This window comes from Salvelinus namaycush, chromosome 1 (assembly GCF_016432855.1).
Source record: "Salvelinus namaycush isolate Seneca chromosome 1, SaNama_1.0, whole genome shotgun sequence".
NCBI lineage: Eukaryota > Metazoa > Chordata > Actinopteri > Salmoniformes > Salmonidae > Salvelinus > Salvelinus namaycush.
In genome coordinates, this window is record NC_052307.1 from 58,373,200 (window position 1) to 58,517,378 (window position 144,179).

At 42.7% G+C, this 144,179-nt stretch overlaps 8 protein-coding genes across 10 annotated transcripts; 5 read left to right on the top strand and 3 right to left on the bottom strand.

Annotated features, from left to right (window-relative positions):
• The first annotated feature begins 21,114 nt into the window (after positions 1 to 21,114).
• LOC120052294 (protein BEAN1-like) lies at positions 21,115 to 38,777 on the top strand. The gene is made up of 4 exons (XM_038999127.1): positions 21,115 to 21,157; positions 21,409 to 21,606; positions 22,444 to 22,585; positions 38,384 to 38,777. The coding sequence occupies exons 1-4, from the start codon at positions 21,115 to 21,117 to the stop codon at positions 38,775 to 38,777; spliced, it is 777 nt and encodes a 258-aa protein (XP_038855055.1).
• A 4,173-nt stretch (positions 38,778 to 42,950) lies between these two features.
• LOC120046208 lies at positions 42,951 to 45,786 on the top strand. The gene is made up of 2 exons (XM_038991255.1): positions 42,951 to 43,488; positions 43,822 to 45,786. The coding sequence occupies exons 1-2, from the start codon at positions 43,153 to 43,155 to the stop codon at positions 45,166 to 45,168; spliced, it is 1,683 nt and encodes a 560-aa protein (XP_038847183.1). The 5' UTR covers positions 42,951 to 43,152; the 3' UTR covers positions 45,169 to 45,786.
• A 1,990-nt stretch (positions 45,787 to 47,776) lies between these two features.
• On the bottom strand, positions 47,777 to 51,373 carry LOC120055964 (thymidine kinase 2, mitochondrial-like). 2 transcript variants are annotated; one of them, XM_039004053.1, is made up of 10 exons: positions 51,153 to 51,373; positions 50,432 to 50,469; positions 50,237 to 50,311; positions 50,053 to 50,106; positions 49,880 to 49,969; positions 49,642 to 49,715; positions 49,461 to 49,549; positions 49,288 to 49,367; positions 49,080 to 49,160; positions 47,777 to 47,979 (listed from the first exon to the last, which is right to left on the bottom strand). In XM_039004053.1, the coding sequence occupies exons 1-10, from the start codon at positions 51,325 to 51,327 to the stop codon at positions 47,893 to 47,895; spliced, it is 843 nt and encodes a 280-aa protein (XP_038859981.1). In that variant the 5' UTR covers positions 51,328 to 51,373; the 3' UTR covers positions 47,777 to 47,892. The 2 variants fall into 2 exon arrangements, with proteins under 2 accessions (XP_038859981.1, XP_038859991.1); XM_039004063.1 differs by lacking the exon at positions 51,153 to 51,373 and having other exon boundaries at positions 50,432 to 50,491.
• Positions 51,374 to 52,664: 1,291 nt separating this feature from the next.
• Positions 52,665 to 54,277, top strand: LOC120055974 (chemokine-like factor). The gene is made up of 4 exons (XM_039004075.1): positions 52,665 to 52,805; positions 53,266 to 53,421; positions 53,547 to 53,642; positions 53,929 to 54,277. Exons 1-4 carry the CDS (start codon positions 52,698 to 52,700, stop codon positions 54,034 to 54,036), a joined length of 468 nt encoding a protein of 155 aa, XP_038860003.1. The 5' UTR covers positions 52,665 to 52,697; the 3' UTR covers positions 54,037 to 54,277.
• A 524-nt stretch (positions 54,278 to 54,801) lies between these two features.
• Positions 54,802 to 60,548, top strand: LOC120046215 (CKLF-like MARVEL transmembrane domain-containing protein 3). The gene is made up of 5 exons (XM_038991267.1): positions 54,802 to 55,053; positions 57,326 to 57,481; positions 58,097 to 58,192; positions 58,646 to 58,763; positions 59,574 to 60,548. The coding sequence occupies exons 1-5, from the start codon at positions 54,934 to 54,936 to the stop codon at positions 59,603 to 59,605; spliced, it is 522 nt and encodes a 173-aa protein (XP_038847195.1). The 5' UTR covers positions 54,802 to 54,933; the 3' UTR covers positions 59,606 to 60,548.
• A 2,171-nt stretch (positions 60,549 to 62,719) lies between these two features.
• On the bottom strand, positions 62,720 to 77,887 carry LOC120046222 (CKLF-like MARVEL transmembrane domain-containing protein 4). Its single transcript, XM_038991279.1, has 4 exons — positions 76,979 to 77,887; positions 70,221 to 70,397; positions 65,424 to 65,522; positions 62,720 to 63,778 (listed from the first exon to the last, which is right to left on the bottom strand). Exons 1-4 carry the CDS (start codon positions 77,162 to 77,164, stop codon positions 63,614 to 63,616), a joined length of 627 nt encoding a protein of 208 aa, XP_038847207.1. The 5' UTR covers positions 77,165 to 77,887; the 3' UTR covers positions 62,720 to 63,613.
• An 818-nt stretch (positions 77,888 to 78,705) lies between these two features.
• LOC120046231 (cytoplasmic dynein 1 light intermediate chain 2-like) lies at positions 78,706 to 93,013 on the bottom strand. Of its 2 annotated transcripts, none has more exons than XM_038991301.1 (13): positions 92,907 to 93,013; positions 92,060 to 92,133; positions 91,766 to 91,882; positions 91,372 to 91,602; positions 87,904 to 88,070; positions 85,750 to 85,843; positions 85,483 to 85,618; positions 84,359 to 84,470; positions 84,193 to 84,252; positions 83,573 to 83,617; positions 83,314 to 83,431; positions 82,563 to 82,691; positions 78,706 to 81,946 (listed from the first exon to the last, which is right to left on the bottom strand). In XM_038991301.1, the coding sequence occupies exons 1-13, from the start codon at positions 92,999 to 93,001 to the stop codon at positions 81,930 to 81,932; spliced, it is 1,395 nt and encodes a 464-aa protein (XP_038847229.1). In that variant the 5' UTR covers positions 93,002 to 93,013; the 3' UTR covers positions 78,706 to 81,929. The 2 variants fall into 2 exon arrangements, with proteins under 2 accessions (XP_038847229.1, XP_038847221.1); XM_038991293.1 differs by having other exon boundaries at positions 78,706 to 81,951.
• A 16,101-nt stretch (positions 93,014 to 109,114) lies between these two features.
• LOC120055981 (proteoglycan 4-like) lies at positions 109,115 to 115,137 on the top strand. Its single transcript, XM_039004086.1, has 2 exons — positions 109,115 to 109,188; positions 112,843 to 115,137. The coding sequence occupies exon 2, from the start codon at positions 112,851 to 112,853 to the stop codon at positions 114,591 to 114,593; it is 1,743 nt and encodes a 580-aa protein (XP_038860014.1). The 5' UTR covers positions 109,115 to 109,188; positions 112,843 to 112,850; the 3' UTR covers positions 114,594 to 115,137.
• Positions 115,138 to 144,179: the final 29,042 nt, after the last annotated feature.

A 144,179-nucleotide genomic window follows, 5' to 3' on the forward strand; every position in this document is an offset into this window, starting at 1 on the left:
ACTCAGACCCTGTGGTCATGTACCAGAAAAACTAATGAACACAGGGCAGTGTGGGTGGCCCCTTGGCTGCACACCACACACAAATACACACGCACACACATGCATGTGCCTCAGGCGTTATAAACAACAGGGAGCCTGTCACTCACATCACCCCCCCCCCCTCTCTCTCTCTCTCTGTCTCTCTCTCTCTGTCTCCCTCCCCCACTCACAATCTCCCTCCCTTCTGCCTGCCCTTGCAGATGAGGACATCGCCCTTCTGTGCAGAAGAGAGGAGCTCAAGTTCGGCACCTGCCTCATTAACCGGCTGTAATGTTACTATAAGAAGGACTGTGGAAGGGAGTACATGTTGATGAAACTAATCTGCTCAGGTAAGGGACATATCCTTGCATGTTTACTGCACATTTTTTACGTGAATTGTCTTAATGGTACTTGTCACGGTGTATACTAGACTGATTATCCACATAATATTATATGTGTAATGACTAAGAACATGTAACTCTGCCTCTTTTTAGAGAGACAATAATAACCATGGCAACATATGTCTGGGATGTGATTGAGAACATCTGTTTCTGTCTTTAGTTGATTAAATAGTGTAGTTGTAAGCTGCCTCTGGCACTCCTCTTCAGATCATCCATTTCCCTGACAGAAATGCAGACCCCAAGGGCAATGTCCAGAGAACTGAACCACTTAAATAACAACCTCAGGTGTCTCAAATCTATAGTGACTTCCTGAGGTGGTAGTCGTTAGTGTTAGCAGTGTTGATTGACATGATTTTATTATATCACTGTACGTACAGCGCTATGGGAATACACATCCCATGCTGTCAAAATGACACAAAATGCCGGTTCCTGCTAAAAAAAAATAAACAGATACATTGATATTACCAACACGGGTTGTCATCCATCCTCAAAATGTGATGTTCCAGGCCTAATACAGTGACACAAACATGGTTTGTACATCAGTAGTGACCACGTGTTGCCTTTTTGTGTTAAACATCGGCCTCAGGGAAAGACTGTGCCATTTTGCCTTTTATATAACACCATCTCTGAAATATGATCTATTGGCTGCTAGGTAGCCTCGGTCCTTTATAAGTACCTTTCCAGTGAACAGCTTGTCCCCTCGGCCACGGTGTGTTTACACCCGCCACTAATGCAGCCTGACCTTTCACTAAACTGTTTGCAGAGAGAGAAAATTGTGCCCACAAATGGCTGCAGTCAGTCAGTGGAACCTCGATACGTCATGTGGTCCCTGGCACTCTTCAGAAGAGCTCTAATGAGCCACCGAGGGCTCCTCAACCAGCCACAACATCTATCTCCTGACTGACTATTGGGAGAGGGCTGGGATCAGGGAGGAAATTGTTCCCGTTAAAGCTGGCCCTTGTGTGATTTTATGGCATCCGTATTCTACATACATAACCATTGACATTTGAATGAAGTAATATCAAGATGAGAGGAAATTTTAAACTCTCTTCAAAGTATTTAGCATGTTTAGACTGCACACAGACTGTTGTGTTGGTATCAATAAACTAAGCTGTAATGGGAGTTTTCCCAGTGATGAAAGGTGGCTAAACATATACAGCCTTGCTGGCTGCTCTGACAATCATAGCTCCTCTCAAAGTAATACTCACCAATCCCTGCTCTCCTTCTAATCTATAATTCACAGCTCATCCCCCTCACACCTGAAATGTCACCAGCCCCCTAGGCTGTGGAATGACTTTCGGTGGACGGACTCCCCGCTCTCGGGCAAGCTGTAAAAAATGAATAGAGAAAATAAATAGATAAAGAGAATGGAAAAGCAGGATCTTTTTAGGTTCCTCTATGGACATGCCACTATGCCCAGCACAGTCCTCTATGTTGACACTGTAGCTGAGGACTTTCTTTGATATTTTGTTGGGGATCACCGATCAACATGTGGCTGGCCAAGTGTGTTGCTACTATTTCAGTACCTCAGTGTTAGGTGTAGAACTTCACTTTCCACAAACAGATCACTGAGAATGTCTTCGAGAAATGAATTTGCCATCTTAAAAATGTCTTTGTAATCTGAATGTCATGATAGCAGATACTATCTTTATTTCTTAATGCATTTCCTTTTGAGGACCTATAATATAATACATGTGTTAATATTACAATTTGATATACTTTTGCATTTAAATACATTCAATGGATGAATCCTCTCATCTTGATCAAATATATGTGTATTAATTGTATAATGTATTAATTCAGATATTACCTGCTTCATGCTGTATGCCCAAGCATACTATTTGCATTGTTTGCAGTGAATAGATAACCTCCAGCATCCTGAATCTCCTGTTTAACCTTTCATTAGTCACAGTGCAGATATCTGCTTCAGCTCTCAAATGAAAGCACTGGCTCTGTGCTCCCATGTCAAATTAAATAGTGGAGTGGTTTTCATGGATACAGCACTAACCTCTTCACTTTGTTCTGTGTATTCTTTGTCATAGTCATTCACTTCCAAGAAGTATCTTCACCCCATACTAGTGTGGCAGCGACACTGTATTAAGTTGTTATTTTATTTCAGCGTTCTGATTGAGAAAAGGGGCTTCAGTGAAGGATAGCTCGCTGAAGGATAAAGGATACAGATGGGACATCGGGCTCTATCCTTGAGAAGGACACTTAGCCCAAATTGTTTGTCTAAATATCCAGCTGTAGAAGTGGATGATATGTAAATCCATCCATCTCCCGGTGGATCAGGGCATCTGTTGAGTAGGTAAATAAATAATGTAAAGAGTAGCAAGTGGCTGACTAATGCTGCCACTTTGCCATCATGCCCCTTTCCTGATTTGACCTTCTCCTCACCGCTGCCAAGGCAGACCTATGACGGTGACGGTGGCTCTGGATCCCCCTGGAGTGATCCTGCTCACCCTGCTCATGCCCTGCTGGCTGTCTGTCAGAGTAGGGACATACAGGAACAGACAGGCTCGACGCTGTGGCTGCACTCCCCAGACCACATCCATCACCACTGTAATGTACAGTTCCTCAACATCCACAACAACCACCGCTCCTCTCTACCAGGAAAACACCAGATCTTGTAATCTGTGTTATCTGGTCTGTGTGTACTGTCATTTGTTGGTGTGTGAATACCTGTTTGCAACTTGTACAATTTCTGAGATGTACAAGCTGGGATGATGATTCTATGCTGAGGGAAGGTTTCAACACAATCAGTTTGAGTTTGTTTGGAAAGACAATGCATGTAAATGTCAACGTACAACATCCAAACGTCAATGTGCAATCACACCAATCATATCATACCTACGCTCTAATTATAATGTGTTTGACCACAGGATGTAATGCTATGTAAACATACATTTGAGCAACACCTATTATGAAGCCTTTTCACAGACAAAAGTTGAGGCACGTCGTCTTTCTAAACTATGGCCACTTGAGTTGTTCTCTCTTTAAACACTTTCAATTATCTGTACGTCAGAATGTATTCAATGATGTACACTGAGTGTACAAAATATTAAGAACACCTGCTCTTTCCATGACATAGACTGACCAGGTGAATCCAGGTGAAAGCTATGATCCCTTATTGATGTCACCTATTAAATCCACTTCAATCAGTGTAGATGAAGGGGAGGAGACAGGTTAAATAAGGATTTTTAAGTATTGAGACAATTGAGACATGGATTCTGTATGTGTGTCATTCAGAGGGTGAATTGGCAAAACAAAAAAGTAAGTGCCTTTGAACGGGGTATGGTAGTAGGTGTCAAGACCTGCAACGCTGCTGGGTTTTTCACGCTCAACAGTTTCACATGTGTATCAAGAATGGGGGGTTCCTAATATTTGATATACTCAGTGTATTTCCTTTTTATCTTTTGATCAAAGAGCCAATCCTTTTGCACCCTTTGCATCTTAATAAGTATGATTGTTTATCCTAGCAAATCATGTCCTCAGAAAGAAGCACCTGTGTCAGTAAAAAACGGGACCGGATTTGAAACGGTCTGTTCCAGTTCAGTGCACATGATCTACGAGTACAATGGTACCCATGATCCTTTGCTTATCCATCAGAAAGAACCCCATATTTTATGAATTATGAAAATATCAGAAATTGGCACATTTGCACATTTCTGTTGCATTTTCACTTGGTCCAAGTATGACCATCTATATGCATATTAGGAGATGTGATGAGATTTTAGAATATTGAGGGTGCTGATAAAATACCAAGATGGTTCTGCTTCAGTTCCCTTGTCACAGTAGAAAAAAACATCTATTAAAGGCATTGCAGGTGGCCAGATAGTGGTGGCAGATGTCAGGTGAATTCTCCCTGTGCCTTTTGGAAGGAAGCTATTTTCTTTGCAATTAGTGGCCAAGCTTTCTTAATAGCATCTAATAATTGCAATGGCAAACTGCTGTGGGGTGGAGTGAGTGAGACAGGAGGAGGATGGAGAGAATTGGTCCTTTAAAGAGTGCCTTTATTCACATTAATTGCTTTAGACATGTTCCTTTAATCGATCACTTTGTCTATGCCTTGTCTATGCCTCACCATTTACAGCAAACATGATGAGAATGAATGTGTCTGTGAATACGATGCCTGGAAAATGGCTCCAGAACACTGTCGGCAGAAGAAACATTATTGTGTTCTGGTCTAACACCCCAAGCATCTGTTCCTCCACACATTGCAAAAGCAATGGGATTTCTCAAAGCGGGAAATGTGCTTACACATGCCATACCCAATTCACAGCTGTGGATACAATACACAAAGGTCAGTAGTGCCCTATGGCAAGCCTGCTTCTCCCTACACCCAGCTGTACCCTAGGGCCCAGGTTATAATTTACCCTTGTATTGTGCCACCCATGTATGTTTTAAGTTCCCCAGGGTTTCAGATGAAGGCCTGTAGTGTACAGTATGTTAGGTATGGACATCCGTCTTCCCGTCAGTTGAAAAGTCAGGGCAGATACAGTAGGAGGGATCAGGGGTTATTACATCAACTAGAAGCTGGGGTTATTGGAGCCGCTTTAACCAGATTAAGAGGCTGCAGTGCAGCTTCATCCCGTGGGCTCAGTGTGCCAGCCATGACAGTGAGTGGAATCAAAACAGCCAAATCCCACTGAAATGGGCCCTCCTGACCCACTAAACTCAGAGGTCTGGATAATGCAGGGCCAGGCCTCATTTATTTATTTATATTTTACCTTTATTTATCTAGGCAAGTCAGTTAAGAACATATTCTTATTTACAATGACGGCCTAGGAACAGTGGGTTAACTGCCTTGTTCAGGGGCAGAACGTCAGATTTTTACCTTGTCTGATTAGGGATTCGATCTAGCAGCCTTTCGGTTACTGGCCCAACACTCTAACCACTAGGCTACCTGCCGCCCCATACCCTGGCTGTCTGTTTGTTTGGGAGGGGCAGCAGCCATGGCCCATACATGCAGGTTTATCCCTGGTACTCCTCTAATCTGGGTTAACTGACATGGGGAGAGCTCTCTTTAAATGGCCGCCCCTCCTCCCAAAGTGTATAATTATCTTAGAGGGATAAAGTGCAGTGAAGTCATGGGCTGTTTACTGTCCTTGACAGTGTTTTAGGACCGTGGTTATCGAATTTTGGAAAAAGCTGACTATACACACATAGTTTAATAACAATGAATTTGAAATATACTGTAGTTCTGATCAAGAAGCGAAGTTGTATCTAATCGGCTAATGCAATGTTGAATGTCGTATGACCTTGAGCACTAAACCTTTCAGAGGCTTTGTGTGCCTGTAGTAATCAACTGTTCTTCAGAGCTCACTTGAATCACATCGATAATCATGATAACCAAAACCTGTCCCCCGCCACGCCCCTTTCTGTCTCTAGCATGGCATCACAGTAAACCTGGTCCCCTGAGGAACTCTGTAGATGTGTAGCTTGCTGGCCGCCACGGGCAATCCAAACTGGTTTGATCCAGAATGAGTGCAGCTCAATTATTCACTCACTCCCTTTCGGGGTTCGGTTGTCTAATTCGTCTTTCCATGGATCCCCCTTAGAAGGATCTCCATATGAAGTTTCCCACCGGCTGGAGCCTCTGGCAGAGCTGGATAAGGACAGGATGCCTGTGCTCTCAGACACCTCTAAGTCGCAGCCAATTATGGCGTAGCGGATGTCAGTTTTGACAGACTTATGCACTTTTCACCATTTCATATCTTCCTGACAGTTTCCACAACAGCTTGGAGTGAAGCAGCTTCCTTTACCTAAATCCACAGAGGCTGAATACTCCACAATATGAATGGAAATAAAGTCAGAGGCTAACCAAACTCAAGAGGACAGTGCATTTTCTTCTTCAATATCTCCTTGTTCTTGTAAAGCCAGGCACGCTGGAGGGAGGCACAGCCAGTCAATGATTTAATCTTGTGATCTTCTATTGAATTAATAGAATCAAAAGGCATCAACTTTCATTCTGCAAGTTCTTCCCTGGTCGCTGTGTTTTGGTGAGCCAATACCTGCCACTGTTAGATAACCCACTTGTAATGATAACAATTTATTCTGAATTGAAGTCTTCCATTTTATGACATGACCTAGCTCTTCTCCTACTTTGAGTTAGAATCATTTCCTGTAGCTGTTGTGTCATGCTGCTGCTCCTGTGATGTTACTGTTGCATGAGGGACAGACAGTCCCACCCAGGTTTGGCCCTAGATTTGTACAGGAAATGACTCATTCATACCTAACCCCATTAAGCCACTTTAGACTGATGGTGTCTGGACTTCTGGGATAGGAGCACTGTCACACCTCCACCTCAATGGGAGACAAACTAATCACATTTCATTTTCTTGTTTTCACCATGGCAGCCTCAAGGGAATGGACAGACGCTTTATTTTCCACACCGTTAATGTCTGAATTGGTGAATCAATGGCAGAGCTACAGGGCTCCACTGTTTCAATGGCTCAGTGCTCAACATGTATCTGTGATGGCTCTATGTGTTATTGTCTGTTAAGGGGGATTTTCCCCTTTTCAAACGCTACTCTTCTGAAAAGTGTCCAGTCCAGCAGAAATGGGGTAGGGATTTTGAGTAATTTCAAACTGCTGCCAGGCAGATGAGCAAAAATATCTATTTTAGGATTCATCATGTATCTAATGTGAAATATGCAAAGACCTAATTCCTCTGACTCTAATTCTGTTGCAGTGATGTTGACTGATGGGATTGGGTTAATGGATCTAGAATAGTGAACTATGGTGATGCCGCGACATCCCACACGTACGCACGCATGCACGCACACACAACAACAACGGACCTCCTTGTAAAGGAGTAGGGTTGGATGTGGTAGAACACTGGTATAATAGTGATCATCTGTGCCAACCCTTCTGTGGTGTATTAATAGGTGAGCCAGAATGCACAGAGACTTATATCCTCTATGATCCAGTTTGACCCAGATATTCATTCCCCCTCCACGGCTCTGTGACCCACATCCAGTCATATCCAACTTCCCTTCATGTATAATATTGTGGATGGTGTTATGCTGTGAAGGTAGCTGTCTTATAAAGGGCATTGTGCCCAGATACAGTATTAGGTCGCATCTCTGAGACAGATACAGTTCATTTGTTGTTCCATGCAGATGTTACTGTTTTGTATCACCTGTAATCTCAATGAACTGTTTCAATAGAATAAACTGAATAGTTAATGTGTCTTTGCAAAATAGAGGCCACTGCTATCTATCTCTTTCATGCATATCAGTTGGGATCACAGGAGGCTGCTGAGGGGAGGACGGCTCATAATAATGGCTGGAATGGAATGAATGGAATGGTATCAAACACATGGAAACCACGTGTCTGATATGTTCAATACCATTCCATTGATTCCGTTCCAGCCATTTCTATGAGCCCATCCTATCCAATTAAGGTGCCACCGACCTCCTGTGGTTGGGATATCGTATGATTGAAGGTGTGACAGGGCCGTTGTGGAAGAGACTGATGTCTATTGTGCTTTTGCTGTTCTGTGGATTGCTTGCTCTCCTTTTTACGCCAGCCTCTGGGTTTTAGAATCAGATCTCTGGTGCTTTGTCTTACAGCCAGAAAAACAGCCAAGACCATGCAGTAGGCAGGAAATGGGTCACACCATGTATTGTGTAAAACATAAAGCACACTGTGGTTTGCTGTCTTTGTCATATTGAATACAGGGGCTGACGATAACAGAGCTGGGTACACGTGTGTTTGTTCCTATTTCTTCATAGCTCTGTTTTTGTGTACTGTCAATTTGTCTGTGGGTCGTATTTGATTGAGTTTGTGTGTGAGCGAGAGAAAAATAGAGAGAGAGAGAGATGAAAAAGAGAGATGAAAGAGAGAGTGAGATGGGGGAGGGAGAGAGATGAGAAAGAGAGTGTAAAGGAGGGGGATAGGGAGAGGGAGAAAGAGAAAGAGAGCGTGTGGGAAAGAGTGTGTTAGTATTTGTCCCCCTGGAGCTGTTGCTCTGTGCAGTCACAGTGTGCCCTGGCCTGGTCAGCAGCTGTCGTGTCATCCAGACTCCAGCCTGATTCTGATGGCTGTGCTGCAGGATGACCTTGAGCCGCTGAATCAGTCTCATGCTAAATTGATTTGGGAGGGTTGCTGTGGAGATGGCTGCATGGCTGACAGACTGCCCAGTAACAGCAGTCCCATCCCAAGTCACAGTCAGGGAGCAACAGTGACATCTCAGCCCTGGAGGCTCCTTTTAACACTGAATGTGAAAGGAGGGAACATCACTGCGACTATCAGATCCATTATAACCCATCCATCAACCAGCCAGCCAGCCAACTGAGTCTGTCTACCACTGGGTGTGCGAATGACTTCTTACCACCCACTAGTAACATGCAGGCAACGGGTGAAATTCTAAGATATTATCACACACAGAAGCTGTTATATGGACCCGGCATGGCTTGGCTAGTATGTGTGGTATGTTCTTACTATAGTATGTATAAACAGGTGTAGTCAAGATATAGTATCTTAATTTGATCACTCTGTTGTGGCTGAGTGTTTTCTTGCACCTCAGGAAATTCAAATGAGCCTTGTGATAAATACATTCACAGAAAACCAGCAGTTCTCTTTCTTTCTCACTCGCTCAAACGCACCAGACAGAATAAATGCCCTACTACTGTAGGTCCTGCTACTGCGACATTCAAATGTACAAAAATGTATCTGAAATTCGGCCATATACATCAACAACCATAGTTTTATATATCCTAAACAAAAAGACGCAACATACAACAATTTCAATGATTTTACTGAGCTCATATAAGGAAATCAGTCAATTGAAATAAATGAATTAGGCCCTAATCTATGGATTTCACATAACTGTGAATACAGATGCATATCTGTTGGTCACAGATACCTTCAAAATAAGTTAGGGTCTTGGATCAGAAAACCAGCCAGTACTGTATCTGGTGTGACCAGAATGTTGTCCCACTCCTCTTCAATGGCTCTGCGAAGTTGCTGGATATTGGCGGGATCTGGAACACGCAGTTGTACACGTCGATCCAGAGCATCCCAAACTTGCTCAATGGGTGACATGTCTGGTGAGTATGCAGGCCATGGAAGAACTGGGACATTTTCAGCTTCCAGGAATTGTGTACAGATCCTTCTGACATGGGGCCGTTCATTATCATGCTGAAACATGAGGTGATGGCGGCAGATGAATGGCACGACAATGGGCCTCAGGATCTTGTCACGGCATCTCTGCGCATTCAAATTGCCATCGATAAAATGAAATTGTGTTCGTTGTCTGTAGCTTAGGCCTGCCCGTACCATAACCCCACCGCAACCATAGGACACTCTGTTCACAACGTTGACATCAGCAAACCGCTCGCCCACATGACGCCATACACGTGGTCTGCGGTTGTGAGGCCCGGTTGGACGTACTGTCAAATTCTCTAAAATGACGTTGGAGGTGGCTTATAGTAGAGAAATGAACATTAAATTATCTGGCAACAGCTCTTGGGGACATTCCCGCAGTCAGCATGCCAATTGCACACGCCCTCAAAACTTCAGACATCTGTGGCATTATGTTGTGTGACAAAACTGCACATTTTAGAGTGGCCTTTTATTGTCCCCAGCACAACGTTCTTGATATGCTACACCTGTCAGGTGAATCGATTATCTTGGCAAAGGAGAAATGCTCACTAACAGGGACGTAAACAAATTTGTGCACAGAATTTGAGAGAAATAAGCTTTTTGTGTGAATGGAACATTTCTGGAGTCTTTTATTTCAGCTCATGAAACATGGAACCAACACTTTACATGTTGCGTTCATATTTTTGTTCGGTGTAACTTAATAATAACTGTCACACCCTGACCTTAGAGAGCCTTTTTATTTCTCTATTTGGTTTGGTCAGGGTGTGATTTGGGTGGGCATTCTAGTTTTCTATTTCTTTGTTGGCTGGGTATGGTTCCCAATCAGAGGCAGCTGTCTATCGTTATCTCTGATTGGGAATCATACTTAGGCAGCCTGTTTTCCACCCTAGTTTGTGGGATCTTGTTTTTGCACAGTTGCTGTATAGCCCTGCAGAACTTTACGTTTGTTTGTATTTTATTTATTTTTCTCTCTCTCTCTCTCTGTGTTTCAGAATATAAATTATCACGACAAGATAAACACTACATAAAGAGAGACCTAATACAACAACACATGACAACACAGCATGGTAGAAACACAACATGGCAACAACATGGCAGCACCACAACATGGTAGCAGCACAAAACATGGTACAAACTTTATTGGACACAGACAACAGCACAAGGGCAAGAAGGTAGAGACAACAATACATTACACGAAGCAGCCACAACTCTCAGTAAGTGTCCATGATTGAGTCTTTGAATGAAGAGATGTAGATAAAACTGTCCAGCTCGTTCCAGTCGCTAGCTGCAGCAAACTGAAAAGAGGAGTGACCTAGGGATGTGTGTGCTTTGGGGACCTTTAACAGAATGTGACTGGCAGAACGGGTGTTGTATGTGGAGGATGAGGGCTGCAGTAGATATCTCAAATAGGGAGGAGTGAGGCCTAAGAGGGTTTTATAAATAAGCATCAACCAGTGGGTCTTGCGACGGGTATACAGAGATGACCAGTTTACAGAGGAGTATAGAGTGCAGTGATGTGTCCTATAAGGAGCATTGGTGGCAAATCTGTTGGCCGAATGGTAAAGAACCTCTAGCCGCTCGAGTGCACCCTTAGCTGCCGATCTATAAATTACGTCTCCATAATCTAGCATGGGTAGGATGGTCATCTGAATCAGGGTTAGTTTGGCAGCTGGGGTGAAAGAGGAGTGATTACAATAGAGGAAACCACATTTTAACCTTAGCCTGCAGCTTTGATATTTGCTGAGAGAAGGACAGTGTACCATCTAGCCATACTCCCAAGTACTTGTATGAGCTCTAACCCTCAGAGGTAGTAATCACACCTGTGGGGAGAGGGTCATTCTTCTTACCAAACCACATGACCTTTGTTTTGGAGGTGTTCAGAACAAGGTTTAGGGCAGAGAAAACTTGTTGGACACTAAGAAAGCTTTGTTGTAGAGCGTTTAACACAAAATCCGGGGAGGGGCCAGCTGAGTATAAGACTGTATCATCTGCATATAAATGGATGAGAAAGCTTCCTACTGCCTGAGCTATGTTGTTGATGTAAATTGAGTTGAGGCTCCTGAATTCCTGCTTTCATGTGTCAAAGCCTGCAGTGCCCTGCTCATCAATTACCCATGAGCCCCTGTGTGAGTATCATACCCACCTGAGGTCCTGGCTGCCTGGTCTGGCAGTAGGTGACCGGTAGAGGAGCGAGAGGCTTCGTGCCAGGCCTGCGATCCGGACATCCTTCCTCACTCCACTGGTGATTTGACATGACTGCTTAATGACTACTTCAACCAAGGGCCCAGAATCAGACCTGACGTTTGCTCAATACAACCGGAAGCCGCTCTACAGCGCCTGCCGACTGAACTGTTCTGCTGCTGCTAACTCACAAACAGACCAGAGAGACAGAGACAGTACTACATGTACAGCCCTTCCTTTGTCATCAACAAAACCACATCCTGAAGAAAAACACTTTGTGGGGAGAAGCAGACAAGATTTTTTTCCTTAATTTTATATATTTACCTTTATTTAACTAGGCAAGTCAGTTAAGAACAAATTCTTATTAACAATGATGGCCTACATCAGCTAAATCCAGACAACGCTGGGCCAATTGTGCACCAGCCTATGGGACTCCCAATCACATCCAGTTGTGATAGAGCCTGGAATCAAACCAGGATGTGTGTAGTGACGCCTCAAGCACTGAGATGCAATGCATTAGACCGCTGCGCCACTTGGGAGCCAATGTTTCTGATTTTCGACTGTAACCCCAGTGTTACACTAGTCATACACCCTTATGTTATAGTGATGGGGGGGAATCTGTACAGTTACATGTTTGGAGATATTATTTTTTAAGATATATCGTATCTTTTTGACAATATCGCAATATTATTTTTGCCCTAGTTGGCTGTGCAAAAACTCTAGTATTTTTCCTTCATAGCTTGTTCTTCATCTTCTTTTTAAATAGGGAGCCAATTTGTTTTCAACACTCCATGACTGATCAAAACTTGTTTTCCCATGTTTCTCTCTTGTCCGTCTGCAGCAGACATATGGTGAGCAATATGTTTGGAATATCGAATCGCAATAAAATCACAGTATCGCAATAAATATCGTATCAGCACTTAAGTATCGTGATAATATCGTATCGTGAGGTCTCTGGCAATACCAGCCCTATTATGTTATATTATGGACATTGTGTTTCCATAGCTAGGGCTGACAGTAGGAAGAGCAGAATCAACAACCTCTGCATAATCCAAACAGTTGCTTTGTGAGAAGGTGTTAAAGTTCACAGTAAGCCATTGTTAAGTAAATGCCAGCAGAAAAGTACCAGTGGCCTGGCTTTGGCCCCAAGTGAGAGCAGGTCCGCCGGAGCCATGGCCCAGTGAGACACGGGTGCTGGCCCGCATAGACGGAAACAGAGAAGTCTGAGCCTTTTTGTGTAAAACATTGGAGTAAATCCTTTTTGGAAATGCACCATGAGTGAACTGCTATGTCTTTGGTCTAGTTTGTACTTTTCAAAAAAGGGCATGGAATGTTACTAGTACATCCGCATTGTGTTTCCAATTATCCCTGGTGCCACTTAGCAACACTTCAAGGTGTACCAGTTGTACATGTTGGCTTTTTGAAGCGCGAGCTACTGCAGTGTGTGCTTTGTAGTGTGGCTAAGATCGAGTTCTGCTCAATGAAGCAGGCTCTCTACCTTACATTAGAAGAATGGATTGCGGGGAAAGCATTTCTAACAGTCTGTGGTGCTTTTCCACGCAGTGCTGTCCATCCCCCAGACTCGTCATACAGGGCCATTTCTTCCCAGTGTCTGTCTTCATAAGACTTCCGCTCACCCCCTCATGGCATTGAAGGAACACATTTGTGATGAGAGGAGAAAAGCTGTCACCCGGGCAGAGACAGGGCAGTCCTTTCGCTCGTCCTCTCCTCTTCTCTCACTCTTCTTTATTTGCCTCTCTTTTCTTCTCCTCTTCTTCTTCTCATATGTTGCAGTCTTTTGGTAAGCGCTGTGGACATCTGACATGTTTTCTTGTTACTAGAAGAGGGAAATGGTGTGTGTGTCCCTGCCTGTCGCTTCTGTTATCCCCATGCTTAGTGTTGCAACGGGAAGTTATATTACTGCAAACCTTCTAATTTTACAAGTAAACTACCAGAATTGTGGTATCTTTCAATGATTTTATGTAATCTATCGCAAGACATCTAGTGGCCCTTTTTGGTACTTCAGATTTGTACAGGTGTCTGTAATTATCTCTGGCCCTCTGTGTGGCCTTATCACCTGTAAAATGTATGAAATAATTTTTTTTTGGGGGGGGGGGTGACAAAGCTGTTAAACATTATCCTAAATATAAACCATCACCTTTGTGAATATTGGTGTTAACACCTTGGTGTTAAATATGAGGGTTTCAGCATGAAATATCCTTTATATTTTTTTTCACACACTTTTTTTATTTTACTATGTCAGTTTGTTGTCACTGTTTTGCCTTCAAACTGGTGGCAGTATCATCAACAGTTGGAAGAGTTGCAGAGTTAATTGAAAATAATGCCATTGTTGATTCAATGCTTTTTTCATTTGTTATTTTCGAGCTATTTTCAAGCTATTTTCTCTTGGACCATGTGGTCTATCAACTAGAAACTCATGGACAATATAGAACTATAAAAACGTATACTAAATATGAATAAAAACATTTTTGAAGTTATTGAACTATAAATGACCAAAGTTACGATAGATTGTCATAGATTTTCTGTTAATTACCGAAATTACTGAAGATTCTGGGAGCTTTGGTAAACTACCGCTATCTTCGCAACCCTACCCGTGCCACATGGGACACACTCAGGGAAATAAGCAAAGAGTTGTGTCACCTATTAAATCAAGTGACAAATCTGTGTGAGTGGGAGTCCCATGGTGGATCGTGTTGCTTGTAGGAGGTAGCAAGGCTTGTGTGACGTAAGACACGGAACTGCCACCTAGTGGTAGTCATTGTTCTGGCCTGGAATATCAGCCTGTCTTCCAGTCCCCGAGTTGTTTATTTCCTGCTCAGAGGACACCTTCGTCTTTGGAGATGAAGTTGGGATGTTGTTGTTATTGAAGCCTATGGGGATTGCTGATTTAAGTCAAAAATACTCTCATAGTCCTTTTCATTCATAATACCAATACATATTGTTAAAGGTGGATGTAGAGCTAGATATTTTCTTCTTTTTAATGTTGTTATATTTCAGAATTGAAATAAATAAATATCGATATCCTTGAGGTCAGAGCAGAAATCAGGCATCTGCAGAATATCTCTGCTCTTCTCTGGCATACAATAGGTTCATCTTCTAGAGGCATGCAAGGTGACATTTGTTTTCCTCGTCACCTTGAGAGAATGCCCACGACGTCAGGGAGGACTGTTATCGTTGAACGCAGGGAGAGGAGTCCTTATCACCCCTCCTTCTATAGGGCCATATCAACGTGTTTTACACTCTCTCCACATAACCATGTACCTCTCGTACTGGGTAATACACATGTAATACGACAGCCTTCATCTTCTCCTCACTCTGCATTCCCTACTGGCCCAGTGACCATCACCATAGATCACACAGGTTGTCACCTGCACAATGTACTCAGTGATGCATGTCCCTTATACATAATCATAGTGCAGTCATCTTCAGTACAATTTTATATATATTATTTATTTTAGTTAACCTTTATTTAACAGTTGCCAAAACACATCCAGACATCCTCTCAGGATCAGACTGACATGTCAATGTTATGGTCCCTCTAGCTTGTATAGAGTCTATAGACTATTTAAAGCAGGCCCTGTCACCGTCTATCAGTATCATAATAGTCACCTTAGATCCAGCAAGGTTTCACGTGGGTAGAGAAGCATGTGGCCAACTGATGCACCGGATGTGGCCTTGGTGTGTGCCGTACATGTCAGGACAACACAGGCATTAGAGTGATTGTCTTGTATTGGGGTCATACAGGAACTTGCTGTGTGTACTGAATAACATCCGCTGTTACTGCAGTACTGTATGTTTGTCGTGTCCCACTGAATCAGCCTAGTGTCAACATATTGAACACGAGGAACTGCAGTGGACTTCTTCTCACAAGGTTGTACATACCAATGTGATATGTGATAAATATGTTCAAATGGCTACCCGGTAAAGTGTGAATTGGCTTATAAAGAATTGACCAATTGCCATGTGTTCAAAAATGATCAGCACCTGCTTGGGTTGGTGCTGAAGATGTGTTAATTAGCTATGGTTCGTCTTCTGTGTTAAAACATAAAAAATCACACTGAATTCACACCGAAGTTGTGGTTATCATATCTTAAATCTGTCATTCGAGGGGGAAAATGAACTTCATAAGATTTTATAGACTTGTTTATTTGTGTTATCCGATCTCTCCTCTGAGAGAGATAGAGATGCTGGTTACATGTCATTTAATATTGTTCGGTTCGTATCCCACTGTTTTATATTACGCTCCTATAGCAGTGATGCTGTTCAACACTTCTTTATTCTAGCATCTCCTGAGAGTAAAGCCTCTGAGTTCCTCTGTCTAACCAGAATAATGTGCCAGGAAAGATGCCCTCGCTCGGTTTTCTTCTCCCACTCTCTCTGCAGCTGGGGCCAGGCCTGCTAACCCCACAGGGCGCACAAACATCACACAGACACAATTTATAACAATCACCTCTCCCGCTCTCTCTCGCTCCCTGTGCCTCTCCTCACACACACGCACTCTCTCGTTCTCTCTCGCTCTCTCTCTCTCCCTGTCTGTTCCTCTCTCTCACACAATCACACTCACGCACTACTGTTCATATTCCCGGAGTTATCATATTGAGGTTGATACCATTGTACAGTAGACAGTTCCAGTGTTTGAGAACACCAAAGTCCTCTGAGAAATATATAGTGTGTACTACTTGGCTTTGTCTGGATTACAAAGCACTTGAGGAGGAACGGAATGATATTGTGAATTTAAATCACTTTATCGATGGGTCTGTTTAATGTTCAACAGAAGGGCAGGGGTGGCAGGATAGGAGTGGAGTCTTATGGGAGCAAACATAAAGACAGTGGGAAATGCTTTCTAATCTTATGAATCTTGACCAGGGAGTACACAGCTGTCATATAAACACAAAGGCACAATGGGACAGACTACCACTGTTAGCAGTATTATCTGAGCATGAGGAAAGGACATTTGGACTAAATGTGGGCTATAATTATTGTAATCTGTGGTACAAAACTGGAATGAGTCCTGTGGGAGAAAGGGAGGGTGGATGAGAAAGAGAATGGAAAGGGAATAGTGTGTTCAACACCAATGCAAAGTTGAAGAAATAAGGATGAGACGGGAGTGATCGAGAAAAGGGAAGGATATGTTCTTTCATAAAAATAGGAGAAATTGAGAAAGAGATTAAGAGAGTGAGGGAGAGAGGGTACATTGATTATATACGGTACGTAGTCCTGGTGTTCTGGACTGGTGTGACCCTCTGCGTCGAGCGGGCTGGCTGTGTGCTCTCTGTGAGGTCCTGTGTCAGGGGCCCAAGGGCAGGTTTGGAGAAGGTCAACAAGACGTACTGCTGCATGGAGGAGCAGCAATCAAACACAATCAAAGTGCTCCGTAGACCCAGGCCCTGACAATACGCCATTCACTCAGCTCAACAGCAGACACGCGCGCTTACGTACACACTTGCTCTCTTTCTGTCTTGCTCTCTCTCACTCTCTCTCACTCTCTCTCACTCACTCATTCTCACACACACATACAAACAAACCCAGCTTCACCTAAGACATTCTCTGGAGAATCCTCCACAGCACATCCTGTATCATGCACATGGGCAATATGACGTCCCAGACATGTGTCTCCCAATGTGAAGCACAGCCAGCTGGATGACCCAAGGCATCCATGGCGCATTGGCTACAGCACTGGGCCCTGGAAACATGGCCATGTGGCACTCTGCTGCTGCTGGTGCTCTCAGAGATGTCTTTACAGGCACAGCACTGCAAAATGCATCACTTACTGGATAGTAGGACTGAATCCATACTGCTGAATTCAGCACATACTGTATCAGGACTACCAATCACTACTACCAATCGGTAGGTACATGGTGTCAACTAGGAGTTTAGCAGGTGAATTACTTAAACAACAAACTATAATCCAACTCTTAACTATTTGGGCAGTCATGGCCCTCTCCAGTATGTGAGATTCATGAAGAGCAACAGCGGAAGTTTGCTCAAATTATGTTTCTTAAAGGCCTCTTAATGACAGAGCAAAGGCTAATTAGCATCACTGTTTTGGGCAGTGAAGAATCACACGCTGTATATATATGTATCTCTCTCTCTCTCTCTCTCTCTCTCTCTCTCTCTCTTTCTCTCTCACCCTCTCTCTCAATCAGATATCATATCAAATAATACAGTTATTATTCAATAGTGTGTGATTTCAATGCATCACTGATCTAGTGATTGATTTTGATGTCTCTACTCTCTGCTCATTTATTTTCCCGGCCGCCTTCTTTTAGATTAAACCAATCTTTATAAAGCATCAGCTCGGGGAAAAGAGTCCTGAGAAAGCATTGTGTAAGCAGTCCCGTGAATCATATATAACCATAATGAGTTGCCCTGTAGAATAATCCCATTAACCTACACTGTGATATCGCCCTTTATTGCCCTCAGACCTTTCTCTGCATTAACACTGACCTCAGACTTGTTCCAGATCAGTATTAATGGAAGACTGGACTTTATTTTGACACACCACAGACACTGTATATCAATTACCTTTAGGATAACTTCAGCTCTCCTTTCAATTAGGAGGAGAAACCCTCGGATGGAATTTCCCCCAAACCAATCTATCAATGTATTCATCAATTTAAGAAATCTGTTCATTTATGGTTCTGTAGTGTAAGACACAGCCTGTGGAATCATTATATTTGCATAGCTAGTTCACTCCCAGAGCAACAGGAGAGGAGCAGCAAGTAGTCCCTTGTTTTGATAACATCGTTGCAATGATGTCAATGTGCCCACTAGCCAATCAGGATGCCCAGCAAACCAAAATTGGTTCTGTGAATGTTCCCAGAACATTCAATAGGTTTCCCCAAACGTTATAATAACACAAAAACTGTCCAGTTGTGCTGATGATTATACAATGTTTGTATAAAACATTCACCTGATGTTGCAAGAATGTTCCCAAAACAAAATGTTGTTATTACATAACCTGGAAACCTAATAAGAAACTTAGGGTAAAGTTCTGTGGTGGCTGTTACAGATGTTGTGCACAATATTTTAGTGAATGTTAGAACATTCCAAGGATATTTCATAAAACATTAAAAAAACATTTTGATATCATAAACATTTATTTTAATGTTTTTGGGATGTTATCTTCCTAATGTTAGAACTTAATGGCAATATAATGTTGTGGGAATGTTCCTGGTTTGCTGTGTGGCCACTGCAGGGATGCAGGCAGCTACAGTGCCTTTGGAAAGTATTCAGACCCCTTGACTTTTTTCACATTTTGTTATGTTACAGCCTTATTCGAAAATGGATTAAATAAAATAAAAATCCTCAGCAATCTACACACCATACCCGATAATGACAAAGCAAAAACAGAAATACCTTATTTACATAAGTATTCAGACCCTTTGCTATCAGACTCGAAATTGAGCTCAGGTGCATCCTTTTTCCATTGATCATCCTTGAGATGTTTCTACAACTTGATTAGAGTCCACCTGTGGTAAATTCATTTGATTGGACATGATTTGGAAAGGCACACACCTGTCTATATAAGGTCCCACAGTTGACAGTGCATGCCAGAGCAAAAACCAAGCCATGAGGTCGAAGGAATTGTCCGTAGAGCTCCGAAACAGGATTGTGTCAAGGCACAGATCTGGAGAAGGGTACCAAACAATGTCTGCAGCATTGAAGGTCCCCAAGAACACAGTGGCCTCCATCATTCTTAAATGGAAGAAGTTTGGAACCACCAAGACTCTTCCTAGAGCTGGCCACCTAGCCAAACTGAGCAGTCAGGGGAGAAGGGCCTTGGTCAGGGAGGTGACCAAGAACCCAGTGGTCACTCTGACAGAGCTCTATAGTTCTTCTGTAGAGATGGGAGAACCCTCCAGAAGAACAACCATCTCTGCAGATCTCTGCTGCACTCCACCAATCAGGCCTTTATGGGAGAGTGGCCAGACGGACGCCACTCCTCAGAAAAAAGGCACATGACAGCCCGCTTGGAGTTTGCCAGAAGACACCTAAAGACTCAGACCATGAGAAACAAGATTCTCTGGTCTGATGAAATCAAGATTGAACTCTTTGGCCTGAATGTAAAGCGTCACGTCTGGAAGAAACCTGGCACCATCCCTACGGTGAAGCATGGTGGTGGCAGCATCATGCTCATGCTATGCAGATGTTTTTCAGCGGCAGGGACTGGGAGACTAGTCAGGATCGAGGCAAAGATGAACAGAGCAAAATACAGAGAGATCCTTGATGAAAACCTGCTCCAGAGCGCTCAGGACCTCAGACTGGGGCGAAGGTTCACCTTCCATCAGGACAACGACCCTAAGCACACAGCCAAGACAACACAGGAGTGGCTTCGAGACAAGTCTCTGAATGACCTTGAGTGGCCCAGCCAGAGCCCGGACTTGAACCCGATTGAACATCTCTGAAGGGACCTGAAAATAGCTGTGCAGCAACTCTCTCCATCCAACCTGACAGAGCTTGAGAGGATCTGCAGAGAAGAATGGGAGAAACTCCCCAAATATAGGTGTGCCAAGCTTGTAACGTCATACCCAAGAAGACTCACGGCTGTAATCGCTGCCAAAGGTGCTTAAACAAAGTACTGAGTAAAGGGTCTGAATACTTATGTAAATGTGACATTTCAGGTTTTTTTGTTTTTTTATAAATGAGCAACAAAAAAAATGTAAACAGTTTTTGCTTTGTCATTATGGGATATTGTGTGTAGCTTGATGAGTGGAAAACAATTTAATCAATTTTAGAATAAGGCTGTAACCTAACAAATGTGGAAAAAGTCAACGTATCTGAATACTTTCCGAAGGTTACTGTACGCCAACACATAAACAGCGTGACGCAGTAGACTACTCTGCTAGATCTTCAAATCAACACACAATGCTCACTGTGGATTAAAAGATGAACATTGATTGTGATCAACACAAATATTTTATAACCTCAATTATGTCAGGAATTCCTCAGCAGGGAAGAGATGAATAGAGACTAATATGATTAGCATTTAGACAACAGCCTCCTCATAAATAAATTGATTAGATTTCTTGTCTCCTGTTGATGGTCCCCAAAAAGATTTTCAGATGCCAAATGTGGCAAAGATAACACTGCAGCTTGTATTATCTCGGCTTGCACTTGGATATTGAATCTGTCTGTGTCACTATCTATGTGGTGTTATTTGAGTACATTTTATTTATGTTGTGTGCGCTTATTTTGGTTTCCCTCTAGTTCTGATGAAAAGGGTGAAGGGGATTTGAGAAGAGCCACTAATGGCTGAAGTTGGGTTTCTGCCTCCTGAGCTGACATGAAAGAGTTCCACCCCGTGTATTTAAAAATTCTAACGGGTTGAGGATTAAATATTAAACACTGCAGACTTGAGAATCTATTCCTCCGCTGAGGAATGAAAATCTTGGGAGTGTTCCTGACCTGCGGTCCACAGAGAGGTATGTGTATGATGAGAAATATCAGCTTACATGTTTCTCTCCATAGGGTCATGGAGGCAATGTCTCACATTGACATTGCCACAAAGGGTTTGAATGTGTTTTTTATCTCTGCTTTCTCTAATTCTCTCACCACTCTCTTCTCTCTATCACCTCCCTCTTCCTTCTCTCCACACTGTCCCTCTTTTATTCCGTTCTTCCCTGCTTTCTCTGTTCTGTGGCTGGGCCCCACCTGTGGTCTGTGAACTGTGCAGTGAGCTCGAACCAGAGCAGTGCCCATGAGTACCCAGACTGCCGTGATGGGGGCAGCGAGGCCAGCCTGCTGGTGTCACCGCTGGTGGTGGCTGGCATCGTCATCGGCCTGGTGCTCTTCCTGTCCTGCGTTACCATCATCGTGGGCAGCCTGCGCAAAGACAGCCGTCTGCGCAACCCCCACCTGCGGGCCAGCTATGGTGAGTTACAGAGAGTTGTCCATCGATGAGGCCAGTAGGTGTGTTAGAGGCCCGTTCATTTATAAGCTTTAGTTTATCCGTTTTCAGTTGCAAGTGGTTTCATAGGTCTTATTTACAAATTCCTGGGACAAAATGTATGGCCATGAATTTTCTATGCTACTTTTCCCAGAGCTGAATCAGTAGAAGATATCCAGTTTAGTCTTCCAATGAACACATTTCACCCTCATGGCATTAATATGCCACATTTGGCATTCTCCAGAGCTGGCATTTAAACCAACCAGTGCTCTTCTCCTTAAATCTCATCTAAAGGGACCATACTCTGCCTGTGGGGTTGATAACGGAATGGGAAAATAACAAAATATTGCACCAAACTGAATCGCACACACACACAGCCAAAGCCATGTCTGTGGAAGGCCACTTGGCCCAATGGACTGGGTCCCATTGTCAGTCCACACAGAGACAGCACAAAAAGCTCAAAGAGCATCCTTTGTGTGAGGACGCGGCCCCATTCTCCCTCTGCCTGGCCAAAGGCTGATATACCCAGATTATATCACACTGGCTTCAATCACAGCCCCTCTATCTTCAAGGAGCCACATGCCCTTAGCCTTATGTTTCCTAAAATATTCTGACTGCTCCAGTGTAAAAACAGTACAGATAGACTGCAAAAATAAATATTTACTGTAAATCTGCTTATTCAGTTCAATGTAGGATCCCTAAACCATGAGATACATAATTCAGTTGAACTGAGCACAGAGCATATTTACAATCCTGACTGTGCTATAGTTCACTGAGAAAAAAAGCTATTGTGTTGTATTAGACTGCCCTGCCTCTCCACAGCTCCGGATGGCTTTTCATACGGCGGCTCCATCGGGGAGCTGAGGTCAACGTGTATCGAGGAGTTCCCTCCAGCGTTTGACTTTGACTCCTACGTGGAGACTCTATCACAAGTCAATGTGATGTATCCAGACTCCCCGCCTCAGTAAGTCATTTAACTCTACTGTATTACCACCCAAATGGCATTACGATCCTATTCATTCCTTTGGTCACCATCATGGCTAGATAAAGGGAGTTTTTTGATGGTGTATTTGCTGTTATCTTCATACATTGTGATAAATGATGGATGAGTAATGATCATAATCACCACTATGGAGGGTTACCTCTGGGTGATCCCCAGGGTGTGTGTGTGTGTGTGTGTGTGTGTGTGTGTGTGTGTGTGTGTGTGTGTGTGTGTGTGTGTGTGTGTGTGTGTGTGTGTGTGTGTGTGTGTGTGTGTGTGTGTGTGTGTGTGTGTGTGTGTGTGTGTGTGTGTGTTAGGATCTGACTATGATAATGATGCAGGACCATTGTGAAGGGACAAGGTAATGGAATGGAGGGATGGGCTGAGGAATGGAGAGCTGTAGTAAGGAGTAGATGTGAGAAGTGGTTTTAAGAGCTCTCTAATCAATCTGAAGATCACATTATCATCCACCATAGTGGAGAGCCATAGTTGCTATTATGGGCTTTCTGTACTTAGTGCACTCTTATGGTTATATGATTGAAATGTAAAGGGTTTTGGAATATATAAAATATGTATTTCATTTGCATTCCAGTTTCCATGCGATAGCTGTGGTTCTCTAGCTCAATTAGTAGAGCACAGTGCTTGCAAAGCCAGGATAGTGGGTTCAATTCCTGGGACCACCCGTATGTAAAATGTATGCACGCATGACTCAGTCACTTTGGATAAAAGTGTCTGCTAAATCATAATGTATGTATCATACATTGCTCACCTTATCAGCAGCAAACAGTTGTGGGGATTGTGCTTGAAGATTCTTTTGAAAGCCTTTTTAGTTTCAATTTGCCAAGATGGCTGTCCTCTACCCTCCTAGTGTAGTCTTTGAAGACATACAGTAAGAAGACAGAAAGAGTAGGAGAGATATGAGAAAGAGAGAAAGAGAAAGAGAGGGAAAGAAGACTCCATTTACACACCAGCCTTACAATTCAGTTCTCCTGCATGCTTGCTGAGTTAGGGCAGGCCTCGGTAACCTCTCTGAGGTTGAGTTGAACCATGCTGTTGTGTCAAGTCGTTCATTAGAGCACTGTTGCACAGCTCAACTCTTTCATGGCTGGGTGCTCCGCCTCTACTCTAAACTCACCGCCCAGGCGCACAGCCTGCTTCGCTCCCTGAGCAAGCTTCTGGTGCTGCTGGTAAATGCCACTGCTTTGTGGTGAAAGACTCCCGGTGTGTTTGATCTAAATGGCAGCCCAGCTAATTGGCGTCTTTAATAATTCAGCCGTATTCCTCTCTCTTGCAGTTTGGTCTGCCATCCTTTCTAAAGACACTTGTGATGATGCCAGCTGATAAAAGAAGGTGAAAGAAATGAGAGTCTAGAATACATTGATTGTAATACATGGCACAATAAACACTGTTTCTCACTACCTCTCTCAATGAGAGGAGAGGATCGCCTTAGGTTAGTGTAACAAAATGGAAGCAAGCTCAACCTGAGAACCAGTCTTGACAGTTGGTTTAAAAATTACTTGACAGATAGAACTCAATGTGTCGGGGGTACTGATGGTGTTAAATCCGCAGGGGTCAATTATGGGTCCTGTACTTTTTACTGTTTACATTAATAATATGACCTTGTCTGTAAAAAATTGTAACCTGCACTTGTATGCCAATGATACTGTTGTGTATGCTATTGCCCCATTGTTGACCAGGCTCTATCTGAACTACAGTCTACCTTCATTGTATTACAATAACTTTATGAAATGAGTATTGAATGCAGGTAAAACTAAGTAAATGTTGTTCTCTAGGGTGCATAAAAACAATTCTGATGGTTTAAACATATGTACTTTGGATGGTGTCCATATTGATCGTGTCCCTGCTTACAAATATCTGGGCATTTTGATAGATGAAAAGCTGTCTTTTAAAAAGCATATTGATGACTTAGCTAAGAAACTGAGAATAAAAATAGGCTTTTTCAACTATATTCAATGTGCGGGACTTGAGGCTATGATTAAGAAGTTGGAGCTCTTCTCTGTCTGTATTAACAAGGACAACACACAGGTCTTTCCATCATTGTATGATTTTTTTTGTGTGCAAATGAGCTCAAGCTTATGGACAATGTCAAATGTGATATAGCGAAGCACCTGAGTGAGTTGGGTGCGCAATTACGCAGGTACTTTCCCGAAACGGATGACACAAACAACTGGATTCGTTATCCCTTTCATGCCCTGCCTCCAGTCCACTTACCGATATCTGAACAAGAGAGTCTCATCGAAATTGCAACAAGCGGTTCCATGAAAATTTTATTTAATCAGAAGCCACTGCCAGATTTCTGGATTGGGCTGTGCTCAGAGTATCCTGCCTTGGCAAATCGCGCTGTTAAGACACTTATGCCCTTTGCAACCACGTACAGTTGAAGTACTCATCACTGCATTCTCTAACCAGAAAACGGTTGGCTCTTTGATGTCCTGTAGGTTGATACATTGCTATGTTTTCATATATAAAGCCCTTTTACAAAAACTCCCACTGTACCTAACATGATTACTAAACTTTAGACACCCAGTCTCAGGGATGGCTAACTCTGGAAATTCCTTTGGTCTCTACTGAGTTAGATAAATCAGCTTTTAGTTTTCTTGCACCTTATAGGTGTAACAATCTACCAAATGTTCTTAAATTTGATGTTTTGGTGCCTCTAGGGCAATTCAGAAAGCTGATTGAGGACTGTACTACTGATGAATGTGTTTTTTTTTTTGCTTGCATTTTGTATTTATATTTTGATGTGTGTATTTTCTGTCATTTCTGTAATTCAGAGCTCATTTGTAAAAGAGACCTTGGTCTCAGTATGACTCCCTGATAAAATAAAGATCAAATAAAAATAAAATAATCAAAAGGTTGTTTCCTCACAGAGAGAGGTTAGGCTACGAAGCAGTTCTTTATTCCCTGTTTAGGTTCAGTGTGCTAGAGTCTAGTTAATGCACTCTTTCCTGACTGTGGTTGGATTACATAGGAGGAGGATGATCCTGACAGTCCTCTAAACCTCCACAGGCCCAATCTGCAGGTCTAGACATCCTGCCAACCTCCACCACATCATCTCCACTCTGATCTCTGGCTGACACTACACCTGCTTACTGACTACTGGGCTGTGATTACATCCTAAACTGCTCCTGATGATTTCACTATCTTGGAATGACCCCATGTATTTCAGAATGAAGATAGAAAACAAACCTGAGAGGAAATTCAACCTTTCTGTAACTATTGTAGATGGATAGACTACTCTGTGGGTTTGGTTTGAAGCCACCCACCTTTCCCTCCCCTCCCTCAGGTATAAAGATGAGATAAGATAATTAGGTGGGTGCTTACATTTGTACTATTTCACATTTGTGAATTGGAAATACATTTTTTGCATATCACACTTAAACACCCTCGGGGAGTGGGGTCAGAGCACAGGTCAGTCATTATTGACCGGGACCCTGAAACAATTAGGGTTAAGTGCCTTGCTCAAGGACACATAGATAGATTTTTTACCTTGTCGGTTACTGGCCCAACACTCCTAAACGCTAGGCTACCTGCCGCTCAGGACTCCGTGTGTGTGTGTGTGTGTGTGTGTGTGTGTGTGTGTGTGTGCGCGTGGTTTGTTTATCCGGCTCAATTCTGCCTGCTTGCCCTTCAAGGTTTGTTTCACAGAGTCACAATGTTATTTGCATTTATATGACAGTTCCATTAGTGCGGCGGCCCCTGTGTACGGCCCTGTGAGGGGCCTCTAAAGAGGGTGAAATTACCTCTCCCTCCAGAGAAGCCATCTGAAACATCAGGCCCTTTCCTGTTCAACAAAAAATTATGAAAAATATGGAATATAACATGCCATAGACAGGGCTATTAATGTCACTGAATAGTGTGTAAGTCAGTTTGGCGTTATATCAATCTACTCAATTTCTGTATAGATAGTAATGTCCTGCCTCATTTATTCACTGGCCTTTTCCATCAGATAAACCTGTAGGTTACATACAGTATGTAAACGTAGGCTAAAGCCCCATCTATAACTGGTTCTAACATGCGTCTCTTGTCCTGATCTTATCCACATTCTGATTGTGCCCACATTTTTAGACAGGTGTAGAAGATTAAAAGACGGATTGTGATCAGGTCTTCCTGACCAACTCCGGAGGTAGTCAGGCACGCATTGTGTCTCAATATCTTAGTGTACATGGATCTGGACAGTGAAACCATTTAAATCACCATTATCCTGCCTTCTAAAATCATCAGTCAGGTGGCAACATTGACTTATGACATCAATGTGTCTTAAAATCAATAAATACATATATTTTTTTTAAATAAGGGAGGGACCAAGAAATCTGGTCAGAATTTGGACACAGTGGATGGATAAGAGACATTTAAATACCATGTGTAGATGTATATCTGAAAATGTGGGCACAGTCAGAATGTGGACAAGATCAGGACACAGGATGCATGTTACCGCCAGGTATAAACAAGGCTTACAAGAGAGAGATTGAGTGGGCACGAGTGAGAGGAAGAGGAAGAGGAGGTTTAGCAAATCGTGTCTCTTCACATGAAAAACACAAGTCTTTGTTCTGCGCTAAATGCCAACACCTGGTTGTTGATAGCTTGTCATTTAATGAGACAGATATGCTAATGATCAACAGATTGTCAAAAACTGTGTTTATCTTTGCAGTGTCACAGCTACATCTAAGAAAGTCCTATGCTAACACAACGTATTTGATGATAAGACCAGACTGGATTACTAGCTTCTTCTTGGCAAATTGTCAAGTAGTGCTTTCAAGCCTTTAGAGAGCTTGTGTTATTATTGGTTTGGATGTTAGGCTCCACTGTTAGATGGGTTTAGTGGTGGTGGTGGTGGTGGTGGGCTTGGTTGTTGGTGCTGAACAAGCCACTCTGTCAATGCCTCTGCCTCTCATAGCCTCCATCCATCTCTGCTATGCTGTGGAGGGAGGGAAATCACTCCTCATATTAACAGAGGCATGATTCCTGTCTGAGGCCTAATGTGCCTTTATCACTCCCAAACTACGTCTTCTCAAGCTACATATTCTTCATTGCTGTTCTAATTAACGTGGGAAACATCAACCACACCACAGGAATGTTTTCTTATGTCTGAATTTAGGCTAAGATGTGTCAAAGATTGAGGTAGATTTAGATCATGAAGAATATCCAGTTGAAAATAGAAATATCTAAATATGTGGGCTGAGGACCAGTGCATTGGAGAGGATAAAAGAGAGAGTGTGTTTTGTAGTGTACATTGTGTGCATAGTCAGGGATAGGAGGCAGCGGGGTGGAGTGGATGGATGAAGGGAAAGGCATGTGATGCTGGGCAGTGCTGCCATTGCCACAGATGGCTGAGGGAAACTACAGAGCTTACACCACCTAGATCAGCAGCTCACCTGGGGAGCCCGTGAAGGAACTTGCTTCCGCAGAGAGAGAACTGGGCACATCCCAGCACAAATATCCACACACACACACACCACACTGTTATATTATTTACATACAGTAACAGTCAAAAGTTTGGACACACCTACTCATTCCAGGGTTTTTCTTTATTTTTTACTATTTTCTACATTGTAGAATAATAGTAAAGACATCAAACCTATGAAATAACACATGGAATCATGTAGTAACCAAAAAAGTGTTAAACAAATCACAATATATTTTATATTTGAGATTCTTCAAAGTAGCCACCCTTTGCCTTGATGACAGCTTTGCACACTCAACCAGCTTCATGAGGTAGTCACCTGGAATGCATTTCAATTAACAGGTGAGCCTTGTTAAAAGTTCATTTGTGGAATGTCTTTCCATCTTAATGTATTTGAGCCAATCAGTTGTGTTGTGACAAGGTTGGGCTGGTATACAGAAGATAGCCCTATTTGGTAAAATACCAAGTCCATATTATGGCAAGAACAGCTCAAATAAGCAAAGAGAAATACAATCCATCATTACTGTAAGACATGAAGGTCAGTCAATACGGAAAATTTTAAGAACTCAGTCCTTCATGGTCAAATTGCTGCAAAGAAACCACTACTAAAGGACCCCAATAATAAGAAGAGACTTGCTTGGGCCAAGAAAACCGGTGGAAATCTGTCCTTTGGTCTGATGAGTCCAAATTTGAGATTTTAGGTTCCAACCGCAGTGTCTTTGTGAGACGCAGAGTAGGTGAACGGATGATCTCCACATGTGTGGTTCCCACCGTGAAGCATGGAGGAGGAGGTGTGATGTTTCCGGGTGCTTTGCTGGTGACAGTGTTAGTGATTTATTTAGTATTCAAGGCAGAATTAACCAGCATGGCTTTTTCAACAGGACAATAACCAAAAACACACCTCCAGGCTGTGTAAGGGCTATTTGACTAAGAAGGAGAGTGATGGAGTGCTGCATCAGATGACCTGGCCTCCACAATCACCTGACCTCAACCCAATTGAGATGGTTTAGGATGAGTTGGACGGCAGAGTGAAGGAAAAGCAGCCAACAAGTGCTCAGCGTATGTGGGAACTCCTTCAAGACTGTTGGAAAAGCATTCCAGGTGAAGCTGGTTGAGAGAATGCCAAGGGTGTGCAAAGCTGTCATCAAGGCAAAGGGTGGCTTTAAAGAATCTCAAATATAAAACACTTTTTTGGTTACTACAAGATTCCATATGTGTTAATTCATAGTTTTGATGTCTTCACTATTATTCTACAATGTAGAAAATAGTAAAAATAAAGAAAAACCCTTGAATGAGTAGGTGTGTCCAAACTTTGGACTGGTACTGTATACACTGAGTGTATAAAACATTAAGAACACCTTCCTAATATTGACTTGCACCCCACACTCCCTTTTGCCCTCAGAACAGACTCAATTCGTGGACTCTACAAGGTGTCGAAAGCGTTCCACAGGGATGCTGGCGAATGTTGACTCTAATGCTTCCCACAGTTGTGTCAAGATGGCTGGATGTCCTTTGGATGGTGGACCATTCTTGATACACACGGGAAACTGTTGAGAGTGAAAAACCCCAGCAGCGTTGAAGTTCTTGGCACAATCCGGTGCACCTACTACCATACCCCGTTGAAAGGTTCTTAAATCTTTTGTCTGGCCCATTCACCCTCTGAATGGCACACATACACAATCCATGTCTCAACCTGTCTCCTCCCCTTCATCTACACTGATTGAAGTGGATTTAACAAGTGACATCAATAAGGGATCATAGCTTTCACCTGGATTCACCTGGTCAGTCTATGTCTGTCATGGAAAGAGCAGGTGTTCTTAATGTTTTGTACACTGAGTGTATTCTAATTTAAACACACACGCATGCATTCACACACACGCACAAACTCACACTAACATCTACAGGTATATGCACAATAAGGTATGCACAGCACATTCATAACCACACACTGTTGCTCTTGTACGTAGCTCTACAGGCATGGGCCTCTGACAGAGCCAGGGAGCTGAAAGAGTGAGCTCCCTGTGCCAGCCCCGCAGTGCAGTGGCCAGACCGGGCCATATGCTCCAGTCAGTGCTGTCATCTCTCTAGAGCTATAGGCCGGAAGCCAGAGGTCCTCCCTCTAGTGACCCACACCTCTCCTTGGGCTTTGGAGTACATTGTATACCTATAAAGATGTATATAGCGCTTTACGTCCAACTTTTTGACAGCCTAACGCACCTGCATTCATGTATCATAGTTGTGAACGCCTCTCTAGGCGTTGGAATGTAACACATTCTGTGTCATATGCACCACAGGTATTTCTGGAGAAGTCCCATGGTTCTCCATACTGTAGTTTCATCCTATGACAAATTATGCCCAATTATACAACTGCTCAGGGAAATGAATGTGTATGCAAACATACATTTACCTAATTTAGCAGAGCGATTTACAGGAGCAATTAGGATTAAGTGCCTTGCTGAAGGGCACATCAACAGATTTTCACCTAGTCAGCTCAGGGATTCAAACCAGTAACCTTTCGATTACTGGGCCAATGCTCATAACCGCTAGGCTACCTACCACCACATACAGCATGTAGATTATTGAAAACAGCAGTAGACTGCAGGCAGGATTGATTAGACAATCTAAACAGGGCTAGGCTGTAGCGGTGTTATATCTTATTTTGCTAGCTAATAATTCATTATTTGTAGCATGCAACACCTTGTGTTAGCATCCTAGGGGACTTATAGTTCCCATAAGGGGGGCGACTGCAACGTGCAAAGTATTCTCACCCGAATCAGAGAGGGGATTCTGAGTTTAGTGTAACACTCATGAAACCCTGGCATGAAAACAGCTAGGCCCTCAGGTGTCCACAACGCTACCATACCTGGCAAAGAAATTCTGGAGTCTCTCGACAAACGTCTGTATCAGCGTGTTGATTTAGAGCGAAAAGCCCTATTTTCAATGTTTATGTGGTGCTGGTAGTTTATTGCACCCTGAAGGGATTAATAACATTGCTGAGCTGTGTGATGAATATCAGACACACGTAAACAAACACACACACACACACACACACACACACACACTTCTGCAAGCTGAGACTCTCACCCTCTTTCCTGGATCAGCATGATCATCATTTATTCATAAAAACGAGTAGGAAAAAAACCCGCTGAAAGTATCCAGGGCAACAGCTGATAACTTTATATTCCTTCTGACTAGAGTTGACTAACAATATGGGTTAGAAAAGTTAAGAGATATGTGGGTATTTGTCACGCCCTGACCTTAGAGAGCCTTTTTATGTCTCTATTTGGTTTGGTCAGGGTGTGATTTGGGTGGGTATTCTATGTTCTTTATTTCTAGGTTTTGTGTTTCTATGTTTTGGCCGGGTATGGTTCTCAATCAGGGACAGCTGTCTATCGTTGTCTCTGATTGGGAATCATACTTAGGCAGCCTGTTTTGCCACCTTAGGGATTGTGGGATGTTGTTTTTTTGTTAGCTCTGCGTAGCCTTCAGACGTGACGTTCCTTGTTCTTTTGTTTGTTTTTTTGGTGTTCGGATTTAATAAAGAAGCATGAACACGTACAACGCTGCACCTTGGTCTCATCCTTCCGACGAGCGTGACAGAACATCCCACCACAAACGGACCAAGCAGCGTGGTAAGGAGGACTGGACATGGGAGGACATCCTGGATGGCAAAGGATCCTGGACGTGGGAGGAGATCCTGGCCGGAAGGGATCGCCTCCCATGGGAACAGGTGGAAGCAGCTAGGAAGGCGGAGGCAGCTAGAAAGGGGGCCCAGCGTTACGAGGGGACACGGCTAGCATGGAAGCCCGAGAAGCCACTCCCAAAAAGATGGGGGGGGCACACGAGGAGATTGGCTGAGTCAGGTTGGAGACCTGAGCCAACTCCTCATGCTTACCGTGGGGAGAGTGTGACTAGTCAGGCCCCATGTTATGTGGCTCTGTCTCCAGTGCGCACTCATAGCCCGGTGCGCTATATTCCAGCTCCACGCATTGGCCAGGCTAGAGTGGGCATCCAGCCAGGACGGATGGTGCCGGCTCAGCGCATCTGGCCTCCAGTGCGTCTCTTCGGTCCAGGATATCCTGCGCCAGCTCTGCGCACTGTGTCTCCGGTGCGTGTCCACAGCCCAGTACATCCTGTGCCAGCACCCCGCTGTTGCCGGGCTAGGGTGAGCATCCAGCCAGAAAGGGTGGTGCCAGCTCTACGCTCCAGACCTCCAGTGCGCCTCCTCGGCCCAGTATATCCTGTGCCGGCTCTACGCACAGTGTCTCCGATGCGCTCTCACAGCCCAGTGCGTCCTGTGCCAACGCCCCGCAGTTGCCGGGCTAGGATGAGCATCCAGCCAGGACGGGTTGTGCCAGCTCTGCTCTCCAGACCTCCAGTGTGTCTCCACGGCCCAGTGATGATCCATGGCACGAAGCATCCAGTGATGATCCATGGCACGAAGCCTCCAGTGATGATCCATGGCACGAAGCCTCCAGTGGTGATCCGTGGCACGAAGCCTCCAGTGATGATCCGTGGCACGAAGCCTCCAGTGATGATCCGTGGCACGAAGCCTCCAGTGATGATCCGTGGCACGAAGCCTCCAGTGATGATCCATGGCACGAAGCCTCCAGTGATGATCCATGGCACGAAGCCTCCAGTGATGAGTCATGGCACGAAGCCTCCAACGACGGCCTCCAGTCCGGAGCCTCCAACGACGGCCTCCAGTCCGGAGCCTCCAGCGACGGCCTCCAGTCCGGAGCCTCCAACGACGGTCTCCAGTCCGGAGCCTCCAGCGACGGTCCCCAGTCCGGAGCCTCCAGCGACGGTCCCCAGTCCGGGGCCCGCGACGAGGGTCCCCAGTCCGGGGCCCGCGACGAGGATCCCCAGTCCGGGGTCGGCGACGAGGGTCCCCGCACCAGAGGCGCCACCAAAGTGGGGTGAGCCAGAGGTGGAGCGGGGTCTACGTCCCGCACCAGAGCCGCCACCGCGGATAGATGCCCACCCAGACCCTCCCCTATAGGTTCAGCTTTTGCGGCCGGAGTCCGCACCTTTGGGTGGGGTACTGTCACGCCCTGACCTTAGAGAGCCTTTTTATGTCTCTATTTGGTTTGGTCAGGGTGTGATTTGGGTGGGCGTTCTATGTTCTTTATTTCTAGGTTTTGTGTTTCTATGTTATGGGTATGGTTCTCAATCAGGGACAGCTGTCTATCGTTGTCTCTGATTGGGAATCATACTTAGGCAGCCTGTTTTGCCACCTTAGGTTGTGGGATGTTGTTTTTTGTTAGCTCTGTGTAGCCTTCAGAACGTGACGTTCGTTGTTCTTTTGTTGTTTTGTTTGGTGTTCGGATTTAATAAAGAAGCATGAACACGTACAACGCTGCACCTTGGTCTCATCCTTCCGACGAGCGTTACAGAATTATGTACAGTATTTAGTACAGCGTTTCCCAAACTAGGGGTCGCAACCTCATGTGGGGTCACCTGATTTGAAAATGGGGTTGCGAGATTTACTGGGGGGGGAAAGCGCTTGGTTCATAGAACCACGGTTAAGTAAGTAACCTCCAGTAGCCGTTATATGCGGTTGTAATAAACAGAGCGATTTCTGTTTTCTTCCTACAAATGTCGTTCTATCTTTAGAACGGTTTAAACTACAAAATATTATGACCCCATCACTGAACGATAAGACTATCCAGAACACGTATGGGTTTTCTGTTTCCCTCTACGATGCCCACAAGCTACGCTGGTCTCATTAGAACAGGGTGGACAAGACCAGGCACTAAATCAGACTGGGGTGGAAAAAACATTATCAATGATTATGTTCTTTTCTACACAGAAGATCAAACAACATTATTGCCTGATGATCTTCTGAACTTCTCAATACGTTTTTGATGTCACTTCAAACCATACTTCCTTCAGATTGAAATACTGTCATAAATAGTGTCACTGATATGTAATAGACTTTCATAGTCCTAAATAAAAAGGTAAACATTGGCTGTTGATTCCATCACTTTTTTTACATGGTGGTGTTGCAAAACATTTTTATGTCAAAATAGGGTCGCGGCCCCAAAATGTTTGGGAACTCCTGATTTAGTGCTTTTGAAGGGCCCCAGTGCTCGACAGTGATTACTAGCAAAACAAATCCTTCTCTACCCACAACATCAGGATACTTCAAGTAGTCAGATGACACCTGGTCAGTTTGTTCTGATACTGCCCAGTTGTCTACACAGCTGTAACCAATGATGCATAAGAGTATGGAATACAATCTACTCGATAACAGAAAGTTACCAGAGAGAATTTGAACTAATAAGATAATGCAATATTTACTAATAAGAAGTGGGGCATCATCCTCCTCTTCAACTCCTAGAAGAAAGTATTTGAGATAAGAAAATAAAGTAATTGAGAGATACTGTATGCATCACCACTGACTGCCATTTGTGTCATCACCTCTCAATAGTAAGTTGGCGTTTCTGTGCCCACTGCTTTAACATTGTTGTGTTATGCAGTCATTACATAACAGAGCATGTTACACATGCAGAACCAGAAGGAGGATTTTTTTGTTGTTGCTTTGGTTACACAGTTACAAAGTATCTCAAATGCTCTCACCTTTTTTACAAAGTATCTAAGATCACTCTCACCTTTTTACTCAAAATCGTTAACCAATCTCTTTCAATGTGTCGATCCAAGTAGAATAGGAAAAAAAGGTGAAAAGTTTTAGAATAAAGTCAATGTTGTCTGTCAGGTTTCACTCTGGATTTGTACTGCTATATGGCAAATGAATGGCCCACTGTAGTCTTGCATAGAAAATGGCCTTATAAACCATTTTTGTACTATAGCACCGGCTAATGGCAAGTCCTGTTTTTGTCTGTAACCCCGGATCATGTGAAATGTTTCTGTCCTGCTGTGTTCTGGGGACATTAAGTCTGTCTGAATGAGCCGGAGCGCGGCCGGAGTCTAAAATAGCTCTGCACGCAGGCAGACAGGCAGCACTCTGCAGCACAGTGATGGAGGGTGGAGGGAGCAGTGGCCGGGGAGTTAGTCAGCTACGCGACTCATTTGAAATCAAGCAATCATTACTGAGGCTCCTGAACAGCACCTTTTACTGTCCCACTGAGCACAGAGCACCAGCAGAGGAGAGGACCCGCTACCTGACTCTGTATGAGTCTCTATGAGGAGCAGATACCTGACTGTATGTCTCTATGAGGAGCAGATACCTGACTGTATGAGTCTCTATGAGGAGCAGATACCTGGCTGTATGTCTCTATGAGGAGCAGATACCTGACTGTATGAGTCTCTATGAGAAGCAAATACCTGACTGTATGAGTCTCTATGAGGAGCAGATACCTGACTGTATGAGTCTCTATGAGGAGCAGATACCTGACTGTATGAGTCTCTATGAGAAGCAGATACCTGACTGTATGAGTCTCTATGAGGAGCAGATACCTGACTGTATGAGTCTCTATGAGGAGCAGATACCTGACTGTATGAGTCTCTATGAGGAGCAGATACCTGACTGTATGAGTCTCTATGAGGAGCAGATACCTGACTGTATGAGTCTCTTTGAGGAGCAAATACCTGACTGTATGTCTCTATGAGGAGCAGATACCTGACTGTATGAGTCTCTATGAGGAGCAGATACCTGACTGTATAGGTCTCTGTATAAAGAGTAGCTCACATACTTTCATTTACCTCAAACCCATTTGAAACCATCCAGAATAACGTTTAGAACAGAATGGGGCAATGTGGTGGCAGAAAATATACACTGAGTGTACAAAACATTAGGAACACCTTCCTAATATTGAGTTGCACCTCCTTTTGCCCTCAGAACAGCCGCAATTCATCAGGGCATGGACTCTACAAGGTGTCGAAAGTGTTCCACAGGGATGCTGGCCCATGTTGACTCCAATGCTTTTGACAGTTGTGTCAAGTTGGCTGGATATCCTTTGGGTGGTGGACCATTCTTGATACACATGGGAAACTGTTGGGTGTTAAAAACCCAGCAGCATTGCAGTTCTTGACACACTCAAACTGGTGCACCTGGCACCTACTACCATACCCCGTTCAAAGACACTTACAGTTTTTGTCTTCCCCATTCACCCTCTGAATGGCACACATACACAATCCATGTCTTAATTGTCTCAAGGTTTAAAAATCCTTCTTTAACCTGTCTCCTCCCCTTCATCTACACCGATTGAAGTGGATTTAACAGGTGACATCAATAAGGGATCATAGCTTTCACCTAGATTCACCTGGTCAGTCTATGTCTGTCATGGAAAGAGCTGTTATTCCTTATGTTTTGTATACTCAGTGTATATCTAATACACTTTATAGCTGGACTGATATGAGGTCAATTGTGAATGTTCCTACTGTTCAGCTTAGCTAAACTTTTTACTGGAAGCCCTGTGTAGAGGAAGTAGAACTCTCCTCCAGTCTATCATTAATAAAGATCTCATTTACTCCGGCTCCCAATACCTTCTCTCATCATTAAATATCTGTGTATCACCCGGCCCAACCCGGAGGTGACAGGCTTAAGTAATCCACAGCCACAGTGCCATTTGCCTTGCTTCCCCACACCCGCTCTCTGAGAGGGTGATACTGTTTACAATTCCACAGATTCAATTATCGCACTGTATTTTCTCTATTCCCAGATATCCCCTGGGGTCAGTGTCGTGGTGGTAGAGGGCGATTTAGCGGTTGGTCTACACATATGATGATGGGCCGTGGCAAACGTATCTCACATAATGTTATACAAGCCAGTCGGCCTGACTGACACCATGTCAAACTCTTTCTCTCTTTCTCTCTTTCTCTCTCTGCTTATCAAATCAAATGTTATTTGTCACATGCGCCAAATACAATCGGTGTAGACCTTACTGTGAAATGCTTACTTACAAGCCCTTAACCAACAATGCTTTAAGATGTTAAGGAAAAAAGGTGTCGAGTAAAAAATTGATAAATAAAAACATAGAAAATAAAAGTAACAAATAATTAAACAGCAGCAGTAAAATAACAATAGCGAGGCTATATACAGGGGCTACCGGTACAGAGTCAATGTGCGGGAGCACCTGTTAGTCGAGGTAATTGAGGTAATATGTACACGTAGGTAGAGTTAAAGTGACTATGCATAGATAATAAACAGAGAGTAGCAGCAGCGTAAAAGAGGGGTCTGGGTAGCCTTTTGATTAGCTGTTCGGAGTCTTATGGCCTAGGGGTAGAAGCAGCTAAGAAGCCATTTGGACCTAGACTTGGCGCTCCGGTACCACTTGCCGTGCGGTAGCAGAGAGAACAGTCCATCTCTAGGGTGTCTGGAGTCTTTGACAATTTTCAGGGCCTTCCTCTGACACCGCCTGCCATAGAGGTCCTGGATGGCAGGAAGCTTGGCCCCAGTGATATAATGGGCCGTACGCACTACCCTCTGTAGTGGCTTGCAGTCGGAGGCTGAGCAGTTGCCATACCAGGCAGTGATGCAACCAGTCAGGATGCTCTCGATGCTGCAGCTGTAGAACCTTTTGAGGATCTGAGGACCCATGCCAAATCTTTTCAGTCTCCTAAAGGGGAATAGGCTTTGTCGTGCCCTCTTCACAACTGTCTTAGTGTTTGGACCATGATAGTTTGTTGGTGATGTGGACACCAAGGAACTTGAAGCTCTCAACCTGCTCCTCTGCAGCCCCGTCGATGAGAATTGTCCTGTAGTCCACAATCATCACTTGTCTTGATCACGTTGAGGGAGAGGTTGTTGTCCTGGTACCACAGGGCCAGGTCTCTGACCTCCCAATAGGCTGTCTCATCGTTGTTGATGATCAGGCCTACCACTGTTGTGTCATCTGCAAACTTGATGATGGTGTTGGAGTCGTGCCTGGCCATGCAGTCATGAGTGAACAAGGAGTACAGGAGGGGACTGAGCACGCACACCTGAGGGGCCCCCGTGTTGAGGATCAGCGTGGCGGATGTGTTGTTATTGTCTTTGTGTTACAGGGCCTCTATAAAGCCCAGCAGCTCTAGTAGGGTGGTTGTATGTGCTAGACAGACTTCCAGTGCACTGTGGGATTGTGGGTTATGTGAGAGCTGAAATAACTGTCCATTGGCAGGCTCTCCCATGGAAAGCACCAAACCAAGACTAGCAGCCGCCACACAGGAAAAGAGCTCACAGTAGATGACAAGAATCTCCTCTAACAGGCCTGTTTCACCATTCAGATTTATATTATGTTTAGTCTTCTTATGCTAAACATTTCATTTGTGTTCATGTTGCTAACTACAAACATAGAATCCAGGTCCATCAGCATAGGCTAAATGAACACTTTGCCAACCATTGTTTGAAGGTTGGAGATATCCTCTTTTAAAATGTTATACCTATTTACCTGATATACTCTTCTTTATTCCAGCTATGATGAATGTGTGGGACCAGGTGCGACACAGATATACGTCCCCACAGACGACCCCCCTCCGTATTCCCTCACGGACCCCTGTCAGCGGGGCCACCAGCAGGCCACCTACACCAGCCTGGAGATGGAGGAGCCGTCTGCTGGAGCCTCTTGGGTGTCCGCCAGCAGCGCCGCCTCCTCCCACTACCCAATCGGACTGCACGAGCTCAGGCAGCAGCCAATATCCTCCATCTCCCTGTCAGCGTTCCCCCTGGAGGAGGCGCCCCCGTACGAGGTGGTGGTGAGCAGGCAGAACCAGCCCATCCCTCTGATGCCCATGGACCTGCTCAAACACCCCTCAGAAGACAGCCATAGTCCCCAGAGAGCCCGGGCTGTCGCACACAGGATCCTGTAGAGTTGACTGGGCTAGTCCTCTCCAATGCTCTTTGTGCAGACAGCCACACACACACACACACACACACACACACACATACACACATACACACACACACACACACACACACACACACACACACACACACACACACACACACACACACACACACACACCTCCCAGTCTGAGTAGGACAGCCTAACTCTCTTCTGCTTCTTCCAGTGTCCCTTTGTGCATGACAGGCAGTATCAAAAGAGAATTACTTTCTGGACCGAAGCTGAAAGTTTGGGTTGAACCTAAACTCAGTCGGCGCCTTCCTCTCCTTCCCCTACCTCTTGGATAAGCTGTGTCCCCCAACTCTAAGATGTTACCCGCACCACTCCTCACTCTATCTCCCTTTACTACTGGGGCACTGCCATGAAATCACAGGGCTACTACTGGTAAACTGGGGCTGGGAGTATGGTCTTTCTGTCCAGAGGGAATTCACTTCATACTGTAAATTGGTCTCAGGTTAGGAGGCATTCAAGCATTTAGGAAGCATTATCAAAGTCTGTTTTTAGTACAAAAAAAACACTAGAGGTAACCTGAAGTGGTTTCACATAGATATTCTGTATGTACTGTTGGATTTTGTTGTGTTGTAATGGAATTGCTCTTGATAAAAAACACCATAGAAAGAATGACTAATTTCACATTCCATCACATATCCATATGGTTTTATTAATATTTTCTACATGAAAATAATATTTGATTTATATTTAGCTGACTTTAGGACTCCCACAGTCTGTAAAATGTCCAGTAATTTCAACTGATAAATATACCCCAGTGTTATACACTCTTAGAAAAAAAGGTGCTATCTAGAACCTAAAAGGGTTCTTTGGCTGTCCCCATAGGAGAACCATTTGAAGAACCCTTTTTGGTTCCCAGTAGAACACTTTTGGCTCCATGTCGAACCCTTTCCACAGAGGGTTCTACCTGGAACCCAAAAGGGTTCTACCTAGAACCAAGAAGGATTTGCCTATGGGGACAGCCAAAGAAACCTTTTGGAACCCTTTTTTCTAAGAGTATTGGTATTTTTTAAATAAATTATTTTTGTGGTATACGGTTTTATATGGTTTCTGGATATAAACACGTTCATATGAGCTGGAAATACTGTCTATTCTCTATAATTAGGTTTCCCCTCTGGGGGCTGAGGTCCATTTAGATCCCAACTGCTCTGTTTCAGTCTCCAAACGTGCACTGCCACACATTCCTCTTCTCTCTCTCACTACTCCTCTTTTGTGAAGAGCTTTTTTGGGTGTTCACAAGCGAAATTACTATGAACGTGACCCATTCGCCAGTACAATATAGCTTGTAGCAGAGATACAATGGTATTTGACAATTGGTGGGAAGGAAAAATTATATTTGCACACAGTTTACTGTGATGAGGGATTTAATATACTTTAGTACTGACATTTTTGATATTATAATAAATAAACAATTCATTTTTTCAAAATATTATCTGGCCTAAACACATTGTATTTTTCAATATGCTGGAATATTTTTAATGCTTCCAAATTATTATTCAGTATTTCGTTTTTGGTTGTGAGTAGTCATTGTACAGATAAACTGTCTTCAGTTGAACTGTTTTTACATGTCTGTCATCCATGTATAAATGGTATAAAAATGACTGTGCCTGCCAAGCACTAAGTCTAAGACTGTTAGACTGCTTAACATTGTAGCCACAATAACTTGCAACTGATTAACAAATCAAGAGCTTTCCTTTTCCAAATAGCTTGTTATTTTTCAAGGCTTGTGTTACTTTGTTAAGTTATTCAGATAAGTCTATGTTCAGCATTGAAACCCCAGAAAAAGCACACTCAGCGGAAAATGTGACATAATGTCCATATTTTGTGTATAAAATCGTATTTGTGGAGTCAATGACCCCGTCACCTTTGCATTTGGCCCCAGAACTTGGTATCTCTGTTCCAGCTCCCCTCTCTTTCTCATAGTCTCCCTCATTTATCTTACCAAATCCCTTATTGTGAAGTGATATCCTCACTGATGAACCCTTAAAGAATATTTTATATATAAATTAGTCGCATGATTGCATTGCTGGCATTGTGGATAAAAGTTATAAAGAGATGAGTATTTATTTAGAATAGCTTTAACAATAATGTGTATAACTGTGGAAAGACTACTATTAAATAGTTGTTGTGAGATTCACAAGAATGTAGATGTACTACAACACAGATGCTTCGCACTAGACAGACACGTCTAAAGATTAAAGATCAACAGGTTATTTTTCTTGCGTTACATTCTTGTGCCAATCGTCATGGAATGGATTTGACTTTGAGAGAGTTTGTTAAATGGCTTTTAAAAACCAAATGCTGTTCTCATCACTTGTTAATACATAGTCTATTTGTGGTCAGAATTGTCATGTCAAGCCCTATAAATAAAGCAATGTTTGGGCTAAAAATGATGTGTTAATAACTTGACAATGAGCATTTGTGCTTATTATTATGTAGCTACTGCAAATCTAGCGATGCTATACAATAATAATGATGGACTTGTGTTTCATCAACTGAAATCTAAAAGTGCAATGCAGTGAATAGTACAACGTATTAGATTGTGTGCATTGTGACACACACAGAGGCATCTAGAAATGCAACTTTACCTGCCTTTACAAGTCAGTAGAAATGCACTGTAACTGTGTTGGAAGACCTAGTCCAATACCTGTTGAGGTAAAACTGCAATGCGGTTCACTCTGGTCTTACATGCTGTTTTGTCTTTGTTGTTTACTTCCTTTTGGTAGCACAATAAGTACATGTTCAACATAAATGTGAAATAATGTGTAATACTGTATATGTACACTTCCAATGTATAGTTTCCCTTTAAGTCCCACTGTTGTGCACAACTGTCCTGTGTGACAAAGATTATTGTTTCCTATAATCACAGTCATCAACGTAAATCCATGTTTTGTATTAGAGCTTTTATTAATTTCTTATATTGGGGAAAGTAAATAAATTTGACCTCTATGATTTGAGTCGGTGTGACTGTTCGTTCTGGTTTTGCTACTCTGGGCATTGAAATCGCCTTCCTGTTTTACATGTAGGCTACACCTAGGAGTAGTAGCTGTAATATAAATAGGAGGAAGAACATTATTATTAATAAACATAGGGATGATAGAGGAGGGAGCTGGGGATGAGTATTTGTATAGCATCCAAAAGTGCAGAAACAGTGTAGCGCAATTATCTACATTGGCAAAATGTTTCCCTAAACGTTTTTCCAAATCAAATCCTGCTATGTATAATGCATGGGAATATGTTGTGACATCCTGTCTGTTGACAGCCATTCATTCCCCTCTGATCTGCTCTGACTGTTGTGTTCGGGTGGTGGGCTAGCTAGCTAATGTAAATCAGACTGAGCAGATGGTCTGTGCCGTTGCTCTGCTCCTAATTACCCTCGTTGCCCAGTGCAAGGCACCTATTAGGGCGTGCCAGCAGAAAGCTAATTTCATCTAGTGCCACTGCACTCGAGATAATAAGTCCACAGCGTCCATTATGAGGCTTTGTGAATACTGCCCTCACCCAGATCTTATTGACTTAGGAGGGGAATCATTTAAACTGTGTTTTCCTTCCTGGTGAGACTGACAAAGCAGAAGAGAGTTCTCTGGAGCAGCTCTGGTCTCTGTAGCGAGTTAGAGGTCAGAGAGGTTACCATTGGTCAGGCGGACATAATCTGTTATAGAACCTCATTGATGTGTTTTACAGCGATGCTTCCAAGGTATCCAATCATCTAAATGCCTGAACAATCACCATGCCATTGCAAAATAGTTTTAACATTATCACTATTCAACGGAACTATTCTCTAAATCAGGCTGTTCCAAGGTAGGGATGAGATGCCGCTATGCATTCATAATTCAAGGGTTTATCATCATTCTTTATCTCATTGTTTTTGGTAGGACATGTAACATCTATCACCTGTAGAAGCACAGAAAAACAACCCGATGGAGAGAGATAAACTGGAAGTTGATTCATTAACATTACAGAGAAGAACTGATAGACTTTTCAGCATCATCTCAGGTTTGCGGCATGACTAGAATATGATATATTTTTCTTTCCTGTAGCACCATCTGTTGGAAGACGCATGTCTTCAGTCTAGAACGGATATGTTATATGTTATCCTCTAGATGTCAGTCGTACTATGCAACACAAAGCCGATACTGAAGAAGAAACTTAATTAAGACATGGGCAAATCTAATGTCACCGTAACTGTAGCGAAACAGTCATGCTTCCGCATTTTGTCAATTTTTTACCTATTTGACGAGCCTTTCAGATCAAAAGTGTGCTATTGATTTCCTGTTATTTCTAAATCCGATAAGAAGCGTCTAAACAGTCTTTTTCAACAACAAAAAAACATGCAGGGTGGTGACGGTGACCAATATATAGCACGTAAAGAGGCTTTCGACGATTACCTAAATTACTATGATCAGATTTGGAGGAAGGGTAACCTGAAACTATGCCAAGAGAAACAGGTTACCGGGGAAGCTAGACGATTTTTGCTGTTAGAAACAGACCCCGGAGAAAGATTTTCTAATTTTGACTTCTACCTTACTGCATCCGAATGCGTAAAACAAGGCTTTAAAGATTGTCGAACATTCTTCAGTGCGCTCATTAAAGCCACAGAGGTGTTGGAGATGTTCTGTGTAAATCTGTTTCTTTACCCGTGGAAGAAGGAAATCAAGATTGTCAAGGTAAAAATATAAATAGTATGGTGTTCATATTTCGACAATTAGGCTTATTTTGTCTTGCGCAATGCACCCAAGAAAATGGGGTGCAGGGGCGATGTCTAGATTTAGGCTAGGCTAGCCTAATGCACATGTACAAATTATTATTATCAGAGTAAGAAGTAATTAGAGGGATAATATATGACTATGATTTTACATTGAAATGCCATCTCTAATCACAAGCAACATATTCAAAGGTGCAGCTGTCACATATCAGGAAGTGAAAGTAAACTCTATGAGGCTATATTATTTGCCAGGCTTGTGAAATGATGTGATAATTAACACTTATCTCCCACTCAGACTTTCACTGGCCCCTTTGTCTACTGCATCCAGCCGGTCCTGACAAAGAGTGCCACGAAAAGTATCCTTGAAACAATAGGATATCATCTGGAAACTGACACAGAGTACCGACTCACAAACAATGCAGACCCTGAAACAGCCATGAAAATGGGTTTTGAGCTTTTCCTGGCGCGAACAGAGTGTGAGTACCTGTTGGAGCTCATGGGTCAGCGGTCACAGCCTGAGTGTCTGGAGATTCTACAGAGGAGAGCTGCACGACTACCTCACACCCAGAGGGCTGCCGAGGAGACAGCAAAGGAGTCTGAAACAGAGCCCTTACAAATGCAGAAAGAAGAGGAGAATGAGGATAAGGGTCTATCAAATGGTTGTTCCCTGGTAGACCCAGGACCAGTGGAGACAGATGAGGGAGACTTAACCGAGGAGAACCCTGTCACCGCTAGCACACCAGGCAGGCAACAGGATGATGGACAGATACCCCTCAACCTGGAGGTTCAGTCCATTGAGACAACACACTCTCCAGGAATCAGACCACCCAGGGCATTCTTGAACGATGACAGGTCTATCCTGGAGATTCAGCAGAATTACCCAGACCTTGCCATAAGGCAGAAGCCAATATTCAGTAAGCCACTGGGTGGACCTCCTGTATCGCGAAGGCGACTTATCAAAGAGAACACACCCGAGGAAGGTAGCAGTGCAGCCAATTTAGCTGGCAGTGATGTAAGTGGTCCCCAGTCCATCTCCATTCACACCACAGCAGCACTAAAACCCCATCTCACAGAAGCAGTCCCAAAACTCCAGCCTCCAGAAGATAAGGCCTACAAGACTACTGCCATGCTCCACGGACCAACTCCTCCACAGGTAGAAGTGACCAAAGAGGGTCAGGAGGCCGATGATGCAGATGAGCTGACCAAGCTGGCTGAGAGGATTGGCCAACTGCATGTCCATGAGCACAAGATGGAGAACCTGAAATACCCTGTAGAAGAGACAGCACCACCACATGCCAGTTGCAATGACCATGATGGGTCCCCTCACCAGGATTCTGCAGGGGACCAGAGCCAGCCCCTAATGTGCCATCCCTCTCTGGTGCCGGTTTGTAACATCCCAGGCTGTAGCACCTGTGAAGTAGCAGACGGTCCCCACAAACACATTCTTAGTGGGGACACCATCAAAGAGCCACCTCACTCCATCTATGTCCCAACCAGCCACCTGGACCCCTCAGTGTTGGACCCTACTGCTGCGGACCACCAGCCCTCCACAGGCCCTCAGCACCAGGACATGGAGGGCCCCATCCCTCAGCACACAGAGGACGAGCTGCTTCAGACCTATGTCATGGTGGACGAGCCTTAGAGGAAGTAAGGTCATGATTGAATGTTGGTGCTCCTGGACCATCAGAACACACAGAGGGAAATTGATTGACAGGTCTGAAACATCACTTGCCACTAAGTTGTTTTGGTCTGGGGCGATTCAATCAGTGGAGGCTGCTGAGGGGAAATGGCTCATAAATGTCTGGAATTGAGTAAATGGAATGGCATCAAACCATGTTTGATGTATTCGATACCATTCCACTCTTTCTGCTCCAGCCATTACCACAAGCCCGTCCTCCCCAAATAAGGTGCAACCAACCTCCTGTGGATTCAATGTATGAAGGTGACAAGAATGACCTCGTTGAATTTAATGCATCTTCTGTATTTTCTGGCATTTGCTTTGTACTGTTTCTCAGGTGATTAGACTTTTAATACAATGTTAAATATGCTTGACCTAATTTATGAGGTGGAGGTAATGTTTCCACTGTGTCCTCTTACAGTGACAGTGCCTTACTGAAATGTATTCTATGCCAATCCTGCACTTACTTTCCTTGCTCAATGTCGTTGAGACTACTGAATGCTTTGTAATGTTTATGAAAATGTTAGTCCAATTGTATTCAGAATGTTATGACCTTTAACTCATAAAAATGTGAAAAACTTTCATGGTCTTCAGAAGTTCAAGTGGATCATACAAAAGACAGTTACACTAACTTTATTCAGCAATATAGCATAAATTAACATGTTATTGTACAAAAATCACTTTTAGGCCTTTATTAAAACTAACTCAGCGAAAGAGTACAATATTTAAACCCGATAAATGTTTACAACTAAGTGCAATTCCAGCCTGACAACATGTTCCTCTATATATTAGCAGTAAATAAAATAAAACACATAGCTATGTTAGTCAGCAGCCCCCTAAAATATATGCTTTGTATTACAGAGGTGGTACCGCTATGTCCCAGCAGTTGTAAAATGTAGGTATTATTTTAGGGCTGTCACCACGTGATCAACATTGCGAAACCAACAATGCATCATGTTCCCGTATAGAGAATCCATCATGGTCAGTGAAACAAACAAAAACTGAAAATGTACCGGTCAGAGAGTTGTTCTAAGACAGTGTGTAACAGTGGACAAGAAACTCCACTAGCTGATTCTGGTGTTCTCTCTTGGACTATAATAACCTGCTTACAGACAAGAAACATATCTACTGCCATTGTTGGTGCAGCATATATACATTGCCTTCGGAAAGTATTCATACCCCTTGACATTTCCACATTTTGTTACATTACAGCCTTATTCTAAAATGGATTAAATCAATACAAATCCTCAGCAACCTACACACAATGCCCCATAATGACAAAGTGGAAAAAAACTGGTTAAGAAATGTTTGCAAATTCATACAAAATAACAAATACCTTATTTACATAAGTATTCAGACCCTTTGCTATGAAACTCGAAATTGAGCTCAGGTGCTTCCTGTTTCCATTGATCATACTTGATGTGTCTACAACTTGATTGGAGTCCACCTGTGGTAAATTCAATTGATTGGACAAGATTTGGAAAGGCACACTCCTGCCTATATAAGGTCCCACAGTTGACAGTGCATGTCAGAGCAAAAACCAAGGCATGAGGACGAAGGAATTGTCCGTAGAGCTCCGAGACAGGATTGTGTCGAGGCACAGATCTGGGGAGGGGTACCAAAACATTTATGCAGCATTGAAAGGTCCCCAAGAACACAGTGGCCTCCATCATTCGTAAATGGAAGAAGTTTGGAACCACCAAGACTCTTCCTACAGCTGGCCGCCCAGCCAAACTGAGCAATCGGGGGAGAAGGGTCCTGGTCAGGGAGGTGACCAAGAACCCAATCCTCACTCTGACAGAGCTCTAGAGTTCTTCTGTGGAGATGGGAGAACTTTCCAGAAGGACAGACATCTCTGTAGCACTCCACCAATCAGGCCTTTATGGTAGAGTGGCCAGACGGAAGCCACTCATCAGTAAAAGGCACATGACAGCCCGCCTGAAGTTTGCCAAAAGGCAACTAAAGACTCAGACCATGAGAAACAAGATTCTCTGGTCTGATGAAACCAAGATAGAACTCTTTGGCATGAATACAAAGCGTCACTTCTGGAAGAAACCTGACACTATCCCTACGGTGAAGCACGGTGGTGGCAGCATTATGCTATGGGATGTTTTTTAGCGGCACGAACAGGGAGACTACTCAGGTTTGAGGGGAAAATGAACAAAGCAAAGTACAGAGAGATCCTTGATGAAAACCTGCTCCAGAGCACTCAGGACCTCAGACTGGGTCGAAGGTTCTCCTTCCAACAAGACAACGACCCTAAGCACACAGCCAAGACAACGCAGGAGTGGCTTTGGGACAAGTCTTTGAATGTCCTTGAGTGGCCCAGCCAGAGCCCGGACTTTAACCTGATCCAACATCTCTGGAGAGACCTGAAAATAGCTGTGCAGCAACGCTCCCCATCCAACCTAACAGAGCTTGAGAGGATCTGCAGAGAAGAATGGGATGAACTCTCCAAATACAGGTGTGCAAAGCTTGTAGCGTCATACCCAAGAAGACTTAAGGCTGTAATCGCTGCCTAAGGTGCTTCAACAAAGTACTGAGTAAAGGGTCTGAATACTTACGTAAAATGTGATATTTCAGTTTTATTTTTTATAAATTTGAAAACATTTTTAAAAAGCTGTTTTTGCTTTGTCATTATGGGGTATTGTGAGTAGATTGACGGGGGGGGAGTACTGAGTACTTCAGTCACACATTGCTCCCTGCTAAAATCTTCTCTCTGTTCTCCTCATACCGGTGGAGCATCTTCTGCAAGTCATCGTCCGCTGGAATTACCTGAAAATATATAAATACACTTAGTATTCCAAACATTATGAACACCTTCCTAATATTGAGTTGCACCCCTCCCCTTTGCCCTCAGAACAGCCTCAATTTTTCGGCAAATGGACTCTTCAAGGTGTTGAAAGCAGGGATGCCGGCCCATGTTGACTCCAATGCTTTCCCACAATTGTGTCAAGTTGGCTGGATGTTCTTTGGGTGGTGAGCCATTCTTGATACACACGGGAAACTGTTGAGTGTGAAAAACGCAGCAGCATTGCAGTTCTTGACAAACCGGTGTACCTGGCACCTACTACCATACCCTGTTCAAAGGCACTTCAATGTTTTGTCTTGCCCATTCACCCTCTGAATGACACACATACACAATCCATGTCTCAAATCTCAAGGCGTTACGCACCTCATCAGACTCAATCACCTGCCTGATTACCTTCCCTATATATATATATATATATATCACTCCCTTTGGTTCTTTCCCTAGGCGTTGTTGTTTCATGTCTGTACGCTACTCGTGTTTCTTGTTTTGTTCCATGTGTTATTTATTATTAAAAAAATCACTCCCTGAACTTGCTTCCTGACTCCCAGCGTACACGTTACAAAATAACGCCTCACCAAAGGGGAGATCAGGGAGTTTTTTGTTGTTGTTGGTGAGTGTAGGTGACGTTGGGTCCGGGTGCCACTACCGGAGCAACCGGGGATGCCTCGGCCGGCTCGGCAGGGCTCCCTCGCCTGTTCCTTGTGTTATTTATTATTAAAAGTCACTCCCTGAACTTGCTTCCCGACTCCCAGCGTACACAGCGTACATGTTACTGACTCACGTCAGGTGTTTTGTATACTCAGTGTATATACTCATTAAATGTTGTGAAACTGCCTTTACAGATTATAGTAATGTGAACAAAAACAGAGCTGTTTAACAATCATTTACCTGCCTTGCTAATCAACAACTGACTATTTCCCAACAATGAAAAACAAGGATTCCTTGACACCGATGACCAATACTCTGGTGCTCATCACAGGAGACACTAGGACGTATAAACAATGTTCCTCATTAATTGACCATTGTCACCCAAACACACGTCTGAAAATGATTGATCACTCACAAGGACTGGAGCAGGAACATTGAAGGACGTCTTCTTTATCAGCCAGTCTTCATACAGCTGATGGATTGCCTCTAAATATTCCTTTAAAAAAAATAAAGAAAGCGAGAAAGATAGTAGGATGAGAGATTAGGGCAAGAGACGAGTCTTACAACTCCTCTGAAGTGAGACCAAGAACAGCATTGAGAGTTTGTCATTCTTCTACCCTCACCAAAGGAATGATCTTCTCCTCCTCCCTGCATCGCTCTTTCAGCCTCTCATGGCAGGTCTGTGGAGACGACTGGAGGTAAACTGAAACAGAGGAGGAACTAAGTGAACAAGGTTCTACCAATGACCCAACATCGTCAGAATAAAGTAGAAAGCTTGTGTTTCTACACAGCTTACCGATAAGATCGACAGGAATGGCAATGTTCTGTGTGATCCACTCAAACCACTCACTAAGAACAGCAAAGTCCACCTCGGGCATCTTCCCACTGCAGAGAGCAAAATAGTGCATAAAATGAACTAGATTGGACACAAATGAAAACCAGCTATAAAGTGGTGTGAAATATACCATGTGCATTACCTTCTGAAAAGATTTTCCACAAAGATGTACTTGGCACTGTAGATGGACCTTTCCATCATTCTCACTGGGGCTGACTGGAATCAACAAACACAAAACAGACCATGTTAATTATGTAATGTAAAATACAAGTCTTTGTACTTGAAAGAGAAATCTGTACTATTGATAGAACACATGCAACAGTAGTGAAACAGTAGGATACCAGTGCAACGTGTTCTGTGCAATGTTTTAGAGTACCTACCATTGTTGAGAGGTGTCGGTCCAGCATGGTTAGCTGAACATAGGTCTGTAGTGTGATGCCCCATCGAGTAGGGTCCTGGTACATCAACCCCTGCAGGAGGGGAGGAGATCTAACATCAGCATACAATATGTCATTTATCAAAATGAACCATCTTCTTTATAATGGTCACATACCAGGGGGTTGTGCCCTCGAACATTCCTCCATTTGGAAACTGGCTCAGTCAGCACCTGAGAAATCAAAAGTAAAATTGTGATTTCATTTTACCTTTTGTTTTACACACAGTGCAGCATAAGGATAAAAGGAAAATGAAGGATTGCTAAATGTTGAACAAGCGTGTTGCATGTTTTGTTTTTTTACCTCAATGTTACTGGTTTTGCTGAAATACTCTAGGCATGTTGTCTTCCCACTAGCAATATTCCCCTCTATAAAGATCTAAAGAAAAAGAACAAGATACATGTGTTGACTTCTCCCTCAAGTATATAGGCAGCAAATGTCTTAGTATCAATTTCAAAGATTTTCATGGATTCAAAATGACAACGTATCAGTACATACCACTAACTTCTTCTCCTTCTCATTCCGCACCAGCTTTCCTTGGGAGAAGTAAGAGAACATTGTGAGATAACCTGACTTCTTGGTGTCAGCTTCAGTCAGTAGCTATGGTAAAGCAAAACTAATAAGGATGTTAATATAGGTGATGCAAGCATTGGGGATAGCTTTCTTCCCAGGTTTGGTTAGAACAAATTGATGAGCATGTAGCCTCACTGACAGTAGTGGTAGATAATAGCACTGCTCATGGATGGTTCGACAGGAATTGTACCAGGACCCTACTCGATGGGGCATCACTCTACAGACCTATGTTCAGCTAACCATGCTGGACCGACACCTCTCAACAATGGTAGGTACTCTAAAACATTGCACAGAACACGTTGCACTGATATCCTACTGTTTCACTACTGTTGCATGTGTTCTATGTCTAATCTGCATTTTAGAAATGTTGCAGCATGTACTGGTGGTAGCTTAAGTGAGCTCAGAATATAAGTATTGTTTGTAAACAACATTTGTCACATTATATTGTAAACTAGGCTATTCAAGTTGTAAAAGTATGAGTAGGCCTATGTTGTTACTATATTCTGTTGTTCTGATGCAACATTGTAACACATAATTTGTAACATGACATTGTAACATTAGTCTACAACGTGTATCATTGTACCGCTCTGTATTGAAACAATGTTTCAGACCAGCGAATAAATATACCTTATGAATGGGCACCTACTTGAGACGTGCTGTGTATTGTTACTATGGGCTCTCGTCTGGCAGAGCTCACCGCGCGTATCACCAAATCTTTTGCAGCGAATAGCCACTAATCGCCTTGACGTGACAGCAGTGTTAGAAGATAGTCGTATAGCAGATCTCCACAAATTGTTAATACAAAGACAGTTAAACGACATCTCGCATAATTATCTGAAACACACAGGGCTCGACTGTCACGTGGCATTCCAGTTCCGTGTATCAAATAACCTCTTCCTGGTCATGATATGGAGATTTTTCTATTTTTTCTATTGGTTGAAGCGCTTTATTTGTTCTGAGACCTGCGTTCCCTCCACCAACCACCATCATCATTGAGGGCAAAAAAAGATAGAAACTGATCCTCGTTCAGTGAGAGACTCATGTATAGATAACTACTGTTATCGTTTTTTATGCTAGATTATCAGTACAGTAATGATGAGGATCATTAAAATGCATAGGCCTATATGAGAAAGTCAATCAAATCTTTTCTGATTGTAATATTCTATGCACATTTTCAGAGCATGATTCATTTGGACAAGAGGAATACCTATGTAAGAATGCTGTTCATTGACTACAGCTATAGCTCAGCATTTAACACCATAGAACCCTCGTTATTAAACTCGAGATCTTGGGTCTCGACCGCGCCCTGTGGAACTGGGTCCTGGACTTTCTGACGGGCCGCCCCCAGGTGGTGAAGGTGGAAAACAACATCTCCACCCCGCTGATCCTCATCACTGGGGCCCCGCAACGGTGCGTTCTCAGCCCTTTCCTTTACTCCCTGTTCACCCATAACTGCGTGGCCATGCAACAACCACCCGAGCCACTGCCTGTTCACCCCGCTATCATCCAGAGGGCGAGGTCAGTACAGGTGCATCAAAGCTGGGACCGAGAGGCTGAAAAACAGCGTCTATCTCAAGGCCATCAGACTGTTAAACAGCCATCACTAACATAGAGAGGCTGCTGCTAACATACAGACTCAAATCTCTGGCAACTTAAATAAACGGACTTAATAAAGGTATCACTTGTCACTTTAAATAACGCCGCTTTAATAATGTTCACATAGAGGTATCACTAGTCACTTTAAATAGCGCGACTTTAATAATGTTTACATATCCTACATTACTCATCTCATATGTATATACTGTATTCTACACCATCTAGCCTATGCCGCACGCCATAGCTCATCCATATATTTATATGTACACATTCATCCCTTTACATTTGTGTGTATAAGGTAGTTGTTGTGAATTTGCTAGATTACTTGTTAGATTTTACTGCATAGTCGGAAACTAGAAGCACAAGCATTTCGCTAGACTCGCATTAACATCTGCTAACCATGTGTATGTGAACAATATGATTTGATTTGTTTAGTGGTATGCAAGCAGTATGAAAAGGCCTAGTGTGTTTAACAGTGATGGGTGTGAAAACACTGCACACATTCTGAGCAACGGACTGTAATTTCCTGCAACTGAAAGGAAATTGCTTTTTCAGGAAGCACAAACTCTTTGCTGGTTCTTTGAAATTTAACAACATGACAGACGACTGTTCCAAAACAACCAGTAACATCCCTTCGTTAACCATGGAGGTTGATGCTGCTTTTCTCCGATCCTTGAGGGGTGTCCTTAAATTAGTAGAGATGGTGAGACATTTTTCATATGCATTTTTCATACTTTGATAAACCACTGGGTTTTGGAAAGAGTTATCACCGCAGATAAAGCCATATATCTGGAATGTATTGCACAGTATTATTATAGGATATTACATTTGCTTACTCTTACAGAGAGATTATATTGACATACATTATTTCCTAAATATGTTGTCTATGAGAAAGCTGAAGTGGAAGTGAATATCAGAGCTACAGTTCCTGTGAACTGTACAAACGTTAAACCCAGTAGTTGATGATGATGTTAAACACGATACTGCATGCCCTCTAGTAGACATTACATTTGAATAAATGAAAACTACCGGCATTTTCACAGCTTTTGGTGTGAAACAACCATTTCAATTTGTAGCATTAGACTTTTCTTAAATACATTTGGATGGAAACAATCAAATAGCATTTCCTATAATTTCCTAAATGCCAATGCTCTCTGTTTCAGGGGACTATGTTTGTAGCATTTGTGTGTTTTGCGGTAGCATCCAGGCCCAAATACATTGCAGCTACATGCATGGAGTTTGTGATCACATTCTCCCTGCTTCTGCTGTACACACTGAAGTTGAACAAGAAGCTGACTCTGTTCTTTTGGCCTCTCATTGTAAGGAACCTATTTAATTACAGTACATTGTTTACAGTAGTTTTTTTTTTTACATTGATTAACTGCTGTGAAAATGTCAGGCAGTCAAGCTTTCTGAGTAACTTCCATTGTCTTTTCTTCTTCAGGATTTGTTCAACTCATTGTTTGCAGCAGTCTTCATACTTATCCTGAGTCTGATAGCAGTGTCCACTTACACAGTGACAGGGACCCTGGGTGGAGGGGTGAGATAAAAACAAATGTATTCCTTGTTGACCTTCTAATTGGGGGCCTTATAGAGCTGTGTTTCTGGGTGAAGCCTCATCTTACACACCCTCCTATCAATAATGAACTGCCCAAAGGCATTACAATCCTTGTGAACATTTCCACTAACATTCATCTATACTGTAATCCCACATTTGGCACCCAGTACAACTAATGAATGAACTATTACAGAAATGTCAGCTACAATTCTATCTTGTAGACTATATCTGATATTAACACTAAGTCTTGTATATTTTCCCTATCCAGATAGTGGGTTTCATAGCAACAGGCCTGTGGTGTGTGGATGGTTACATGCTTTTCAAGAGGGTCACATTCAATCAACCAAGAACAGCAGCAACTGGCACTGTGAAGTGAAGACACCACAATTGTCTCCTCCCATGCTCACTCTCTTATATGTCAGTCCTTGCATTTATACGTGTAGGTTTAAAGGGGCAATCAGCAGTTGAAACAATAACAAAGCTTGGCCCCGGCCCGTTTTGGTAAAAACCTGAAGGATATAAGGCTGGAGAAATGTAACCACTCTCAAATTCATAGACAGAGCAATGTATGCAAGGACTGACCATCAATGATATCAACATGATAGTTTTAACCATGTTTCGAGGCTATATAGTGTTTGTTTACATTTTGTTTGTTTACAATTATTGGAGTAAAACAAGTTTATATTTTGGGTTCTGATGGTGTATGACAGTTGAACTAAACTCATGAGGCATTTATATATGTCTACATATATCATTCATTTCTAAATCAAAAAATGGATGTATCAACTGCAGATTTCCCCTTTGTTTGTATAGCTTAATCCATGCAACAACACAATTATCATGTATATAAAATAAATACACCTTTGAAATCTAGGCCTGTATAATGTTTCTACTTTATTCTAAAGTAATGTTTCTATTGCATTTTGAGCTGTTTATGACGTTCCCATAAAGTTGGCCCATAGGCCTATAAAGTTAAAACATATTATTTATAAAACTCGAGGGATACATCACAACAATTTTAACAAATACATTACAGTATTTTAGTTTTGACGCATATTAGCATGCACATAGCCCAGTCCACCCAGCATACGGGTCTTCTAACATCTCTCGAATGCAGATGTTGAGCTTTTGTGAACTACGTTTTCGCACTGTCATTATTTCCGTTTCCACTTCAAGAAGCAACACGCTTTTTCGAGGCTTTGCATTTTCCACTCTCAACTCTTCCAGCCGGCTGGATCTGTAACCATTACTGAACTCAAACTTTATCTTTGCAATGGGGGACATCGAAGCTCCTGATACGACTGGACCGAGCCAAAGTGTCCTTCAAACTATTCTCCCAATCGCCAAAGAATTCGCTTCTTCACGGAAAGGACAACTTCTTATTGCAGAAGTGGTAACGTAGCATTTCAAAGAAGATATTAGTGTCTTTATTTCCATTGTTTCTTCCGAATACTTTTCTTCAACGCTGCCAAGACAAGCAGATGCGTAGAAGTTTAGATGACGGGGGCGGGGTGCACTCGATTTAACGTGTTTGTGCTTTTCAGTGTTACACATTTGAATGCTCAAAAGTAGGTTTTTGTTAGGATTAATTTATGCTATTGTATACCAGCTGTTTAGGTAAACTATATGGAAAACAACCATTGAATTCTGCTCATTTCTATTGTGGTCAATGTGTCCATCACACGGTTCTCATTTTGTTTTCGTCAAAGGCGCTAAAAAAGGATTTATGAATTAGAGTTAGCCACATATTTTTTTACTTTGGAAGAAGGTTTTAAGTTTACGACTGACTATCTTTTAATTCAGGTGAGATGTATACCAGTTATACGAAAGACAATGCATATGAATAATTTTAGAGACATATAGCCTGTAAACAATCATTCATATTCATGTTTACACAAGCAAGCAATATACCTTACATACAACTGCAATGTATTCTATACTTCATGTGGTCAGTCTACTGTCGCACTTCTGCTGTGTATTACTGTAATACTGGATATCTACTAATAGGTTTTGACATGATGTGCAGTAGCCTATTGTAGGGACACGTTTGCACATGCAATTAAACAAAAATGTTCATGGTAAAAATACATTTAAAAGAGATAGTTTGCTAAAATTACAAATGGTTGCAAATAAATTAGCTGCATTAATTCTTCAATGATTATGGATTATTTCAAAACTCAGATATCAGGAAGTGAAACAAGAGTGTGTCTGCTTAGATATCTTTACTGTAAAAGGGGTCATCACCAAGGATTTGAACCGATTGAACTCAAATATGTTGTTACCATGGACGCTCCTATGTCTGGCATGTGAGATTCAGTTCATGGATGTGCTGCATAAAGCAATTATCAATCCTCTCAGTCTCTACTTAACTGACACTGCTGGAGGGCATGTAGCCCAAAAGCTATACTGTATAGAATAGAGGGCTTTAGAGGGCTCTGGCTGACTGGCCCTATAAGGTAAAGAAATCAGTCTCCAAGAACAATGCAGCCTCTTTACACACACTTAGAATATGACCCTCTCCCCTGTTTGCGCTAGAAACCACACGGGTGCTACTATGACTTTAACCATTGGAAAACAATGGAAACACTCACGATAAAATATGAAATATGCTGGTTTTAGTAGTGGCTCAAGACAGCTGGAAAACATATGCAGAGATTTTCCTGATCGTAATAGCTGGAATGACAATAATGCTGCTTAAGTAATTTAGTTTGTCGCTTGTAGCATTCAATTTACAAGAAATGTGTCGTGCCAGAATTCTCAGAAGCAAATGTTAGATTCCAAGATTCCTGGAGAATTGACCTTGTTGCTTTACTATCTATCCAAGGACATATTTGTCAAGAACTGTTCCTGCTATGCAGAAACATAGCAGTGGGTGTCTGAGATGAAGAAACGTTAGTCATGTCAAGGTCAGACAAAATGTCTGATAAGCAGAAGCACAGTTCTGCTGTGCCTTGTGAAGCTATTCAATGTTATTCGACGACGAAACACATTCTAAGTGTAAGAAAGATGAACAGTGTGTTCAGGGTTGGTATCTATGAAAGCTGCAGTAGCAGTCTGTGTTGCATTTGGGGGAGGTCCCTACCCAAGTCGAGCCATGTCTGTGGTTTTGATGACCCAGTGTAACAAAGACAAGATGGTTCTCTGTGTAGAATAACAGTGCCTGGGCTTGTCTTGTCCAATGATGTTGGCCGGGGGAACTCAGGATAAGGGGATGTAGGGAAACAAGCACTATCACCAGAAATGCTTTACAAAGTAAACACAAACTTGTGATTCGTCGAGAGACTGCATGCTGATAATAAAGACTTATTCCGATCTTTGAAATCACAAAGACAGTTGCATCTTTCAGGATTTGTGCTCAACCAGACAAACATGTTTCATGATTAGCTAAAGTGAACAATTACGTTAACACATTTGTGTATAAACAAGCAAAAACTTTTGAATTCATGTACAGTATAGGCTTGTAGTGTATCTGTGAGTGTCTGTGTATATTGTTTGTCATTCAACAGCTGCATCTCCTTACAGCTTGAGACAGGAAATGTAATAGCTTCGGGGCACTGCAACATTTCTTGAAAGGGAGGTTTTGGACCAAAATAACTTTAGAATGCCTTTACTGCATTCTATTGGTCAATTTCTCCATCTCTCCCTCCCTCTGTCTTCTCCGCCAGGCTCTGTCCCTCATCGCGTTCATCTGTTTTGTTGCGTCCACGGCAGCAGCCTTTGTCACAGCACCCCTGATTGAGTTCCTGGCTGCCCTCTTCCTCCTTTTTGCCTATTCCACCAAATTCAATGAGCGATTTAAGGGATTCCACTTCCCCCTCATGGTGAGTATACACTCAGTGTACCAAACATTAAGAACACCTTCCTAATATTGAGTTGCACCCCCTTTTCCCTCAGAACAGCCTCAATGCGTCAGGGCATGGACTCTACAAGGTGTCAAACATTCCACATGGATGCTGGCCCATGTTGACTCTGACGTTTCCCACAGTTGTGTCAAGTTGGCTGGATGTCTTTTGGGTGATGGACCGTTCTTGATACACACAGGAGACTGTTGAGTGTGAAAAACCCACTACTACCACCTACTACTACACCCTGTTCAAAGGCACTTAAATATTTTTTCTTACCCATTCACCCTCTGAATGGCACACATACACAATCAATGTGTTAATCAATGTGTCATTCTTTAACCTGTCTGCTCCCCTTTATCTACACCGATTGAAGTGGATTTAACGAGTGACATCAATAAGGGATCATATCTTTCACCTGGTCAGTCAGGTGTTCATAAAGGTGTCAGGTGTTCATAAACAGGTGTTCATAAAGTTTTGTCCACTCAGTATATTTATAGTCCACTTGGGTACAGTAGGGATGGTAGCCACTGCTGACAATTATAAAACAAATGTGAAAACTACTTTTTAATTTGTATTATTTCTCTCTTTTAGGATTTTCTGCGCTGTGTCAGTGCGTCCATCATCTTTTTTATAATCTCCATAATATCAGTTTCCAAGTTCACAGACGGGGCCTCTAAAGCAGCAGGGGTAAGAAATGCTCTTTGACACTATCCACACATCTCTAATCTAGCCTATTCCATGATCAGAGCTGTGTCCCCTCGCCATTTACAGCACAGATGTCAAACTCATTCCACGGAGGGCCGAGTGTCTGCGGGTTTTCGCTCCTCCCTTGTCCTTGATTGATGAATTAAGGTCACTAATTAGTAAGGAACTCCACTTAATTGAAAGGAAAAAACAAAAACCGGCAGACACTAGGCTCTCCATGGAATTACTTTGATCCCCCCCTAATTTACTGTATACACATTAAACTCTGAAGTTAACGTTTAACTCAGAAGTCGTGTCTGGTTACTCCGCTGCATTACTTCATTGTGTCTGGATATCATATTATAGCTAGCTTCTGTCAGACACTTCACCCCCTTCTGGATTCACTAGCAGTTTCACATTGATATCAAAGGTTTTCTTTCCCTCCACCCCCTTCAGGTGTTCGGGTTCATTGCCACCATTGTTTTTGCGCTTGATTTCTACTTCATCTTTAATGACCTGGCTAATTTCCTCAAACAAGGAGGGGACTCGGGTGACGACCCACCAAGAGCCTCAGGTAACGCTTTCTTTCAAATCATGTCTAGTATATAGTATGATCTAATTAACGTAATCTACATTTTGTCCCTAATGCTACAGCTGCTACAGTACCCCTCAGAAACATTCAGTCCTTTTCTTTTCTTCTCACAAAATGGACACAGGAAATATAGAAATTAAAACTTGGTGCTGACTCTCCATTCAGGGTTTTTGTTTCTGTCAGTTCTAAGGAAATGTGTTTGGATAGTTACGGAAAACAACAAACTTTCAGTTTGCTGATAGCGCGTGGTAGAAATCATTAGCCACATTGTGGACCACATGGCTCAAGTTTACTCAGCCAAGGGTCACATACGTCAGTGGGGATCGAATACTCATGGAGTGTGTTTGTGGAGTCAGCACATCGTCTGTGAAAATCTGTGCAGATTGTTGGCTTAGTTCTGACCATGCTGAGTAGCTAATCTATTCAATAAACAAAACATGGTAACATCTGAATTCTGATTTCTCATTTGCCCTGAAACTATCTCAGCACAACCTAGTTGTTACTATGTTATTAACATTTATATTAGCTCTTGAATCATCGATGCTGTCCACATGGTGACCGCAAATGTGTTTTTACCTATCATGAATAGCTTGTAGGATTATATAGGCTTTATATTCATTTCTAATTTGAATTCCTGATCATTGAACAAGGAGGTCAGAGACATCAGCAAGACAAGGCATTCACTTCACTTCCCTCTTTGGAAGGGACAGGCAGAGAAGATGTGTCATACACAGACAGGCACAGCTCATAACCTAACTGTAAAAGTTTATTTTTTCTGGTTTTATGTTATAGAGTACAACGACTCAGACTCTGACTCAGACTGAAGAGGTTCTACCCCAGGGACCGTGTGTGTGTGTCCAATCTACCATGCCTGCCATCAAGACAGCCATACTGCAGACATCAACGGCATCCTGAAGGATTCACATTTCATTTGAAACGGATGTGAAAACAGGTTTCCAATCTCAGTCTTTAGCGCTTTGGAATGCTGACACATACAATGATCAATTATGGTTACAGTATTATTTTCCAAATGTGCTAAAATTGCCCAAACTCTGAAATACATTTCTGAAGCTGTGAATGAACTGTGGTAGTTTTGGTGATGGCTATTGGTTTACAGTTGCTCAGCCTCCATAATGCCAAGAGGAGCATGGGGAACAAAGGCAGATGACACTACATTTAAATGGAAGAATCTGGAGAAATTCCCTATGTTTGTATGAGGTTTACATCATTGAAAAGATTGGCAGCTGGTTGGCTGGTTACACCATCTGTCCAATCATCATACTGGCTTTGCTTGATTTTTCTATTTCTGGTAACCTTTATTGAAAATGTTCTTGTATCTGATGTGATATCCTTGCATTAAAATCATTTTGTGAGAGATCCATGTTCACCGAGCTGAAAAGACTTACTGTGCATGGCACTTAGCGACTCTTACCGGACTGCCCAAATGGCCACTTCCTGTTTGAATTTGATTTGTCAGCGGAATGTTTTCTTTTCTACCAATTCCGAAAACTTTTGATAATGGAAAAGCACTATGAGACTTTTGTGATTGTGTTTGAAAAGTAAACTTCAAATGTGGTAGGACTGCATTCATTGATAAATGGTACACCAAAATGTTTTCCTATTTAAAACGGTTCCTATTAAGGTTTTCTTACCAGGTTTGTACATCAAACATTTATCAATTTGCAGGTCATGTAAAGAAAAGAAAGGAATCAGTTGATTTTCAGCCATTGTAAGCTTTACTTTGTTTAATAAAATATTAAGACAACATTTCCAAACCCGTTTATTTTGAAACAACGTTGTCACCATAAACGATAGTTTTGTTAAATCTACAGAAAATTCTTTAAATACAACAATACAGATTTTATGACTGCCTCCTAGAGTACAATAAATACCTGTATCAGTTACAGAGCATTTAAGAAAATCAAGGTCAAACTTTAAAAAGATAAGAGCAGATAAGTCTTCATTTTAAGATAAGCCGTTTCGGGTGTTGAGTAGTTCAAAACCTCGACACAAGTCAAAACCTATGCATGAAGCACTGTTGGTAGAGTTGTTTTAAGCATGTTAAAAGATATTGTAATATAAATACACCCAGTTCAAAATCTTAGGTTATATTTACAGAGTGCTCTAGATTGTTAAGGCCTTCATGAAGCATCAACTTGTATTGATCCACTATAGTCACATCATTTCACTACTAGTTAAAGCAAGGATTACATATGCACTCACATGGTCTATTACTGTATGTTAGAGAATAATGTATTGCTAGATAAAGGAGATGGATCCACTACTGTGAAGTCGATGCATAATACACAACTTAAAACAATCAACCCAGTCCTTCATTGAATAGAGAGACATAAATAGAAACATTTGATTGTCTATTCTTCACACAAACCCATCCTCTCACACGTTTCAATCATAATCAACAGTTATTACGGTCAATTCATTCAAATGAAATCTGCAATTTGAGATTTGCAATGTTCCCGCCCTCGCCTACAAAGTCATTAATTTAGTTAGGCCTTAAGATTGTTCTCACAAAGAATATTGGTTCATCAACTCTTAAACACAAAATATTATCATTTTGACAAAGATGGCATCTTTTAAAACATTTGTAAGATGTCCCACAAGGTGCACTTCAGTCCATATAAAGCATCTACCATGAGCAGTTCCTCTGATGGTATCCTTACCATAATCCACATATACATACAGTATTACCAGCAGGGTCAGTGGAATACAGAACACCTGGAATCACAATGTTGTGTAGATGTAAACACACAATACTATTTCAAACAGAAAATCCAATGACCAGAACACAAGTCAACATTTCTAAAAGTCCTTTATCCTAGACACATTCAGTACAAACTTGCACATAAGAACAGACTTAGGCTACATCTCCATAAATGTGATCAACAAAAAAACACAGGAAGTTGCGAGGGTGTTTTATGAAATAAGGTATGTGATAATGTTTGCTGTATAAGATTAATAAGATCACACATTCAACTAAATACATTCATGGCAAAAAGTAAAACCACATTGGTGCGCCATTCTGTGAATGAGTATGCCATGGACACAATTATTAAGAAGGCAACATCTTTTGACAAATGTATGTGTTGCCACATTTAAGTTTCAAAAATAAATGATGAATCAGCCAATACCTGAGATGTGCTATGGACGCTGACCTCGACCTGCACCTGTTTATCAGTATTAAGTTCAATTACCAAACGTACCACCATGTTAGTAACGTACCACTGTCCAATTTGTCTGTCACTCACTAGGCCAGATATACTATAGGTACAACACCTATAAACGTCACATTTATACTCTTTAACAATTTACAAATCGCACCCATACCAACTACATTGCCTTCAGAAATTATTCACACCCTGTCACGCCCTGGCCTTAGTATTCTTTGTTTTCTTTATTATTTTAGTTAGGTCAGGGTGTGACATGGGGAATGTTTGTGTTTTTGTCTTGTCTTGGGTGGTTATATGGTAAAGGGGGTGTTGGGTTTAGTGTATGGGGTTGTGTTTAGTAAATGTGTCTAGGTATGTCTATGGTTGCCTGAGTGGTTCTCAATCAGAGACAGCTGTCTTTCATTTGTCTCTGATTGGGAGCCATATTTAAGGCAGCCATAGGCATTATGCGTTTGTGGGTAATTGTCTATGTAGAACGTTTGTAGCTTTTGTATTGCACTTACGTTTGTAGCTTCACGGTCGTTTGTTGTTTTGTTTTGTTTTGTTATAAGTGTTCGTTTCGTGTTTCACTCGTCTCAAATAAAAGATATGTATTTTTCACACGCTGCGCCTTGGTCCACTCATTATCCTCAAGACGATCGTGACACACCCCTTGACTTTTTCCACATTTAGTTGTTACAGCCTGAATTTCAATACATTTTCAAACATTTCTAAAAACATGTATTCACTTTGTCATTATGGGGTATTTTGTGTAGATGGGTGAGAAAAAAATATATTTTATCCATTTTGAATTCAGGCTGTAACAACAAAATGTGGAATGAGTCAAGGGGTATGAATACTTTCTGAAGAAACTAAATCAAGTCCTTCAATAAAAATAGTCAAAAACGAATACCTTCAATTTTCATTCAAAAGTCCATGTGGTTGGGTGTTGTGTATTAGTGAGATACACTGAGGTTGGTTACTTTACATCTTCTACAGAGGGAGACACAACTGAAATGTAATGACATTATGGAACTGAACTGTGTTGGAAATGTTTTTCAGGAGTATCTGAGTTCATAACCTTAATAACCGGTTGACCTGCCTTAACGAATAGGCCTAAGCTTTTGGTCCTTTTTTTCCAAGTTCATGTTAAAAAATATAGAAATCAATTGAATTCATTAAATTGTTGTTCTCATTGTGTGTCAGATCTGTAACGTTAAAAAACCATTCCATATCTAAACAGACAGTGCTACCTGTACGTATTGCAAGTAACATAACCACCAAACCCTGTACAGTACGTGCTGGCGGCCATACATACCAAGTCACACAGTTAAGAGCATTTACAAAACACTGGAGCAAGATTTCAAACCACGCTGAATTCAAAACCAGAAAAACACTTAATTAACATCAAGTCAATTCTCTTGATGACTGTCGACAGAAGAAGATCTCTGACCCAGTCTGTATATTGGTACTTTCAGGGGGCTAGGGCTCTGGGTCCAGGCCTTGAGGGACTCTCGCCAAAGGAGACCCCCAAGTAAAGAGGCTGCAGTGCTCATCCATGGAGTGGGTACAGTGATTGGTTATGTCACTAGGGGGTAGTGCGAGAGAGGGTATGGTAGGATAGAAGCCCTAAATGTCAGTCTTGGTCTCAGAATGTCACCTCCATCAGGCCAGGTCAGGCCGTGCCTCCATCTCTCCCCGGGAGGCAGTGCGGGCTCGCATGTACTCACTGGTCTGGACCGCCACTGAGCGCCCGTCACCCATACGCCACCTCTTCACAGCCAGGAAGGTGTTCACAGCGTACACACACGTCACCAGGAAGCCAAATATCTGCACAGGAAGTTACAGAAACATGATTCAACACAACAGAATTTCTGTTACTATGAACTTAAAATAAATGTGGGTTTCCAAGTAGTACAGGAGGAAATGACACCTCCTTCTAGTCCTTCCTAATATTTCCAGTAGTTCCACACTACTGTATAATTACAGCAAGACATTTAGCCGATTAAACAGTAACACACAAAGTGTCTAATCTGTCTCCAAATCGCAGCCCTTTATACAGTATACGCCCCTAAAGAAATAGACAGAGTGGAATTCAACAAATACACCCCTCCCACGACTCCCTCCATCCCTCCCCAGAAGGAGAGCCCAGGGATTTAACTGGCCCCATCCAGGCTTGAAAAGCCCAGGATGTTTAATAGAAACTTCCTGCTGAGAACATCTGTACCATAAACGACTCAGCACAAATCCTCAGGCCACCGGCCGGGCGCCTGTAGTACACAGTTCTGCTGATCCAGCCTCATGCACAACCACAGGAATCAAAGGAGCAGCAGTGTGTGCGAGGGCGTGCATGCTTTCTTATGTGTAAGGAAACAAGCAAGCTTTGCCAGACAATGCATACAATCTGCAAGAGATCATGGAGCAAGCGGTACAAAGAACGAGAGGGAGAGACATCAAAATGAGTTTGAGGGTTACAAAGAGGGTTGATAGTCAAAGAGAAAGAGAAAGCGAAACACACAGAGGAGAGAGAGAGAGAGAGAGAGAGAGAGAGAGAGAGAGAGAGAGAGAGAGAGAGAGAGAGAGAGAGAGAGAGAGAGAGAGAGAGAGAGAGAGAGAGAGAGAGAGAGAGAGAGAGAGAGAGAGAGAGAGAGAGAGAGAGAGAGAGAGAGAGAGAGAGAGAGAGAAACCAATGAGGTGTTACCTCTCTCTCTCCAACGAGGGAATTAGGGACTGAGTCAGTAAATGGTGTGGATGTGGCAGCAGCAGGGTGGCCAATGGAGCCATGAACATTCACTGTGGCTCTGCTCACACATCATCAAGCTCTCAGCACACCCTGAACATGAACACTTCGCCTCTGGGCTGGCCAATTACTGCCTGGCCAACTGATCCTCAAACCTCTCACACTGTCAGACAGCTTGATGTGGCAGCAATTCTATTTTGGCTTTATTATAATGTAGGTGGGGACAAAATGCCATATTGACTTGGTGAAATGCAGTTCAGGCTATCTTCCACAGGGAGGCAGGAGTTAACAGGAAATGCAGTATAATGTGGACAAAGAATCTGATAAACAGAAAATCAACAGAAAAACTTCAGGGAGGCTTGTAGTTAATTAATAGCTAAATGTCGGGATTCAATTTGAATATTGAACATATCTCTGAACATTTTGCAGTAAAGGTCTCTGATGTATATTTTAGATGCATATAGGCTACTCTTCAAACAACATAAATCTAGTGGGTCATGTAACACCAGCCACTGTTCTTTGCGTAGCACAATAATGGATCAAAGAACCCTTTCACAGAGAGGGGGGAGTTGGGAAGGGAGGATGAGGGGGTGAAAGGAGAAAGACCAGACCTCAGCCCATGTTTCAGTGGTGTACATCTGAGACAGATCACTGGTCACTCTGAGAAGGCCCAGGTCATGGGTCACAGGGAGTGACCAGGATGAGGATGCAGTGGGGCGGGACGGGGGAACTCACCACTGCTGCGATATCAGCTCCGGACTTGTGGTTAAGAGCAGCCAGGACCACAGAAGCCAGGAAGAAGAAGACGGTGCTGGCTGCAGTGTTGACCAGGTCCTGTAGGGACAGACAGACAGACCATGCATATTAATTAACAGGTCATGTTTAGACTGATAGTTACTGTACATATTGTAAGTAGCCAGGAGTTAGTACTAGATTCTCTCATCATGTTGTACAGAGACGCTGTTGAGTAATGTTTGCCAAGCGTGTGCAAAGCTGTCATCAAGGCAAAGGGTGGTTAATTTGAAGAATCTCAAATATAAAATATATTTCGATTTTTTTAACACTTTTTTGGTTAGTACATGATTCCATATGTGTTATTTCATAGTTTTGATGTCTTCATTATTATTCTACAATGTAGAAAATAGTAAAAATAAAGAAAAACCCTTAAATGAGTAGGTGTGTCCAAACATTTGACTGGTACTGTATGCTCATGCTGTATTTCAGAATTGTAATATTTAAGTAACACATTTAGAGTTTCTGTCATATTAAAGTAGCATATTTAAAGTTTCTGTCATATTAAGGTATCATTTTAGTTTCTGTCATATTAAGGTATCATTTTAATTTCTGTCATATTAAAGTTGCATATTTAGAGTCTCTGTAACCAACATGACTGTCATACTTGTCAATCCTTCAGCTATCTGAATGTTTGGAAGTGTTTGTGCTGTTCTCTTGTTCTCTGTTGATAGTAATTGGCGCTCAAGGCAGTCACTGAAGGTCCTAGTACAAGGACCTGAATCATTTACATGAACATCGGACACTGTGTCTCCGTGAGCTTTCAGGATGTGTTGTTCTGGCTGACCAGTCCTTCAGTGTATGCTTAATAAATGTTTCAGCATGACCGGGGCAATGCCCTCCTATGTGAATAGCTGCATAATGGGAGTCATAACCCACATCATCTCACATGACACCAACTATCCCCCACAGACTCACTGGCCAAACTAGACTCAAGACTGAACACTAGCCAAGCGAGACCCTCAAAACCAGAACACTGGCCAAACCAGACTCAAGTCTCCCTTTTTTGCACCAACACACATGTACAGCTCAGACCACCAAACCACACAAATTCTGGAATCTATCAGAAACTAATCAAGCCTGAGTCTCACACTTGGCTTCAGATGTAGGGCAAATAAACTCGAATGCCTCACTCCCTGTATTTGCAGTCTATGTTTAGCAGGTATAGAGAGCGTGTCTGTGTGTGATCTGTTTGGCAAGATGTGTGAAGAGAAGGCAAACAGTGCTCAGTGGGATGTAAAACTGTGAAAAGTGCTGTTTATCCTGGGGTTTAATCTGTCTGATGTGTTTAATGGAAGCATTCCTACAGCAGCGCTAGGCTATCTTCTAGAGCTGGATCTCCCACTGGACACACCATCACCAACACCCTTAGTAATAGCACAGCATACACTGGTCCAACTGGTGTTACTGGACTGATTTCTCAGCGTCAATACTGCCACGCTCCCTCTACTACACACCCCAGATCCAACTCAGCCTAGGTCCAGCTCAGCCCAGATCCAACTCAGCCCAGATCCAACTCAGCCCAGATCCAACTCAGCCCAGATCCAGCTCACCCTAGGTCCAGCTCAGCCCAGATCCAGCTCACCCTAGATCCAGCTCACCCTAGATCCAGCTCACCCTAGGTCCAGCTCACCCCAGGTCCAGCTCATTCCAGGTACAGCTCACCCCAGCACATTACTCTCAGGGAGAAACCATTCCCACATGCACAGCTGCGGTTTGTAAAGCAGTAGCAAAAGATGGAGCGCCTGCCTTTAAATACCCCAGTCAAACCGCTGCCTCACTCTCGCGCTTTCTGCAGAGTGACACACTTCTCCAACCCCTCCTTCACCCTGAGGCAGAGAGGCAGGCAGGCCGCTTAGACTTACTGGCTTCTCTGGGAGAGGTGGAAATGTCAGCAAGCTCAGCATTTGGCAGAGCAGTCAGGGACTCTCTGGAAACCAGAAAGTGTGAGTGTGTTAGGAGTGGTCTTTCACCGAGAAGGGCTGTCGAGGCTCCAAAGCAACATCCCCTTCAAATGGTTCTACCAAATGTTTTCAGCTGCGTGTTTATGCTGATTTAGACAAGGATCAAGGCAACAGGACACACGCATATCCAGACAAACTCTCTGAAGTGCGAGTAGACATCACATTGCAGAATACATTCAGTTCAACAATCTTTTTGGGGGGGGATGAAATCGATAAAAAGATAAGCATAATTACTGCATGTCTTCTGCTTGGGTGGCAAAATACAGGGCTTAAAAAACTGCAGTGAAAAACTTTTCCTGGACTCCCCTCTGAGATAACTGAGTGAAAATGAATATAATGTAAGAGAGGAGGGCTCTGCGAGCACAACAGATGAATCACAATAGCAAGCCATAATTTGCAGGTGGATTAAATGTGTAGGGGGAGGGAATGGACCCTGCTAGGTAAAACAGCATGGGGTCTGACAGAGACCTGCTTTGGAACAAACAGCAGAAGCTACTTATGATTACACAAACAGGATGGCATTGCACACTATTTCAACAGATGTCAAGATCCAAAGAAAATAAACCACACAGATACATCTGCAAGAGGAATGCACTGTATCGCATGTTTAATCATTCGCCAGCAAAGTAAATAAATAAGATGTTGCTTGTGATTTGCCACAGGTTCATCTATCAAAACAGAAACCTTCGATCCATTCAAGCCTGATTTTCCATGTTCAGAAAGGATAAGGAGCTGGCATAGCAGGATCTGCAGTAAAGTGAGAGGGGATAACCTGCAAACCAGGTCGGCATATGCTCTCACACTCAGAGGGGAGACTACCTGGCACATTGTCAAAGATCCAGTCAAGAGGCCACTTCAGGTCCTCCACAGGCTGCCATTCCAGTCAAGCATGTAGTGAGATTTATGTTCCCAGCCTCCTCATTTTTGAGCAAAAACTTTCCCAGCATTGACTGGGCCAGCACTCGCCCACATTCAAAACTGGCAGTGTCTGTGTGCGTGGTCACCCTTCTCTGTGCTGGCACTCCCTGGCATGGCAGTTGCTAATTTGAAAGCCTTTGTGTGGAGAGACAAGAGAGACAGTCAGCTCTGAGACAATGTCTGATCGTTGTGGCCACGCCACAAAAAGAGAGTCAGTCTCTGCCAGCACAAGACAGACCAACGGCACAACGCCACCCAAATCCAGAGACACGGCATCACACAGTTCACCAGGGGCAGGGAAAGAAAAAGAACACTCATAATACTGAACTCACTCCCCTTAGCTAGCGCCAACAATGTATCTGAATAACCAAATGACCTCTAACCAAATGTGACATTTCCAGGAGCTTTCACTCAACAACTTTTTGTAAAAGTTACCTCAGAGAGCTTTATGATAAAGCCCATGGCTGTTCTCATTTTCTTAGGTGAGGGAATAGCTCCCCTGTATTCCCAAGACAGCAATAGACCATTACCAAACATATAATCAAGCACGGGTTTGACATGACAGTATCAAATAGCACATAATTGGAAGAACAGACCCTCCTCAGACGTTTTCCACATTTAAAAGTCAGCTCCACAAGGGGGTCATTTCAGTGTCACTGGAGTGTTTGGAGAATTACTTTCTCGGTTTACACTCAGTCAAAACTACTGTGTAATGTCAAAATTCCTGGAGCCCACTCACATTGGAGAAGCTTTGAATGTCACAGATATAAATACAATGAAGGGAAAACGGGCCACTATGCTGAGGCCAAGTCCGCTACTCCAATCTAGAGCCAATAAGAGCCCTGGAGATGGCAACAGCTCTCTTTAAGCCACAACCAAACACACATATGCACACAAAGCAACAGCCTCTAACTGACTCAAATAAATACCGATAACAGACGTTTCAACTGCCCACCCCCAAAGGCACAACGGCATAAACACACCAAATGACTTTTGTTTCTTCACACAAACGGTGTGCATAAGATGATAAAACCCCCCAAATAAGTTATGACATCACATTCACAGACATTTATATATTTCATATGGAAGTACTGAATTATAGAGATACAAAGACAGCCATATGTTGTGTTGACATGGTGCAGTGTCTCTTTGAAGGGTCCTGCATAGCCCAAAACCAGTGGGCCTCAGGAGAAAAACACACAAAGCCTATTTAAAACAATATATAAAAACCCTGCTTCATTTTGCTTCCCTTGGCCAACAGTAAAAGCCAAAAGCACACCCCCGTATGCCTGTTTGAGGTAAAATACATAGTACTAAGTATACCATGCAATACGATAGTTATGGTTGGATTTAAACCACTTTAACTCACCATCTATTTCTCTTTCTGGTATGCAGTGTGTTCTGGAAATAAAGCACAGAGCAGCGTTTCCATTTCCATCTGTAACAAATCCAGTACCGGAGCCCAACGCTCTAACGATGTGTGTTTGTAGGCAAAAAGTCAAAGGGGCCATGTTGGATTGGAGAATACCCACCACTAACATTTGCTATGACTGCATTTTTTTGACTCATTCTCACCCACATTTTATAGGCAAGTGCACATTCAGCAAATTCAGTTTACCCTTCAGTTCAACCAATCAACTTTTATTCAATCACATATGTTAATACTTCATGTGAAGTTGCTCTTATACCTATGTAATAACACTGTATATAAACTAGTCACAACTTTAGCCTCAAAGCAAAGAGACCAACCCTTTAAGACCTCCAGAAGACGTGTCTATTGGCTTATCGACATCTGAACCAGACTCTTGCATCCAGTAAGAGGATGTGATTGGTCAGTGTGTGTGGGTGGTATACACACCGTCAGGCTCCAGTTGACGTGGGGCACTTTGGTGTGCAGACTGAGGCTGAAGATGAGGAGGAGGACGCCGGTGACTACAAAGGCACTGCAGCTGACAAACTCAAAGAAGTAGACCCCTCCGCAGGGTAGGCACAGCATGATGGTCTCTATGCAAATGAAGGCTATGAGGGCCAGGGCCTGCAGAGAGGGAGGAGGAAGAGGGACAGGTCAAGGACAACCTTAAAATAAGCTATAAACATGCAGTCCTACAGTAGAGTGGGTAGAGAGTAAGTCGTTATGATACTACCCTCATCAACCCAAACAAAATCATTCAGTCAGACGGAGTACGACCAACGTGAAAACCACAAATTACGTATTTATATTGTTAATTAATAATGTGAGGCATGCCAGGGTTTAGCCATTTAGTCATGATAACTATATATCAACTAGTGACACTATCCATGTTTCTTTCACCTTACTCCAAATCTTTGATGAGACTGAGGTGACTGGTGCTGGTGGAGTGGCATTGCCTTGGAAAGTGAGTGAGAGGAGCCCACAACCTCATTGTGAACAGTTAATTGATATATTTTCCCTCCCAATCATCACTCCACCACAGTGATGGGGGAGAACTCGGAGGTTAATGTGTTATTCAGGGGTTCCGTTGCAATCAGCCCGACTCTCCACAAACTTCAGACCAGCAGATTACAGGTTGGTCCGCGCGAGCCTGAGGGAGACGGAACTACCGCCATCACCACGCATACATATTCCAGGCTTTGTCCCATCTGGGCCGGCTCAGACCGGATCTAGTTGCCTGACAGATCTGAATAAAGAATCTGTTCCATCTGGGATAAAGGGCCCAGTCCAGCTTTTATCATCAAAAACATATGAGCTCTGTGATAAGAAGTCTGAGAATTACAAGCATGCTAATGCACCCGTGCACTGTGTACATTCACACCACCTTGAGAAAGCTAAAAGGTGACTAATGTAACATTCCCTAGGCACATCACACAGTGAGAGTGAGAGAGAGCACTATTTTGGTATCATCACCAAAAGTGACATCACACTCTCACGTATGGAATCCCTTTCCTTTCTTTCCCTCCCTCTCCTCCCACCACTTTTCAAAAATCCCCCTCCTAAGGGGAGCCTTCAGATGTCTTAAGCAGACGCTTGGTTTCACAGCTTTGACGAGGAATTCACATGACTTCTTGACAGTCTACGGCTCCCCACACGGGACTTGGACAGCCAAGCGTCTGAGGATCTGCTTACGGCCAGAACTCTAAAAGTACCAATACCAAGTCTGGGATTTAACCACGAGAATCCATCCCTAACAAACCTTATCAAGAAGCCATGAAAGGAGACACAGATTTGCATACACGTACACGTCATGCTGTTTCTATAATGTATGACCTGCTCAGATTTCTTGTCTGTTTTCCATGCTCTTCTGAAATGCAGATTGAGCGAGGCCTCTCTGTGAAGAGCCAACTCCTGTTTTGTACGGGTTAAATGGAAAGGGTGATTGACAGACAATGCTTTCCATGGCAACAGTGGGACTTGAATATGCAGATTCACCTCCTTTTTAGCCGTGATATTATCTTTAGACAGAGAAAAACCACTCACCTCTGTACAATTATCTGTAATAGCGTTGGAGACTATATGAAGCCTATGATTTATGTGTAAAGAATTACCATAATGAAGTTGGACAAAAGACCAATCCATCTGTAATGTTTAAAAAAATTCATGAAAACAAAACATATTTTCCATAAAATATGTTGGCGCAGTGTCGAGGCCCAATCCATCCTGTCTTGTTCTGGGTCAGACACAATGCAGATCAGTAGCCACTCTTTCCTCTTTCCTCTCCATCTAAGTCCTATATTATCCTGAAGAACACGTTTTTGATACCTTGAGGATGAGATGTTCATCCATCTGACAACAACAGTTTTCTATGGCATTGAGCAATATTGTCAATGTCAGAATTTGCTGTAAAACTGGCATCTTAGTTGGCTGAGATAGGAGACAACTGCCACGATAAGTGCAGTGAGTAAATCAACGAGTATATTGAACCAGATGCTGATGGGAGCAGCAGGGAGGCAGCTGGTCGTGTTCCTTCTGACCAGCTCCCCTCCTCTCCTCCCTAGCCCCGGGCTGTTTTTTAAACCTGTCAGCCTGGTTAATGAACAGAACAGGGGACTGCAACAGGGCTTCTCATCACAACACTCTTCTGTTTCTGACACATAGAGTTGAGGCAGGAGAGCGCTTAGGCTACACTCCTGACAGGCTCTCTGGCTCACCACCCTTCACACATCTGCTGCAATTACAGCCTTGCGAAGGCCAAACACTGCACTCAACTCACTGTTTCTCACGCAGACACACAAGCACGTGCACAGTCACGCGCACACACAAACGTGTTATTATTTCAGACCGGCAAATCTTTGTCAACCCCACACTTACAGTAGGTACCTCAGTGAAGAATTCTTCGAGCCCATGTCTTTCTCTGTGGCAGCCAATTGAAACCCCATTAGGTGTGTGTTTGTCTGGGTGCACACAGAGTGACATTACAACATGGACGTGTCCAGATTGGGGGTGGATGCAGTGGACGAAGTCATCGCTGAGAGTCGTGATAAAAGCAGCCCTTCCCAGAAAATGAATGGAGGTAGGCATCAAAACACAGACTGCACTCCAACAACCTTTGATCAGTGGTGTCCTGTGTATTTCGTTCCTGGCCCAAATGGCTCATTGTAATCTGTGCAAAAATGACATTTTTCTCCTGTTTCTTGATCCCAGAGATGTCTGTAGAGTCAGAAATTCCACCTATCATGTGTGTTTGTTGAAGACCAGTCAGAGAGAAACATTACAACAGAATACACAGTCTCTCCAGAATGGGAAGTGCAAGCTGACATGGAGCAGCATCTGGTAAATTCATTTAGCTCCATACACAGCCTACAAAAAGGGCCTTCAATAATATTAAACTTTCCCTTGTTAAAGCACCCCAAAAAATATCAACATTACAAGGTCCATTGACACAACTGAATAGCTATGTAAGAACTTAATCCAAAAGGCAACACTACAAATGAGATGAAAATGGAGCTTTATTTTGGTAATATAAAGGCCACAGTGTAAATTACATTATAAACAGTACAAAAAGGAGGGACTGTGAAAACCTGATTGGTAAGAGCTGATTGGGTAAAATGACTTGAGCTATGTAGAAATGCTTAGAGGAGATGAGATCCACAAAAGCCTGTTGTCACGAGACTTTTCACACACATGTAAAGTTATCATAGAGTGACACAAAGAAATGTTCTCTGAAGGTGATAGCACCAGTATCCTGGGGCTACTGCTTCTCCCAGTAACACCAGGTCAACCTCAGACCTTCAGTGTTTATGTAACAACAACCTCTATGGGACCAGAGACCAAGTGGGTGTGGCTGTAGGAACAGTTCCCATAGTAAAGTCATTAGGAGAGGTAAACGTGCTAGCGGGAGGAGGGTTTCACCTCAACTTAACTAATGTGACATATACTGTACTACACACAAAACCATCCCGATTTGACCAGCAAGGTTAGCACCGAACATTCGACTTTACTAGCCCACAAAGTATGCTTTTTGATTTATAGCTGAAATCGTATGTGATTTTATGTAACTGAATATTGAGTAGCCTATTAGGGAAGGATAACTTATCATCATCAACCCTCCCTTTAAACTAGACTTTAGTCCATTATCACTAGTTTAATTGAGTTCAACAATACCAATCATCAACTCTGCACTAATGTGGATTGAACTGGGATGATCCATTTACATTGAGTGCTCTTGTTCAGGGAAAAACTGGGCACATTTGCAGATGAGTTACAATGAACGGTGTTTGGGGGATTAAATAGTAAAACACAAGACCTCAGCAGCTCCCTGTGAGGCCCTTCAAGTCAGTCAATCATTGTCCAGTGGCAGTGGAAAAGGCTGTGGCATACATGCACTCCAATGTCAACTGACAGTCAAACCAGGCCTACATATGGGAGCTCTGAGATTGTAAAACTATTATGGTCAACCTTGAGCATATTTCCTGAATGAGCTGCCATGAGTAAATGTAAGGAATGTGTTATCAACTCCTCTGTACTATCGTTCAGAAGAAACCCCCTTACAGATGAAGCATAGCAAGCAAGGCTAATAAAGTAATACAGTGACTAGGTCCATAACGCCAACACGGCTTGGTTGGCAGACATGGTAAAGGTGAGATAAGGTGAGATAATGACATTCAGACATCCTGCCCAGTGCAGGTATTGAATTAGACTGGCATGACCAGGAAAGACTGGAAAGACCTGTCGCATTCACACCTGTAATGTCCCTGGGAGTTGTGGTGTCTCCACTGTACATTAAACCTGGGTAACTGTAATGAAAAACATGACTTCCTGTTTGACCTCAGTGTTTTGTTTGTTTTTATGTAACCTCTAGTTGGTCAGCTTTCTCCCACTATGACATTGTTATCACATGCTTATTGTCAGTCTCACCTGACCAAGCAGTGAACGTCCACCTGGGCACAGAGAGTTGCTCTCAGCACAGACTTTACACGCAGGCTACAGATGTCTTTCTCAAAGACAAATATCTCCAGTGTGTGTGATTCTCCAGGTACATCTCTCCCACCGTTCTCCTTGTCACACGGGTACTGTGGCTTTTCGGGCTTTGAATCTGGTGAATCCTCTGAACATCAAAACTCTTTGTACAATGAGTTCACTTAGAGTCAAGAGGATGTGTGTTTTGACCTCTGTACAGCACAACAGAAGCCAAATAACATTCTATAATTGCTAATGAAGCAATATTCAAACATGGCATCTTCTGAGTAGGGGGCTCAGGTTGTTTCCCTTGGCACTGTATGCACTTAATTACTTCCTTAGTTCCACTGGTTTTCCCGCACTGTGGATACAGTGCTTCATCTGTAGGCTATGTGAGAGCACCATCTTTGACTGAACAGTTTGGCACCAAAAGAGGGGACAAAACTCTGGCCGAGACATTTCCTCTGCAACTGAATTATCATAGCTTTGGGAGGCATCATCATCTTCCTTTGTTGTGTGTTTTCTCCCTCCTAGACATCTGGTTTTAGGAGTACTGGCTCAAACCCCACATTAAACTATTCTGTTTCCCCTTCCTGTAAACTGCTGAGAGAAATGTTGCTGATTTCGTGAAAATAAACAGTCATACAACTGTTATACACTACCGTTCAAAGGTTTGGGGTCACTTAGAAATGTCCTTGTTTTGAAAGAAAAGCAAAAAATGTTGTCCATTAAAATAACATCAAATTGATCAGAAATACAGTGTAGACATTGTTAATGTTGTAAATGACTATTGTAGCTGGACTGATTTTTAATGGATATCTACATTGGCCCATTATCAGCAACCATCACTCCTGTGTTCCAATGGCACGTTGTTAGCTAATCCAAGTTTATTATTTTTATTGTCAGAGTGCCTCTGTCCAGTGTCTGTGTTCTTTTGCCTATCTCTATCTTTTCTTTTTATTGGCCAGTCTGAGATATGTCTTTTTCTTTGAAACTCTGCCTAGAAAGCCAGCATCCCGGAGTCGCCTCTTCACTGTTGATATTGAGACTGGTGTTTTGTGAGTACTATTTAATTAAGCTGCCAGACTTGTGAGGCCTCTGTTTCTCAAACTAGACACTAATGTACTTGTCCTCTTGCTCAGTTGTGCACCGGGGCCTCCCACTCCTCTTTCTATTCTGGTTAGAGACAGTTTGCGCCGTTCTGTGAAGGGAGTAGTACACATCGTTGTGCAAGGTCTTCAGTTTCTTGGCAATTTCTCGCATGGAATAGCCTTCATTTCTCAGAAGAAGAATAGATTGACGATTTTCAGAAGAAAGTTCTCTGTTTCTGGCCATTTTGAGCCTGTAATCGAACCCACAAATGCTGATGCTCCAGATACTCAACTAGTCTAAAGGCCAGTTTTATTGCTTCTTTAATCAGGACAACAGTTTTCAGCTGTGCTAACATAATTGCAAAAGGGTTTTCTAATGATCAATTAGCCTTTTAAAATGATGAACTTGGATTAGCTAACACAATGTGCCATTGGAACACAGGAGTGATGGTTGCTGATAATGGGCCTCTGTACGCCTATGTAGATATTCCATAAAAAATCTGCAGTTTCCAGCTACAATAGTCATTTACAACATTAACAATGTCTACACTGTATTTCTGATCAATGTTATGTTATTTTAATGGACACATTTTTTTGGTGTGCTTTTCTTTCAAAAACAAGGACATTTCTAAGTGACCCCAAACTTTTGAACAGTAAGGAACTGGTTGATAAGGAATTCTTTCTAGCAGAGGATTTTGTCATTATTTGGGCTACTTCCATTGCAAAATCGCGTACTACCTTCATGTACCTCTCTGCACATTGATATGGTACTGTTACTCCCTGTATATAACGCCATTCTTGTGTGTTATATTTTTAAACTCTGCATTGTTGGGAAGGGCTCGTCAGCAAGCATTGCACGGTAAAATCTTAAACCAGTTGTATTCGGCGCATGTGAGAATACATTTGATTAGAAAAAAATGTGAAAGTGTAGCAGAGTGGACTGTGGGTGACCAACATGCAAAATTGGCTACTACTATGTCACTGTGCCTAAAGAGGCAAGCAATCGATCAAAAACAGACAAGTACAGCCTACACACATACAAATGAAGCTACACATCATTCAATGAAGCGTTTTCATATGCACATCTTTACAGTTCTTCAGTAGCCTAGTCAAGCAGTCTCTTGAATGATTTGACTGAATTATTTAACTCACCACTTCAACGGCCTTTAATATGCCAAAGTGTGACTTCAGGTACTCAAAGTCACACCTAATGCCACCCAAAACATTCCTTGAGTGTACGGGCTCGGTGGTGGGCTGGTATGGGCTACTTGCTCCCGAGATCATGGAAGTGTTGGAGGCCTCGCCATCAAACCCCTCCGCCTCCTCGCTGTTCCTCATGATGATTTGACTGTACGCTCCTACACGCACGGGCACTTTTATTAGAGAGTAGCGTGGTGGATTACTCACCGTGTAGCTTTGAAAACAAAAAAAAACACTTTTTGCAATAAGCGAAAGGGACAAAATAAAAACGGCTCACTTTTGATGAGACGATCGCACAACAAGCTATTTTGTGGCGATAAAAAAAAGGGGGGTAACAATGCTTATTCCGCGAATATTCCTCGTTGATCAAATGCTGCTTCCAAAAAGAATGTGATAGAAATTGCGTTACAGTTGCGCACCAGTGTAAGGGGACTATTCTGGTTTGTTCTGCACGCACCGAAAACACCTATTCAGGGATTTGGAGAAACAGGCGAGCTACATGCCGCTCCTTTGTGATACTTGTATGTAAATAACAAAAATCCATCATGGCCAGATGAAACGAGACATGCCGTTTTTACACCATGGCTTTTGTAGCCAAAAGTTTTGAGCTGGAATACAAATTATATTACGGTCACTGTAAATGTAAAGTCTTCGCCCAAAAAACGGCACATTCCTGTATGCACACGCGTTCAAAAGTATTTAAAAGCTTGAAGACGCCCATTGGATATAGTAACTTCTGGTAGCCTAGGTCCCGGAGGCAATCTTTATTATCCCCGTTGATTTAATTGTAAATAGTGAAGGGTTTTCCCGATGTGTGTATCATCGTTCGTTGATAGATACTGCGTAGGTTTTCCCCTGCCATGCAGGGCGCGGAGAGTGGTGGACTATGATCGTGACGTGTACACAGGTGTACACTGATGACGCTTTGGCAGGTAGGCCCATCATCTCTATGGCTAGGCCTACGGTATAGTATTTGCAATAGTACCCCGATTACTGTAACATATTACAGTATTATGTTAATCGACTATGCAGTAGACAATAGATACCACTAGGCCACATATCGCCAAATAGGCCAATCAACATACATGAAACAGAACAAGCAAAACAAATATTCACCCGAGACTTTTCAAAAAGGCATAATTCATAAAATAAATATAGACTACATTACTTACTCTGACCATCAGCGTAAGTAATGTCTACTAAAAGTGATGAGACATTTAAGCATAAAAAATTAAATAAAGACTGATCACTATCATCTGTTCAGCTCCAAAGTTTACTTTGGGTGGGTTCAGATGTAGGGCAAGGACAAATAAATCGCACTTACGTGTCCTACTGTCCTTGTGTCTGGAAAAACACTGCACTGCCATCTCATGGTCAAGGTCATGAGAAAACCTAAGTACTACAGAGTACTGACAATCACTTGTTCACAAGGGACAAGTAAGTAGGGTGATATTCTTATTTCACTTCCACTTATAGTCCATTCACTTGCTACTCAGTGACAACTGGTAGGTTGAGGGGTTTGATAAAATGACTACCCAATATGTACCCAATGGTGTCACTTCTAGAATCCACACTAAATAGCAGTAAATTAAACAGCGAAACAGAGCAATATTCAATGTGGATTTTACTTGCCATCTACACACAGTATCATGATTTGAGACAAAGGGATACAAAAGTAGTCTGGATTCTTTGTTTTATTGAAGCCAGGGCTGACAGACACTTTTCCTTATCTTTGTCGGCACAAAAGCGAGATACCACATGGCTGCATACTGCATCATGTTAAAGCCATACAATCACACTCATTTGAATATGTCCAGGGCACAAACACAGTACTCCATGTGGTTTAAAGGTGTTTATATCCTGAATAAAATGGACTGTAAGCAAAAGCTTTTAAATCTCCTATATGTGTATATTTTCAAGGGCTGAAGTCATAGCACTAAGATGTATAGAGCAGTCGCTTTTAACTTAAGCTTGAAAAATATGTTACAAGATCTGTTTTTCATTCAATCTTGGGGATATCCAATCATCAAAAACGTACATTTGGAAATCAAGCAGAGTGAGTACTTTTCCTTGATGTACTAGCCAAACATACAGATTTCTGTTTGGCTAATGCTGATGTTTAGTAACTATGTGGAGACAAACATCAGAGGAGTGAACGAGTTCATGAATTTCTAGGCTGTTACCACCCTAAAAGATATCTATCCTATATAATTTAAGCAAAGTAATGCTTGCAAACAGAAACCATTGTTGTGCAGAAAAAAATAGAACAGAATAATACTGAGATGCTCTGCAATGGGCAGGTGTGACAGAAATACACCTGAAAAACTAAAGAGCATTGACATGCATTTTAGATTGGGATTTCTTAAAAACCTCCAAAAAGGTTGAAGTTTAAAAGTCTGGAGCAGATTTGACTGCCAGGGCCATGTTCGTTATACTGCTAATCCCCAAAATATTAACGCAATATTAAGTGTGTCATACTTGTAATTCATCAATACACGTTCTAAGCAGGCAGGAAGAAGTGTATGCATTCTCTAGTTTAAACAATAACATCTGGGGGTTCATTACAGCTCTCTAAATGAAAGTGCTTATTTCAACATAAGGAAATACTCCTGGGTGTCCCAATATTGTGCTTGAATTTCAGCAACTGAACTTAGATGCAAATTTCTGCCCAATGAAGATAAAATATAAGCGCTTCATTTTGATACAATCAAAATCCAGCTCGTTCTCATCTTATTCTTACTACAGATTGGTTCATGTAAAATAAAGTAGACAGCACACATCTTGGTCTTGTGATTTTTTCCCCCTTAGAGCAAAAAAACAAAACACGTGTTAGCCTGGCAACTCAGGTAGGGGTTAAGTACACGGACCACCTTAGAATGTACTTTGGAATGATGGGTGTTCCACGCAGGGCCAGGGGAGATGGTCACCTGGAAATCAAATGAGACTATTTACACAAACAGAACACCAATTGCTGCATCTTTGGTTCCAGGTTCCAATTCTATGTAGTTTCCATTGTTGTTTTAAAAGCCAAGTAGCTGCTCTTACAGTTTAATAAATCCATGTTACAATTGCTGATCTGCAAATTAACCATAGCTAGACTGTATATAGATTTGAGGGTGATCATTTAGTTATTTCATTGTGATTAATCAAATAATCTTACGATTTTTACAAATAATTTGATATGGTACAGTATTAGATTGGATGTAATTGTTCAAAAGTTTACAAAAAACATTGGCAGAACTAGGACAATTTAAAAACCTACTAAGGACACAAGCAAAGGCTGATAATATTGACTAAGATCTACATTGAGTGAAGGCAGGGTGCACAGATGGACAAATTGTGAACTGTGTACACTGAAGGCAAAAAGCCAACATTGTAAATGGGCACTGAAGATCACACAAAAGATCTGTGGACAATGCAATTTCCTACTGGGCCACGATTTCTACACCAACATCATGTAGAAATTGTGAATGTTTAACCTGACATATAGCTTGTATAAAAACATTTGAAACTGAAAAAGAACAGAGCTAAATTTCCTTTTTAAGGATAACCCGTTACATTAAAACCGTAGTAATTGATTTCCAAATGCTTTGGCCGCACAAGTGAGTGGTTTAAACCACACAAGTGTTCATCTGGGGGACACAAACTCTAAACTTGTGGTTACTTCTAAAAATCTGCATCTAGATACCTTTACAGTTTATAAAATGAAAGGCATTCTCATTATTGCTCAAGTGAACAATGTCATCTAGGCCACAGAAGTAAGCTACATTTCTTTTGAAACCTTATGCAAAGACCATACTTGTTATACAAAAAAAAAAAATTACTTGAATGACCGAACTGAAAAACATTTTACCGTTGGTGCTACAGTGCATTTCCTCTAAGTAGATAAGCAGCTCTACTATGACACAAACAGTTACTGAGCCAGGCACTTGGGAGTTATAGTAGGAAAGATGCTGCCCCCAAAACACCTCTAGGCAAAAGAGCATTCCTTGCAAACTCTACACTTGCCAATCCCAACAGTGCTCATTTTATCCCAGACATTTCTTCATAATTTTGTAAAATAATTGCATTTTGTACAAAATAAAACCAAAGCTTGAATTGCAATTTCGCTGATATTTACAGAATCCTTAAAGATGACTAGTTGGACCTGCCATTGTGGGCAGATGCAACTGTTTGCTTTCAGCTATGTGTATTTGTCACATTAGTGTCATGACGTCAGTGGAGTTTAACATGTTATGAGATATAGCTATCTAAACCCTTTTCTAATCACAAACAGTGCAGAAAAAAAGAAAATAAAGATTTTTTTTTATATATAAATACATCAGTATCATATCTAACCTTTTTTTACATACTACATACACTTGCAAGTATTTCTTTTTTTTTATGAATATATTTAGGGTTTAATTGTTCTTATCACAACTGCTTTCCTTCCATAAGATTAGCTGAACAAGAGGCTACAGCACTTTTCCACTCTTTAAGCTTGTGAGAGATGGTGTATCCCCTAGCTAACAGAGGGCTCGCAGACCAGGGGATTTGGCTGCCTCCCAAGGAGTGTGCACGCATTACTTAACCTGACATCCCTTGCAAAAAAAAAACATTACAATTGAAGTAATAAGGATAGATACAGCCAAGTCTTCAACTTCCTCCTTCTCCATATTACCAAAATAACCAATATATCTGATAGCATCTCAAACTCATTTGGCAAAACTACTGTCTGCTGACTGATATACACATTGGGAATTTGGTCTTATTTCGGGGGTTTTTTATGCTTGTGTGTTGGTTTTCCAGTATTTGCAGTGGACAATGCTGTTGTTACGTTCACACTTCGTTCTCTGTTGGTGTGTTGTTAGCTGTAACCATGGAGTCCGGTTTGCGAGTCATTCTATCCAACTCTGCCTGGACGTCAGTCAAAACCGGCTTCTGCCCTTGGAAAATAAAAGAGAGAACAGAAAGTAATCTCCTGTAGCTTCTGTGCCTGTACTAGAAATTGACTGTTATGGCCAGGCCAGCAAGCGGATGGAAACTGACGAGATGTGGTCCCATGCTAAATGACTTCAGTTGCATCACGTGACAGGTGCACGCACACATGCAAAACCAATCCTGAGACATTAAAAAACATTCCATGCATATTCTTTCAGTTTTATGTCATTAGCTGCACAAGGCCATTCGGACACAAGGCCATGCAAGTATGCTGAGATAATGGGTTAATACAACTTCATACTGAATGGACGAACAAAAACGAGAGAGATAAGCAGTGAGCCGTCATTTGGGGTGGTTGTGGGACATTTTGCAGCCAGAGAATGACACATTGGTAACAGCTGTGGTGTCCCATGCATACAGGCCTTTCACTAGTTCCTCCAGTGGCAGAGGAGTTTAGGGGAACTCTTCCACTCCTCTAGGACCTGCCAAGAACTCCCTCTTTCAGGCTCTAGGGGTAAACCTCCAGACAACAGCATGGTCCAAAGGCAACAACAAGAGGCAGTTAAACCAGAGAAGCCAGTGACACCCTGGAGGGCCAGGCCAGAGGAGGCCATACCTGTTTTCTTGACAGATCCTGGAGATCCTGCTCCTGCAGCTCCGGTGCCTGGACTCCCAGGGGACCCAGTCTTTTTACTCAAAAGGCTGTTAAAGAAGTTGGCCAGCACTCCCTCGTTTGCTGCTGCTCCTGAGACACAAACACATGAGACGAGCATCCCTTAGGATCAGAACCATGATATTTAAATGAGAGATCTCTTCCATACAATTCAGGCACGTAACAGTTATTACTGTATGATCATGATATTCATAATTTCATCCTAAAAAAACATTAGTACACATACAGGATCATAGTTTAACTGGAACACCATTTACATAATTCAATGCACATGCATTCCTAGAAGATTAACTGTCCGTTTTTGTATAGTGTATTCAAATCCTTTCCTCTCCACATGGCTTTGCCAACAGCAACCAACAACAGGGTGGGGGTTGCAGGTCTCAAATAAATTTGGTTTAATTTAAGCTAATCTATTCACGCTGGCATGCACGGCTCCCCCACTGAGCTTAATGGAGAAAATGTCAATATTTCTCCCCAAACAAGGCCAGCGGAGGGAGGTGTGCAGGAATCTATTGTTAATGAAATTATTTCAATAGCTACCTCAGGGGGGCAGTGGTTAGACAGCAGTCACACACTTCCAACACCCAAAAGAAGTGTTGCCCAAATGACTGCCAGTTCTCATACAACAGTTTCAATGATGCTCTGTAAAAATATAAATAAAGGGTGGGCAGTAAGTTCCAGTGGTCTAACTTACCCTTCATGTTGGGGTCAGGTTTCTTGACTGCGGTCATTGGCGAGACGCTGGCCACATTGGTACAGCCTGTACGACCAGTGGGTCGAGGAGAGCCAGAAGCAGTCCGTCCAGGAGATTCCTGAAACAGACAGAAGACAAAGAGCGGAGTAGTGAGGCAAAACTAATCATGGCTCCTATTGATGAGATGATTGTCATCCAACACGCATGTCAAGAAAATGTGGCAATGAAGAAAAAAAGTGGTTGATGTTATCACACTTACTGTTGCTCCTCTTGTTGGTGTGGCCGGCTGCTTGGCCAGCAAAGACTTAAGAACAGACAAAAATGGTGTGAGACAAAATATTTTATTTTCACATTTTTCCTGAAATAATTTGTCCCATAAAAATTCTGCATTTGTAGCTTATATTTTCCAACCCCCATAACATTCCCAGAAACACTTCCTTACATCACAGATTATGGGCATAGTAGAAACAAACATTGTATGGATGGATACAGGTACCTTGACCTTACAGGGACTGACTGAAGCCCACTACAAAGAGGAAGCGCTCTTCGCCCTGAGGCAACCACGTGATCTCTCAGAAACAACACCCTTTCAACCAATTACGCTAAAGCCCTGGGAGTTCTCAGGCTTCTGATTGGAGAACTCCTGATTGGCCCGTGAGGAAGTGCAGAATAGGAACCCCAGGCTTTGAAGCCTGGGAAAGGCTAATAAAACGAAACTGGCTCCACTATCCACAATCCTAGCTTTGAACAAAACCAATTATTTTTTTCTCAACTCACTACCATCTAGTGTGCATCTTTAGAAGAGTAGATAACATGGAATTGCAAACATGAAAGGCATTCCAGAACTGTGTGATCTAGAATGTAAACAAACACACATACCTGTTGCTTCATAAGGAAAACCTGCTCGTTCTCTGCGTTTACCTCCTTATCATGAACCAGCTGGAGAGAGAAGACGTGAATGTCAAACCAAGGGAGATGCATAAGGAACATTTGTAAAATTCCAAAAGTCCAAGACATGTTATCTGTAGAAGTCTCATGATCCTACCTTCCGTACTGGAGGCTTCATGATGAAGTCTTCAAAGGGGTCTTCAGGTCTCACCGTTGTGAAATGTTCATGCAAAATTGCAATCTTCTTCTCATTGTCCCATCCAGATGGACTAGGAAAAGAAAACAGTTTTGTTTGGTACTCGAGCAATGACCAATAGTTTGTTACAATAACTTTCAAAGACAATACAGTACACGTTCATATAACTTCAGAACTGTCTACCAGTTAAAAGCCTAGCTTTTAATGGCGTTGGTCCAGTAACTGAAAGTTAGCTGGTTCGAATCCCTGAGCCAACTAGGTGAAAATCTGTCGATGTGCCCTTAAGCAAAGCACTTAACCCTAATTGCTACTGTAACTCGCTCTGGATAAGCATGTCTGCTAAATCAGTGGTTCCCAAACTGTGGAGGGGTGCGAGGGGTTGGCAGGGGGGGACACAATGGCCCGTCCCCTCCAAATTAAAAAAAAAACATTTATAAATGTTTAAACTCAGTCCAGCTTTAAGCTTACTCTTGAAAGTTGTAATAGTAGAATGGACAATTCAATTGGGTAGTGCATCATCAGTTCCTCTTGTCATGTTAGTTATTGCATATCTTAGAGAGCTATTTATAACTTGTCAGAAATGTCCAGATCAACTAGCCCATGTCAGCCAACATTCTTTTTATTTATTTTTTAGCCCAAAGATGGTTGTAATTTTTTTGTCAGTCAAATATCACGAATACACATTACATTGGCAAAATGTATAGAATTGCAAGAAAATTTGCTTTAAAACGGCAAAATGTTCTTTGCACCACATAACATAAGCTTTGAACCTACAACATTTTCTCCACCAACAAGAGGGGTGTGGAAAGTTTGTGTCATAAACAGTGCTTGTGACCATATAAATAGACATTGGGTGCTCGCTGGGGGGGTGCGAGGTGTTCCCCAATGCTGGAAGGGCCCCCCCCCCCGAGTGAAAAAGTTTGGGAACCCCTATGCTAAATGACTAAAATTAAAACATTTAGATCTCCTTTCTATTTTTGAGGAAATTAAAGGGCAAATCACAAGATGGAAATGTATGATTTCATATAGTCTCTGTTACCTCAATATGTGGGCACTTAACAAAGCATAACTAAGCATTCACTTACATTAAAATAGCATCCTTCTCCACCACTAAGGCAGGCGTGGTGAACTGGAAGTCGTATATTTTGTGCACTATGTATTTATAGAGGAGGTCCAGGTTCTTCTCCTCTTTGACGGATGTGTACATCAAGGCAGCTCCATCTGTCAGGTGGGGTTAAGGAACATACAGAGACATGATAGGGCACAAAATTAAATAGAACACATAAAATTGTATCTCCATGGTGGGGCCTGTCATTCTAAGGGAGAGTGTTGTGTTTGAGTAGAAAGGATACACTGTAAGCAGAATCGTCGGATGTGGGACTGGATGAAGTCGAAGTGCTCCTCTCTGAAGTCGTGCTCCTTCTCTAAAACACTGACTGCATCACACTGTGGAGAGAGACACATTGTTTTAACACTGTACATTGCCATAATATGACATGAAATGTCTCTATTCCTTTTAAACTTTTGTGAGTGTAATGTTTACTGTTAATTTTTTATTCCACTTTTGTTTATCTATTTCACTTGCTTTGGCAAATGTAAACATATGTTTCCCATGCCAATAAGTACCTTTGAATTGAACTGAAAGAGAGATAGCGAGAAAGAGCGAAGTACACAGCAACAACTGGAGCAAGAAAACCATAACCTCCTGCGGAACATAAAAATGACTTTGCTCACTTCGCCATGCCTCCCTTTCAGTCTCAGCCACGACCCTCCCTCACTTCCGCTCTCCTCCCCTCCACTCACGTGCAAGTTCCCCTCCTCCCTCCAGGAAGGAGCAGTAACAGCCTGCAGGCAGGCACCACCCTGTCTCTCACACAGATAAACTTCCCCACAGTGACCACAAGATGGTAACCTTGACAACAACAAGGCTGACTGGCTGAGCATGACTCAGGGAATGCCAGGCTAGCTACTTCCTGAAATAAATAAAAATGGCAGTAGCAAAGACAGCAGGCCTGGTTAAATATGCAGGAGCCCATCATTAAATATGCATACCCAAGTGCAATCATCATTGGGACTTATAGGGATATTTTGCGATTTTAGCAATGATGTTCTTTATCTACTTCCCCAGAGTCAGATGAACTTGTGGATACCATTTTTATGTCTTTCTGTGTCCAGTATGAAGGAAGTTTGAGGTAGTTTTGTGAGCCAATGCTAACTAGCGTTAGCACAATGCCTGAAAGTCTATGGTATCTGCTAGCATGCTTAATAATTTTACCTGTGTATCTGTCAGCGTGTAAACTGGCATTCATATTCCTTATAGCTCTGTAAACTGCAGCAGTTAGTGAGAACTATACATTACACTCAATCTGTCAATCAAAATCAATGACATAATGGATTTAGAAAATACAGCAAATGGCCTCCTGAATGGCACAGCGGTCAAAGGCACTGCATCGCAGTATTGCAGCGTCACTAATGCCTGGGGTTTGATCCCAAGCTGTGTCACAACCGGCCATGACCGGGAGCCCCATAGGGCGGTGCATAATTGGCCCAGCGCCGTTCAGGTTAGAAGAAGGTTTGGCCGGGAGGGGCTTTACTTGGCTCATCGCGCTCTAGCGACTCCTTGTGGCGGGCCAGGCACCAGCAGGCTGACTTCGGTCATTACTTGAACAGTGTTTCCTCTGACACATTGGTGCGGCTGGCTTCTGGGTTAAGCGAGCAGGTGTTAAGAAGCGCAGTTTGGCGGGTCATGTTTAGGAGCACGAATGTCTCGACCTTCGCCTCTCCTGAGCCCGTTAAGGAGTTACAGCGATGAGACAAGATCGTAATATTATACAATTGGGGAGAAAAATGGGGTAAAATTACACAAACTAAAAATGTAATCAAAAGAAAATACAGCAAATAGTCTTAAAATATGGAACACCAAATGACAGCTGTCTCTTCGAAGACATAGCACACTTCAAATCCACAAATTCCCTATGTATAGTGCCTGAAGAGGGGACACTTCACTAATGCTCTGAGTATATTCAACAAACTGTACTAAAGACCAAGATGAATTCCCCAGGAGTGAAATAACCATTTTCTCCCTAAAGGTAGAAGAGAAACAGAAAAACAGTGAGCAGTGAAAATAACACATTCACCCGTCCTTGTCATAACTAGCATGTGAAGTGCTGATGACTGACAACAGTGTGTTCTTTTAAAGCAGCCATTTGCCAGAAGCTCATGGACATGGAATAATGTGGTGCTTTCATGGACTGAAGATGCTGCCTCACGGGCAACACTAAAAACTAGCAACTCAAGACAGGGGATGATCAGGCACCAACCATGAAATGGACTGCCAGAGTGGAGAGTCAACGGTGTACTAGTTAGTTGTGGGCCCGTGTGGAATCTGAGGCTCAGTGTTATTTAAAATCTTTTAGTACAAAAATTGTCTATTCATTTCAATACTGGTGCCTAAAAATGGAAGGCTACTTCTTTCAGGTACCTATATTCAACCAGCCTCAACTTACCTTTGTGCAAACTATTAGCACTGGAATGCCCAAGTTGTGTGTGAGTACATTTTCCCCGAGCGGTAGCACTACACCCTCGTCTTCCCCCCCCGCAGGGGGAGCCCGTCTCTGGGGAGAGGCTGGGTTGGCTCCCTCCGGCTCTGTGTACTCCTGGAAGGCCTTCACCACTGTGGGGCAGACAGGGGACGACCGCATTGGTTAGACCAGTCTCAATGAACCTTCTTCATTTGGAGGATCAATAATCTTTACAAGATTTAAACACAGGTTGTATAGAGAGCATATATTTTCTTCTGACTGAAATAAAGCATGCAGGACAGCATCACAAATGGGTACTCCATAACTAGGGCCCTGAGTTTTTAAAGACCAAGTGACAAGAAATGGAGAAAAAAAATGTTGTCCCCATTCTTAATAGATGATGTTGAGTTTCTGCTTGCCTGTCCTGTAGGCTATGTAGGGAAGGACTGGGGTCTTACCCTTGGCTATCAAGGCACTCAGCCCCCCACACTCCCTGTTCTCCAGGCCCAGTCATTCTCACTGAGCTATAAAACTCGCTGCACCAGGTCTGTAGAGATGTGAGCTTATCTGACAGCAGCTCCTCTACTGCCTGCTCCACTACCAGACTGGAGAATAACTCCCACTGTGTTTTACACACAAATAACTAACTGTCTGCTGTAATCAAGCAGACAACAACCCATCCATCATTTATATATTCATGCCACTATGTGCTGTCGACTCCACCTCAACAGAATATCAAAATTATCATTAGCTTCTCCTAGACTTGCTACAGGACACAACCCTAGAGACTGTAGATATGTAAACAAGTACAAAAGCTTTTAGTACGACTTGCCAATATATTTACACTCCAAAGAGCTTTACTAACATGATTACTAAGATAATGATGGATGCATATAATGCTACAGCAAAACACAAAGGCTAGGTCTATTTTCACACGGTCTATTTTTGTCTATTTTGGTATAAAGCAGAAGCATAACTCCCAATGGGGCACTGCTGCAGGCAGCTGTGTTGGCAGTCTATCCCCTGTATGCATCCCAGGACAGCAGCACTGAGTAGTGGTCTGGGAAGGCAGTTCCCCTTCCTCAGGAACCTGAGGAATGTGGTTACGGCTGACCCTGAGAGCCAGTGTTGCTACAGGACTTTCCTCCACCAGGAACAAAACAGAACAACCCTTAGGGTGCTGGGCTGCCTGGCCTCGGCCCTGTGATGTAAACTCCAGCTGATTGGGAGCAGGGATGGGATCAGACTGCCTGTTCAGGCTCTGATCTGTGCCAGCTAAAGCTGCAGGGGGCCAGCAGAGCTTGGACACAAGTCTCAACAAACAAAGACAAACCAAAAGATACAAATGTGCAATTTCCCTAGTGTAACACTATGGCATTTAGACTATTGGACAAACAATTGTCTCCAAAGAAATCAAATAACTGGTTGTACAAAAAAAATGCCTCCCTCACATGGTTTTCCTTGAAGAAAATTCTTAGGCAGGCACTTCTCAGCCATTGCAATGTTTTTTGTCCTTAGATATTTTGGTAGACTGTCTTAGTGGGAGTGACATACATAGTTTTGGCCTACATTTCTTACATAACCCGGCTGAGCGGCAAAACGTCTTTACTGAGGTAAAAACAGTAAAGTGCCTGTCAGAAAGGTGCAAGTGGTCACACTTCTAGCCTTCATCTGTACAGTTATAAATCAGACACCACTTTAAATCAGAAGGACAGACAGAGACAAGAGCGTGACTCATCCATCGTTCGACTTTGCCCACTTAACCGTTCTAGTACAAACATAGGTGGGGCCAAATAGCTTTACAGTGTAAGCATTAGCCTTGATAAAATTTTATGAACAATGTGAAGCATAATTTCCTTTTTCCTGCACGACCCTTCAGCTTTGTGGCCTGTAATGCAGAAACATAAGACAGATATTACTGAATTCTGATAATGACAGTTGTGAATAGAAAAACTGTTGATCTGTGTTATTTTAGTGCATGATACAGCAAGGAATGGTTCTGCTACAGAGCACCATCAAGCTGCTCCAGTTTCAACTGAGCCAGAACATCCTGCCCACTCGATATCCCTTCCATGCTTAGACTCACTCTGGTATCAGAAGAAACCATGATGCAACACTGCTGTAAGAGCGCCTGGACCTGGACACCGGCCACCCCTCCTCCCTTCGGATATGTCGGACTAGTCCGGCATGTGCAGTGATGACATCATTACTGACATCCTGAAAGATGAGCACTGTCTGGATGATATGCTACTCTGCTAGATTAGAAAGCTGGAACTGCTTGTGGGTGGGCGTGTATTCAACAAGAGTTTGGCAGGGAGCATATGCCAGCCTTGCTACCTGTGTTGGATATCAGCAAACACCATTCGCCAAAATTAGGCCTACACTACCGAACAAAGTAAAATGTATTTACTAGTACAACACAATCCACAATGAAAGAAAGGCTTGACTACTATGCAAATGCTTTCCTCCCTATATTGAGAAAGACAAACCAAGTCTTCATCTAACAAAATTATATAATTTAGCCTACAGTATAGATTCAGCAAATCAGATTATTGGTCCAGTAGAAGCATTCAGGTTATGCAAAATACTTACAATATTTGCCGTAATGTGCTACCTTACCTCAAAGGTTTTTTTGCCTTCAGAAACATCATCCTTCTGCCACTTCCCCTTCCACACATTTCAGTTTGTCAACAGTTAGGCCTAGTGGTTCTCCAATCATAAAACTGACACTTAAATCCAGAGTAGTCATAGGCCTACAGTGGATTGATGACAAAAACAATGGTGAACCTATCCACTAGTTCTACTATATGTGCACATTAAGCATGGCATTGGTTTAGTTTTGATTGCAAAATCAAACCAATCTCTAAAGCATCTCCAAGTAGAGTAAGATTCAAAGACAGCCTGCTCAAGAAAACCTTAGATAACCCCAGGCTCTTGTAAGCGCCTGCAACTTCAGAGCACAAAAGAGCACTTCATGATCATTTCTAAAATTATTAGGAGGGCGCACTCAGTATAAGACAGTGATCAACAGAGCAGGCTTTGGTCATCATGACTGAACACAGCTGATAATCATGGGCCTTTCTGATGACCTACAAACTACCATGACCATGTGTAATTTTATACTTCAGTGTCTGTGCTTTCTACTGCTGTTGCCTTTAGTTTAAATGAAAAACCAGCCAGCATCCAACTGTAGCCTAAATCTGCTGTGTAAGCATCCATCTCGTTGGCTCTGTCTGGGATGTTCACTATGCTGCAGACACTTGCCAAACAAAACCATGTCATTAGCTCCACAAGCAACAAGCATCTCACAACATAAAAGGCAGCAATTATCATCACCTCTACTGTCTGACTGCCAAACAAACACAGCTCAATGTTAGGACTGGCCTTGGACAATCAACCCCACAGACACTGTCGCAGCAGCCAAGGTGAAGTAGATGATTCAGCACTACTTACTCCTCTGCTCCATCTCTCTCATCTCCTCCGGCGGGATCTTGAGCTTGTCCACATGATCACGCAGCACGCTGGCCCACTTCTGGAGCGACTCCATGATGGTCCAGGGTCTTGACATGTCTGCCACAAACACTGCCAAGCTGTCGTTCAGGGACTCTGCTGTCACTGCAAACTTTAGCAGGCCTTTGTGATACAAATCCCCATCCAGGATCCACACGTTACAGCGTGTAAGGTCTGCAAAAATACAGAGATGTAGTCACGCAAAAAATAACATGTTTTTTTTATTTTTTTATTTAACCAGGTAAGCCAGTTGAGAACAAGTTCTCATGTACAACTGCAAACATGTAGCCTAACCAATGTACACTTGTATTTTTTGCCACTGAAACAGGGAACTTACCATCTATGTCCTCATCGTGGACATTCAGATACAGATACTCCAGGCCTCTTCCTTTCTTATTGTGCTCTGCTCCTTGGAGTTTTGCCATAATCGTTGTCTTTCCTGACCCATCCTCACCTGAAACATTTCCGCACAAATGGAAATGTTATTATCATGTTATTTTTTATGATTTGGTTTATTTGACTGAAAACATGTATTATTTGTATAACGTTATATGCAACCTCTCCTGAAAATATGCCACTTCTTCCTTTCGGTGTGATTAAAAGTTACTGAAGGCCATGGATTTACACTTACCAAACACCAATATGTTCTTCCCGGATGGCAACTTAGAACTTGAACGTGTTGAAACCTCACTGAGAATTGAAGTCCTGAAGGGAATAACAATGCAATTAGTTTGCTTGCTAGTTACCACATGAAATTAAAGTAGCCTAGGCCTAACACAGTCTACTGGTAGGTGTCTGTCTGCCCACCAAGACCGTTAGCTAGCTATCACTTGTTATGATAATTAGCCTACCTTGTCAAATGAGCGTTTGAGTGTCAGCATCAACATGCCAGGTGTCAAGTCACCCAGGTAACGTGAGTCAGCTGTCACTGAGCATAGCTAGCTAGCTATATCGTTTCTTAATTTTGTATATTTTATCAAATAAGTTTGACTGGCTTGGCAATATTAAAACATAGCTAGTTATGTAGGTGTAGCCGTAACTATCAAGGACCAACAACTATTCTGTGGCTACGGGTCAAGCTGGAAAGTAAGCTAGTTAAAGTTAGCTACTGTACATTATTTGGTCCTGCACAATCAGACGAAAATAACTTGGCTAATGAGCTAGTTACTATAACGCGCCTGTTAGTAGTATTGATGTGGTGTGAATATTGGTTAGCCTACCTAGTTATCTATAAGTTTGGCTCGTTTGTTATTGTAACTGGTTAGTTATGTAGCTACACTAACTAGCTAAAGCGAAGTTGCTGTAGCCTAGCGTACGTTTGCTATTGTAACTACGAGTTAGCAAGTTAACTGTTTTGAAGGCATCCGGGACCGTTGATGAGGGCACCCGGCAGTGACAAAGCACATTAAACAAGTTAGTAAAAAAGCTTTTCCGTTACAGAAATTAGCACATTGTAAATCACGAGTACATGAACTTGCCATAGGTTTTGTCCTTCCTCGTCTTCGTTGCTATTTTCCATAGTGTCGCCTGCCCCGGCTGCGCCCAGGAGCTTCTTCTCCAGAACGGGAGCCATCTTCTTTCTACAGCCACAAAGAGAGAGGCGCGATTTGGGCGCCCTAGAACCTTGTTAAAACTGTGTGCACGCGATTTTACACCGCAACAAATCCCGGAGCGCGGCTCATCTTTGATGGTGCAAAATCTATAGCTTAACAACACAGAGAAGTAGGATACCTACCACATTTTGCTATCAATCAAGCACCAGATACAGACAATGGGTCAAAGCTGATGATAACTTATGGTGATAATACCTCACTCCTTTTTCTGTGGCCCAATCAAAATATCTAAAGTGGGCTTGTGTACAATATTTTGCGCATACTAAACCGAGTGCATCTACTTTACTGTAGGTTTCAGACAGCCTCCTCCCAAAAACTACATCTGATTATATCATCATGATTTAATCAATTATTTACTGTAATCATGAAAGGGGAAAAAAATAAGACAAAGTAAAACAACAAGTTGCCATGAAAGTGTTGCGTAGGCTAATTGTGATCAGGCATAATAACAGAGAGCTCAGTACGCGTTGGCTTGCATGATGTCATCCTGCAAGACTTCTTTTTTAAAATATTGGCATTGTACACTTAACTGGTCCAGGATCAGTTGTGTAGCTAGGCCATAATGCATTTGGGTAAGTTTGGCGTGGAAAGAGCTGACTGTGCATCAGTTGCAAGACCTTAAGAACATTAACTGGAGCAGCAGAACAGACCACAGAGCAGTAGACAGTCGACCGAATACCAGACAAGTAAAGTGATGCCACCTAGTGGAATCATAAGAAGGCAACATCTAGATTTAGATGTAGAGAGTGTATTAGTCACATGCACATGGTTGCAGATGTAAATGCAAGGTACAGTGAAAATCTTAAACTCTGAGCTCAAAGAGGAGGGGGTAGCTAATTGGGTGGCTATTCAGCAACCTGACGGTCTGGGGGTAGAAGCTATATTGGCCCGTCTTTCAATTTTTGCCATGATGCTCCTGTACTGCCCGCAACTGAGTGATGGAGGAGAAAATATTGTATTTGAGCCTTTCATTTATCTATATTTATATTTATAAGAAAATACACGCTGGTACAGTATTCACTTGTAAACTTAATAAATCAAATTGTATTGGTCACATACACATATTTAGCAGATGTTATTGAGGGTGTAGCGAAATGTAACGTTAGTTAGTTAGCTAGCTAACTTGCTAGCTGCCTTCCTTCAATGCTTGGCGTCACTGGCTTTAATGACAGACAAGACAGGGAGGGAGCTTATGCTAAAAGCCACCAAGCATTGAACTAAAGACTAAAGTTAGCTAACATACCAAACAGGTATGTTTCTAGACGATCCGTGTACGGTTCGCTCAATCAATATCTGAATTTAAACAACTAAGACGTATAATCATTTCGACTGCTTGAATTAAATTTTATTAGGTCTTCCACAAAATTGAATTAATGAACAGAGACGGTGTGTGCGTAGAGGGGCTGCAAGAGGATGGATACGTTTACATTTGTCATTTTAGTCATTTAACAGACACTCTTATCCAGAGCGATTTACAGTAGTGAGTGCATACATTTTAATACGTATGCTAGCTGTTTTCAAAGTAAAAGCTTTAAAGTGTTAACGATTTGGAGGAAATCATATACTTTTACCAATTGCATTGGGAACAGGTTTTTGTCAGAGGCTTGAGGGAAACAAGCCCCCGTTCTGCTTTTCTGCTCAATGACACTAATTTTGCTACACTGCAATACAATATATTACATTTATTGAACTTGTCATTTCCAGCATGCTCAGTGTCCTTATATTTTTTTCACTAGCACACACAATTAGGTTACCTTCTCAGCAATTCCTAAGAGGTTTTATGCACCCCTCATACATCCTGCATCAGTTTCTGATACAAGACCTAGCATTCCAAACAAAAATTATAGATTGGATAGTGTGTCCTTTAAACTAATAAACGCTTACTACCAAACAGTAAGCTATGAGTTCACATTACCATGAAAGAGACTCTCATAACAAACAGTCGATGTAATTCCATAGTAGAGACAGATGGTGACACTGTTCTCATAGTAATATTGCCTTCCAAAACTTGGTTCTTCAAAACCCTTATGATTGATTGCATATGATGTGCTTTGTAGAGCCTAGTAAGTGGAACTGAGCACACAAACCATAAAACGTTATACTTGAGGTGTATATGAAGTCTATAAACTTACCCTCAGCCAAAGTCAATCTAACAAATTAACAATCGACTGGTAGTGGTGATAAAGGAAGCATTTTCTCATGTTTCATGCCGCTTAACACTGCCTGCATGGGAAAGAACTTTGGTATAGAAAGGCTGCCAAATAGGTTGCTTATTCCCTAAGGCACATAAACAGCATCGGATGAGCTTGTGACAGTTGAGTTTACTGACTACATAATTGAATGGAAATTAATGTTTTCATGTCTTGGAAAAGTTAATTCCCTTTTAAGTGCAAATCAAATTGTATTTGTCACATGCGCCGAATTCAACAGTTGTAGACCTTACAGTGAAATGATTACTTACAAGCCCATAACCAACAATGTAGTTAAAAAAAATATATATATATATATAAATATAACAAATAATTAAGGAGCAGCAATAAAATAACAGTAGGGAGGCTATATACAGAGGTTCTGGTACAGAGTCAATGTGTGGGGGCACCGGTTAGTCGAGGTAATTAAGGTAATATGTACATGTAGGTAGAGGTAAAGTGACTATGCATGGATAATAAACAGAGTAGCAGCATAAAAATGGGGGTGGGGTGTGGACAATGCAAATAGTCCGGGTAGCCATTTGATTAACTGTTCAAGAGTCTTATGGTAGAAGCTGTTAATAAGCCTTTTTGACCTAGACTTTGCACTCCGGTACTGCTTGCCGCAGAGAGAAAATACTATGACTAGGGTGGCTGGAGTCCTTGGGAATTTTTTTGGGCCTTCCTCTGACACCGCCTGGTATAGAGGTCCTGGATGGCAGGAAGCTTGGCAGTTATACAGATGTAAGATCTTAATTTGATCACCCTGTAAATTCACCCTAGGACATTTAAAACACCTAGTGTATTTGAGGTTTAAAAGGCTACTAAAGTTTGTCATTTCCATTTAGAAATTTCAGACTTGATTTTCCCTTTTGAAAAATGTATCAACCGCTACAGAAATGTGCATTAATTATAGTCCACATTATAATTCAGATTTCCTGTTGCTGCATGATTTTTTCCCTGCTGTAGGAGACTGGCTCAAATTTAGATCCTACATCTGTATGCAGTAACAAAATATGTAACCCTGCTACCACACCTCTCCCTATTCATTAGCATGTTAATTTCATGACTGCACTTTTTTCAATACTTGTTTGATTGCATTCCACACCATAGAGATGAGAGGCCAGATCCTCCTCCTCATTGATGAGTTGTGTGATCTAATCTCTGATCACTGATGGCTCCTGCCCAATGAGAGTGATCAAGTTAAAGCTGGTTCAGTCCACTCTTAGGAGAGACAGAAAAACAGGTCTCACTCTCTTGTTTTGTAAGGTGGAATCCAGAACGTCCTTAATGTGTTAATACATTATTACACATGTAATATCTGGCGTGTAATATCTGGTTCAGTAGTGGTTGGTCAAAGACTGTAGTCTAGCCTAGTAGGCTATTACAAGTGCTTGAAGTTAAAGGCACATTATGTAGTATCTTTCCCTTGTGGTTGCTAAACAATTTCCATATACAAGTATAGCTGAAAGAACACAAACACATGCTATTCCTCCTTTCCTATTCCTCTTTTTCTTTGATTTACACTTGCAAAGACCCTTTCCCTCAAAACAAAATCCACTCCTGGGCAATAACACAAACTCCTCATGTTTCCTGTCTTGAGAACAAAATGGAATACTCTGCCATTTTCTGTTTCAACATGTCCTGATTAATATTTGCCTGTTCCCTGTCTTTCAACGATGCAGATGATAACAAGACAAGACCTACTGTACATGAAGAACTGTGTCATCTCTCGGGTGAACTGTACGCACAAAAAAGAGCAAGTTGTAGAATTTCATTAAACCTCACTCGTAATATTGGGCCATTAACACATAGAAGGCAAATAGCACAAAGGTGCCATATGTCAGGAAACTTAAAATGGAAAAGTAATATTGAGAGTGACCTTTTGGCCCGCTGTCACCTTTACAAACAATAACTAACATGAAGAACAGTATGTGGAACCTACAGGAATCGGACACCATGTTCCTGAGGGTTTATGGCACAAAGGGAGCGACAGTGGAAAACGCCACCCAAGTGGAAAACTGAGCCACTCTGTCTTAGGCACTGGGAGTTTAGAATTTTTTGCACACTTCTAACCTAAATCCAATGACATGGTGAAATGTGTTGTTGAATTCACGTTAGTTGACAACTCAACCAAATGTAAATCAAAACTAGACGTTGAACTGACATCTGTGCCCAGTGGGCAGGGTCTGCGTTTTAACGAGGTCCGGAAAGTTGAAGCTCATTTACTGCATTTCTATACAATTTCAAGACTCTAAAATGCTATTTGGAGAACAGCAAAAAGAAGCAAAAATGTAACATGCAAGCAACATCAGGACAAATTGGACACATCGCCTAAGGATGAGCTACGTCTGTACTCCTTACCACGCATGGCAAATATCAGAACTAAAAATCAACCAGATCATTCAAAATACTTTTTATGTACAGTACCGGTCAAAAGTTTGGACACACCTATCGATTCAAAGGTTTTTCTTTATTATTACTGTTTTCTACATTGTATAATAAAAGTGAAGACATTAAAACTATAAAATAACACATGGAATCATGTAGTAACCAAAGAAAGTGTTAAACAAATCAAAATATATTTTATTTTCATCAGCCAAACTGATGAAGACAGCTTGGCTGTCGAAACATTGGATATTACATTTTTGCATCTGAGCTCCTAGAGTGTGTAGCTGTCACGACTTCCGCCGAAGTTGGCTCCCCTACCTGTTCTGGCGGTGCTCGGCGGTCGCCGTCACCGTCCTACTAGCCGCCACCGATCCCTTTTTCGTTTGTCTATTTGTTTTGTCTTATTAGTTTCACCTGTGTTCTGTTTTCGGTTAATGAGCTTCCCTGTATTTAGTAGGTAGACCCGCCCTTGTTTTGTGCGGGATTGTCTTTATTTTGTTACGTGTGTGCATTGTAGGCTGAGGTGTAATTTTCTTTCTTACACTTGACACCCTGTGGTTTTTGGGTTGTCAAGTTGTATGTTCTGCGCCCTGTATTGTTGGGCTTCATTTTTGTGTGTGCCTTAGTAAAGAGCACTATACCCCAGTGGAACTCTCTCTGCGTCTGATTCCTGCACCCACCTAGTCCCGCGTGACAGCAGCTCTCTTTATTTTCAAGTTTTCTACTCCGCTAGCCAGCACCTCGCCTAAATAGGTGTGCGTTTCCTTTTCTTCTAGATTCTTCAAAGTAGCCACCCTTTGCCTTGATGACAGCTTTGCACACTCTTGGCATTCTCTCATCCAGCTTCATGAGGAATGCTTTTCCAACAGTCTTGAAAGAGCTCCCACATATGCTGAGCACTTGTTGGATGCTTTTCCTTCACTCTGCGGTCCAACTCATCCCAAACTATCAATTTGGTTGAGGTTGGGTGATTGTGGAGGCCAGGTCATCTGATGCAGCACCATCACTCTCCTTCTTGGTCAGATAGCACTTGCACAGTCTGGATGTGTGTTTTGGGTCATTGTCCTGTTGAAAAACATATTATAGTCCCACTAAGCGCAAACCAGATGGGATGGCGTATCACTGCAGAATGCTGTGGTAGACCTGCTGGTTTAGTGTGCCTTGAATTCTAAATAGATCACCGACAGTGTCACCAGCAAAGCACCATCACACCTCATCCGTGCTTCACGGTGGGAACCACACATTCGGAGATCATCCGTTCACCTACTCTGCATCTCACAAAGACACGGCGGTTGGAACGAAAAATCTAAAATTTGTACTCATCAGACCAATGGACAGATTTCCACCGGTCTAATGTCCATTGCTTGTGTGTGATGGCCCAAGCAAGTCTCTTCTTCTTATTGGTGTCCTTTAGTAGTGGTTTCTTTTCAGCAATTCAACCATGAAGGCCTGATTCACGCAGTCTCCTCTGAACAGTTGATGTTGAGATGTGTCTGTTACTTGAACTCTGTGAAGCATTTATTTGGGCTGCAATCTGTGGTGCAGAACTTGTCCTCCGCAGCAGAGGTAACTCTGGGTCTTTCTTTCCTGTGGCGGTCCTCATGAGAGCCAGTTTCATCATAGCACTTCATGGTTTTTGCAACTGCACTTGAAGAAACTTTAAAAGTTCTTGAAATGTTATAGTTTGAATGACCTTCATGTCTTAAAGTAATGATGGAATGTTGTTTCTATTTGCTTATTTGAGCTGTTCTTGACATAATATTGGCTTGGTCTTTTACCAAATAGGGCTATCTTCTGTATACCACCCCTACCATGTCACAACACTACTGATTGGCTCAAACGCATTAAGAAGGAAAGAAACTCCACAAATTAACTTTTAACAAGGCACACCTGTTAATTTAAATGCATTGCAGGTGACTACCTCATGAAGCTGGTTGAGAGAATGCCAAGGGTGTGCAAAGCTGTCATCAAGGCAAAGGGTGGCGACTGAAATATAAAATATATATTTTGATTTGTTTAACACTCTTTTGGTTACTACATGATTCCATATGTGTTATTTTATAGTTTTGATGTCTTCACTATTATTCTACAATGTAGAAAAGAGTAAAGTAAAACTCTTGAATGAGTAGTTGTGTCCAAACTTTTGACTGGTACTGTATTTTTGACTATTTCTAATGATATTGATTACTTTAAATGTCTTCTTCTCCTGAACCAAATTTGATATGTAGCATCTATGGATGCATGTCTTAACACATCATTTCCCAAGAGTCTATCTAAAACAACATGGCTGATACGAACCAATTTGCTAGCATTAATGTTTTTTCCTGTCCAACATCGCCACCATGCGGCCAAACTCAACAACCATACTCCACAGGTTAGCTAGACTCACCTCCCTAAGCGTGTATGCCAAATTTAATATAAACATGTGCCCATTATAGCGCCACCGTGTGGTTTATCTAAATGTGCTTAGATATGTTGAGTCTTGACAGTGTTTGGAACACGTGTACCAATATTTGTCACAATAAGAAGATCCTTGTCTGATTTGTACCATTCATGTGCGAGACCACACCCACGTGAATGTTTATTGGTCAAAAGTGGTGTGTTTTTGATACTCGTCTGGAAAATGTTGTGTTGAGAGACCTTGGTCCATACATGCCACATGTCAAGTTTTGTGCAGATCGGTCAATCCGTGCTAGAGGAAAAGCGTTTTAAGGGATTTTCACAAATTTGTAAATGGTGGAAAATCCATAATGGCGGACTTTATGGTTTCTTAAGGGAAGTGTTTTTCCTTGTGAGGAGAGGGACCTATGGACAAAATTTCATAATTCTGGGTCACACAGGGTGCGGGGGCTAACCTTTCAAAGTTTGCATTTTCAATCGCTTGTTATAGCGCCACCATGTGGCCAATTGGCATGGTATTGCATGAGAGGGTGTGGCCTTTGGGCCTTTACCAGGTTGCACAGTCCTGGGCCTTTTCATCTCACAGGAATTTGCATTTTTTTGTCACCAAAACAGCCCAAAAAATTAAATACATTGAACTAAAATATAAACGCAACATGTAAAGTTTTGGTCCCATGTTTCATGAGCTGAAATAAATTCTCATAAATGTTCTTGTGCACAAAAAATGTATTTCTCTCAAATGTTGTGCACACATTTGTTTACATCCCTGTTAGTGGGCATTTCTCATTTGCCAAGATAATCCATCCACCTGATAGGTTTGGCATATCAAGAACCTGATTGAACAGTATGATCATTACACAGGTGCACCTTGTGCTGAGGACAATAAAAGGCCACTCTAAAATGTCCAGTTTTGTCACAACACAATGCCACAGATGTCTCAAGTTTTGAGGGTGTGCAATTGGCATGCTGACTGCAGTAATGTCCACCAGAGAATGTAATGTTTATTTCTCTACCATAAGCCACCTCTAACGTTTTAGAGAATTTGGCAGTACGTCCAACTGGCCTCGCAACCACAGACCATGTGTATTGCGTACTGTGTGCGAGCGGTTTGGTGAACTTTGTGAACAGAGTGCAATTTGGAAATCTTTGTGCAATTTGAATGCACAGAGATACCGTGACGAGATCCTGGAGGCCCATTGTGGTGGCATTCATCCGCCTCCATCACCTCATGTTTCAGCATGGCCCCATGTCGCAAGGATCTGTACACAATTCCTGGAAGCTGAAAAGTTCTTCCCTGGCCTGCATACTTACCAGACATGTCGCCCATTTAGCATGTATGGGATGCACTGGATCGACGTGTACCAGTTCCCGCTAATATCCAGGAATTTCCCACAGCCGTTGAAGAGGAGTGGGACAACATTCCACAGGCCACAATCAACAGCCTGATCAACTCTATGCGAAGGAGTTGTGTCACTCTGCATGACTGATACTGACTGGTTTTCTGATCCACGCCACTACCTTTAAGGCATCTGTGGCCAACAGATGCATATCTGTATTCCCAGTCATGTGAAATCCATAGATTACAGCCAAATTAATTTATTTCAATTGACTGATTTCCTTATATGAACTGTAACTCAGTAAAATCTTTATAATTGTTGCATGTTCCGTTTACATTTTTGTCCAGTATAATAATAATGTACGGAAACACATACAATAGGGTTTCACCAGCGTCGCTGCTTGAAGCTCTAATGACCCCAGCCATTATAACATTGGTTGCTGTAGTGTCATTCACATCAGTTGATCTACAAACACAACCTATCAGCTATACAATTAGCTGTTTCACATTAACTCTCACCATGATTAAAAACGATAATTTAAAACAAATTATTTTATTACCAAAAGGCAAACAAATACGTTTACAGAACAATTTTTTGTGCAGTTAAAGCAAATTTCCTGCAATTCTACACCTTTAGCCATGACTTATGCCAGGTTAGTGTGCTATCTGAGTGAGTGTGACTAACAAAATTGGGGCCTCCTGGACGTCAGGGTCACTGGGCACTCGCCCTGCCTGCCCGGTCGGTAATTCGGCCATGATTGCTACAAGTTTAGATAGCTAACTAGACTAATTTACTTAGGTCTTTCTGTATTTGGCTGGGGAAGGCCATCATTGTAAATAAGAATTTGTTCTTAACTGACTTGCCTAGTTAAAATAAAAAGATGTAACACGTTTTCACAGACATGGGCTAATTGAGTGACAAAACAAGAAAGCTGCTGCAACCAATTTTAGAAATTGCACCGTGTATATTTTTCTATTATAAACTCAGTAAGTTCAGACGCGACAGTTTGTTTTTTTGTTGAAAAAATACTTAGACCTCGGTGTCCTTATATTGACTTTCTAAATGTAATCCGTTACAATTACTAGTTACCTGTCCAAAATTGTAATCTGATTACATTGTTACTTTTAGATTACTTTCCCTTAAAGAGGCATTAGATGACAAATGTTACCAATTGCAGGATTAATAAATGTTAACATAGCTGGCGATTTATTGATGTTTCATTTTACTTTATGCGTTGGTTATGTAGGCTTCATATTACAACTTATAAATTATATATTAATGTAAAGTCCAAAAATGGATGTAGCAACTACAGATTGCCCCTTTAAGTCTATCAAAAGTGTGTGAGTTTGAGCATGTGTCCATTAGGCCTATGGATGTATTTTTTTAAATTTTATTAGCATTAATTAGATTGCACAATAGAAGCCCCACTTTATTCCACACTATGCAGATGTTGAAAGAGCGTGTTTTTTCCACTGGCTGTCCACTGGTTTCAAAAACAATGATTGATAGGCAGCTTGAACTTCTTGAATAAAAAAATAAAAAAGTGGGTTCAAATACATATTTAGATTTGTGAATAGTCATCCACAACAACAAAACGTAAGGCGCAAATAACTAAATGAGAGAGCAGTGAGTTACATCAATAATAAGTGATATCCGTATCGCCGTAGACTACGCCACTGCTGTCATCCTTACTGCCAAGCGTTTATTAAAGTTGGATAATCTTTGGATGCCGACAGCAGTCGCACCATTGGAAGACATAGCCTACAAAGACCTACAGTCCAAGCTATTTCTGCAAGCCATCAAACACATTTGGTGTGTCATCATAGTGGTCTCTGACTTGTGGTCAGACTCGCTCAGGTGGAACCACCTTAAACTTCAGCCTTTTTTCAATGCTGAATGTCATTGAGAAAACGAGTGTCAAAGATTCTCGCAAACATCCTTTATGAAATTAAAAGTATTTCTTGAAGTAATCATTTCAGGCTCCCAAGTGGCGCAGCGGTCTAAGGCACTGCATCTCAGTGCTACAGGTGTCACTACAGACACCCTGGTTTGAATCCAGGCTGTATCACAGCCGGCCATGATTGGGAGTCCCATAGGGCGGTGCACAATTGGCCCAGCATTGTCTGGGTTTGGTCGGTGTAGGCCGTCATTGTAATAAGATCTATTTTACTGACTTGCCTAGTTAAATATACTTTCTTTTTTTTTAACCAAATTTTTCAAAAGTATCTGTAAACATTTGCTGGTAACGTATTAAAGTAATTCCTTACATGTTGTAATGAATACTCAGGGAGAAAAAGGTGTAGATTCACGCGCAAGGCGCGGCAGGTGTTTCTTTCGCCATCGCAGAAGGCAGGAATCGTGGTCACAGGCAGGCAATGGTAATACACAGGTAGGCAAACAGGCAGGACTGAAGGCTATAACTGGTTCTCACGAACAAGCTAGGAACAGGCTTAGTAGATTCAAAATGAACAATACCTCACAAAGGCACAAACAGAATGAACTGAACAATATTAAAGACAGGGCTACGTTCAAGAACACAAGGTTGACTAAGAAAATAAATACAGAACCTTATAGTACCCTCCCCACTGATGTCCAGTGGGTCTGTTCGGGTGTCGACCCCGAGGAGCGGGACAATCCGGACGGTTACGGTGGAATGCCCGAATCATCTCTGGGTCAAGGATGTCCTGGTCAGGGACCCAGGACCGGTCTTCAGGCCCATAACCTTCCCAGTCCACTAAATAGTGGATGTGACCTCAGGCATTTGGAATCAAGGATGGCGTAGGAAGGTTCCCCTCCGACATCCAACGGTGGGGGCGCACTGCAGGTTGAGACTGGAGGATGAAGAGAACTGTAGGTGACCGGTTTTAACAGAGACACATGGAAGGACGAGGAGATTTTATACTGACGGTGTAACTGGAGGCAGTACATGACAGGGTTGATGCGATGGGTTATCTTAAAGGGACCAATGAAGCAAGGACAGAACTTTTTGCAGGGTAGGTCGGCGGTGTTTTGTAGGTCGGTGGTGTCTGTCGGCAAAGCGTTTCTGGGTATTAAAGGCTTCCTGCAGATGCCGGTGAGTGGTCTCGCATACCTGCGCACTACACCAAAAATCAGTCGTCGACAGCTGGGACAGTACCAGGGATGAAAGCATGAGCGAGTTCTGAGCGTATTCAGCCCAGGCCATATACCGACTCCAGTCGTGTGGAGAGGCAGAACATTGTTGGCGGAGGTACTTCTCTATTTCTTTGTTCAGGCGTTCTGTCTGCCCGTTGGCCCGGGGATGGTAGCCGGAGGAGAGGCTGAGGGCGACCCCCAGTCGGTCACAGAAGGCTCACCACAGCCGGGAGACAAACTGGGGCCCACAGTCAGAGACGATGTCCTCCGGAATCGACGGAACACCTGCAGGAACATACTCAGCCAATTCCATGGCGTTAGGTAAATGAGGAACCAGACATTTAAAAAAAATGGTCTGACAAGGATGGTGGTGTTACCAGAGGATTCAGGAAGGTCTGTGATGAAGTCAACAGCTATGTGGGACCAGGGTCTGTGAGGGATTGGCAAAGGTTGAAGCTTACCAGAAGAGAGATTACGAGGGCTTTTGGTTTCGGCGCAGACTGGACAGGAGAGTATGTAATCCCTTACGTCAGATGCCAGTGAGGACCACCAGAACTTACGGGCTAGAAGTTCGGTGGTTCATGTAATGCCCGGATGTCCTGACCCCAAGGACGTGTGACAGCATTACATCATCTTCTTGTATGGCAGAGTGAACCTCCCACTGTACCGGTCCCATAATGCAAAAGGAAGGAAGAATGGGTGTAGGGTCTGAGTTACTGGTCGGAAGGTCAAACTGGCGGGAGAGAGCGTCAGCCTTTTAGTTTATATTTCCAGGGATGTAAGTAACGTGAATATGGAAGCATGTGAAGAGCCCAGCGGGATTGTCTGGAGTTTAACCTCTTGGCACCACTGATATATTCCAGATTACAATGATCTGTTAGGATTAGAAAGGGATGTTGTGCACCCGCCAACCAGTGGTGCCACTCCCGAGGGCCAGCTTGATGGTGAGGAGTTCTGTTCCCCACATCGTAATTCCTCTCAGCGGAGGATAACTTCCTGGAGAAGGCACAGGGATGTGATTTTGGAGGTGTTCCCACCCGCTGAGAGAGTATGGCTCCTACTTCGGAGGCATCCACCTCCAGGGTGAAAGGAAGGGTCGGATCAGGTTGGCGAAGGACAGGAGCTGAGGTGAAAAGGCGTTTCAAGTTGTTTAAAGCAGTCAGTGCGGTACTAGTCCATTGAAGGGTCCAGGCTGGTAAGGGTAGTGGCAGTAGAACTGAAGTTCCGAATGAACCGGCGATAGTAGTTGGAGAACCCAATGAAACATTGGAGTTCCTTAACAGTGGTGGGTTTGGGCCAGTTACTGACGGCGGTGACCTTGTTCTCATCCATGCTGACCCCTCCAGGTGTCAGTACGAAACCGAGGAGGTTTACCGAGGTTACATGGAAGGTGCTCTTTTCAGTCTTCACGTAAAGGTTATGGTCAAGCAGCCATTGAAGAACGTTTTGCACATGCCGTATGTGTTCCTTCAGGGAGTGGGAGTAAATCAGGATGTCAATGTAGACGATGAGAAAGCGGTTGATCATATCCTGGAAAACCTCGTTCATAAAGGATTGGAAGACGGCGGGGGCATTAGTAAGGCATGACCAGGTATTCGTAGTGCCCTCGTGCGGTGAATAAGGCAGTCTTCCATTCGTTGCCTTCACGTATACGGACAAGGTTATATGCACGTCAAGTTTTGTATAGATGTTGGTACGGCCCACTTGTTCAAGGGTCGCTGGGATCAGAGGAAGAGGGAAACAGTTCTTAACCGTGACGTCATTCAGGGAACGCTAATCAATACATGGACGGAGACCACCGTTCTTTTTTCCAACGAAAAAGAAGCTGGACGCAGATGGGGAAGAAGGACAAATATCCACCTGAAGTGCTGTTGGGCCCACTTCGGAAGATGCTAAGTAAAGCAGCCTTACTCCATCCACTCCCTGCAGCCATGGTGCGGAACCCGCGGGCATACTGGGCAGCTGAATTGCGTCCTTGTTGAAGTTCTATGAGGAGGTCTCCTATAGGACGACCGGAAGGAGAGTGATCAAATACATTTTTGAAAAGGGTGTGGAAATGGGTCTCGGATCCAAGTTCTGTGCTGTTGGAAGTGGCCCAATCCAGGGCTTTGCCTGTGAGTAGAGACAACGAAATCCACCCTGCTCTTCTCCACTGAATCCAATCCGTTTTTAGGTGAGGTTTTCTGTAATGAATACTCTGGGAGAAAAAGGTGTAGATTCACGCACAGAGCGCGGCAGGATTATTTCGCCTTCGCAGAAAGCAGGAATCGTGGTCACAGGCAGGCAATGGTCATACACAGGTAGGCAAACAGACAGGTGAATCAAAAGTAGGACTGAAGGCTATAACTGCTTCTCACAAACAAGCTAGGACAAGGCTTAGTAGAGTCAAAACGAACAATACCACACAAAGGCACAAACAGAATGAACTGAACTAAATAAGGAGCTGATGAGACCAGATGAGTAACTAACACAGGTGATATCAATGAACAAAAATGAAAGACAGGGCTACGTTCAAGAACACAAGGAAACAGGGCTACGTTCAAGAACACAACGAAACAGAACACAGGGTTGACTAAAAAAATAAATACAGAACCTTACACATGTAACTGATTACATGTAATCCTTTACTCCCCAATTCTGCTCATATGTACTGTAGCTACGGCCCTGATGTCACGTGGTTAAATTGGCTTAAACAGGTCCTGGAGTAAAGGGACTGAGTTACATAATACTGCAAAATATTTAGTCATCCAACACAATAGCGGAAAGAACACATTTCCATTCTGTATTATTCAATTTGACCACAATTCTTTGTAGGGAAACTGTGGTGCAATAGATATATTCTAGTTGAACCGATACATGAGATTTGTTCTCAACTAGCCTACCTGATTAAATAAAGGTGAAATCAACAAAAAAATATGAAACATAATATTGTAATTTCAACATTCCACCAGGAACCACCTTAGAATAAGGTCCTTAATATAGTCTGTTTCTGACTTTGATTGGGGGAGGAAGGGGTTATTGCTGTGTTATTGCCCTCTTTGTCACCACTCACCACACAGATAAAGACTAAATAAGACTACATCAGTATAATACAAACTTAAGTCGAAGAAAGACCTTTGTGTTAGTGATCACTTATGAAGTGAAATAAGAGTGGGCATTCAAATGTGTAAACCCCATCTAATCTACAGAAGTATGCACTAGAGTATAGAAGAGAGGGGCTAAGTTGAGCCAAAGGGGTAAGTTGAGCCACCCTTGTTTCTAGGAAACCATGCACAACATTTATATTTTGACCAAATATTGAGGTCATCGTTTTATGGAGTCTGAAGGAAGAAACCACATGGAAAAAGTGGTAAGCAAGTTAGGTCCAAAAAATGTATTTTCATCAAGTGAAATATTTTTTTTGTGTTAAGAGGTTTTATGATGCTTGTATCTACACCAAAGTAGATCATTTAAAGATTATTCTATACATCAGTTGGGGTCTCTATAAGCTTCTATTTGAGGTCCTAAACCTAGTGTGAAAGTGCATCCTTGTGTAACTGGTGTGAAATGGCAGGCTAGTAGCATTTCAATCGGTGAAGTCACTTACTCTGAGACCTTGAAGTAAATGATTTCCTTGCTATGCTAGGCTTTTGTGGAGGGATAGATGCTTTAAGGGAGACTATTATCGATGTGTTCAGAGGGTCCTTGATTCGAGCACAGGTTGGCGCAAGGAGAGGGATGGAAGCAACACTGTTATATTGATGCTGTTGACCCGGATCACTGGTTGCTGCAGAGAAGGAGGAGGTCAAAGGGAGATGAGTGTAACCAGTGTGAAATGGCCAGCTCGTTAGCGGTGTGCGCTAGTAGCGTTTCATTGTCGCTGGGATATGAGGTAACAACAGTGCCTGGCCTATGTTAAAAGTGGTTTTTTTAAGTACATTGTTTGTTAGGTGTTAAGCCTGTGTTAAAAGATGCTTAAAATTATTAAAAGACAAAAAAGTGATTGTGATTGTGTTGAATTGTGTATGGGGAAATAAAGATAGACCAGTGGAGGCTGGTGGGAGGAGCTATAGGAGGAAGGGGTCATTGTGAAAGCTGGAATGGTATAAATGGAACAGTATCAAACACATTAAACATATGGAAACTGCATGTTTGACTCCGTTCCATTGGTTCCATTCCAGCCATTACAATTAGTCCATCCTCCTATAGCTCCTCCCACCGGCCTCGTCTGAGATAGACAAGGCTTTAAATTTGTAGGTGGCTTAATTTACCCTGTCCTGCGGCTCAATTTACCCAATACCAGGGGTAAGTTGTGCTAAGAGAAAACGACCTATGTTTTCCGTTTTCCAAACTGTAACGTTTACATGAATTCTGAATATTTCCAGGGATACACAACATTCTGAAATATATGTAGCCTAGATATCTTTGTTAGAAAGAATACTATATTTCCCTTGACAGAGTGATGCTGAATGTAAAAAATGGCTCAATTTACCCCACTTTCCCCTAGATTGCACGCAGTGGGTGGGATAGATTGTGATAGCGAATGATGGCTGGCAAACCTATAGGGGCACTCTTCAAAAAAGCACAGTCCTAGATTGCACCTCAGGGAACGAGGAGGGCTTTGGTGCAGCTTTTAGTCGCAAGATTCTTTCTATTATCAGTCCGTGCTCAGTCTTGCAAGGGAATACATCAGCTCCTCGACTCTCCTTACCGTTTGGGTTTAAGGCAGAAATCCAGGTTGGTGAACTTTGTATCTATATTTTTCAGCTTTTGTATGTTATTTTTATAATTCTGGAGAAAATAAGAGAACATATAGAGCATGCTGTTGTGGTAAATTGGAGAATAGAGAATGGAGAAAGAGTTGGATAAGCTATCCTTTGTTCTCTTTTGTCCATGTATTTGCATTCCTACCCGTGCGTGCTAGATTTTCAGATTCAACATCTTCAAGCCATGATTTGCGTTTAATTATGTTGATGTTCCAAGGACTACTGGCTGGGATTTTAACAATTTGTCTGCGCTATGAGGCGTAGAAAAAATATATCCAGAAGCATCAGGGTGATAGGGCTGTGTGTGCCCAAATCAATTAATGTAATACATAAAAAAAATATATAAAGTGCAGAATAAGATGACAAATCAAGATTCAAGCTTAATATAAAAAATACAAACATATTTTCCACACGCCTGTGGAGCCCCACTAGACGGTATGGCTACATTAACGAACAGGGTAGATAGAGTGGAGTAGCGGTGTGTAATGTGGTTGGGGGGATGGAGTCACTGCGCTTGTGCCTTCACTGTCGATAATATATCGTTTTAAATAATGACTTATATTTGTTCTATAATGACAAACATCAAAGACTGACATCCATCCAAACTATAAAATGTATACTTTTTACAATCAGGTGGGTTTCACAGTTAACTTAATTCTGTAGCAGGCTAGGATGCACGTTTCTCAGTGCCTTGCTATGGCAACAGGAGTTGTACAATTCTCTGCGCATTTTCCTTCATCGTAATTAACGTGTCTTTAGCCATATTTGAGTTTTAAGACAAAATCACACATGGCAGTAATCTGTGTGTGATCATATTGCTGTAATTGGTTTATCCCTCACACCCCTAAACTGGTACTGTTTCATCCCCTCGCCTATAGGCTCCATGTACTTCCCCAATATGTGAACATTGTCATGTGCTTTTGGCAGATGTATATTGAAATCTCATTTTGAAATGTCTGAAGGTTTTTCTTTCAATGTGTGTGTATAGACAAATGTCATGTAAACCGATTCAATTAATTGAGTCAAACACATTAAATAACCCCCGCAATTAACTTAATTCGCATGCTATAGCGACCCTCAAATATGGACAGTGATTGGGAGGAATATGAAAGCCTGTTTATCCGATAGTTTAGTGGAGGGGAACTATCGCTGCTCTGATATCAGCATGGATTTAGCTGTTTAGCCTACCGGCGCTGGCCTGGCGCATGGCTCCCTCTGTCTGCATCCCTTCTTGATTGCCCCAATGCAGTACTATGGACAGCTCCTATTATGATCACGCCCGTGTGTGCTGCAGTTCAGATAAATATGCTATATGGCAGTCGCTCTCTCACCCATCTGACGAAAAAGCCAAATTAGATTCAACTATGTTTGTGACATTTTGGATATGGTCAAACGAAGTACTTGCGGAAAATGCCATAGTCTATTGTTACGTTCGTACTTAGTTTTGCCTCAAAGAATAGTCTTTTTTGAGAACCGCCTGCATGTTGAGCATTTTCCACCTTTTGGCTTCACTTGATACTGTATGTCAGGCAGAAGAAACCTGTAACCTATAATGCCTGTTTAGTTTATCCATTCCAATGGTAAATATTGATTTCTTTGACAGCCAGCCTACTATTATTTTAAGGATTAATTTAGTACTATTATCACCAAACATATCGCTCAGATAACATTTAATTCCCAGTTCTCAGTTTTCTGATAGAGGGAAGGGAAGTTGAGGTATGTTGAAATCAGCTCTTCCTCTTACAAGCATGGCAATGGAATAAGATAAACACTATTTTGTGAGTGAGACCAACCTACACACATACTTAAGCAAATAGTTTAGCTATATGTTTTGTCATCAGTGGATGATGCATAGTACTAACTCGGAATACTACTACTCAGTATTATACCATGGCATTGTTGAATAGTCCTTTGTGATTGGCTTGAAGGGCATTCTAGAGCATGCATTTTTCCCCTTTATAAACTGGGTGGTTTGAGCCCTGAATGCTGATTGGCTGACATCCGTGATATATCAGATTGTATACCACTGGTATGACAAAACATGTATTTTTACTGTTCCAATAACGTTGGCGACCAGTTTATAATAGCAATAAGGCACCTCTGGATTTGTGATATATGGCCAATATACCATGGCTAAGGGCTGTATCCAGGCACAATGCGTTATGTAAAAGAACAGACCTTAGCATGGTATATTGGACATATACCACACCGCCTCGGGCATTATTGCTTAAATAATACACTGGTATTTTTGCATGGTAGAATTCAATGGCTATCATAAATTTTTTACATGTTTTGTTTGAGCTGCTTTTGAATGCAAAAATCACATTTAAAACAGTATTGGTATTGTTGAATTTGATCTTCATAATAGCAAGCTAGGTCTGATATTTTAGCTGATGGTTTAACCATGGCAACTACTGTAGCTATCTAGTAAACTTGCTAGTTAGCTACTTCAGTGGATGTTGAACACATTTGTACTTGCAAAATAACTATTTTCTAGTAGCATAATATAGCCATGGTATAAAAGGGATAATCAACTCTGGGTTCTATGCATACTCTGGAAAATAATGCATCTCTGTGGAAGGTCAGTTCCACTCCACTGGCGCGTTGTGGAACACACCTTCCACATCATTCATTATTTTACATAGAACGCATAGCCCCTCGTTGATTATCCCTTACTTAATTCCAATGCTTTAGTGGTTGCAAGTAACAGGAGTGTGCAGAACACGAGTTTGTGGTCTGTAAAATAATATGTTATCTTATCCATGTACCCTGGCCTGAATCTTATCTAACCCTTGCACTAAACGATAGACCAAATCCAGACCATAGCCCCAAAAAATGTATCACCAACCTGTAGTTTTCAAAATACCATGGCATTGTTCAATAGTCGTTTCTGATTGGCTTGAAGGGCATTCCACGTCGTTCATTATTTTCCACAGAATGAATAACCCCTCGTTGATTATCCCTTACTTATTTACAGTGCACTAGATAGCTATATCCCCCCCCCTCTCTCTCTCCTACTCTCTCTCCCTCTCTTTTTTTTGGTTTGCTTGCAGTCATTTTAGATGTCCTGACAACAAGTGCTCAATAGGTTCCCAAAACCTATAGCTAAAAGCATTTGTGTTTTTTTCTTTATTCTGTGAACTCAAGTCCCCCTTCCTCCTCTAACTGTGCCTCTAACCTGCTATTCTAAAAGTATACCAGTGGGAATAAGTGTACAACTAAAACAGACCATTATAGGGCAACAGTGGAATGGGAGGCTCACTTGGCACATAATAACATTACCTAGGACTCCAGAGAGGGTGTTTGTCCTGTGGTTTATACAAGAGCACTGGATAGTTTAGAACTTGGAGTAGTTCCCATGCAGTGGTCATTTGTCTTTTAGCCAATAGTATTTGGCAGAGTGTGGTTTCCAGATTGAAATGACTTCCCCCTTTAAAGCCTGACTGAGTGCTTTCTCGGAGACAGGAGGCATGATTGCAATGCCTTGCATTTTCTTCAGCTTTAAGTTGGTATTGAGGTTTGTGGTGGGTAGTTAAAGGAAATGGATATATGCTATGCATATATTTTCAAACGCAACAACCTATCACACTTGTTAAGTAATTCTGATTTTATTATTCACTTTTAGGAGACACCATGGGAGGCAAGCTGAGCAAGAGGAAGAAGGGGTACGATGTCAGCGACCCAAAGGACAAGAAGGAGGAGATTACTGTGGCTGCTGTGAGTGCCGTTGAGGCCGTGGCCCATGCCGTGGAGAGCAAAGCACCAGCTCCGGTCGCTGAGTTGGCAGCGAAGACTGCTCCTAAGGTGTCTGCTGCGGTGGAGGGAGCAGTGGAGTCGACAGCGGTAGCCATCACAGAAGCGACAGAAGAGGCCCTGTCAGCTATAGAGGCAGTGACCAAGGGGGCCACCGCAGAGCCAGCGGCTGTACCAGATGAACCCGTGGCAGAACCAGCGCCAGCAGCAGAAGAACCAGTGGCTTCAGAAGAACCAGCTGCAGCACCAGAGGACCCAGCGCCAGCTGCAGCACCAGAAGAACCTGCAGCCTCAGAAGAGCCAGTGGCAGCACCGGAAGAGCCTGCAGCAGTAGCAGAGGAACCAGCCGCAGCTCCAGAAGAGCTTGCAGCTCCAGAAGAGCTTGCAGCTCCAGAAGAGCCCGTAGCTCCAGAAGAGCCCGTGGCAGCACCGGAAGAACCTGCAGCAGCTGAGGAACCAGCAGCATCACCAGAGGAACCTGCGGCAGCACCAGAGGAACCTGCAGCAGCACCAGATAAAACAGAGGCACCGGAAGAACCAGCGGCACTAGAGGAACCAGCGACTGCACCAAAAGAGCCTGCAGTGGAAGAGCCTGTACCAGAAGAGCCTGTACAAGAAGAGCCTGCATCAGCACCAAAAGAACCTACACCAGAAGAGCCTGCAGCAGCCCCAAAAAAGCCTGCACCAGAAGAGCCTGCAGCAGCACCAAAAGAGCCTGCAGTGGAAGAGCCTCCACCAGAAGAGCCTGCAGCAGCACCAAAAGAGCCTGCACCAGAAGAGCCTGAGGCAGCACCAAAAGAGCCTGCACCAGAAGAGCCTGAGGCAGCACCAAAAGAGCCTGCACCAGAAGAGCCTGCGGCAGCCTCTGTGGAGCTAGCTGCAGCACCAGAAAAGGCTTCTGAGGCTATAGAACAAGCCACAGAGGTGACAGCAGAGATTACAGACACTACAGAACCAGAGCCTGCTGCTCCAGAGCCTGAAACAGAGACTGTTACAGGGAAGGCCCCAGAACCTGAGGCTGTGGTCGAGGCACCAGTAGAGGCAGAAGCAGTTTCACCCGCCCCGGAGGAGGAGCCTGCATCAGTTGCAGAAGCCATGTCAGAGTTAGCCACAGAGGCAGCCGCAGAGCCAGAGGCAGAATCCATCCCACAACCAGCCGCTGAAGAGCTCCCCCTACCTGTAGAAGAATCCATAGCAGAGCTTGAATCTGAAGCTGCTGATGCAGTAACTGAAGCAGCAGAGCCAGAGGCTGCCGACATCGCAGAACCCATCCCGGAGATCATCATTTCAGAATCTGCTGCACCTGCTGCTGCAGAGGAGGCCAGCGCTGAGCAAGAGGAGGCTGTGCTGGACAACAAGGAAGTTGTTTCCGCAGTGGAGGCTACTGCTGAGCCTTCTGCCCCTGAGGTCAATGGGGAGTGTCAGGAGCAGGCAGCCGAGCCGGCTGCCGTGTCTGCCCCGGAGCCACAGCAAAAGGAATGTGTCAACGGCATTGACAAGCCAGAGGATGCCGTTGAGGTGCAAAGTGACTGCGAATTAAAAAATAACTTGAACCTGACTGGCGACATCCAGATTCCTGAGGCAATCGGTGAGGCAATAAGTCAGGCTGTAGACTTGGTCTGAAGCTAATATAAATGTGATGTCCCTAATGATCCGAAAAAACCTCCAACACAGGCTTCTGAAGATAAATATAAAAATGTATTTTGTGGCAAAGGAGTTTCCGATTAACCAAAAGGAAATACAACCACTCAAGTGTAGAGAGGGGGAGTGAGATACATGTAGGAAGAGATGTGAGACATGGATGCAGTGTGCCACACTGAGTCTTTGTGCCCCACATGTCATTGCAGAGGGGCAGCCTGTGTTTGCAGCATTTGTGGTGAGATGAAAGCCAGCGAAATTTGAGGGATGAGTATAGGAAAACCGGAAACAAAACTGGACAACAGAGCAAAAAACTGGACATTGGAAATGTTGAATGGAATGAATAGTCTTGTCTTTGTGTGGGAGGCTGATGAATATTAAAAATGTTTTTTTTGGTATAGCATTCAATAATGATCTAATTTAGACTTTCACATATCCTTTCCTTAACTATATGAAAAAAATGATGGATAAAAAGTTTTGGCCTTTTATAGTGGTGCAAACAGTGAGGAATGTTTATTGATGGCTTGGAATGGAGAATAAAAAAATAGTGTTATACCTGATTGTTCTTTTGTTCTTATGTCTTCTATATCAATTAGGCAAAAGTCTACATAGGGCCTTATTGTATAATATACGGGTCATTTTAGTCAATTTTAACATGTTACAATTATTTCAACCGTATTTTAAGATACCTTTATGATTGATTATAATAAGTAAGCCTTAGTAAACCCTAGGTGCAAAAAATTGAGATCTTTTAAAACTGAAATCAGTCCATTGCTTTATTGTTGTTGGCTGATAGATTGAGTGCACCAGTATCAGCAGTAGGAGACAGTATCTACAGAACATCATTCATTTCAAACTTCTACAGTTAAGTACAGACCAGGTTTCTTTTGTTTAGGGGTCGCCTGATTGTATTACCTTTAGAACAACGTCCCTAAGGTCTTCGGCCTTACAAATCTTTTCTTTGGTGGAGCTTGGTTTGCCTGTGCGTTTCTTTGAAAAATATGACAATGTTAATGCATGCAGACAGAGATCATTTCATGGGTCATCTCTTCCTCTACCTCTTACATCATAATAACCCATCTCACTGGAACTTCAAGCTGTGGTAGGCAGGCAGCACCATAGAAATATAATGAATAGAGAGGGCTTGGAAGCTCTAACCCTGGCAAAAGATGCAGTAAAGAGGTCAATGGAACTTGACCCAAACAATGGAAATGCCATGGAAACACGTGGGGGAAATATGCTGTCGGGGAAAGATCCCAAATCTCCTCATTGCCCCCTAGCAACATTTTCCTGCATTTAGGCTATTGTTTATATGTGTATTTCACACTAGGTTGAGGTAAAAATCTGAATATAATGTTTGTATAGATCGTCACCAATCAACAGCATTGCAGTTAAAAAACGACTTTGACTACCACCACAGATGTCTGTATGCTAGCTATGCTACCAGCTCATACGAACGGGAGTTAGCATTTAGCAGTCACTTCTTCTAAACTGGAAAAGGAACAACTTCTAAATGTTATGCAGCAAAAACAGCCAAATATATCCAAATTGGACTTTAGTAACCATATTGTGGGCCTGTTACAATACATCAATCATGACGGATTTGATTAATATCTACTTTGTTATATCAGATTTGTTGAATGTGCGGCAATCCTGCATCCTTATTCTATCCCCCACTGTCTGTATTCCATTGACCTCTTTATTGCATTCATTTGACTGGTAAACTCATGAGTACACTCTCAATGGCTGTCTGGAATTGTGATACAATCATTTCCATGGTAATTTGGAATGTTCTGTCAACTGATGCTGGATTGCCATGGTGATGTAGAATGTTCATTCAAATTATGCTAACTGATGTAGCTAATACAATATAATGTATTTTTTGTAATGTCAGTGAGTTGACTCAACAAATCACAGCACAGTTTCAAGGGTACACTTCCTGCTTTTACTTCCTGGCATGGGTACACTCAAAATGGCTGCCAGTCCACCCATTATGCCATCAATGACTTGAATGGGGATGCCTGTTCTATTCATTCTATTTCTGTGGGCAGCACACACTCCCCACATTTCAGAGATAGAAATGGTGAGGGGGGTTGGGGGAGGGGTGTGCATTCTTGGAGGAGGAAGGGACTTTCAAGGGGGTGGGCAGGGGTGAGTGGGGGATGAGGGTCTGGGATGAAAGGAAGAGCTCTGACGCAATACAGAGGAGAACACAACCATTACAAATGAGCTAATCTCTCTTTTGGCTTGAGACATTTTATACTGTTTCAGGGGATGAAATTGGGCAGGTGGATGGAGAGGTTGGAAGAGAAGGATGAAATGGCCATAGAATTTCACTGGCAGTAAGGAAATACAGGTTTTGACACCTACTTCATCGGCCCTTGCGGAATGCTCCTGAGCATGGTGCTTGCACCTACATCTTAAAAGAGGCGAGAGGGTATCTGTCATGTAGGTGCCAAAGCACATGCATTAGCACAAGAGAGTTAAATGGTATGTGTTTGTGGATGCACATTTTTGTGTGTGTATCTGTGTGTGTGTTCATGAGTCTGTGTGTGTGTTCATGAGTGTCTATGGCATATGTACTATATATGGAATCTCACACAGTATTTATAGACGTGGATCAAAATCGGAGAGAAGATTCGATGGAGATATGAATGGTTTCCAAGCGTCTTCCATCGGCACCATAATGAGCTCCTCTACATAGCCACCCTGAATTCTCTCTCCGATTTCTTCAAGAAATACTCAGGCCCTCAGATTTATGAAAGGAATGTTCTTGAGAGCTGGGGGGTTGGGTGGATGGACACGCTGGGTTGTTTTTGCTCTCCCGTCTGAAGTGTTCTTGGGTTGTGCCAATGGGTTGTGTATATGAAAATAGGATAAAATATTTATCTCAGAAAACGTCCTGTAAATTATCATTATCTAAATCCCCCTTACATTTCAATCGAGAGATCATCAGTGAGATTAAAGTAAGCTTGACAAGCAACAGGGTTTGGTTGGGTTTGCATTATTCAAGGTTGCGTTGTTCTCCACAAAAACAGACCAGCTCTATTGTCAATATCACCTCTAAAAACTCCATTGTGACCAAGAGGTTTAAAACTTCCCCTGCTCCCCGAGCTAACCTTTTTTGAATATTTGCTCAAAGGAGGAGATAAAAATCTCCCAAACCCAATAGTTATGTAACCAAGGACTGGAGAAAAAAACACTGCATCAAATATGAACATATTTTTCTCTCATTTAAAGGAGAATTTTTTTTGTAAACAACGGCATGTGTTTGCCAAGTTTTCATGGTTTCAGGCCGTTCTGAAGGGATGGGATCATAGTGTGGACATTTTAACATGAGGAATCCAGTTGCAGTACCCCCAGACTGAGGATATTACACTTGGGGGGGTGAGGTTTTTCTCCTTTAAACAACCCATTTCTCTATCTCCCCCCCCCCCTCTCTCTCCCCTCTCTCTCTCTCTCTCTCTCTCTCTCTCTCTCTCTCTCTCTCTCTCTCTCTCTCTCTCTCTCTCTCTCTCTCTCTCCCTCTCCCCCCTCTCTTGCTCTCCCCTCTCTCTTTCTCTCCCCACCCCACCCCACCCCTCTCTCTCTCTCTCTCTCTCTCTCTCTCTCTCTCTCTCTCTCTCTCTCTCTCTCTCTCTCTCTCTCTCTCTCTCTCTCTCTTTCTCTCTGTGCTAGGCTCTCTGTAACCTTTGGTTTGGGGTAGAGGCCCTGCTTGCATCTTGATTTAAAGACTGCCTATAAGTTGCATAGTTGTGCATCCCCAGCTGCATTGCTTAGTTACTCTAACACTATGTGTTTTATACTAACGCTTTGGCACAGAACTGAAAGTGCTTTCCTGGTCCTTTTTTCATATGTGGAAATGACCTCGTTTTCTTTTAGCTATTTCTCAGTGGTGCCTTTTAAAGAAAACAGGAAGGAAAATGGGTACTTAACTCATATGATCATGAGTAGCAAGTAAAACAGCCAGATCCCCTCCACATTTCAGAGCATACAATAGCATGTACCTCTACAGAATACAAAGATGTTTTTTACATTAATATTGTTGGACGTGGTCAGACAAGCGATCAGTGACTTGGAGAGAATGAGGAAGATACATTGAGACAGTAATTAAATGAAACCCAAGCCAACATCCTGGTACTTGAGGCTGCAGATTCCCAACAACATGAGCCTGTATTAAAAACGGTGCATACGTAGAGAAAGAAGATAGATGCTGCTGCTCCCCCAACTCCAGCCCCTCAGCTGGGCGTATAGCTAATGGGTGTCAGGTGGCCACAAGGCAAACTCAACATTATTTATTATTCAAGCAGGAGGAACAGCCTGGTGGATAGATACATCCCAATATGAGTCCAGATTTTTCTCCTCATGCAAAAACACACTGTGGTGAATTTGCTATTTTCTTATAACCACATGATGTTTGCTTTTTTATTTAAAGGGACTACTTACTTCCTCTGTAGCTTGAGCCAGAACCGTTCCCTAAAAATGTCAGCTAAAGGAACATGATGTAAATGATTATACCAATATGATCATTCAACACTAAAGGGTATTTCTCCTGTAAAAACATTTTCAGAACACTTATGTCAACTAATATGAGTAACCTATTTCCCCTCTCTGTATCTCCATCTCTCTATCTCCATCTGTCTCTGGTTCATCATTCTCTCCCAACGTGCTATCCATCTGGGCATCTGCGCTAATACTGTCATTATATGCGAGCCTGCAGAAGCCTATTAGTCAGACCTCAGTGGTAGTACGAATCCTTATTGATCCACAGGGTGTTAGCTCTAATAGCCACTGAAAGCCGCTGTGATTCCCTTCCTCTGTAGATCACTGGCACCTCTTTCAAGCTACTACTGGGGGTGAGCGGGCACTTTAAAGCTGACTATGCGCGCGCGATGTGTGTGTTTGTTTGTTCGCAGCTGTACGTGTGTGTATGCATGTGTGGGAAGCATAGTCCCAGCATGGGGTCTGTATGGGGGAGATCAGGCCTTTGTCACACTGTCCAACCCCCTTCCCTCAGCCATCAGCAGGCAGAAAAAAAGAGAATTGTATACTCCGACAATCATTCTGGGCCATTAAATGGAGTCAGGGGAACCTGGGAACCTGTACCCACAGCACAACTGTACAAGTCTTCAAGATGAGCTGCTTGATTCCCTCATTTAGATACTCAACAGATTTGTGTTTACACCAAATAATCAGTTTACTCAGATAATAATCAGTTTAAGTAACACCAAATAATCAGATTAAGTAACATCTAAAGGCTCATGTAGGGTGAATCTTTGATCCACCTCTACGCAGATGACACCATTCTGTATACATCTGGCCCTTCTTTGGACACTGTGTTAACAAACCTCCAAACGAGCTTCAACGCCATACAACACTCCTTCCGTGGCCTCCAACTGCTCTTAAATGCTAGTAAAACGAAATGCATGCTCTTCAACCGATCACTGCCCGCACCTGCCCGCCCGACTAGCATCACTATTCTGGACGGTTCTGACTTAGAATATGTGGACAACTACAAATACCTAGGTGTCTGGCTAGACTGTAAACAAACTCTCCTTTCAGACTCACATTAAGCATCTCCAATCCAAAGTTAAATCTAGAATTGGTTTCCTATTTCGCAACAAAGCATCGTTCACTCATGCTGCCAAACATACCCTCGTAAAACTGACTATCCTACCAATCCTTGACTTCGGCGATGTCATTTACAAAATAGCCTCCAAAACTCTACCCAGCAAATTGGATGCAGTCTATCACAGTGCCATCCGTTTTGTCACCAAAGCCCCATATACAACCCACCACTGCGACCTGTATGCTCTCGTTGGCTGGTCCTCGCTACATATTCGTCGCCAAACCCACTGGCTCCAGGTCATCTACAAGACTTTGCTATGTAAAGCTCCGCCTTATCTCAGCTCACTGGTCACCATAGCAACACCCACCCATAGCACGTGCTCCAGGAGGTATATTTCACTGGTCATCCCCAAAGCCAACACCTCCTTTGGCCGCCTTTCCTTCCAGTTCTCTGCTGCCAATGACTGGAACGAATTGCAAAAATCACTGAAGTTGGAGACTTATATCTCCCTCACTAACTTTATGCGTCAGCTGTCAGAACAGCTTACAGATCGCTGCAGCTGTACACAGCCCATCTGTAAATAGCCCATCCAACCAACTACCTACCTCATTCCCATATTTGTTTTGGCTTTTCTGCTCTTTTGCTCACCAGTTTTTCTACTTACACATCCTCATCTGCACATATATCACTCCAGTGTAAATTGCTAAATTGTAATTAGTTTGCCACTATTGGCCTATTTATTGCCTTACCTCCTTACTGCATTTGCACACACTGTATACAGGTTTTTCTATTGTGTTATTGACAGTACGTTTGTTTATCCCATGTGTAACTCTGTGCTGTTGTTTTTGTCGCACTGCTTTGCTTTTTCTTGGCCAGGTTGCAGTTGTAAATGGGAACTTGTTCTCAAATGGCCTACCTGGTTAATAAAGGTGAAATAAAATAAAAAAAATTCATCATATCTCCAGTGGTTGAAAAAGTACTCAATTGTCATACTTGAGTAAAAGTAAAGATATCTTATAGGGGAATGGAAACACTTTATGATGCAAAGCTAAGCAAAGAGATGTATTCCACCCACTAATACTAAAATGTGCATTTAACATAGAAACATCTCTATTTTTAGGATTTGGTATTGAACCATGTTTATTAGAGGTATGGGTAGCGCCATCTTGAATTGCCATAGTAACAACTGACATCAATGCGTCAATGGCAGGCTTGAGCAAATTGTGAGTTTTGGTGCATGTTGCACGTCATGATTTCACCAAGCAGGACACGTTCCTGTATCGTCTTTATTAAGTTGTCCCTGGACCAACAAGTCCATCAACCAATCAGACCATCGTCTGGCCTATGACATCATCAACATGCGCAAGATGTGCAACGCCCCCCTTGTCTACCCCCAAATAAATAATTATAGTGGATCTGACTGACCAGCTGTGCGCTGCTGCAAAATCTGCACTGGTATTCAACATAAGAGGTACATTTTCCTTCACCATTGACCTCAAGTCAAAACATTACAAGTACAATGTTACTAAACATTTTTCTTTTTTAGCCTTCTTATAGACCACAGCCTTGTTATAGACCACCGCTTAGCATCGAGCTATCCTGCTAAGAGTAATGAATTTCAAAAAGTGAGCTTGCTAGCATTTAGCTAGCTATCACTAAAGTGCCATCACATGCTTCTTATTAGCCTGGATTATGAGTGTGGCTGTTCTGGATGGTCATATCACTGTGTATGTCCTGGATCTTCATATGACTCTGGTCGTCCCGGATCGTCATATCACTATGGTTGTCCTGGATCATCATAAAACTGTGGCGGTTCTGGATCATCACATGACTGTGGCAGTCATGACTGTGGCAGCCAGTCCCCTTTTGCACAAGGCTATTAGGCTACTTTTACCTTCTTGCAATGCAAAACTTCAACCACTAGAAACTGTGAGACTCAAATCAAGTTCAGTTTTGATAAATTCCAACTTTTGTGTTTTTTTCTAACTTTTGCGTGAAAAATGGTGTATGAACATTTTTGGGTCTATTTTGTACATATGCAAGGTTTATTTATCAACCATGCTTACCCCACCTGTTTAGCTAAAAACAAACTATGAAAAAACACATATGGAATCATGTAGTAATCAAAAAAGTGTAAAACAAATCAAAATATATTTTATATTTGAGATTCTTCAAAGTAGCCACCCTTTGCCTTGATGACAGCTTTGCACACTCACACATATATGTTGATATATATTACACTTTTTTGGTTACTACATGATTCCATATGTGTGATTTCATAATCTTGATGTCTTCACTATTATTCTATAATGTAGAAAATAGTAAAAATAAAGAAAACCCTTGAATGAGTAGGTGTGTCCAAACTTTTGACTGGTACTGTGTATATATATATATATATTTCTTCTGTTTGCATGTTTTTTTGGCATTAATACGTATCACATATCAGTTTGCAAACAATGTAAAAAGAAATGTTATCATTGAGTTAATAAAGCCGCATACAAACATGGTCTCTTTTTTGTTTTCTTGAGTAAGGCACCTCCAAAATGCAGGTGTTTCAGCCGAGCTCAGTGCTTTCTGTGGTGGTTGGGCAGCCAGCATAAAATACAGAGCGTAGGGGTACTTCACCACAAAATCTACAGGGAGAGCTCGAAAATTTAAGCCCCTTGGTTGCTGCCACAGACTTACATTAGAAGTGCCCATCCAAGAAGGCTCAAGGTCATTGGCCACAGATAAAATTACATAAAATCACGTTATATCTGCAGTAGCTGTGATTCGACTGATCATGTCAACATCATACTTCCAAATTCTTAGCTAGCAAGCTAGACAAGCAGTCATCATCATGCATCAAGTCGGCAATCTACTGACAAATCCTTTTCAATCCTTGTCATATGAAGAGAAACTGGAGATAAAACGTGTCAGTGCTCATCGGCCATTGGACATAAACATTACACAACAAGTTTGAAATTGCAAATTCAACAGCGAGTGCAAAGGAGCGCAGCCCCGGGTTTGATCCCAGGCTGTGTCACAACAGGACCGGGAGACTCATGAGGCGGCGTACAATTGGCCCAGCGTTGTCTGGGTTAGGGGAGGGTTTGGCCAGACGGAATGTCCTTGTCTCACCGTGCTCTAGCGACTCCTTGTGGTGGGCAGGGGCCTGCAAGCTGACTTTGGTCATCAGTTCGTCAGTGTTTCCTCCGACACATTGGTGCGCCTTGCTTCTGGGTAAAGCGAGCAGTGTGTCAAGAACCAGTGCGGCTTGGCTCTCGACCTTTGCTTAGTCCATAGGGGAGTTGCAGCAATGAGACAAGATCATAACTACCAATTGGATATCACGAAAAAAGGGTGTAATGCCAGAAAAGTTTTAATACATTGGCAATGCTGTCAATCGAGGATGACTTCTGCTGCATTCATAACAACTGGAAACTCGGAACTGGGAAATCTCAGACTTCAGTGAGTTCAAGACAAGTGGGAACTCGGATAAAACTAGCTCCGATTGGGAAAACATGGAAAATAATTTTGAACGGTCATCCAACTCGGAATTCCAAGTTGGGATTTCGGGCCTCTTTCTAGAGCCCACAATAAGTACCACCGCGCCACCTTCTTGTTCAAGTGAGCACAGTACAACAAGGTGAGTCCAAAAATGTATTGTATGCTGCTGCATAAAGGATGTAATATGCCAGGAAGATATGTATACTGTAGCCAAGAAAGTAATACTAAATGTATGTTGTGTAGTAAGCTGTTAGTAGCCCATGTGCCTCACCCTAATAATTTGGTCCCTTTCCTCCTTAGCCTACTGTTCTGACTTGATGGTGCATATGTAGTCTACCGCCTGTTTAAGAGAAATATAATCATTGAATATTGTAAAAGATTTCATTGTCTGCTTATATGCCCCCTTTATTTATCCTATGTTTCTGACTTGGTGTACAGGGAGAATACTGTAAGAACGGTCCATGTTCTGAATTCTGTTGCTGTACATTTCAAAAGTGCTGAACAAATAGTTATATTTTCTATGTTCGTCCTAGCTCGTTCATTAATGTCTTAATCAAAATTACGGATTGCCTCTTATCCGCTCGTCGTTCCCTTATGCCGCAGTTTGTACATCTCAATTGTCAGTAGAAATCACATTTGTTTAAGCAAGTCAGCCATATCAGCTATGTTTTTTAAAAAGGCCGTAAATGAGGCTGAATGAACTCTTTCACTGCCAGTCAAGGCTCTGCTGATAGCCAGGAGTAGCAGTGGTAGGGTTCACTTCATGCTGAAAAGAAAGAGCTGCTGTTGAGACAGCTTTATGTAGGCCCTAACAGTTTGTGGGTACCGTTTGTCACCGTTATAGTGCATAGACTAAAGTCCTGTGCAACAGTATGTTATGTTTTACTAGAATAATAGCTTCATACTGGTAGTAGCATGTACTGTATGTTGCTGTAAGGACCCCTGTATAGTTCCATGCAAAGGAAAAAAACTATGTTCTGTTTTTCAATGCAGAGTATTGACTTTGAGGAAACTGCCAAGGATTTCCTGAAGATTATCCTACTGCATCTCAGTTCTTCAAGCTGTACTGGAAAAGGAATGGCAAAACATGGGCAGATTTTGGACGTTGCCACAACCATGTTGATTCTGACACCGACAATTTGGTTGAATGGTAAGTCAATCCAAATTCACAAAGACCCTTTGTAATTTATTGTTGTAGCATGCAAACTAATCCTTGTTTTTTTATTTATTTTACACAACACAAATATTACTAGAACCTGCTTCATGTTAATTTCATCATTTATTTCAGGTTAAATCTTAATACTATTTCATTCATATGAATTGTGTCCTAATTAGTATTGTAGTTAACATATTAAAATGGTTCATGCTTTGTAAATGCTTTACTAAATTGCTTATACATGTGGAATATTGCATTAATACATGTTAGCTAATGCATCTTTATTGTAAAGTGTTACCTATACATTTGCAAACACTCCCATAAAGATACGATTGTATAACAAAGTTACACAGTGCCTATAGAAAGTCTACACCCCCTTGAACTTTTTTCACATTTTATTATTACAACGTGGGATTAAAATTGATTTAATTGTCATTTTTTGTCAACGATCTACACAAAATACTCTGTAATCTCAAACTAGAAGAACAATTTGATTTTAAAAAAAGATGAATGAAAAATCAAATACTAATATACCTTGATTAGATAAGGATTCACCCCCCTGAATCAATACATGTTAGAAACACCTTTGGCAGTGATTACAGCTGTGAGTCTTCTTGGGTAAGTATCATACGAGCTTTGCAATATTTGCACATTATTTCTTTCAAAATTCTTTAAGCTCTGTCAAGGTGTTGAGGAGCATGGCTAAACAGCAGTTTTCAAGTCTTGTGCAGCGACTCTCCCCTTCACACAGCTGATTCAAATGATCAAAGCTCGATGATGAGTTGGTTATTTGAATCAGCAGTGTAGTGCTAGGGCAAAAACCAAAACGTGCAAAAACAAAAGGTTGGAAAACTCTGCTGCAGAGAATGTTGTCTTTCTGGCAGGTTCTCCCATCTTAGCCAAGGAACTCTGTCGTTCTGTCAGAGTGGTCGTTGGGTTCTTGGTCACCTCCCTGACCAAGGTTCTTCTTGCCCAGCCTAGAGTTGGCCGTCAGTTTGGTCGGATGGCCAACTCCAGGCTGGGTAATTCCATATTTTTCCATTTCCCAATGATGGAGACCACTGTGCATTCTAGAAATTGTTTTATACCCTTCAGCAGATATATGCCAGATATATGCCGAAATACAGTGCAGACATTGTTAATGTTGTAAATGACTATTGTAGCTGGAAACGGCAGATTTTTAATGGAATATCTACATAGGCGTACAGAGGCCCATTATCAGCAACCATCAGTCCTGTGTTCCAATGGCACGTTGTGTTAGCTAATCCAAGTTCATCATTTTAAAAGGCTAATTGATCATTAGAAAACCCTTTTGTAATTATGCTAGCACAGCTGAAAACTGTTGTCCCGATTAAAGAAACAATACAACTGGCCTTCTTTAGACTAGTTGAGTATCTGGAGCATCAGAATTTGTGGGTTTGATTACAGGCTCAAAATGGCCAGAAACAGAACTTTCTTCTGAAACTCGTCAGTCTATTCTTGTTCTGAGAAATTAAGGCTATTCCATGCGAGAAATGTCCAAGAAACAGAAGATCATGTACAACGTTGTGTACTACTCCCTTCACAGAACAGCGCAAACTGTCTCTAACCAGAATAGAAAGAGGAGTTCTAGGCCTCGTTGCGCAACTGAGCAAGACGACAAGTACATTAGCGTGTCTAGTTTGAGAAACATGCCTCAAGTCCTCAACTGGCAGCTTCATTAAATAGTACCCGCAAAACACCAGTCTCAACATCAACAGTGAAGAGGCGACTCCGGGATACTGGCCTTCTAGGCAGAGTTCTTTTGCCCATCTTAATCTTTTCTTTTTATTGGCCAGTCTGAGATATGGCTTTTTCTTTGCAACTCTGCCTAGAAGGCCAGCATCCCGGAGTCGCCTCTTCACTGTTGACGTTGAGACTGGTGTTTTGCGGGTACTATTTAATGAATAGTACAATAGTAATTTACAACATTAACAATGTCTACACTGCTTTTCTGATCAATTTGATATTATTTTAATGGACAAAAAAATTGATTTTCTTTCATAAACAAGGACGTTGAGACTGGTGTTTTGCAGGTACTTGTGGGATACGGAGATGGAAAATGCTAACAAAATGTTTCTACTTCTTGAAAAGCAGACTGCACAGTGATTCTGTATTTTCTGTATGGGCAGGATTTAGCTTCTGCATGGTGGAGGAGGCAGGGCTGTGCACGCCACACATGTTGATGATGTCACAAGGGCGCACCATGTTCTGATTGGTTGATTAATTTGTTGGTCCAGGGACAACATAATAAAGACAATCCAGGAATGTGTCCTACTTGGCGAAATCATGACGTGCCTGAAAGTGAATAAATGCTGCCACCGGGATCTGCCTCAACAACTTTGACAACTTATGTTGGTATTTATAATATGTGCATTTTAGAGTATTTTTTCTGATTGATAAGTTGTATCTGTGAAATGAACTTCTGATAACAAGCTGAGTTGACAGTCAGCCAAAAACGAGGCAAGGTAGCTACAAAATAAAATGCTCATATTGACAATATGAAAAGCATTTGTCATTGGTATTAGCTGACAGATAAAATGAACTGGCTACAATGTCTAATTTGATTTGTAGCTAGCTAGATAGCCAGCCACAAGACAGGGCTGCTGCAGAATTTCTATATACCAGTAAAATGTATGATACCCATTTAATTATTAGCTAGCTAGATAACTAGCTACATGGCTAGATATCTCATTATGTGTCCGCTTATATGTGATATGATTCCTAAAAATAATAAGCCTGCTGGCAATTTATTGCAATAATGAATGTTCCCTAAGCCTGAAGCCTAACCCTTATGCTGATAGCTAATAGCTATGACTTATGAAAGCTCAGTCTGGTAGTCAGCTTGGTAAATAAATCATGTTGGTCTAGCTGGTAACTGTCAATGATGTATTATTGTTGTGTACTGTTAGGCCTATCCAGTATATACTGTATATTAGGTCTAAATACTATATCTCTTCATCTCTCTCTCTCTCCCTCTGTCTGTAGGACACTGGTGGACTGTCAGCTCTCAGACCTTCATGAGGAGGACGACACTGTCACCTGTGCACCAGGCAGTCAATATAATCTGTCCCCACAGTGTCAAGGACAGACAGGGGCTGGAGAGACTGGACAACATGCTGCCGAGGCTGGAGACAAGGCTGAGGGACAATCACACCCTCACCCTCACAGCCTAGCCGAGCCTAGGTGAACTTCAATGTACTGGATGACTATTCTAGAAATTGTTGGCTTTGTTACAGGAAAGATAGAAAGGAGGATATGACGTGGTTTGTTTGTGTTACACCAGATTGCAAGGGAAATCATTTATGCATCGTAGGGGATCGGAATTTTATTAATTTGTGGTACACCAGTGAATGTGACTCTATGCAGACATAGGCACTAGGAAAGGGACAACTAGTCTTCACCCAGTGACTCAGATTGTCACTGGTCATTTCGCCTTCCTTGCATGCTTTTAATTTGTTGCCATTCTGACTGTTTGTGTATTAGGCTAAAGGCCTAATGGAATGTATGTACAGAAGAAATTGAAGTTGTAAAAGCCAATTATTGTTATGATATGCCTTATTCTTATCATGTTTTTCCATTCCAATTTTCGATGTAACTTGCACTTAGTTTTCAAGTTTAAACGAGACAATGTATTCCCCTCAAAGTTCTTTCAATAAAGTTAATGATTTATTAATATTATATTACTTGTGTGTGTCTTTACTTATCATATCATACGACTAAATGCCATTTGTAACATGTTTTGGTGCAGATATGTGTATTATATACAAACCCCATAAGAAAGTGTCTGATAACGGAACATTACATAGAATTCTAGAAAAAGAACACTGTTTACTAAAAAGGCTGTAACTCATTCACAGTAAAATGTATTACTATTCTGATTTCACATTTTCAATCCTTACAAAATAAAGAAGACTCAATATGCTCTAAAATGTTCTGTCTCTTCATTATGAAGTTGCATAAATGGCAGTTGTTTGGGGAAAAAGTGTGGATTTTTGTTGAAGATACACATTTTCACTGGGTTTTTTCTTCTTGACTGATTACCATTTGATTGATGCATCGTCAAGGGAGGATGGGTGTGTCTCTTTGTTAACCCTATCAATCCCAAGGCTCCAGAAAAAAATGGCTATTCATTTATCTGACTTTAATTTATCTGCATGTCCAGCCCTTATATTTAGCCTCACAATGAAATGTTTTATCATATTCATTTCAGGACAACCAGGGCTACAAGTAGAACACTAAACAAGTTGACATAAACAGTTGCGTTCATGAGTTTTATTGACAAATGTAAAAATGAAAATAAAATAAAAAACGTTAGCCAATGCAAAAATCAAATACAAATTAATTTATATGAATGCTGTAAGTACAGGAATTGTTTGCTCAGTGGGAAATTAATATCCAACTAGTCAGTGACAAATGTGTGAAGTTTGGAGTTTGTGACAGCAACTACTGTATGTGAGCTTATTGCAGTATAACCAAAATGATGTCCTTGTAAAGGTTTTCTTCCAGGGGTGAAGGAGAGGACCAAAGTGCAGCGCGGCTAGTGTTAAACATGTTTAATACAAGAACAAGTGAAACACTACAAACATACAAAATAACAAATGTGCAAAACCGATACAGACCTATCTGGTGCAGAACACAAACACAGAGACAGGTAACAAACACCCACAAAATCCCAACACAAAACAAGCCTCCTATATATGAGTCTCAATCAGAGACAACGACTACCATCTGTCTCTGATTGAGAACCCACACTAGGCTGACATAGAAACAGACAAACTAGACACACAACATAGAATTCCCACCCAGCTCACGTCCTGACCAACTAAACACATACAAAACAACAGAAAACAGGTCAGGAACGTGACAGTCCTGGGATTTCCTGTGATCTATGTATATAGAAGAACCCCTAACCTTCTAACAACTCTTGTGTAGCTTGTGAGCATCATAGAGCAAAACATGTGCGTGCTTGTAAGAGTCTCAGCTTGTCATAGACAGCTTTAACTAGTTTGTACCTCAAACCACTTTGACTCTACAGATGTTTTTGTAAAAATGACCCGGCCCACATCGGGATCCGCCCTTGTCTCACGAACACCATTAAAACTCAGCACCCATTAATCACGCAGACTAATGGTACCAACGGATGCAGAATAAATAAATGAATACAATGGTATAACCCAGAAGTCTAAAGCTGTGTTTGAATCAGAGAGCACATTTTCTATGCCAGGTGTAATCGCGCCTCATTAGCTCATTGTTATGGATGTATCCAAATAAATGTCACTAGGAAACAGCTTAAACAAATGCAAATAGAGCTACTTTGCTTTTATTTTATGCACTGTTTGACGCGACTGTAAGTTAGCCGTAGTTGGCTAGCTAGCAAGAAAGGGATAAGAACGTTTCCAGTCAGTATGGCAATAGAACATTTAGAACTAACGACGTCCATAGATACAGAGCAAAAATACTGAACGACTGGGTCGCGTCTCTGGCAACCAAACCGATAGAACGAACAACCAGCAGGCTTGGGTAGCAACCCTAGATTTGTATCGGCACAATGTCTTGTGGAAGGATGAAATAGTATGAATAAATTCATCAAAATAAAGTTTTTAATGAAAATATGTTAATCATTATCATTATTTGAATATGTTCGTAATGCGCTCTAAGCCGGTGTTTGCAGGATATATTGGCACGGTTTGCCGGCCCAAGACGAACAACACCCGTGTCAATATATCCTCCAAACACCGGCTTCTCGGGCATTATCACTTAAATAGAAAATGACTCCAGTTTAAAGTCACCCCATAAAATACTACTTGAGAAAAATTCTTTGTACTTAAAGAGAGACTGCCACTAAAAAACAACTAATCCCTTTTAAAATAGCCTATGTGACATCGATATGAGTCAGAAACCTTTATTCTAGTGTCAAAATTGACTACAAAGGGTAAATAGGATAATTTTGGCCATAAAGTCAGTCTTCTCTAAAATTGAGTTTGGAACCTGAGTGAGTCACAATGAGTAAATTCCCCCTTTTGCCATGCTGCTAGTGCAGGGGTACTCCGGGCACAGGAAAATTCAGTTGGTGGTACAGTAACCTAGCCTGGTGGAACCAGTCTGGTCGCTGTGTTCACCATTCTATTTCACTTCTCATTTTCGGATATCTGAAGTGAAATAGAAAGGTGAACACAGCAATCAGGTTGGTTCCACCAGGTTAATCATAACCACCATTGATAATGTAATCAGTGGTCTGTGTGTGTGTGTGTGTGTGTGTGCGTGCGTGCGTGCGTGCGTGCGTGCGTGCGTGCGTGCGTGCGTGCGTGCGTGCGTGCGTGCGTGCGTGTTGCTCTGGGAATCTGGCAAAGAATTCCCCTCCAGCCTGCTTACCAACTGTCATCGATGGGGAGACTAGAATTAGGTACGTTTAGTATGACCTATTCAAACTTAAACTTAATACCTGTTTGTGAATGAGATATTACCGATCCTAACTCCCATTGGTAATAGAACAGTGACTATATGTGTATGTGTTCACAGAAACATGTATAAAGCCAGCACATGGAGACTTGATGCAAGATGCTGTGATGAAGTCCAGACTGACAGACACGCTTGATGCTGATGTCTCTGAATGAAGAGAGACCTGGCACACGGTATAAACATTTCACTAGACCCAACTTTTACTTGTATTGTCTTTTTTTAAATTGAATGGTATCAGTCAATATGGGGAGGGAGAAACCCTGTGTATTCTGCACCAGGATCAGGGAACTCCTGTTGTACACGGGACACCACTGACATATTTTCCAAGGTAGCCCCATTACCACAAGAAAAATGCTGTTAGGTACAGTATCTGTATCGGCTGGGAATGACATTTGTACTCTATATTAGCAGAACACTGCTTCTATGGTATTATGTAAAGGATTTTTTATTCTACATTTGAAAGTTATCAAAACGCTTAGTTTAGAATATCTACATAAATTCAGCTATTGCATTCTTCTCATATTGCTATGTAGGCTACTGACCTATTCAACACTTCCTCCGGCATCTCACCATGCATCTGCCTGTAGTTATTGAACTCAACCTGCAGGAAGTTTGTTTGTTGGCATTGAGTGGGGGGAAACAGCTGTGGGAAAGGTTCTGACAGATGGGCGTGTCTTGGAGGTGGCTAGGACACCCAAGATACACCCACATCAAACCACACCCCCCAAGCCAACTCACATTTGGCTTCTCTTCCCTTTAAGTACAATGGTGGAAAAAGTACTGAATTGTTATTCTTCAGTAAAAGTAAACGCTACACATCAAATTCCTTATATTAAGCAAACCAGACGGCGTGATTCTACATGGAACCCAAAAGGGTTCTACCTGGAACCAAATAGGTTCTACCTGGAACCAAAAATGGTTTGTCAAAGGGTTCTCGTATGGGTACAGCCGAAAACCTTTTTTAGATTCTAGATAGCGCTTTCCTCTAAGAGTGTAGCGGAGTAAAAGTAAAAGTTGTCAAAAATATAAATAGCAAGGTAAAGTACAGATAACCAAAAAAATGACTTAAGTAGTACTTTAGGTACTTTACACCACTGCATATCACTTGATGTGAAATCTGACACGCAATACTCACTCACCCTTAAAATAAAGAAATCATTTACTAAAAGTCAATGCCCTTGAAGACTATTACGTCATGCTTTTTCCGCCTGCTATTGCTGCCTGGTGAACAATGGTGGAGGGTATGTGAGAAGCCACCACGTGTGTGTTTTAGATGAAAGATTAGATGAAAGATGAACATTCATTCTCTGGTGGGTCACCTTGATCCAAATTGCTACTGTGGGGCCAGCCAGACCACAGAAGTACAAAGCACGTGTTTTTGCCCTTCAGCATAGAGAACAACTTCCTAGTAAATGCACAACTGAACGCATACCATTACCATCATGCAATAATGTGGATGTGGCCGTGCACAGTCATCAAAATGCACAAACAAGTTCTTCTAAAAACTGAGAAGAATGACAAATCCTTTCATTGTGGGTTGCTTGAGGCTCAAACATGACAAAAATGATTGGAATTCAAAATAAATGCTGAATAAATGCAAATCGTGTAGCTACATACTGACAGAAAACAATTTAATGTTGATTAATGAAAGGATAGTGTTAGAAAAAAGCCCCAATATATATGGTCAATCTCCTTCCCTCCGCATGACTGTTAAACTAATATATATGAAATTACATTGGATTTTAGGCCTGTTGTGGTGACATGGCTAAATCACAGTCCCTGCTTACTTAAGACAGCCATACCAGAGAGCCTGTCCTGTTCTGGTGAATTATTTATAAATTAGATGACTATCGGTGGGGAGAGAGAGAGAGAGAGAGGGGTGGGAGGGGTTGGAAAGAGGGCAATAGGAGACAGAGGACAAGAGACCATATCTGTTTGCAATGCACATGTGTGTTACATTAGAGAGGGACGAGGAAGACACAGGACAGGGAAGGAGAGAGAGAAAATATAGAGGGAGAGAATTTGCCCCCTCCTCTGCTGCGGCCCTCTGCTCCTGCAGTTAAAGACAGTGTATCAAGATCTATGATCCCAACCTGTCACAGCAGCAGCCCAGGCAACAGACGCCTCGAGCCATTTCCACAGGGACTGTGTGTGTGCGTGTGTTTTTGGTTTTACAATCTTTGTGGGGACCAGAAGTCCTCACAAGGATAGTAAAACAAGGAACATTATGAAGTGGGGACATTTTGCCAGTCCTTCCAAGGAAAAATGCTATTTTAGGCTTTGGGGTTAGGTTTAGGGTTAGAATTAGGGTTAGGGGTTAGGTTTAGGGTTATGTAGGAGTTTGGGTTAAGGTTAGGGGTTTGGGGTTAAGGTTAGGTTAAGGGTTAGGGAAAACAGGATTTTGAATGGGAATCAATTGTTTGGTCCCCACAAGGACAGCAGAACAAACGCGTGCGCGTGTGTGTGTGTGTGTGTGTGTGTGTGTGTGTGTGTGTGTGTGTGTGTGTGTGTGTGTGTGTGTGTGTGTGTGTGTGTGTGTTTGTGTCCGTGTACTTGAAAGAGGCAGGCCTCAAGATCAGAACAGGCCATTCCTGAGAACAAAACAGCCATTCACTTTGCACAACGATAGGTACAGCCTTCTCTTTAGGCAACAGACACACATACTGTACTGTACACACCGACTCACCTTCCAACCCACCCACGTGCTGCTGTATTCACTAATATGGGCACTGTGTAAATTGAAAGTTGATAACAGCTATGACAGGTTTCTGGGGATAAATCACCAGTCTTTATCCGACTCCATCGCCTCCTTCCTTCCTCTACTGTTAGTAGAAAGGAGAGGTTGAACTCAGAGCACGACAACAGCACAGCGGCAGTCTGAATACCCCTCCATCTTGAAATGCAACATTCTCCCAACTGTGACGGGCAAATTGTGCAGAGAAGGCACTGATTTGGTAGCAACGTTATTCCCAGTTTAGTCATTTTATCAACAGCATTGACACCTGTATACAGTATGTGCCAAGATTTACACTCTGAGCACAGATAAACTGGAGGCTCATACAACCCACTAGGCACACACTGGTTGAATCAACATTGTTCCCACGTCATTCCAATGAAATTGCGTTGGACCAACGTGGAATCGACATTGAATTGACGTCTGTTCCCAGTGGGAAGTGACTTACTGTAAAACCTTAAATTTAGCTGTATGGAAACTCTGTAACGAGTACGCTAGGAGTCGGGAAGCAAGTACAGGGAGTTAATTTAATAATAAATGGAACAAAACAAGAAACACAAGCAGCATACAGACATATAACACAGGAACAGAATCAATAATGCCTGTGGAAAGAACCAAAGGGAGTGACAGATATAGGGGAGGTAATCAGAAAGGTGATGGAGTCCAGGTGAGTCTCATGAGGCGCAGGTGCGCGAAACAATGATGGCAGGTGTGCGTAATAATGAGTAAGCTGGCGACAACGAGAGCCAGAGAGGGGGAGCAGGAGTAGACGTGACACTTTTCAACACTTGTCTACAGAATCCTTGTCGATTGGCATGTTGAGGTGGGATTTTCTAGAGTCATATCTTTCAAGTACCAGGCAAAAGTGGGATGACCACTTTGAGTTAATTTTATGTATTGGGTGTTGTGTGTTCAGAGTCATGTCAAAGCCATTGTGTCACGTTCCTGACCTGTTTTCTCTTGTTTTGTATTTATTTAGTATGTCAGGGCGTGAGTTGGGTGGGTTGTCTATGTGTTGTTTTCTATGTTGGGGTTTTGTGCGTTCGGCCTGGTATGATTCTCAATCAGAGGCAGCTGTCAATCGTTGTCCCTGATTGAGAATCATGCTTAGGCAACCGGGGTTCACGTGTGTGTTTGTGGGTGTTTGTCTTTTGTGTCAGTATTCGTACCACACGGGACTGTTTTTCGGTTGTATTCTATTTGTTAATTTGTTTTCATGTTAGTGTTCAGTTTATTCATAATAAATCATGGACACTTTCCACTCTGCATCTTGGTCCGATCCCTACACCTCCTCTTCAGACGAAGAGGAGGAAATCAACCGTTACAGAAACACCCACCACCAAAGGACCAAGCGGAGTGGAAAAGGGCAGCAACAGCAGCAGCAGCAGCAGCGGCCAAAAACCCAGGACTCCTGGACTTGGGAATAGATCCTGGACGGCAAACGACCCTGGGCTCAGCCAGGGGAATATCGCCGTCCCAAGGCAGAGTTGGAGGCAGCGAAGGCAGAGAGGCGCTGGTATGAGGAGGCAGCGCGGCGACGCGGTTGGGAGCCCGAGAGTCAGACCCAAAAATGTCTTGGGGGGGGGCACACGCGGAGTGTGGCAAAGCCGGGTAGGATACCTGAGCCAACTCCCAGTGCTTACCGTGGAGTGAGAGGGCGTCGTACTGGTCAGACACCGTGTTATGCGGTGAAGCGCACGGTGTCCCCAGTACGCGTGCTTAGCCCAGTGCGGGCTATTCCTGGCCTTTCACCTCGAGTTAGTCAAATAAAGTATCACACTCGCTCGCTCACACACGCACACACACACATACACACAAACAAAATAATAGGTTTCGTGAGGGATTTAGTGTGCCACATTGGCGACATCTTAAGCAGCTTAAACACCATTAAGAATTTATGCAGAATAACAGACATAACTTACATTTCTTACCACCATTGAAATAGGCAGGAACATTAAATACATATTTATCCATAACAAGGGATACTATAAGACTGGTATCCTTGTTCAGCTATAGGCTCAAGATGCAAAGACAATGTGGTTTCCCCACAGCTGATACCATAAACCAGTTAGAGACTTTTCTTATTTGGCAGATTGAACATGTAAACATGAATTCCACATCACCATTGTTATGGTTTCCGAGGGATAGGCTCATAACAAGGAGAGCCTCAGTTTCTCCAAAACGACCTTGCTAACTCCCTCTTCCTGTCGTTTGAAGTTGCCCCTGGATATTGTGTTAACAGAGATTAGCGTGTTGATCCTAAAGCGTGCCGGTCTCTGTGCATGACTAGGGGAGCCCTGCTGAGAGCAGCCAGGCTCATGTGGCAGTCCACAGATGGGCCGCAGCACAAGTCACGGAGCCATGGGATAGCAGGGAGGGGCGCGGACGGCAGCAGGGGAGGGGCGAAGGGGGTCTTGGAGGGAAAGAGGACTTCAGAAAAGTCCCTCCTCAAGATGAAGCCTCGGCTACGGTGGGAGCCCTATAAAATCCGAGATAAGGAGAACGCGGACGGAATCAAGGAACCCAGACAATAAAACGGATGTCACGTTCCTGACCTGTTTTCTGTTGTTTTGTATGTGTTTAGTTGGTCAGGACGTGAGCTGGGTGGGAATTCTATGTTGTGTGTCTAGTTTGTCTGTTTCTATGTCAGCCTGGTGTGGGTTCTCAATCAGAGACAGATGGTAGTCGTTGTCTCTGATTGAGACTCATATATAGGAGGCTTGTTTTGTGTTGGGATTTTGTGGGTGTTTGTTACCTGTCTCTGTGTTTGTGTTCTGCACCAGATAGGTCTGTATCGGTTTTGCACATTTGTTATTTTGTATGTTGTTGGTAGTGTTTCACTTGTTCTGGTATTAAACATGTTTAACACTAGCCGCGCTGCACTTTGGTCCTCTCCTTCACCCCTGGAAGAAAGCCATTACAGAAACACCCACCAAACCCGGACCAAGCAGCGTGGCAACGGGCAGCAGCAACAGCAGCAGCGGTACCAGGAGGAATGGTCATGGGAGGAAATCATAAACGGAAAAGGACCCTGGGCCAAGGTGGGAGAGAATCGCTGCTCTCGGGAGGAGAAGGAGGCAGCCACAGCCCAGGAGCGGTGGATTGAGGAGGCAGCACGTAAGAGAGGCTGGAAGCCCGAGAGGCTCACCCAAAAATTTCTTGGGGGGGGGCTAAAGGGGAGTGTGGCGAAGCCAGGTTGGATACCTGAGCCAACTCCCCGGGCTTACCGTGGAGTGAGAGGGCGTCGTACTGGTCAGACACCGTGTTATGCGGTAAAGCGCACGGTGTCCCCAGTACGCGTGCTTAGCCCAGTGCGGGCTATTCCACCTTGCCGCACTGGGAGGGCTAGGTTGGGCATCGAGCCGGATGTCATGAAGCCGGCCCAACATATCTGGCCTCCAGTACGTCTCCTCGGGCCGGCGTACATGGCACCAGCCTTACAGGTGGTGTCCCCGGTTCGCCTGCATAGCCCAGTGCGGGTTGTTCCACCTCGCCGCACTGGCAGGGCTACGGGGACCATTCAACCTGGTAAGGTTGGAGAGGCTCGGTGCTCAAGAGCGCGTGTCCTCCTTCACGGTCCGGTATATCCGGCGCCACCTTCCCGCCCCAGCCCAGTACCACCAGTGCCTACACCACGCACCAGGCTTCCAGTGCATCGCCAGAGCCCTGTTCCTCCTCCCCGCACTCGCCCTGAGGTGCGTGCCCTCAGCCCGGTACCTCCAGTTCCGGCACCACGCATCAGGCCTATAGTGCGTCTCAGCCGGCCAGAGTCTGCCGTCTGCCCAGCGGTGCCTGAACTGCCCGTCTGCCCAACGCCGTCTGAACTGTCCGTCTGCCCAGCGCCGTCTGAGCCGTCCGTCTGCCCAGCGCCGTCTGAGCCATCCGTCTGCCCAGCGCCGTCTGAGCCATCTGTCTGCCCAGCGCCATCTGAGTCATCCGTCTGCCACGAGCCATTAGAGCCGCCCGTCTGTCCCGAGCCATTAGAGCCGTCCGTCAGTCAGGAGCCGCTAGAGCCGTCCGTCAGTCAGGAGCTGCCAGAGCCGCCAGCCAGTCAGGAGCTGCCAGAGACGCCAGCCAGTCAGGAGCTGCCAGAGACGCCAGCCAGTCAGGAGCTGCCAGAGACGCCAGCCAGTCAGGAGCTGCCAGAGACGCCAGCCAGTCAGGAGCAACCAGAGCCGCCAGCCAGTCAGGAGCTGCATGAGCTGCCTTACAGTCATGAGCTGCCCTACAGTCATGAGCTGCCCTACGGTCATGAGCTGCCTTACAGTCATGAGCTGCCCTACGGTCATGAGCTGCCCTACAGTCATGAGCTGCTCTACGGTCATGAGCTTCCCTACAGTCATGAGCTGCCCTACAGTCATGAGCTGCCCTACAGTCATGAGCTGCCCTCCAGTCATGAGCTGCCCTCCAGTCATGAGCTGCCCTCCAGTCATGAGCTGCCCTCCAGTCATGAGCTGCCCTCCAGTCATGAGCTGCCCTCCAGTCATGAGCTGCCCTCCAGTCATGAGCTGCCACCCAGTCATGAGCTGCCACCCAGTCCGGAGCTGCCACCCAGTCCGGAGCTGCCACCCAGTCCGGAGCTGCCATTAGTACAGAGTTGTCCCTCTGTCCGGAGCTACCTCTCTGTCCGGAGCTACCTCTCTGTCCGGAGCTACCTCTCTGTCCGGAGCTACCTCTCTGTCCGGAGCTACCTCTCTGTCCGGAGCTACCTCTCTGTCCGGAGCTACCTCTCTGTCCGGAGCTACCTCTCTGTCCTGGGCTACCTCTCTGTCCTGAGCTACCTCTTTGTCCTGAACTACCTCTCTGTCCTGAGTTGTCTCCTCTATTGTAGAGGGGAGTTGGTGAAGGTTCCTGGACCGTGGTCGGGGGCGAGGGTCGCCACTCAAGGGTCGCTAAGGAGGTGGACAAAGACAATGGTGGAGTGGTGCCCTCGTCCACCGCCGGAGCCGCCACCGCGGACAGATGCCCACCCAGACCCTCCCCTTGAGTTGTTAGGGGTGCGCCCGGAGTTCGCACCTTGAGGGGGGGGGTTCTGTCACGTTCCTGACCTGTTTTCTGTTGTTTTGTATGTGTTTAGTTGGTCAGGACGTGAGCTGGGTGGGAATTCTATGTTGTGTGTCTAGTTTGTCTGTTTCTATGTCAGCCTGGTGTGGGTTCTCAATCAGAGACAGATGGTAGTCGTTGTCTCTGATTGAGACTCATATATAGGAGGCTTGTTTTGTGTTGGGATTTTGTGGGTGTTTGTTACCTGTCTCTGTGTTTGTGTTCTGCACCAGATAGGTCTGTATCGGTTTTGCACATTTGTTATTTTGTATGTTGTTGGTAGTGTTTCACTTGTTCTGGTATTAAACATGTTTAACACTAGCCGCGCTGCACTTTGGTCCTCTCCTTCACCCCTGGAAGAAAGCCATTACAACGGAATTCAACAATATTCAAAAATGTGTTGAAATTAGTAGGGAATCACCTAAATGTATAAAATAATAAAACAAATTGCCCAAGTTTATCAAAAGACATAAACAGAATGCATCAGTGATTGATATTTCCCACAACTTTCTGAAGAGGCAACGAGTGTACTGTATACGATGCTCGCAGCTAACTCTTCTGGTAGATGGAAAGGCTTTCCCAAAAACATTCTCTATTAAATGCCAATTACAAAGAATCCTATGCTTGCCTGGCAGAATGATATCATGATTATTTCCATCAATCCAGTAGGTATATGTTATGCAAACTCTACCATCACATGTGCCCTACAAAAACACTGCTAAACAACAGCCTCTTACTAGGTGCCACTGGAATTAAAGGGTAACTACACCTCAAACGTGGTCTCCTGATGTGGTTTAAGCATTGTTGTGGACTTAAAACATCCAATTTAGTTGTTTTTCTATAAAAAATAAAAATGGGTGATTTTGAGAGCGAAAACCAGAAAAATCTAGGGGAAATGGAAATTTTGAAAAACAAAATGGCGAAAACGGAATTTGGGAGAAAAAAATTGCGGAATCAGGCAACAAAAACTACAACATTTTATAGGGCCATAGGATCACTGCGCTTCCTCCGTCTGTGGCTCCCTCATTCACCCTCCTCCGTGCCTCATTAAAGCTCTTACTCCCCATTCTGAACCCACCGCCCTCCCACCGTCACCTAACCCTCCGCCTACAGCAGTGCCATATGCCTGCCATTCTGGTATTGGCAGAGACACAGGATCCGGATAAAATTCAACTCCCACTAATCTTAATAGGAGAAGCCAATTGCATTGCCTGTGAGGAAGCAAACTCAAAACATCTTGCCACATCACCTATATATTATATTATTTTCCATACACTGTGCACACTGTACCATTTGGATCATGCAAGCTGATGAGAACTCTTGAAGTAAGTACAGTTTGTGGTTGGCCTTCCCAGCTGGTAATCTGTGCGAAATGAGATCCAGGGTGTGTGGTGTGGTAACCACTGCAAGTGCCACGCTGCCCATTTTCCTTGAGAGGGAGGAGCTCCGCTCTGGTGGAGGGAGGCCATGCTGGTCCCACACAGCGGAGCTGGGCTAAATATTCCTCTGCTCTGGGAGAGCAGACAATAGGATTACTGGCCCTGCCTTCTGCCTTCCTGCAGGCTGCCTGCCTAGACTTAGCATTGAGCAAACTGCTCTTTCAGAGAGAGCAGACCAAACCCACATGCTAGGCCTGTATAGTGTGTACTGCTGTGCCTCCCCAAACATGCAATGCCACTTTGAAAAACAGGACCATTCCATCTAAAAAAAAAAAAGTAATATTGATGTCTTTTTAGAAGAGGGGTACTGAAATCAGGAATTGAGCCCAGTGGAACACCTTTGGGGTTATCTAATAACCTGTCAATATGAACTCAATATCTGATCTATGGTATAATTCTTGAACCAACCATTTAGCTTTAAAGTGATGCCCCATAACTTTTGTATAATTTCAGGCAGTAGTTTTAAAAATGGTGCTAACAAGCCAAAGGGGGTCCCCGTTTTTTGTGTACTACGTCATCCAATTGTGTACTACGTTATCCATTTCGTATTATATGCTACGTTCTGCACAATATATACAGTGCATTCGGAAAGTATTCAGACCCCTTGACTTTTTCCACGTGTTGATACGTTACAGCCTTATTCTAAAATGGATTAAATAAAACATTTTCCTCATCAATTTACACACAACACCCAATAATGACAAAGCGAAAACAGGTTTTTAGAAAAAGTACAGAAATACCTTATTTACATAAGTATTCAGACCCTTTGCTATGAGACACGAAATTGAGCTCAGGTACATACTGTTTCCATTGACCATACTTGAGATGTTTCTACAACTTGATTGGAATCCACCTGTGGTAAATTCAATTGATTGGGCATGATTTGGAAAGGCACACACCTGTCTTTAAATAAGGTCCCACAGTTGAAAGTGTGTATCAGAGCAAAAACCAAGCCATGAGGTCGAAGGAATTGTCCGTAGAGCTTCAAGACAGGAATGTGTCGAGGCACAGATCAGGGGAAGGGTACAAAACATTTATGCAGCATTGAAGGTCCCCAAGAACACAGTGTCCTCCATCATTCTTAAATGGAAGAAGTTTGGAACCACGAAGACTCTCCCTAGAGCTGGCTGCCTAGCCAAACTGAGCAATCGGGGAAGGTGAGGTGACCAAGAACCCAATGGTTACTCTGACAGAGCTCCAGAGTTCCTCTGTGGAAAGGGGAGAACCTTCCAGAAGGACAGCCATCTCTGCAAGACTCCATAAATCAGGCCTTTATGGTAGAGTGACGGAAACCACTCCTCAGTAAAAGGCACTTTTTGGAGTTTGCCAAAAAGGCACCTAAAGGACTCTCAGACCATGAGAAATAAGATTCTATTGTCTGATGAAACCAAGATTGAACGCTTTGGCCTGAATGCCAATCATCAGGTCTGGGGGAAACCGGCACCATCCCTACGGTGAAGCATGGTGGTGGCAGCATCATGCTGTGGGGATGTTTTTCAGCGGTAGGGACTGGGAGACTAGTCAGGATCAAGGGAAATATGAACAGAGCAAAGTACAGAGTGATCCTTGATAAAAACCTGCTCCAGAGCGCTCAGGTCCTCAGACTGGGGCAAAGGTTCACCTTCAAACAGGACAACGACCCTAAGCACACAGCCAAGACAACGCAGGAGTGGCTTTGGGACAAGTATCTGAATGTCCTTGAGTGGCCCAGCCAGAGCCCAGACTTGAACCCGATCGAACATCTCTGGAGAGACCTGAAAATAGCTGTGCAGCGACGCTCCCAAACCAACCTGACAGAACTTGAGAGGATCTGCAGAGAAGAAAGGGAGAAACTCCCCAAATACAGGTGTGCCAAGCTTGTAGCATCATACCCAAGAAGACTTGGGTTGTAGTCGCTGCCAAAGGTGCTTCAACAAAGTACTGAGTAAAGGGTCTGAATACTTATGTAAATGTGATATATATATTTTTTCAATACATTTGCTAAAATAAAATAGGAACTGTTTTTGCTTTGTCATTATTGGGTATTGTGTTTTAGATTGATGGGGGGAAAATACATATTTAATTAATTTTAGAATAAGGCTGTAACGTAACAAAATGTGGAACAAGTCAAGGGGTCTGAATACTTTCCGAATGCAATGTACACTGTATGTATATAAAAATGTATTTGAATGATATGTTACAAATCCAATTTGTACAATATGTTAGGAATTTGTTGTGCTTAAGATCCTGGACGGCATCTTTAAGTTCATGATCAACAGATTGAAAACAGGAAACAATGCACAGATTTAATGTTAGAGACTGTTGCCTAGGCAAAATGTTGATGTCTTATATCAATATCTACTTCAATTGCCATAGCGCTAAACATAAACCATTGTTTGCTGACAAGCCCTTGCTCCTGCTGTAACGATTAACCCAATGGCCTGATCCCTAACACTGTTTTCTGCTGCATTCATTTTATGGTGCAGAGGAATATTTTATCTGAGTGGCGGAGTTGCAACCAGTATGCAAAACAAGGCTGGTCTGTTGAAAACCAAATCCAAAAAAGAGTATTATGCCCCCAAATTCCTCACACTAGTCTAGTTTAGCAAATCTGACAATCTGATGAAAAGATGAAAAGAGAGAGGAACATAATGAATATTCATGACAGCTTGTGATAATGATGAATGTTTGAAGGTGTTAGAAAGCTATTTCTGGTATGCAAAAGCTATTCCTGGTATGCAATCATAGATCAATGCCGTTAGGGAATTGTGTACCTACAATTTCTTAGTCTTAGGTTACCACTTCCCTGTCATGTGAAATATTCTGTGGTTGTTTTAGGAGCTTACTACAACATGAGAAAGAGACTACGGTCTCCACTAGAAAGACACTATGGCACCAGAAAGAATGATGTTCTGTCTTCCTCTTGATAATCATTCACACAGAGGGATACTGATTGAGTCCAAGGTGTTTGCGTCACACGACTTAAACTAATATGACTTCGAAGTTTTAGAGAGTAGAGACAGAACTGAGAGAAGAGGGGAGTTGATGACCTCATCTGTTTTTAGTTTTTGTATTCTGGAAAGTACCACCCACCATTTTATCACATGTTCAGTGGCAATTTGTTTAGCATAGTTTCATCCAATGTCACACCAGGAATGCTATGTGGAGAGAAAACAATCACTAATTTTATTTGAATGCTTTTCCAGCCTCTAGGACGAAAACAGAGCACAAAGCCAAAGCAAAAGCAATTCCACAGTCATTGAAATAACGTATTTGAAGCTGAACAGTGCCCTATCCGTGCAGTTAGAATGAGAGCGGGGTTGTGAGAGGACTGAAGGCTTCGACTGAGGGGATGAGAAGAGGGGATAACCAAAAGGACAGGGAGATGAGAGTGAGAGGGGGATAGAGGATAACAGAGGACAGAGAGAGGCAGCCATTCACTACCCTGTCCTTGGCTGCTGTTACTCTGTCCTACACTGATCAAGAGAGACATGGTGGCTGAAAGCACTTTGGTAGTCTAGACAGAGAAGCAACACCACTCCGTCAGTGACCCCAGCACCTCCCTACATCATTGCAGACCATGCACACTATTACATGTCCCTGCAGCAGGGGAGAGGGAAGAGAGAGGGGAGGCACAGGGTTCAACGTGTTTTCAGGGCTGAGTATCTCCCACCCGCCCATC

Bases quoted from the DNA above. Each gene is read 5' to 3' on its own strand.
- LOC120052294 (XM_038999127.1), top strand. From the start codon at position 21,115: ATGAAAATCTTGGGAGTGTTCCTGACCTGCGGTCCACAGAGAG. The intron at 21,158-21,408 runs GTATGTGTATGA...TGAACTGTGCAG, and splicing joins GACCTGCGGTCCACAGAGAG to TGAGCTCGAACCAGAGCAGT. The intron at 22,586-38,383 runs GTAAGTCATTTA...TCTTTATTCCAG, and splicing joins TATCCAGACTCCCCGCCTCA to CTATGATGAATGTGTGGGAC.
- LOC120046208 (XM_038991255.1), top strand. From the start codon at position 43,153: ATGCAGGGTGGTGACGGTGACCAATATATAGCACGTAAAGAGGCTTTC. The intron at 43,489-43,821 runs GTAAAAATATAA...TCTCCCACTCAG, and splicing joins AGGAAATCAAGATTGTCAAG to ACTTTCACTGGCCCCTTTGT.
- LOC120055964 (XM_039004053.1), bottom strand. From the start codon at position 51,327: ATGTCGTTTAACTGTCTTTGTATTAACAATTTGTGGAGATCTGCTATA. The intron at 50,107-50,236 runs GTAAAAAAACAA...TTGATTTCTCAG, and splicing joins GCAAAACCAGTAACATTGAG to GTGCTGACTGAGCCAGTTTC. The intron at 49,970-50,052 runs GTATGTGACCAT...CCCCTCCTGCAG, and splicing joins TTCGAGGGCACAACCCCCTG to GGGTTGATGTACCAGGACCC.
- LOC120055974 (XM_039004075.1), top strand. From the start codon at position 52,698: ATGACAGACGACTGTTCCAAAACAACCAGTAACATCCCTTCGTTAACC. The intron at 52,806-53,265 runs GTGAGACATTTT...TCTCTGTTTCAG, and splicing joins TCCTTAAATTAGTAGAGATG to GGGACTATGTTTGTAGCATT. The intron at 53,643-53,928 runs GTGAGATAAAAA...TTCCCTATCCAG, and splicing joins CAGGGACCCTGGGTGGAGGG to ATAGTGGGTTTCATAGCAAC.
- LOC120046215 (XM_038991267.1), top strand. From the start codon at position 54,934: ATGGGGGACATCGAAGCTCCTGATACGACTGGACCGAGCCAAAGTGTC. The intron at 58,193-58,645 runs GTAAGAAATGCT...CACCCCCTTCAG, and splicing joins GGGCCTCTAAAGCAGCAGGG to GTGTTCGGGTTCATTGCCAC. The intron at 58,764-59,573 runs GTAACGCTTTCT...TTTATGTTATAG, and splicing joins CGACCCACCAAGAGCCTCAG to AGTACAACGACTCAGACTCT.
- LOC120046222 (XM_038991279.1), bottom strand. From the start codon at position 77,164: ATGAGGAACAGCGAGGAGGCGGAGGGGTTTGATGGCGAGGCCTCCAAC. The intron at 70,398-76,978 runs GTGAGTTAAATA...CCCTCTCTGCAG, and splicing joins TATTAAAGGCCGTTGAAGTG to GCCCTGGCCCTCATAGCCTT. The intron at 65,523-70,220 runs GTGTGTATACCA...CTGTCCCTACAG, and splicing joins ACGTCAACTGGAGCCTGACG to GACCTGGTCAACACTGCAGC.
- LOC120046231 (XM_038991293.1), bottom strand. From the start codon at position 93,001: ATGGCTCCCGTTCTGGAGAAGAAGCTCCTGGGCGCAGCCGGGGCAGGC. The intron at 85,844-87,903 runs GTAAGTTGAGGC...CTCTCTCCACAG, and splicing joins TGCTAATAGTTTGCACAAAG to TGTGATGCAGTCAGTGTTTT. The intron at 82,692-83,313 runs GTAAGTTAGACC...TTTGTGTCTCAG, and splicing joins ACCTGACCCCAACATGAAGG to GAGCAGCAGCAAACGAGGGA.
- LOC120055981 (XM_039004086.1), top strand. From the start codon at position 112,851: ATGGGAGGCAAGCTGAGCAAGAGGAAGAAGGGGTACGATGTCAGCGAC.